General features: G+C 40.9%; 2 protein-coding genes across 3 annotated transcripts; one reads left to right on the forward strand and one right to left on the reverse strand.

The window, feature by feature from the left end:
* Positions 1-59,413: 59,413 nt before the first annotated feature.
* On the forward strand, positions 59,414-71,265 carry ccni2 (cyclin I family, member 2). Of its 2 annotated transcripts, none has more exons than XM_061739444.1 (7): positions 59,414-59,725; positions 60,848-61,007; positions 61,440-61,574; positions 62,333-62,407; positions 62,532-62,672; positions 66,878-67,177; positions 69,826-71,265. In XM_061739444.1, the coding sequence occupies exons 2-7, from the start codon at positions 60,894-60,896 to the stop codon at positions 70,144-70,146; spliced, it is 1,086 nt and encodes a 361-aa protein (XP_061595428.1). In that variant the 5' UTR covers positions 59,414-59,725; positions 60,848-60,893; the 3' UTR covers positions 70,147-71,265. The 2 variants fall into 2 exon arrangements, with proteins under 2 accessions (XP_061595428.1, XP_061595426.1); XM_061739442.1 differs by having other exon boundaries at positions 60,851-61,007.
* Positions 71,266-76,452: 5,187 nt separating this feature from the next.
* Positions 76,453-121,292, reverse strand: septin8a (septin 8a). The gene is made up of 10 exons (XM_061739441.1): positions 121,142-121,292; positions 108,421-108,535; positions 107,910-108,105; positions 105,588-105,774; positions 97,230-97,391; positions 95,682-95,778; positions 81,423-81,591; positions 81,199-81,331; positions 79,391-79,560; positions 76,453-77,537 (listed from the first exon to the last, which is right to left on the reverse strand). The coding sequence occupies exons 1-10, from the start codon at positions 121,169-121,171 to the stop codon at positions 77,534-77,536; spliced, it is 1,263 nt and encodes a 420-aa protein (XP_061595425.1). The 5' UTR covers positions 121,172-121,292; the 3' UTR covers positions 76,453-77,533.
* Positions 121,293-121,896: the final 604 nt, after the last annotated feature.

Consider the following 121,896-nt stretch of genomic DNA (forward strand, 5'->3'; position numbering starts at 1 on the left):
AAATGTATAAGATGCACTATTTACATTATTTACAGTTCATTTACATTTAGTATTTACAGTTTATTTACAGCTATTTACAGTAAAGTGAACATGAACATAAACGTTAAATGGATTGTACTGAAAATACGCTATTTCCGGTTTCGCTTTTATTTTGAAGTCTACAGGAAATGGTCTAACGTGTTTTTTTACCGTTAGCTTTAGACTCTAACTGACAGCTGAGGATGTCGGAGAAAGATCGGTTTTCTCCCGTTTTTTTTTGTAAGCAACTTGTTTTGAGGAGAATAAATGTCCGTTTTTAAAACCACGTTCTGGTCATTTATAAGAAGCTTCTGCTCCACAACAGCTTTAAAGTTTAAAGTGCTTTAATAGCATTTAACTTGCATGACTGTACAGACAGACAACCATACTAGCAACTGAAATCCCCTCCTATGTATGTATGTCCACATCAGCCAAGAAGTAGAATATAACCTACAGGTGAAGAATATGGTGTAAAAGTTAATTTATTTCAATAATTCAACTTAAAAGGTGAAACTAATACATGTATATTACATAGTCTCATTACAGGCAAAGCAATATATGTTAATCCTTTATTTGTTATAATTTTGATGATTGAATTGTTTATTGATTTCATAATATATTAAATTTTTTTTGGCTTAGTGGTTAGCACTGTTGCCTCACAGCAAGAAGGTTCCCGGTTCGACTCCCAGGCCTGGCAGGGTCTTTCTGTGTGGAGTTTGCATGTTCTCCCCGTGCTTGCGTGGGTTTCCTCCGGGTACTCCGGTTTCCTCCCACAGTCCAAAAACATGCGTAGTAGGTTAACTGATGATTCTAAATTGCCCGTAGGTGTGAGTGTGAGTATGTCTGGTTGTTTGTCTATATATGTGTCCCTGTGATGGACTGGTGACCTGTCCAGGGTGTAACTCCTGCCTCTCACCTGAAAATAGCTGGGATAGGCTCCAGCAGACCCCCGTGACGCTGCAAAGGAGATAGATATAGATATAGATAATGGATGCATGGATTCAAATTTTTTGAGATTTTTTATTTGGGGTTTTCATAAACTGTGAGCCATAATCACCAAAATTATAACAAATAAAGGCTTGAAATATCTCACTTTGTACAGTATATAGTGGGAAATAATATATTTGTTTCACCTTAAGTTGAATTTACTACGAATGAAGTTTTGCAATATATTCAAATTTTCCGACCTCCACCTGTATATTATGACATAAATAAATAAGTATAAATATGTGTCTGCATTGGTTCAATACGGAACGCAACTTTTAATTCCCAATTACAATTCCATATTTCAAGGGACGGGTGGCAAGCCTAGGCTGCACACTCCCCCGGGGAGCCGCAGGGCGTCTTAACATCTCCCCTTAGTCACTAATCAGTAACTACAACAACAATGAAACAGTATCGGTGCGTGGTATCGAGAATTTTTGCAAGTACGAGTATATGGGAGCAGTATCGGCCTACTATGTAGTAATGATATGACACAAATAATAAACATGCACATTAAATAACAAAACAATACAGTGAAAAAATGATATTAATTATTTAATTAATGTATATGCCATCCATCCATGTTCTCATCCAGGGTCAGGTTGCAGAGGCTGTAGCATAAGCAGGGAAGCCCAGACTCCCCGATCCCTCATCACTTCATCCCCGTTCCCTCACCACTTCATCCCCGTTCCCTCACCACTTCATTCCGTTCCCTCACCACTTCATCCCCGTTCCTTCACCACTTCATCCCCGTTCCCTCACCACTTCATCCCCAATCCCTCATCACTTCATCCCCGTTCCCTCACCACTTCATCCCCGTTCCCTCACCACTTCATTCCGTTCCCTCACCACTTCATCCCCGTTCCCTCACCACTTCATCCCCGTTCCCTCACTACTTCATCCCCGTTCCCTCACCACTTCATCCCCGATCCCTCATCACTTCATCCCCGTTCCCTCACCACTTCATCCCCGTTCCCTCACCACTTCATTCCGTTCCCTCACCACTTCATCCCCGCTCCCTCACCACTTCATCCCCGTTCCCTCACCACTTCATCCCGGTTCCCTCACCACTTCATCCCCGTTCCCTCACCACTTCATCCACGTTCCCTCACCACTTCATCTCCGTTCCCTCATCACTTCATCCCCGTTCCCTCACCACTTCATCCCCGTTCCCTCACCACTTCATCTCCGTTCCCTCATCACTTCATCCCCGTTCCCTCACCACTTCATCCCCGTTCCCTCACCACTTCATCCCCGTTCCCTCACCACCTCATCCCCGTTCCCTCACCACTTCATCCCCGTTCCCTCACCACTTCATCCCGTTCCCTCACCACTTCATCTCCGTTCCCTCACCACTTCATCCCTGTTCCCTCACCACTTCATCCAGCACATTTGGGGGGATCTCAGTGTGTTCCCAGGCCCCCCAAGATACATCATCCCTCCAGTGGTTGAACATTTAGCTTCTGTGTAATTTAAGTGTATATATATATATATATTTATATATATATATATGTATATTTTTTTATTAGCTATCGGGAAAAACCGGAGTGCCCGGAGAAAACCCGAGGCCTTACGTAAAACCCAGAAACCTTCCATTAATTTAATTTGAACAGAGCTAATTAACTACAGAAGCTATAAATAAACATTTATCAAATGACGCGTTGTAAAATTTACAGCTGTGAGATGAAAAAAATGGTTCTAATAGGAGATTTATGACCTTCCTCCTTCTCTGTAGTATCTTGCTTTTTGGAAGCATAAAGGTCTTTTTGACGGGGGGCTTGTAGTCCAGTGGCTACAGAGGTGGGCTGGTAGTCCAGTGGCTACAGAGGTGGGCTGGTAGTCCAGTGGCTACAGAGGTGGTCTTGGGTCTGGAGGACCCAGGAACCGCCCTGGGCCCCTGAGCAAGGCTTTAACCCTAATTGCTCCATGGTGTGTGTGTCTCAGTGTCGCTTTGGATAAAAGGTTCTGCTAAATGACAGTAGAAGTAGTAGTAATATTCTAGTTCTCAACGTAGAATAACTAACGTTGCAGTTTGTCTCCATGAACCCTCCAAGAGTAAATGCAGGTGAAGTCAGTGTTTCCCCAGTTAGTTTCAATCTGGATCTTCACGTGACTGAAAACAGTGTTATCTGCATTATTCAGTTGGAAGAACTGGAATTCCCTACCGCCTCGATCATACTCCATCCTTCCCAGAAATGTACCTTTCCCATCAGCCGTCTCCATTCCATAGACAGAGAAGGTCCTGGGTGCACTTTCCATCCGTCCATAGAGGGCTTGACTTTCCAGGATGTGTCCAAGTGTCAAGTGAGTGATGGAAACAGGGTGAGACAGAGAGAGGACTAAATGTCCACGGTTTCCTGGGAGACACCAGCAATCACCTGCCTGTAGTGTGGAACGCTCCTTGATCACTATTTCCTTTTTATTTTCTGAAAGTGGAAAAATCCAGTGGAATATTCTCCACAACACTGATTTTTTCTGTTCTGGGGGCAAATATGTGTCTGAGGACAAGTGTTTGATAACTGTGGCTCCAAGATAGGCAGAGGCAAAATTTGGTTTTGCGATCGTCTGAACGTCTGGTAAAAAACTGTTCATCTCCTTTTGTAATGAATGCAGTTCCTCATTGACGTTTGTTAAACGATAAAACGTGAATGCATTTCCAAGACCCAGAACAAGGAAAAAGAAAAAACACATAATGGTCATTAGCCATGACCTTTTTTGTCCTCCAGTCCTCCTGGTTTTCTTACCTTTTCTCAATTCTTGCTGTGTATTTGTATTAACGCATCTGGAGTAGGGACCCAGATTATTTAAAAAGCTGCCACAGCTTGTATCAATGTGAGGATCTTGCTGACCTCTTGCATATTTTCTTGTGTCTTTATAGGAGATAATTGGCTTTCCCTCTTCATTATAATATCCCGCTTCCTGCAGGCGCGAACCTCTTCTCAGTGAGGAACTTTGGGATTCTGTTGACATTTTTAGTTGTTTTCAGTGATTCAGCGTCCAGAACTTGAGTACACTGTGCTCTTCCTCTTTTTGAATGAGCAACAAATGGGTGGAATGCAGAATTTATAGACTCTGGCTGGCTTTAGCCCCGCCCACAAGCTACTGATGTCATGAATGTGATGACATCATAACGGAACAAACATATTCTTTGATCTTCCTGAAGATCAAAGAATATGTTTGATTGCATCATCGGACATTCCGTTTTCAGTTTGATTGCTAGGTGATGATTGAATCATCACACCTGTCACATGACTTTTTCAAATGACAGAATTCCTCCACTTTTTACTGGCTGGGCCTTCCTTTATCGTGGTTTAATATTTGTATGATTTGAATGAGAGTAGCGCAGATTTATTTTACTCTCAGTTCAGAAATCTAGTCTGAAGTTTCTCTGAATTTATAGTGGGATTTTAACAGTTATGTAGCGGGCCAAGTGCTGAGGTTACAAACAAGTGGCTTTTCTACCGGTTTCTCCACTGGCTGCTTGTGTCCAAATATTTAGTGATGGCTGTGTGAATCCAGCGGGGGAAAAATCCTTCACGCATGAGACAACTGGAGCAGTTTAGTGGTGAAGATTTGACCAAAATACCTGTCTACAGGTGGAAAGTCTCAGTGAGAGTTACAGCCATCACCTGGTTGTGTAAATAAAGCTGAGGATACTAACTCATTTGTCAAGCATAGTTTCATTAGTTTGTTTATTTATTTATTTCATATGATTTTGTTGAACTATTAATCAAAATTAATGTCTGATGTTTACTTGTCAGTTATTTTGGGATTGTTGCTTTCTCTTTCTTCGATCAAAAGGTAGCAACAAACATGTCTTGTGTGTACATGTAACAAAGAAAAATTAACTGCAAGGATGTTTTATAACCAGATCTTACCTTTTCCATGAACTGTTTGGCAGCTGAATGTGTGTGTGTTAACCAGCATCTTGCAGCAGCTGATTTGATGGATTGAGTGACACATGAATTGGTAAAGGCACGCAGACTGCTCGGATAATGAAATATATTATATTTTACAGGACTATGGTGACAGGAAATTAGATTATCAAAGAGACATGCTCGTCTCTAAACCTGGAAAGAAACAACATTTATACAGAGTCACAATAGCAGGGGGAAAAATATTGATATGAAAATGGCCTTTTTACAACATGCAACACTGTTTTTTAGTATTTTCAAGTAGGGTGCAATGATTAGTCGATGTTGTCTGAGAAAATCGTTAATAAAAATAGTCGCCAATGGATTTAATTGTCGATCGATGTCTGCAATAAAATCTAATTCAAGGGAGTGAGGAATCTTCTTCCTTTCCATCTCTGCAGAATTGAATTATGCGCAGTTGAACCACTATTGTCACCACACATGCTCATGTTTTAGGGTTTGCTGAGCAACTATGTTTCATGATGATTGCTCAGGTCTTCTGTTGCAGAGAAAACCCGTTTGGTGGGGAAACTTCTAAAATGTATAGAAATGTGTTTATTTTATATGAAAAGACAAAACGCTTTGCTTTAAAGTTTAAAGTGCTTTAATAGCATTTAACTTGCATGACTGTACAGACAGACAACCATACTAGCAACTGAAATAACCTCCTATGTATGTATGTCCACATCAGCCAAGAAGTAGAATATAACCTACAGGTGAAGAATATGGTGTAAAAGTTAATTCATTTCAATAATTCAACTTAAAAGGTGAAACTAATACATGTATATTACATAGTCTCATTACAGGCAAAGCAATATATGTTAATCCTTTATTTGTTATAATTTCCTGGTTGGGAAAAGACTAACTTCCTTACCACCAAAGACTATGCTTCCACCATCTCAGGCAACCAACGTGAGCAGAGAGGACATCGGCCGGAGATGGAGGTACCGGCAGAGACTGTTAACCAGCTTTTGGAACAGCTGGAAAAAGGACTACCTGATGGACTTGAAATCAGCTCACAGGTGTGAGTTACCTGTACCCACTGTGTTGAAAGTGGGAGAGGTCGTTCTGATCGGAGAGGACAACATACCCAGGCAGATCTGGAAAATGGGCAGGATAATAGAGCTGTTTCCAGGGAGAGATGGACTCATTCGTTCCTGCAGTGTTCGTACAACAACAGGCAGTTTGTTGAAGAGACCTGTTCAGTTGATAAATCCATTAGAGATAAGTTAAAGGGGACTGAGTAGTGATGAACAGTTGTTCATCAAGCGGGAGAATGTTGTGAATTGTTTTATTATTTAGGGATTTAAACAGATAATTCCTGTTTACTTAGAGCTGTTAAATGTTAAAATGTTGTTAGAAGTTAAAATGTATAAGATGCACTATTTACATTATTTACAGTTCATTTACATTTAGTATTTACAGTTTATTTACAGCTATTTACAGTAAAGTGAACATGAACATAAACGTTAAATGGATTGTACTGAAAATACGCTATTTCCGGTTTCGCTTTTATTTTGAAGTCTACAGGAAATGGTCTAACGTGTTTTTTTTACCGTTAGCTTTAGACTCTAACTGACAGCTGAGGATGTCGGAGAAAGATCGGTTTTCTCCCGTTTTTTTTTGTAAGCAACTTGTTTTGAGGAGAATAAATGTCCGTTTTTAAAGCCACACGTTCTGGTCATTTATAAGAAGCTTCTGCTCCACAACAGCTTTAAAGTTTAAAGTGCTTTAATAGCATTTAACTTGCATGACTGTACAGACAGACAACCATACTAGCAACTGAAATAACCTCCTATGTATGTATATGTACATCAGCCAAGATGTAGAATATAACCTACAGGTGAAGAATATGGTGTAAAAGTTAATTTATTTCAATAATTCAACTTAAAAGGTGAAACTAATACATGTATATTACATAGTCTCATTACAGGCAAAGCAATATGTTAATCCTTTATTTGTTATAATTTTGATGATTGAATTGTTTATTGATTTCATAATATAATTTGTTTGGCTTAGTGGTTAGCACTGTTGCCTCATAGCAAGAAGGTTCCCGGTTCGACTCCCAGGCCCGGCAGGGTCTTTCTGTGTGGAGTTTGCATGTTCTCCCTGTGCTTGTGTGGGTTTCCTCCGGGTACTCCGGTTTCCTCCCACAGTCCAAAAACATGCGTAGTAGTTTAACTGATGATTCTAAATTGCCCGTAGGTGTGAGTATGTCTGGTTGTTTGTCTGTATATGTGGCCCTGTGATGGACTGGTGACCTGTCCAGGGTGTAACTCCTGCCTCTCACCTGAAAATAGCTGGGATAGGCTCCAGCAGACCCCCGTGACCCTGCAAAGGATAAAGCGGGTATAGATAATGGATGCATGGATTCAAATTTTTTGCGATTTTTTATTTGGGGTTTTCATAAACTGTGAGCCATAATCACCAAAATTATAACAAGGCTTGAAATATCTCACTTTGTACAGTATATAGTGGGAAATAATATATTTGTTTCACCTTAAGTTGAATTTACTACGAATGAAGTTTTGCAATATATTCAAATTTTCCGACCTCCACCTGTATATTATGACATAAATAAATAAGTATAAATATGTGTCTGCATTGGTTCAATACGGAACGCAACTTTTAATTCCCAATTACAATTCCATATTTCAAGGGACGGGTGGCAAGCCTAGGCTGCACACTCCCCCGGGGAGCCGCAGGGCGTCTTAACATCTCCCCTTAGTCACTAATCAGTAACTACAACAACAATGAAGCGGTATCGGTGCGTGGTATCGAGAATTTTTGCGAGTACGAGTATATGGGAGCAGTATCGGCCTACTATGTAGTAATGATATGACACAAATAATAAACATGCACATTAAATAACAAAACAATACAGTGAAAAATGATATTAATTATTTAATTAATGTATATGCCATCCATCCATGTTCTCCCATCCAGGGTCAGGTTGCAGAGGCTGTAGCATAAGCAGGGAAGCCCAGACTCCCTGATCCCTCACCACTTCATCCCCGTTCCCTCACCACTTCATCCCCGTTCCCTCACCACTTCATCCCCGTTCCCTCACCACTTCATCCCCGTTCCCTCACCACTTCATCCCCGTTCCCTCACCGATTCATCCCCGTTCCCTCACCACTTCATCCCCGTTCCCTCACCACCTCATCCTCGTTCCCTCACCACTTCATCCCGGTTCCCTCACCACTTCATCTCCGTTCCCTCACCACTTCATCCCCGTTCCCTCACCACTTCATCCCCGTTCCCTCACCACTTCATCCCCGTTCCCTCACCACTTCATCCCCGTTCCCTCACCACTTCATCCCCGTTCCTTCACCACTTCATCCCCGTTCCCTCACCACTTCATCCCCGTTCCCTCACCGATTCATCCCCGTTCCCTCACCACTTCATCCCCGTTCCCTCACCACTTCATCCCCGTTCCCTCACCACTTCATCCCCGTTCCCTCACCACTTCATCCCCGTTCCCTCACCACTTCATCCCCGTTCCTTCACCACTTCATCCCTGTTCCCTCACCACTTCATCCCCGTTCCCTCACCACCTCATCCTCGTTCCCTCACCACTTCATCCCCGTTCCCTCACCACTTCATCCCCGTTCCCTCACCATTTCATCCAGCACATTTGGGGGAATCTCAGTGTGTTCCCAGGCCCCCCAAGATACATCATCCCTCCAGTGGTTGAACATTTAGCTTCTGTGTAATTTAAGTGTATATATATGTATATTTTTTTATTAGCTATCGGATAAAAACCGGAGTGCCCGGAGAAAACCCGAGGCCTTACGTAAAACCCAGAAACCTTCCATTAATTTAATTTGAACAGAGCTAATTAACTACAGAAGCTATAAATAAACATTTATGAAATGACGCGTTGTAAAATTTACAGCTGTGATATGAAAAAAATGGTTCTAATAGGAGATTTATGACCTTCCTCCTTCTCTGTAGTATTCAATTCAATTCAATTCAATTTTATTTATATAGCGTCTAATACAACAGAGTTGTCTCTAGACGCTTTACAGAGACCCATACCCAGAACATGACCCCCGAGCAGTTATTACATAAACAATGGCAGGTAAAAACTCCCCTAGTGGGAGAAAAACCTTAAGCCAAACAGTGGCAAGGAAAAACTCCCCTTTAGGAGGGAAGAAACCTTGAGCAGGACCAGGCTCATAAGGGGGGACCCTCCTGCCGAGGGCCAGACTGGTGGGTCAGGGACGGCAACAGCACAGCAGGCAGGTGGAAGCAGCAACGGGATGACCAGGGGTGGGGACCGCAGGCCGGCACGCAGCTCCCGAAGCTCCGGCCCAATCAGCAAGTCCCAGGTTGGGGTGCAGGGTCGGGGAAAGACTTGTGCTCCGTAATGCAAGCTACAAGCCACCCACGACCACCTGCAGGACAAAAGAGAGAAAAGGGAGGAGAAGGGGGGGCCAGCAACGAGATGACCAGGGGTGGGGACCGCAGGCCAGCACGCAGCTCCCGAAGCTCCGGCCCAATCAGCAAGTCCCAGTATCTTGCTTGTAGGAAGCAAAAACGTCTTTTTGACGGGGCTGGTAGTCCAGTGGCTACAGAGGTGGGCTGGTAGTCTAGTGGCTACAGAGGTGGGCTGGTAGTCCAGTGGCTACAGAGGTGGGCTTGTAGTCCAGTGGCTACAGAGGTGGGCTGGTAGTCCAGTGGCTACAGAGGTGGGCTGGTAGTCCAGTGGCTACAGAGGTGGTCTGGTAGTCCAGTGGCTACAGAGGTGGGCTGGTAGTCTAGTGGCTACAGAGGTGGGCTGGTAGTCCAGTGGCTACAGAGGTGGGCTGGTAGTCCAGTGGCTACAGAGGTGGTCTGGTAGTCCAGTGGCTACAGAGGTGGGCTTGGGTCTGGAGGACCCAGGAACCGCCCTGGGCCCCTGAGCAAGGCTTTAACCCTAATTGCTCCATGGTGTGTGTGTCTCAGTGTCGCTTTGGATAAAAGGTTCTGCTAAATGACAGTAGAAGTAGTAGTAATATTCTAGTTCTCAACGTAGAATAACTAACGTTGCAGTTTGTCTCCATGAACCCTCCAAGAGTAAATGCAGGTGAAGTCAGTGTTTCCCCAGTTAGTTTCAATCTGGATCTTCACGTGACTGAAAACAGTGTTATCTGCATTATTCAGTTGGAAGAACTGGAATTCCCTACCGCCTCGATCATACTCCATCCTTCCCAGAAATGTACCTTTCCCATCAGCCGTCTCCATTCCATAGACAGAGAAGGTCCTGGGTGCACTTTCCATCCGTCCATAGAGGGCTTGACTTTCCAGGATGTGTCCAAGTGTCAAGTGAGTGATGGAAACAGGGTGAGACAGAGAGAGGACTAAATGTCCACGGTTTCCTGGGAGACACCAGCAATCACCTGCCTGTAGTGTGGAACGCTCCTTGATGACTATTTCCTTTCTATTATCTGAAAGTGGAAAAATCCAGTAGAATATTCTCCACAACACTGGTTTTTTCTGTTCTGGGGGCAAATATGTGTCTGAGGACAAGTGTTTGATAACTGTGGCTCCAAGATAGGCAGAGGCAAAATTTGGCTTTGCGATCGTCTGAACGTCTGGTAAAAAACTGTTCATCTCCTTTTGTAATGAATGCAGTTCCTCATTGACGTTTCTTAAACGATAAAACGTGAATGCATTTCCAAGACCCAGAACAAAGAAAAAGAAAAAACACATAATGGTCATTAGCCATGACCTTTTTTGTCCTCCAGTCTTCCTGGTTTTCCTACCTTTTCTCAATTCTTGCTGTGTATTTGTATTAAGGCATCTGGAGTAGGGGCCCAGATTATTTAAAAAGCTGCCGGGGTTGATATCGTCTTCCACACTTGTATCAATGTGAGGATCTTGCTGACCTCTTGCATATTTTCTTGTGTCTTTATAGGAGATAATTGGCTTTCCCTCTTCATTATAATATCCCGCTTCCTGCAGGCGCAAACCTCTTCTCAGTCGGGAACTTTGGGATTCTGTTGACATTTTTAGTTGTTTTCAGTTGATTCAGCTTCCAGAACTTGAGTGCACTGTGCTCTTCCTCTTTTTGAATGAGCAACAAATGGGTGGAATGCAGAATTTATAGACTCTGGCTGGCTTTAGCCCCGCCCACAAGCCACTGATGTCATGAATGTGATGACATCATAACGGAACAAACATATTCTTTGATCTTCCTGAAGACCAAAGAATATGTTTGATTGCATCATCGGACATTCCGTTTTCAGTTTGGTTGCTAGGTGATGATTGAATCATCACACCTGTCACATGACTTTTTCAAATGACAGAATTCCTCCACTTTCTTACTGGCTGGGCCTTCCTTTATCGTGGTTTAATATTTGTATGATTTGAATGAGAGTAGCGCAGATTTATTTTACTCTCAGTTCAGAAATCTAGTCTGAAGTTTCTCTGAATTTATAGTGGGATTTTAACAGTTATGTAGCAAGCCAAGTGCTGAGGTTACAAACAAGTGGCTTTTCTGCTTTCTGACACCGGTTTCTCCACTGGCTGCTTGTGTCCAAATATTTAGTGATGGCTGTGTGAATCCAGCGGGGGAAAAATCCTTCACGCATGAGACAACTGGAGCAGTTTACTGGTGAAGAGTTGACCAAAATACCTGTCTACAGGTGGAAAGTCTCAGTGAGAGTTACAGCCATCACCTGGTTGTGTAAATAAAGCTGAGGATACTAACTCATTTGTCAAGCATAGTTTCATTAGTTTATTTATTTATTTATTTCATATGATTTTGTTGAACTAATAATCAAAATTAATGTCTGTTTTACTTTACTTCAGTTATTTTGGGATTGTTGCTTTCTCTTACTTCGATCAAAAGGTAGCAACAAACATGTCCATGTGTGTACATGTAACAAAGAAAAATTAACTGCAAGGATGTTTTATAACCAGATCTTACCTTGTACATGAGCTGTTTGGCAGCTGAATGTGTGTGTGTGTTAACCAGCATCTTGCAGCAGCTGAGTTGATGGATTGAGTGACACATGAATTGGTAAAGGCACGCAGACTGCTCAGATAAAGAAATAGATTATATTTTACAGGACTATGGTGACAGGAAATTAGATTATCAAAGAGACAAACTCTCTCTCTCTCTCTCTCTCTCTCTCTCTCTCTCTCTCTCTCTCTCTCTCTCTCGCTGTCTCTAGAGAAAATGTTGAAACTTAGTTGTTGTTTTTCCAACCTGGGCCCGTTTTTGAATACAATAAAATTTGAGAAAGAACATGCTCCTTGAGTGACTTTGTCTTTGACAGTAATGGGTTAATGATTGTGTTGTATCTTGGGCCACTTGTAGAACTAATCAGTGTTTAAATTGAGCTTTCAATTCATATAGTGGCATCTGGCTGTTTTTTTTCAAAAGTGACTTTATACTTTTATACTTTAACTAGTTTTTGGAGCACATACTTTTTACTTTTACTTGAGTAAAGAGGTCAAGTTGATACTTCAACTTTTACCAGAGTATTTTTAAACTGCAGTATCTATACTTCTACTTAAGTAACAAATGTGTGTACTTTTGACACCACTGAGTATATGGGAGCAGTATCGGCCTCCTATGTAGTAATGATATGACACAAATACTGCTCGGGGGTCATGTTCTGGGTATGGGTCTCTGGAAAGCGTCTAGAGACAACTCTGTTGTATTAGACGCTATATAAATAAAATTGAAATTGAAATAATAAACATGCACATTAAATAACAAAACAAGACAGTGAAAAATTATATTAAGTATTTAATTAATGTATATGCCATCCATCCATGTTCTCCCATCCAGGGTCAGGTTGCAGAGGCTGTAGCATAAGCAGGGAAGCCCAGACTCCCCGTTCCCTGACCACTTTATCCCCGCTCCCTCACCACTTCATCTCCGTTCCCTCACCACTTCATCCCCGCTCCCTCACCATTTCATCCCCGTTCCCTCACCACTTCATCCCCGTTCCCTCACCACTTCATCCCCGTTCCCTCACCATTTCATCCAGCACATTTGGGGGAATCTCAGTGTGTTCCCAGGCCCCCCAAGATACATCATCCCTCCAGTGGTTGAACATTTAGCTTCTGTGTAATTTAAGTGTATATATATGTATATTTTTTTATTAGCTATCGGGAAAAACCGGAGTGCCCGGAGAAAACCCGAGGCCTTACGTAAAACCCAGAAACCTTCGCTCACTCTCACTCATCTTCTCCCGCTTTTCCGTTACCGGGTCGCGGGGGCAGCAGCCTCAGCAGGGATGCCCAGACTTCCCTCACCCCAGACACTTCCTCCAGCTCTTCCGGGGGGAGTCCGAGGCGTTCCCAGGCCAGCCGAGAGACATAGTCTCTCCAGCGTGTCCTGGGTCTTCCCCGGGGTCTCCTCCCGGTGGGACATGCCTGGAACACCTCCCTAGGGAGGCGTCCAGGAGGCATCCGGTACAGATGCCCAAGCCACCTCAGCTGACTCCTCTCAACGTGAAGGAGCAGCAGCTCGACTCCGAGCTCCTCCCGGGTGACCGAACTCCTCACCCTATCTCTAAGGGAGCGTCCAGCCACCCTGCGGAGGAAACTCATCTCGGCCGCTTGTATCCGCGATCTTGTCCTTTCGGTCACTACCCAAAGTTCATGACCATAGGTGAGGGTAGGGGCGTAGATTGACCGGTAAATCGAGAGCTTCGCCTTTCGACTCAGCTCCCTCTTCACCACGACGGTCCAGTACATCGACCGCATTACTGCGGACGCTGCACCGATCCGTCTGTCAATCTCACGCTCCATTGTTCCCTCACTCGTGAACAAGATCCCGAGATACTTGAACTCCTCCACCTGAGGCAGGACTTCTCCACCCACCCGGAGAAGGCATGCCACCCTTTTCCGGTCGAGAACCATGGCCTCGGTCTTGGAGGTGCTGATTCTCATCCCTGCCGCGTCGCACTCGGCCGCAAACCGCCCCAGCACATGCTGGAGGTCCCGGTCTGATGAAGCCAACAGGACAACATCATCTGCAAAAAGCAGAGATGAAATCCTGAGGTTCCCAAACCGGATCCCCTCCGGCCCCTGGCTGCGCCTAGAAATCCTGTCCATAAAAATTATGAACAGGACCGGTGACAAAGGGCAGCCCTGCCGGAGTCCAACATGCACTGGGAACAAGTCTGACTTACTGCCGGCAATGCGAACCAGACTCCTGCTTCGATCATACAGAGACCGGACAGCCCTTAGTAGAGGGCCCCGGACTCCATACTCACTCAGCACCCCCCACAGAATGGCACGAGGGACACGGTCAAATGCCTTCTCCAGATCCACAAAACACATGTAGACTGGTTGGGCAAATTCCCATGAACCCTCGAGCACCCTGCGGAGGGTGTAGAGCTGGTCCAGTGTTCCACGACCGGGACGAAAACCGCATTGTTCCTCCTGAATCCGAGGTTCGACTATCGGCCGTAATCTCCTCTCCAGTACCCTGGCGTAGACTTTCCCCGGGAGGCTGAGAAGTGTGAGAGGTGGGCTGGTAGTCCAGTGGCTACAGAGGTGGGCTGGTAGTCCAGTGGCTACAGAGGTGGGCTTGGGTCTGGAGGACCCAGGAACCGCCCTGGGCCCCTGAGCAAGGCTTTAACCCTAATTGCTCCATGGTGTGTGTGTCTCAGTGTCGCTTTGGATAAAAGGTTCTGCTAAATGACAGTAGAAGTAGTAGTAATATTCTAGTTCTCAACGTAGAATAACTAACGTTGCAGTTTGTCTCCATGAACCCTCCAAGAGTAAATGCAGGTGAAGTCAGTGTTTCCCCAGTTAGTTTCAATCTGGATCTTCACGTGACTGAAAACAGTGTTATCTGCATTATTCAGTTGGAAGAACTGGAATTCCCTACCGCCTCGATCATACTCCATCCTTCCCAGAAATGTACCTTTCCCATCAGCCGTCTCCATTCCATAGACAGAGAAGGTCCTGGGTGCACTTTCCATCCGTCCATAGAGGGCTTGACTTTCCAGGATGTGTCCAAGTGTCAGGTGAGTGATGGAAACAGGGTGAGACAGAGAGAGGACTAAATGTCCACGGTTTCCTGGGAGACACCAGCAATCACCTGCCTGTAGTGTGGAACGCTCCTTGATCACTATTTCCTTTTTATTTTCTGAAAGTGGAAAAATCCAGTGGAATATTCTCCACAACACTGATTTTTTCTGTTCTGGGGGCAAATATGTGTCTGAGGACAAGTGTTTGATAACTCTGGCTCCAAGATAGGCAGAGGCAAAATTTGGTTTTGCGATCGTCTGAACGTCTGGTAAAAAACTGTTCATCTCCTTTTGTAATGAATGCAGTTCCTCATTGACGTTTGTTAAACGATAAAACGTGAATGCATTTCCAAGACCCAGAACAAGGAAAAAGAAAAAACACATAATGGTCATTAGCCATGACCTTTTTTGTCCTCCAGTCCTCCTGGTTTTCTTACCTTTTCTCAATTCTTGCTGTGTTTTTGTATTGACGCATCTGGAGTAGGGACACAGCTTATTTAAAAAGCTCCCGGGGTTCATATCGTCTTCCACACTTGTATCAATGTGAGGATCTTGCTGACCCCTTGCATATTTTCTTGTGTCTTTATAGGAGATAATTGGCTTTCCCTCTTCATTATAATATCCCGCTTCCTGCAGGCGCAAACCTCTTCTCAGTCGGGAACTTTGGGATTCTGTTGACATTTTTAGTTGTTTTCAGTGATTCAGCTTCCAGAACTTGAGTGCACTGTGCTCTTCCTCTTTTTGAATGAGCAACAAATGGGTGGAATGCAGAATTTATAGACTCTGGCTGGCTTTAGCCCCGCCCACAAGCTACTGATGTCATGAATGTGATGACATCATAACGGAACAAACATATTCTTTGATCTTCCTGAAGACCAAAGAATATGTTTGATTGCATCATCGGACATTCCGTTTTCAGTTTGATTGCTAGGTGATGATTGAATCATCACACCTGTCACATGACTTTTTCAAATGACAGAATTCCTCCACTTTTTACTGGCTGGGCCTTCCTTTATCGTGGTTTAATATTTGTATGATTTGAATGAGAGTAGCGCAGATTTATTTTACTCTCAGTTCAGAAATCTAGTCTGAAGTTTCTCTGAATTTATAGTGGGATTTTAACAGTTATGTAGCGGGCCAAGTGCTGAGGTTACAAACAAGTGGCTTTTCTACCGGTTTCTCCACTGGCTGCTTGCAGTGGCGGCCTTTGGCATCAGGGGGCCCGTTTCAATATTTAATATGGGGCCCTATTTATTACTATATTTGCCAGCTATGTTCCCTTCGTCCATGACGCACTATAAGCTGAAAGAACGCAGTAAACGCATCCATGCGTGACGCATGGATGCGTTTACTGCGTTGGTGGTATTAGAGTGGGCGGCAGCCTCTGCTGTAGTCGGTGCAGATGCTGGACCAAAGAAAAAGCTCATTTTCGGAAGACTACTGTTACCTTTCTTAATTTCCAGTCCTATCTCCGAACCGTAGTTGGGAGAGCTGGTATTTAAATACGGTTTCTGGCATTGCTGGTAACCGGCGGTTGTCTAGGAGTCCGGGGAAAGTGAAGGAAAAAAGGACGTAGGAAAAATACTGTCCGTGCAACGTCGCACATTTATTACAAACTTGTAAAGAGCAAACAAAACACGTGAGGGCCGACAACTGAAAGCTAACGGAGGACACACTGAAAAGTAACTGAACACGTGTACCGGTCTTCCACACGCGCACACCTGCATCTCCCTCTCTCTCCTCCGCTGCACCCACTACGTCTCACACACACACACACCTGAACACAGACACCGCCTAAGGGGACCGGGCTGGCCGGTAACACTACGTACTCACAGCTTTCTTTTTTATATCTGATAATTTTCGCTTTTCAGCACCACTCTGGTATGTTCGTTTCATTTATCTTGGATGTTAACTGGTTAGTTTAATGGCGGGTAGTGATTTATTATTGTGTCTTCCTTGCGCATTTATTTTTTTGTCAGTCAGTTGGGGGCCCCCTGGTGGCCGGGGCCCGTTTCAACTGAAACGGTTGAAACATAGGTAAGGCCGCCTATGGCTGCTTGTGTCCAAATATTTAGTGATGGCTGTGTGAATCCAGCGGGGGAAAAATCCTTCACGCATGAGACAACTGGAGCAGTTTAGTGGTGAAGAGTTGACCAAAATACCTGTCTACAGGTGGAAAGTCTCAGTGAGAGTTACAGCCATCACCTGGTTGTGTAAATAAAGCTGAGGATACTAACTCATTTGTCAAGGATAGCTTCATTAGTTTGTTTATTTATTTATTTCATATGATTTTGTTGAACTATTAATCAAAATTAATGTCTGATGTTTACTTGTCAGTTATTTTGGGATTGTTTAGACCCTCCAGGAATCTGCAAAGAAAAAGTTCAAATTCCGCGGAGAGGAATTCTTGATTCCGCGGCTTGAAAGTTAATATTCCGCGGGCATTAAAATATATATATTTTTAATGTAAAAATTAGGTAAATTTTTACCAAAACACTCTAAAACTGTAAAACAGTGTGTAACATACTATTACTGGTTATAAAATAATGAACATCAACATTTTCTTTGTCCCACTTTGGCATATTTATTTGCAACGAAAAGAGAAGGCCATTTGCAGTAAAAATAAAAATATAAAATGCTGACACTTGGTCTGTGAAATGCAGTATAGTACTGTTCCCTGAACACTGGGAAAACCAGTGTTCAGGGAACAGTACTATTTGTCCTCGGAAGTGGGGATTTCCCAGTTCCCAGTCGGAATTTTCAACTGGAACGCCCCTTGAAGTGGGATTTCCTACTGGGAAAGTGGGAGAAGCTTCACCACCCCCGAGTTACCATTCCAAGATGGCTGCCATTCCCAGTTCCCAGTTCCGACTTCCGAGGTAAATGGAACGCGGCATTTGACTTACTGGGCACCGGACGGAGAAATCGCTCCATAACTGAAGGTTTTCTTTATGCTGTATGTAGTAATGTCTCCCCATATCTACAGTATGTAGTTAATAGTTTAAACTTTACTTTATGTCTCCGTGGAAGCCAAGGACCGATGCTGGTGACTGTTTGTTTCCTTATCCGGCTAGTGTTACTACGTATGTGCGACATCTAGCGGCCGGGATGAAAATTACATGTAAAAAAAGTGATTTTTCTGCACCAGACATTGAAATCCGCGGAAGGTCTGTAAATCCACGGACAGCCGTGAAATCCGCGGAAATTTCCGCGATCGCGGAATCGCGGATTCCTGGAGGGTCTAATTGTTGCTTTCTCTTTCTTCGATCAAAAGGTAGCAACAAACATGTCCATGTGTGTACATGTAACAAAGAAAAATTAACTGCAAGGATGTTTTATAACCAGATCTTACCTTTTCCATGAGCTGTTTGGCAGCTGAATGTGTGTGTCTGTTAACCAGCATCTTGCAGCAGCTGATTTGATGGATTGAGTGACACATGAATTGGTAAAGGCACGCAGACTGCTCAGATAAAGAAATAGATTATATTTTACAGGACTATGGTGACAGGAAATTAGATTATCAAAGAGACATGCTCGTCTCTAAACCTGGAAAGAAACAACATTTATACAGAGTCACAATAGCAGGGGAAAAAATATCATTGATATGAAAATGGCCTTTTTACAACATGCAACATTGTTTTTTAGTATTTTCAAGTAGGGTGCAATGATTAGTCGATGTTGTCTGGAAAAATCGTTAATAAAAATAGTAATGAATTTAATTGTTGATCGATGTCTGCAATAAAATCAAAGTCAAGGGAGTGAGGAATCTTCTTCCTTTCCATCTCTGCAGAATTGAATTATGCACAGTTGAACCACTATTGTCACCACACATGCTCATGTTTTAGGGTTTGCTGAGCAACTCTGTTTCATGATGACTTGCTCAGGTCTTCTGTTGCAGAGAAAACCCGTTTGGTGGGGAAACTTCTAAAATGTATAGAAATGTGTTTATTTTATATGAAAAGACAAAACGCTTTGCTTTAAAGTTTAAAGTGCTTTAATAGCATTGAACTTGCATGACTGTACAGACAGACAACCATACTAGCAACTGAAATAACCTCCTATGTATGTATGTCCACATCAGCCAAGAAGTAGAATATAACCTACAGGTGAAGAATATGGTGTAAAAGTTAATTTATTTCAATAATTCAACTTAAAAGGTGAAACTAATACATGTATATTACATAGTCTCATTACAGGCCAAGCAATATATGTTAATCCTTTATTTGTTATAATTTCCTGGTTGGGAAAAGACTAACTTCCTTACCACCAAAGACTATGCTTCCACCATCTCAGGCAACCAACGTGAGCAGAGAGGACATCGGCCGGAGATGGAGGTACCGGCAGAGACTGTTAACCAGCTTTTGGAACAGCTGGAAAAAGAACTACCTGATGGACTTGAAATCAGCTCACAGGTGTGAGTTACCTGTACCCACTGTGTTGAAAGTGGGAGAGGTCGTTCTGATCGGAGAGGACAACATACCCAGGCAGATCTGGAAAATGGGCAGGATAATAGAGCTGTTTCCAGGGAGAGATGGACTCATTCGTTCCTGCACTGTTCGTACAACAACAGGCAGTTTGTTGAAGAGACCTGTTCAGTTGATATATCCATTAGAGATAAGTTAAAGGGGACTGAGTAGTGATGAACAGTTGTTCATCGAGCGGGAGAATGTTGTGAATTGTTTTATTATTTAGGGATTTAAACAGATAATTCCTGTTTACTTAGAGCTGTTAAATGTTAAAATGTTGTTAGAAGTTAAAATGTATAAGATGCACTATTTACATTATTTACAGTTCATTTACATTTAGTATTTACAGTTTATTTACAGCTATTTACAGTAAAGTGAACATGAACATAAACGTTAAATGGATTGTACTGAAAATACGCTATTTCCGGTTTCGCTTTTATTTTGAAGTCTACAGGAAATGGTCTAACGTGTTTTTTTTACCGTTAGCTTTAGACTCTAACTGACAGCTGAGGATGTCGGAGAAAGATCGGTTTTCTCCCGTTTTTTTTTGTAAGCAACTTGTTTTGAGGAGAATAAATGTCCGTTTTTAAAACCACACGTTCTGGTCATTTATAAGAAGCTTCTGCTCCACAACAGCTTTAAAGTTTAAAGTGCTTTTATAGCATTTAACTTGCATGACTGTACAGACAACCATACTAGCAACTGAAATAACCTCCTATGTATGTATGTCCACATCAGCCAAGATGTAGAATATAACCTACAGGGGAAGAATATGGTGTAAAAGTTAATTTATTTCAATAATTCAACTTAAAAGGTGAAAATAATACATGTATATTACATAGTCTCATTACAGGCAAAGCAATATATGTTAATCCTTTATTTGTTATAATTTTGATGATTGAATTGTTTATTGATTTCATAATATAATTTGTTTGGCTTAGTGGTTAGCACTGTTGCCTCATAGCAAGAAGGTTCCCGGTTCGACTCCCAGGCCCGGCAGGGTCTTTCTGTGTGGAGTTTGCATGTTCTCCCCTGCTTGCGTGGGTTTCCTCCGGGTACTCCGGTTTCCTCCCACAGTCCAAAAACATGCATAGTAGTTTAACTGATGATTCTAAATTGCCCGTAGGTGTGAGTGTGAGTATGTCTGGTTGTTTGTCTGTATATGTGGCCCTGTGATGGACTGGTGACCTGTCCAGGGTGTAACTCCTGCCTCTCACCTGAAAATAGCTGGGATAGGCTCCAGCAGACCCCCGTGACCCTGCAAAGGATAAAGCGGGTATAGATAATGGATGCATGGATTCATATTTTTTATTTGGGGTTTTCATAAACTGTGAGCCATAATCACCAAAATTATAACAAGGCTTGAAATATCTCACTTTGTACAGTATATAGTGGGAAATAATATTTGTTTCACCTTAAGTTGAATTTACTACGAATGAAGTTTTGCAATATATTCAAATTTGCATATTCTGTCCTCGCAGTACGTTTCAGTTTGTACAACTAGACAGATAGCTAACATCCTGAAGAAAAGGAGAGGCTGAAGAAATGCTTTTGTTTGAGGATTTCTTCTCTTTTGGTCCTCAGTTTTATTTCTTGTATTTCTCTCAGTTCAATCAGTTATTTTTTTTTTGTAAGACTGCAAACAAATAAACAAAGATAAACATTACTACAAATAATGTCTCTTATATCTGGATGCTTTTCACACAAACATATTTACATAGTTAAATGGAAACAAACATAAGCAGTAATAACATTAATGTCACTTTTTCTAACGTTATTACTGATTAAACAGATAAATAAAGCCAGCTAAATCGGCTGTGACGGACTAACTGGCGCCCTCTGGTGGACAAATAAAAACAGTGCGCTGCCACGATAAAACGATAAAGGTGACAAACTACGTAAAGAAATAAATACCAAACTTGAACTGTAAGTAAGAGTGTACACTACAAATCATAGTATACTTAACAATATAACATGACATTACTTACAGACAAAGATTTACCAAGCTCCGTGTAACCGTTTTCATGCTGCGTTTTCCAGCCCCGTTGCCATGGTAACTGTTAACGTCGCCGGAGCTGCGTCTGTCTCAGAAAACGGTCAGACTAGGAACGTTACTAGTTCACCGCAGGGCAGAACAATGCACATTAAATAACAAAACAATACAGTGAAAAATGATATTAAGTATTTAATTAATGTATATGCCATCCATCCATGTTCTCCCATCCAGGGTCAGGTTGCAGAGGCTGTAGCATAAGCAGGGAAGCCCTGACTCCCTGATCCCTCACCACTTCATCCCCGTTCCCTCACCACTTCATCCCTGTTCCCTCACCACTTCATCCCCGTTCCCTCACCACTTCATCCCCGTTCCCTCACCACTTCATCCCCGTTCCCTCACCACCTCATCCCCGTTCCCTCACCACTTCATCTCCGTTCCCTCACCACTTCATCCCCGTTCCCTCACCACTTCATCCCCGTTCCCTCACCACTTCATCTCCGTTCCCTCTCCACCTCATCCCCGCTCCCTCACCACTTCATCCCCGTTCCCTCACCACTTCATCCCCGTTCCCTAACCACTTCATCCCCGTTCCCTCACCACTTCATCCCCGTTCCCTCACCACTTCATCCAGCACATTTGGGGGGAATCTCAGTGTTTTCCAGGGCCCCCTAAGATACATCATCCCTCCAGTGGTTGAACATTTAGCTTCTGTGTAATTTAAGTGTATATATATATATATATTTATATATATATATATGTATATTTTTTTATTAGCTATCGGGAAAAACCGGAGTGCCCGGAGAAAACCCAAGGCCTTACGTAAAACCCAGAAATCTTTGATTCATTTAAACAGAGCTAATTAACTACAGAAGCTATAAATAAACATTTATGAAATGACGCGTTGTAAAATTTACAGCTGTGATATGAAAAAAATGGTTCTAATAGGAGATTTATGACCTTCCTCCTTCTCTGTAGTATCTTGCTTGTTGGAAGCAAAAACGTCTTTTTGACGGGGCTGGTAGTCCAGTGGCTACAGAGGTGGGCTGGTAGTCCAGTGGCTACAGAGGTGGTCTGGTAGTCAAGTGGCTACAGAGGTGGGCTGGTAGTCCAGTGGCTACAGAGGTGGGCTTGTAGTCCAGTGGCTACAGGGGTGGGCTGGTAGTCCAGTGGCTACAGAGGTGGGCTGGTAGTCCAGTGGCTACAGAGGTGGGCTGGTAGTCCAGTGGCTACAGAGGTGGGCTGGTAGTCCAGTGGCTACAGAGGTGGGCTTGGGTCTGGAGGACCCAGGAACCGCCCTGGGCCCCCTAGAATAACTAACGTTGCAGTTTGTCTCCATGAACCCTCCAAGAGTAAATGCAGGTGAAGTCAGTGTTTCCCCAGTTAGTTTCAATCTGGATCTTCACGTGACTGAAAACAGTGTTATCTGCATTATTCAGTTGGAAGAACTGGAATTCCCTACCGCCTCGATCATACTCCATCCTTCCCAGAAATGTACCTTTCCCATCAGCCGTCTCCATTCCATAGACAGAGAAGGTCCTGGGTGCACTTTCCATCCGTCCATAGAGGGCTTGACTTTCCAGGATGTGTCCAAGTGTCAGGTGAGTGATGGAAACAGGGTGAGACAGAGAGAGGACTAAATGTCCACGGTTTCCTGGGAGACACCAGCAATCACCTGCCTGTAGTGTGGAACGCTCCTTGATCACTATTTCCTTTCTATTTTCTGAAAGTGGAAAAATCCAGTGGAATATTCTCCACAACACTGGTTTTTTCTGTTCTGGGGGCAAATATGTGTCTGAGGACAAGTGTTTGATAACTGTGGCTCCAAGATAGGCAGAGGCAAAATTTGGTTTTGCGATCGTCTGAACGTCTGGTAAAAAACTGTTCATCTCCTTTTGTAATGATTGCAGTTCCTCATTGACGTTTGTTAAACGATAAAACGTGAATGCATTTCCAAGACCCAGAACAAGGAAAAAGAAAAAACACATAATGGTCATTAGCCATGACCTTTTTTGTCCTCCAGTCTTCCTGGTTTTCCTACCTTTTCTCAATTCTTGCTGTGTTTTTGTATTAACGCATCTGGAGTAGGGGCCCAGATTATTTAAAAAGCTCCCGGGGTTGATATCGTCTTCCACACTTGTATCAACGTGAGGATCTTGCTGACCTCTTGCATATTTTCTTGTGTCTTTATAGGAGATAATTGGCTTTCCCTCTTCATTATAATATCCCGCTTCCTGCAGGCGCAAACCTCTTCTCAGTCGGGAACTTTGGGATTCTGTTGACATTTTTAGTTGTTTTCAGTTGATTCAGCTTCCAGAACTTGAGTACACTGTGCTCTTCCTCTTTTTGAATGAGCAACAAATGGGTGGAATGCAGAATTTATAGACTCTGGCTGGCTTTAGCCCCGCCCACAAGCCACTGATGTCATGAATGTGATGACATCATAACGGAACAAACATATTCTTTGATCTTCCTGAAGACCAAAGAATATGTTTGATTGCATCATCGGACATTCCGTTTTCAGTTTGGTTGCTAGGTGATGATTGAATCATCACACCTGTCACATGACTTTTTCAAATGACAGAATTCCTCCACTTTCTTACTGGCTGGGCCTTCCTTTATCGTGGTTTAATATTTGTATGATTTGAATGAGAGTAGCGCAGATTTATTTTACTCTCAGTTCAGAAATCTAGTCTGAAGTTTCTCTGAATTTATAGTGGGATTTTAACAGTTATGTAGCAGGCCAAGTGCTGAGGTTACAAACAAGTGGCTTTTCTGCTTTCTGACACCGGTTTCTCCACTGGCTGCTTGTGTCCAAATATTTAGTGATGGCTGTGTGAATCCAGCGGGGGAAAAATCCTTCACGCATGAGACAACTGGAGCAGTTTAATGGTGAAGAGTTGACCAAAATACCTGTCTACAGGTGGAAAGTCTCAGTGAGAGTTACAGCCATCACCTGGTTGTGTAAATAAAGCTGAGGATACTAACTCATTTGTCAAGCATAGTTTCATTAGTTTATTTATTTATTTATTTCATATGATTTTGTTGAACTAATAATCAAAATTAATGTCTGTTTACTTGTCAGTTATTTTGGGATTGTTGCTTTCTCTTACTTCGATCAGAAGGTAGCAACAAACATGTCCATGTGTGTACATGTAACAAAGAAAAATTAACTGAAAGGATGTTTTATAACCAGATCTTACCTTGTACATGAGCTGTTTGGCAGCTGAATGTGTGTGTGTGTTAACCAGCATCTTGCAGCAGCTGATTTGATGGATTGAGTGACACATGAATTGGTAAAGGCACGCAGACTGCTCAGATAAAGAAATAGATTATATTTTACAGGACTATGGTGACAGGAAATTAGATTATCAAAGAGACAAACTCTCTCTCTCTCTCTCTCTCTCTCTCTCTCTCTCGCTGTCTCTAGAGAAAATGTTGAAACTTAGTTGTTGTTTTTCCAACCTGGGCCCGGTTTTGAATACAATAAAATTTGAGAAAGAACATGCTCCTTGAGTGACTTTGTCTTTGACAGTAATGGGTTAATGATTGTGTTGTATCTGGGGCCACTTGTAGAACTAATCAGTGTTTAAATTGAGCTTTCAATTCATATAGTGGCATCTGGCTGTTTTTTTTCAAAAGTGACTTTATACTTTTATACTTTAAGTAGTTTTTGGAGCACATACTTTTTACTTTTACTTGAGTAAAGAGGTCAAGTTGATACTTCAACTTTTACCAGAGTATTTTTAAACTGCAGTATCTATACTTTTACTTAAGTAACAAATGTGTGTACTTTTGACACCACTGAGTATATGGGAGCAGTATCGGCCTCCTATGTAGTAATGATATGACACAAATACTGCTCGGGGGTCATGTTCTGGGTATGGGTCTCTGGAAAGCGTCTAGAGACAACTCTGTTGTATTAGACGCTATATAAATAAAATTGAAATTGAAATAATAAACATGCACATTAAATAACAAAACAAGACAGTGAAAAATGATATTAAGTATTTAATTAATGTATATGCCATCCATCCATGTTCTCCCATCCAGGGTCAGGTTGCAGAGGCTGTAGCATAAGCAGGGAAGCCCAGACTCCCCGTTCCCTCACCACTTTATCCCCGTTCCCTCACCACTTCATCCCCGCTCCCTCACCACTTCATCCCCGTTCCCTCACCACTTCATCCCCGTTCCCTCACCACTTCATCCCCGTTCCCTCACCACTTCATCCCCGTTCCCTCACCACTTCATCCCCGTTCCCTCACCACTTCATCCCCGTTCCCTCACCACTTCATCCCCGTTCCCTCACCACTTCATCCCTGTTCCCTCACCACTTCATCCAGCACATTTGGGGGGATCTCAGTGTGTTCCCAGGCCCCCCAAGATACATCATCCCTCCAGTGGTTGAACATTTAGCTTCTGTGTAATTTAAGTGTATATATATATATATATTTATATATATATATATATGTATATTTTTTTATTAGCTATCGGGAAAAACCGGAGTGCCCGGAGAAAACCCGAGGCCTTACGTAAAATCCAGAAACCTTCCATTAATTTAATTTGAACAGAGCTAATTAACTACAGAAGCTATAAATAAACATTTATGAAATGACGCGTTGTAAAATTTACAGCTGTGAGATGAAAAAAATGGTTCTAATAGGAGATTTATGACCTTCCTCCTTCTCTGTAGTATCTTGCTTGTTGGAAGCATAAAGGTCTTTTTGACGGGGCTGGTAGTCCAGTGGCTACAGAGGTGGGCTTGTAGTCCAGTGGCTACAGAGATGGGCTGGTAGTCCAGTGAATACAGAGGTGGGCTGGTAGTCCAGTGGCTACAGAGGTGGGCTGGTAGTCTAGTGGCTACAGAGGTGGGCTGGTAGTCCAGTGGCTACAGAGGTGGGCTGGTAGTCCAGTGGCTACAGAGGTGGGCTGGTAGTCCAGTGGCTACAGAGGTGGGCTGGTAGTCCAGTGGCTACAGAGGTGGGCTTGGGTCTGGAGGACCCAGGAACCGCCCTGGGCCCCTGAGCAAGGCCTTAACCCTAATTGCTCCATGGTGTGTGTGTCTCAGTGTCGCTTTGGATAAAAGGTTCTGCTAAATGACAGTAGAAGTAGTAGTAATATTCTAGTTCTCAACGTAGAATAACTAACGTTGCAGTTTGTCTCCATGAACCCTCCAAGAGTAAATGCAGGTGAAGTCAGTGTTTCCCCAGTTAGTTTCAATCTGGATCTTCACGTGACTGAAAACAGTGTTATCTGCATTATTCAGTTGGAAGAACTGGAATTCCCTACCGCCTCGATCATACTCCATCCTTCCCAGAAATGTACCTTTCCCATCAGCCGTCTCCATTCCATAGACAGAGAAGGTCCTGGGTGCACTTTCCATCCGTCCATAGAGGGCTTGACTTTCCAGGATGTGTCCAAGTGTCAAGTGAGTGATGGAAACAGGGTGAGACAGAGAGAGGACTAAATGTCCACGGTTTCCTGGGAGACACCAGCAATCACCTGCCTGTAGTGTGGAACGCTCCTTGATGACTATTTCCTTTCTATTTTCTGAAAGTGGGAAAATCCAGTGGAATATTCTCCACAACACTGGTTTTTTCTGTTCTGGGGGCAAATATGTGTCTGAGGACAAGTGTTTGATAACTGTGGCTCCAAGATAGGCAGAGGCAAAATTTGGTTTTGCGATCGTCTGAACGTCTGGTAAAAAACTGTTCATCTCCTTTTGTAATGAATGCAGTTCCTCATTGACGTTTGTTAAACGATAAAACGTGAATGCATTTCCAAGACCCAGAACAAGGAAAAAGAAAAAACACATAATGGTCATTAGCCATGACCTTTTTTGTCCTCCAGTCCTCCTGGTTTTCTTACCTTTTCTCAATTCTTGCTGTGTATTTGTATTAAGGCATCTGGAGTAGGGGCGCAGATTATTTAAAAAGCTCCCGGGGTTGATATCGTCTTCCACACTTGTATCAATGTGAGGATCTTGCTGACCTCTTGCATATTTTCTTGTGTCTTTATAGGAGATAATTGGCTTTCCCTCTTCATTATAATATCCCGCTTCCTGCAGGCGCAAACCTCTTCTCAGTGAGGAACTTTGGGATTCTGTTGACATTTTTAGTTGTTTTCAGTTGATTCAGCTTCCAGAACTTGAGTGCACTGTGCTCTTCCTCTTTTTGAATGAGCAACAAATGGGTGGAATGCAGAATTTATAGACTCTGGCTGTCTTTAGTCCCGCCCACAAGCCACTGATGTCATGAATGTGATGACATCATAACGGAACCAAATACTCTTTGATCTTCCTGAAGATCAAAGAATATGTTTGATTGCATCATCGGACATTCCGTTTTCAGTTTGGTTGCTAGAATTCCTCCACTTTCTTACTGGCTGGGCCTTCCTTTATCGTGGTTTAATATTTGTATGATTTGAATGAGAGTAGCGCAGATTTATTTTACTCTCAGTTCAGAAATCTAGTCTGAAGTTTTTCTGAATTTATAGTGGGATTTTAACAGTTATGTAGCAGGCCAAGTGCTGAGGTTACAAACAAGTGGCTTTTCTGCTTTCTGACACCGGTTTCTCCACTGGCTGCTTGTGTCCAAATATTTAGTGATGGCTGGAGACAACTGGAGCAGTTTACTGGTGAAGAGTTGACCAAAATACCTGTGTACAGGTGGAAAGTCTCAGTGAGAGTTACAGCCATCACCTGGTTGTGTAAATAAAGCTGAGGATACAAACTCATTTGTCAAGCATAGTTTCATTAGTTTATTTATTTATTTATTTCATATGATTTTGTTGAACTAATAATCAAAATTAATGTCTGTTTACTTGTCAGTTATTTTGGGATTGTTGCTTTCTCTTACTTCGATCAAAAGGTAGCAACAAACATGTCCATGTGTGTACATGTAACAAAGAAAAATTAACTGAAAGGATGATTTATAACCAGATCTTACCTTGTACATGAGCTGTTTGGCAGCTGAATGTGTGTGTGTGTTAAGCAGCATCTTGCAGCAGCTGATTTGATGGATTGAGTGACACATGAATTGGTAAAGGCACGCAGACTGCTCAGATAAAGAAATAGATTATATTTTACAGGACTATGGTGACAGGAAATTAGATTATCAAAGAGACAAACTCTCTCTCTCTCTCTCTCTCTCTCTCTCTCTCTCTCTCTCTCTCTCTCTCGCTGTCTCTAGAGAAAATGTTGAAACTTAGTTGTTGTTTTTCCAACCTGGGCCCGGTTTTGAATACAATAAAATTTGAGAAAGAACATGCTCCTTGAGTGACTTTGTCTTTGACAGTAATGGGTTAATGATTGTGTTGTATCTGGGGCCACTTGTAGAACTAATCAGTGTTTAAATTGAGCTTTCAATTCATATAGTGGCATCTGGCTGTTTTTTTTCAAAAGTGACTTTATACTTTTATACTTTAAGTAGTTTTTGGAGCACATACTTTTTACTTTTACTTGAGTAAAGAGGTCAAGTTGATACTTCAACTTTTACCAGAGTATTTTTAAACTGCAGTATCTATACTTCTACTTAAGTAACAAATGTGTGTACTTTTGACACCACTGAGTATATGGGAGCAGTATCGGCCTCCTATGTAGTAATGATATGACACAAATACTGCTCGGGGGTCATGTTCTGGGTATGGGTCTCTGGAAAGCGTCTAGAGACAACTCTGTTGTATTAGACGCTATATAAATAAAATTGAAATTGAAATAATAAACATGCACATTAAATAACAAAACAAGACAGTGAAAAATGATATTAAGTATTTAATTAATGTATATGCCATCCATCCATGTTCTCCCATCCAGGGTCAGGTTGCAGAGGCTGTAGCATAAGCAGGGAAGCCCAGACTCCCCGTTCCCTCACCACTTTATCCCCGCTCCCTCACCACTTCATCCCCGTTCCCTCACCACTTCATCCCCGCTCCCTCACCACTTCATCCCCGTTCCCTCACCACTTCATCCCCGCTCCCTCACCACTTCATCCCCGTTCCCTCACCACTTCATCCCCGTTCCCTCACCACTTCATCCCCGCTCCCTCACCACTTCATCCCCGTTCCCTCACCACTTCATCCCCGTTCCCTCACCACTTCATCCCCGTTCCCTCACCATTTCATCCAGCACATTTGGGGGAATCTCAGTGTGTTCCCAGGCCCCCCAAGATACATCATCCCTCCAGTGGTTGAACATTTAGCTTCTGTGTAATTTAAGTGTATATATATATGTATATTTTTTTATTAGCTATCGGGAAAAACCGGAGTGCCCGGAGAAAACCCAAGGCCTTACGTAAAACCCAGAAACCTTCGCTCACTCTCACTCATCTTCTCCCGCTTTTCCGTTACCGGGTCGCGGGGACAGCAGCCTCAGCAGGGATGCCCAGACTTCCCTCACCCCAGACAGTTCCTCCAGCTCCTCCGGGGGGAGTCCGAGGCGTTCCCAGGCCAGCCGAGAGACATAGTCTCTCCAGCGTGTCCTGGGTCTTCCCCGGGGTCTCCTCCCGGTGGGACATGCCTGGAACACCTCCCTAGGGAGGCGTCCAGGAGGCATCCGGTACAGATGCCCAAGCCACCTCAGCTGACTCCTCTCAACGTGAAGGAGCAGCGGCTCGAGTCCGAGCTCCTCCCGGGTGACCGAACTCCTCACCCTATCTCTAAGGGAGCGTCCAGCCACCCTGCGGAGGAAACTCATCTCGGCCGCTTGTATCCGCGATCTTGTCCTTTCGGTCACTACCCAAAGTTCATGACCATAGGTGAGGGTAGGGGCGTAGATTGACCGGTAAATCGAGAGCTTCGCCTTTCGACTCAGCTCCCTCTTCACCACGACGGTCCAGTACATCGACCGCATTACTGCGGACGCTGCACCGATCCGTCTGTCAATCTCACGCTCCATTGTTCCCTCACTCGTGAACAAGATCCCGAGATACTTGAACTCCTCCACCTGAGGCAGGACTTCTCCACCCACCCGGAGAAGGCATGCCACCCTTTTCCGGTGGAGAACCATGGCCTCGGTCTTGGAGGTGCTGATTCTCATCCCTGCCGCGTCGCACTCGGCCGCAAACCGCCCCAGCACATGCTGGAGGTCCCGGTCTGATGAAGCCAACAGGACAACATCATCTGCAAAAAGCAGAGATGAAATCCTGAGGTTCCCAAACCGGATCCCCTCCGGCCCCTGGCTGCGCCTAGAAATCCTGTCCATAAACATTATGAACAGGACCGGTGACAAAGGGCAGCCCTGCCGGAGTCCAACATGCACTGGGAACAAGTCTGACTTACTGCCGGCAATGCGAACCAGACTCCTGCTTCGATCATACAGAGACCGGACAGCCCTTAGTAGAGGGCCCCGGACTCCATACTCACTCAGCACCCCCCACAGAATGGCACGAGGGACACGGTCAAATGCCTTCTCCAGATCCACAAAACACATGTAGACTGGTTGGGCAAATTCCCATGAACCCTCGAGCACCCTGCGGAGGGTATAGAGCTGGTCCAGTGTTCCACGACCGGGACGAAAACCGCATTGTTCCTCCTGAATCCGAGGTTCGACTATCGGCCGTAATCTCCTCTCCAGTACCCTGGCGTAGACTTTCCCCGGGAGGCTGAGAAGTGTGAGAGGTGGGCTGGTAGTCCAGTGGCTACAGAGGTGGGCTGGTAGTCCAGTGGCTACAGAGGTGGTCTTGGGTCTGGAGGACCCAGGAACCGCCCTGGGCCCCTGAGCAAGGCTTTAACCCTAATTGCTCCATGGTGTGTGTGTCTCAGTGTCGCTTTGGATAAAAGGTTCTGCTAAATGACAGTAGAAGTAGTAGTAATATTCTAGTTCTCAACGTAGAATAACTAACGTTGCAGTTTGTCTCCATGAACCCTCCAAGAGTAAATGCAGGTGAAGTCAGTGTTTCCCCAGTTAGTTTCAATCTGGATCTTCACGTGACTGAAAACAGTGTTATCTGCATTATTCAGTTGGAAGAACTGGAATTCCCTACCGCCTCGATCATACTCCATCCTTCCCAGAAATGTACCTTTCCCATCAGCCGTCTCCATTCCATAGACAGAGAAGGTCCTGGGTGCACTTTCCATCCGTCCATAGAGGGCTTGACTTTCCAGGATGTGTCCAAGTGTCAAGTGAGTGATGGAAACAGGGTGAGACAGAGAGAGGACTAAATGTCCACGGTTTCCTGGGAGACACCAGCAATCACCTGCCTGTAGTGTGGAACGCTCCTTGATCACTATTTCCTTTTTATTTTCTGAAAGTGGAAAAATCCAGTGGAATATTCTCCACAACACTGATTTTTTCTGTTCTGGGGGCAAATATGTGTCTGAGGACAAGTGTTTGATAACTCTGGCTCCAAGATAGGCAGAGGCAAAATTTGGTTTTGCGATCGTCTGAACGTCTGGTAAAAAACTGTTCATCTCCTTTTGTAATGAATGCAGTTCCTCATTGACGTTTGTTAAACGATAAAACGTGAATGCATTTCCAAGACCCAGAACAAGGAAAAAGAAAACACACATAATGGTCTTTAGCCATGACCTTTTTTGTCCTCCAGTCCTCCTGGTTTTCTTACCTTTTCTCAATTCTTTCTGTGTATTTGTATTAACGCATCTGGAGTAGGGGCCCAGATTATTTAAAAAGCTCCCGGGGTTGATATCGTCCCCACACTTTATGTGAGGATCTTGCTGACCTCTTGCATATTTTCTTGTGTCTTTATAGGATATAATTGGCTTTCCCTCTTCATTATAATATCCCGCTTCCTGCAGGCGCAAACCTCTTCTCAGTGAGGAACTTTGGGATTCTGTTGACATTTTTAGTTGTTTTCAGTTGATTCAGCGTCCAGAACTTGAGTACACTGTGCTCTTCCTCTTTTTGAATGAGCAACAAATGGGTGGAATGCAGAATTTATAGACTCTGGCTGGCTTTAGCCCCGCCCACAAGCCACTGATGTCATGAATGTGATGACATCATAACGGAACAAAAATACTCTTTGATCTTCCTGAAGATCAAAGAATATGTTTGATTGCATCATCGGACATTCCGTTTTCAGTTTGGTTGCTAGAATTCCTCCACTTTCTTACTGGCTGGGCCTTCCTTTATCGTGGTTTAATATTTGTATGATTTGAATGAGAGTAGCGCAGATTTATTTTACTCTCAGTTCAGAAATCTAGTCTGAAGTTTCTCTGAATTTATAGTGGGATTTTAACAGTTATGTAGCAGGCCAAGTGCTGAGGTTACAAACAAGTGGCTTTTCTGCTTTCTGACACCGGTTTCTCCACTGGCTGCTTGTGTCCAAATATTTAGTGATGGCTGTGTGCAGTGGCGTCGTTAGGCCTATTTTAGGGGGGCTGAAGCCCCCCTAAAATATTCTTAAGCCCCCCTAAATAATTTGGTGGGTTTTTTTTGGTTTTTTTTTATTCTATTTTTTTTTTTTTTTTACAAAAAATGCAGACCAATTCAATATAAAGACGCACAAATATTATTTTAAATAAATAATAATATAAACCTGTCACTTAAATATGATCGTAAATCTGTTGGTCCCATTCACTACAGTGTTAAGGTAGCGTCAGTGCTTCGTCACCCAATCCGTTCCAGTTTTCATAGAGAACACCCACATTACTGAAAATCCAGTCCACGTTTTCACTGCCCCTTTACACTCCGCTGCATCTACACATACCGACACACTAGCTACGTCCTGCACACACACAGACAACTGGATATACGCAGATTTCTCAAGAAAGTAAGTCTTCATCACTTCTGGTAGTAACAATTAGTTAGCTCCAGCTAACAGCAGAGAGTCCCATGTAATTAATGAACCAGGTGCTCCCCATTTTGATAAATAAAAACCTGACTAGCACACTAAGTTAAACTGTTAGCATAATGTTGATTTCTGTCAAGTTTTAGCTCTGAAAAATCGAACTGAACTCATTCAAGGTGTGGTTATCATCAGTGGAAATAATAATAATACACTAATAATAATCACTCCTCCATCCCTATGAACAGTACTGGAGTTGAGGGGGCATGAGGGCGGATGGCATCCCCCCTGAAATAAAAACAGTCCAAATCACCCCCCCCTGTAAAACTGCCATCCCCCCTTTCCATCCCTTATGTCATTTCATCAATGAATGTGGTTTTACTGCTATTTCAACATTTAGTCATCACCAGAAAAATAACACCAAGTGGGACAAAATGTATCTTCTCATTACAAGCAAAAATATCTTGTTCCACTGGCAGATTTTTCTACTTATTTCAAGTGAAAATCTACTTGAAACAGCTGAAAATTGTTTTGTTGTTTTTCCAGTGATGAGTCTTGTTTTAAGTGTAATGAGATTTTTTTACTAAAATGAGACTTTTTAACTAGAAACAAGACAAATATTCTTGTTAAGATTGTGAGTTTTTGCAGTGATCCATGTTACTTATCCTGTGAAGGACAGAGTCATATTGATAAGTTCAGAAAAGTGTTTTTTATTGTTGTGTTTTGATGTATTTGATGTAAGCCCAGTGGATATTTAAAGCTTACAGAAGGCTGCATTTAACTGCTGCTATGTCATTCCTGCAGTATTTCTGCAGGTGTTTTGGTCACTGCTATTATTTGTAATATATTATATTATTTGTAATCAGCACAAATTATCTGTCCTCATATGATAAAATCCACCATCCCCCCTGATTTTATTTTACAACTCGAGTACTGAATATGGACCTGTAACACAACTGGCTAGAATATTCTGTCAACCATGTAGAGTGTTTGGGAAAAACATCAAACATTATAGTTTGGTAAGTAGTGGTTGCAAGAACTGGAAGAAAGCTTTAGTCATCTTTGGCATGCATGAGATGGCACAAACACCTAAGGACAGTGTTGTTGCATGGAAAAGCTTGTACTCGTGTGCTACGTTTGCTCATAACCTGTGCATCTCTTGGGGGCTAAGCCCCCCCTGTCCTTAAAACCTAGTGACGCCCCTGGCTGTGTGAATCCAGCGGGGAAGAAATCCTTCACGCATGAGACAACTGGAGCAGTTTACTGGTGAAGAGTTGACCAAAATACCTGTCTACAGGTGGAAAGTCTCAGTGAGAGTTACAGCCATCACCTGGTTGTGTAAATAAAGCTGAGGATACTAACTCATTTGTCAAGCATAGTTTCATTAGTTTATTTATTTATTTATTTCATATGATTTAGTTGAACTAATAATCAAAATTAATGTCTGTTTACTTGTCAGTTATTTTGGGATTGTTGCTTTCTCTTACTTCGATCAAAAGGTAGCAACAAACATGTCCATGTGTGTACATGTAACAAAGAAAAATTAACTGCAAGGATGTTTTATAACCAGATCTTACCTTTTCCATGAGCTGTTTGGCAGCTGAATGTGTGTGTCTGTTAACCAGCATCTTGCAGCAGCTGATTTGATGGATTGAGTGACACATGAATTGGTAAAGGCACGCAGACTGCTCAGATAAAGAAATAGATTATATTTTACAGGACTATGGTGACAGGAAATTAGATTATCAAAGAGACATGCCCGTCTCTAAACCTGGAAAGAAACAACATTTATACGGAGTCACAATAGCAGGGGAAAAAATATTGATATGAAAATGGCCTTTTTACAACATGCAACATTGTTTTTTAGTATTTTCAAGTAGGGTGCAATGATTATTAGATGTTGTCTGGAAAAATCGTTAATAAAAATAGTAATGAACTTAATTGTCGATCGATGTCTGCAATAAAATCAAATTCAAGGGAGTGAGGAATCTTCTTCCTTTCCATCTCTGCAGAATTGAGTTATGCGCAGTTGAACCACTATTGTCACCACACATGCTCATGTTTTAGGGTTTGCTGAGCAACTATGTTTAATGATGCTCAGGTCTTCTGTTGCAGAGAAAACCCGTTTGGTGGGGACGTTGGGTTTTATGACACTTTTACAGACATACAGATGAATAACATTGAAATAAAGGCCTGCTTTTACTTTGAGGCTGATTTTTTTTTTTTGAGTTGACAAGTAACAATTTTATAACTTACGGTAAAAGGGAGAAGCTTTCTACAGTGTCATTAGATGTATAATGTACTATTTCTCAGTTTTTAAATGTTCCTTTTCATTGTTTATTTCCAGGGTGAACCCAAAGGGTCAGGGCGGCATACAAACAGGGAAATAAAAAAGTGCTACAGCTGATACTTTTGTATTGCTCGACATCATTGTAAATGAGGGCTTGCCCTCAATGATTTTCGAGTTTAAATATATATATATATATATATATATATATATATATATATATATATATATATATATATATATATATATATATATATATATATATATATATATATATATATATATATATGCATAACTGGACACTGTACATGCAGTACGTTATTTGAGATTTAGCAAGAAGAAGCCGTGGTTAAAGTTCAGTAAAATATTCTTTAGTAACATATTTTAATTCATGTTTAAGTTGTGTGTGTATTGTGGTTTCTGAGCTGGACTTGATATAAGGCATCATTGGGGTTTTTTGCAACTCAAGACCATCCAGGAATTGGTCTAATCCAAGAGTTGTTTCTAGTTGTTTTTAAGTGCCTGATTGGTATAGATTTGTTTTTTGAGGTGACAAGTAACACTTTTATAACTTCTGGTAAAAGGGAGAAACTTTCTACAGTGTCATTAGATGTATAATGTACTATTTCTTTTTCTTTCTTATCTAGTTATGTATTATTATTTTAACTATTTATTTTTAATTATTTGATTATGTATTTATTCTTTCTTTCTTCCCTCCTAAAGGGGAGTTTTTCTTGCCACTGTTTGGCTTAAGGTTTAACTTTTTTTTTACCTGCCACTGTTTTTATGTTATGTTTATGTAATAATTGCTCGGGGGTTTATGTTCTGGGTCTCTGGAAAGATCCTAGAGACAACTTCTGTTGTAATAGACGCTATATAAATAAAATATAATTGAAGGTTATGAAAGACCTTGAAGGTGTACAGCAGAAGTTGGAAGCTGATGATGTGGACCGGGAGCCAGTGGAGCAGTGATGGAGTTGATGGAGGGAGTTCTGACCATTATCCTGGCAGCAGAGTTATGGACCAGTTGTAACTTATGGAGGGATTTATGAGAAGAAGAAGAGTTACAGTACTCGATAAAGGAGGTTACAAGGCTGTGAACTACGATGGCAGTGGCATGGGAGGTAAGGGATGGACGAAGACGTGGCCAAGAGGATGTACCAATTCGTAACAATTCAAACTAACAAATTAACAGAAGAAAAATACAAATAAAACCCCCAAACTCCTTTAATTAGCTCATAGAGGAGAGCTTATGAACCATAAGAAAACCATAAAACCATTGTTTCTAAGAATGAATATATTTTAGTGGTAATCAATATTTCCTTAATGTGTGAGTTTGGTTTGAATATATCTATCCCTCTGCTGTCGGCCCCTATCTCTTATACACAAGCCCAAACAGAAGCATGAGCCGCCCCACGGGCTGGAAATCTGTGTTGGGTGATTGGATACCGGAGCTGATAAAATGGGACTGTAAAAGGATGACAGCAAAATCAATAACATTTTCAGTGAGATGAAGTGTTAATAAAATAACATGTGTATTTGAAAGCTCATCCATAAAAGATGTGTCTTATAACTTATAATTACTTGGGCGTGCGAAATAAACTTACAAATCATGGGATTGATCTTCAGTCAGACTCCTAAATAACTGTTTGCACTTCAAGTGTTGATTTATGGGACACAGTGTGACAGGACTTCAAATTAAAGAGACATTGTGCGTTGAGTTATAAAAACCCTTTTGCACGGCTAACCTGAATTCATTATTTACACAAATGCCAAGCGAAACACGGACAAATCTGATCCGGATTAACATCTACTGTTTGCAACTCTCCAGTGCACCAATGCAGAGTTGGGTTATTTTAATGTTTTATTTATTTCAATGGAAAAGTGATAAACCCCACTCAAAGCATTTTGTCTGAAACATGTCAGGTTTTATGTTGGAAGCACTGGGAACAAGTGATTTATAAGAGATGCATAAAATGGGACTTGAGAAGAGCCCAAACAAACATGTCCTGGAGCGGTGGCTTGGCGCTGCTGCAGCTGGGACCAACGGGAGGCAGGAATCAGATTTGCATGGATGAGCTGTCGGAGTGCTGGCCAACCCTGGCCACTGACTTCACTTCACACTCTCTGCAAATGTGTGTGTTTTTTAGTCATGTATTGCATCCATACAAATTATTGTATACTTTTTTTTCTTTTTAATCCAAAAGCAGGATGAAGCTGTCACTGCTCACTGGTTTCAATAAGGAAATGTTCATAATGCCTCCACCATGCGACACTCGTTTATAAAACTAATCATATCATATTCCAAGTGCCGAGGTATAATATTCTATTTGCAGTTAATCTGACAAGTATGAGTAAATGCGAGTACATTTGAGTGCTTCACATATGCACTTCCCACAGATCAAAGAGTCCTTTCCACATGGTTTCTGCCTTCTTTTGATAAGGCTTTTCTGTATTACCTCCAGGAGTTTTACACAATGCTTGGGAGATCTTAACAGAAACATTTTCATTTCAAGGGCAGCTGCAGACCACTCGGTGTTCACCTTGACATTTTTTCCTGCCTCGCAGACCCGGGACCTCATGGGGTTTTTCACTCATTGAGCCCTATCTCTTCAGATCCCCCACAAGTGCTTATTTCAGGTGTATGAAGATGATGCTTTTACCTTTCCATCTGATTGCGCTCCTCACGGCTGCGGCAGCAAAGGCAGTGTGACACAAAGCTGCATGAGGCCTTTCAGACCGTTTTCAAATCTGACTTGTACAAATTTAATAGAACATCTTCTGCAAGAGGCTTAATGTCATGCATGTTACTCACCTGTTAACATGACCTGGAGCATTTTCCTACGCTGCAAATGTTATTTTTGTGCACATCTAAATGAAATGACATAAGCAGCAGTCAAACGCTGCGTGGTGACTGAAGCTGGTGGATTCTGCATATGGGAACAGCTCACTACCATTAAGGATCTGAAACAAATGAGGCATTTTATGAAATGACTTAAATTCTGTAGCATCTATATGTGTATAACTTTCATGATAGGACTTTCAGTCAACTTTTGATTTATTATGTGTGCGCTGTCTGCCACAAATGATTTTAGCTCAAATCTTTTCATTTTCAAAGCAATTTTGGTTTGGTTTAATTGAGTTCTTTATTCACACGAAAAGCCAAAGACCCAAGTAAGTAGCAACAGTCACCTTGACTGGTCTTGATTTAGCTTCAGTCTGTTAACTGCAACACCAGGACCATGCTGGGACCAAATCAAATGTGATCATCACTGTCATGCTGGCTACCATGGAAATTGACTAGTCAATTTTTTCATCTTTATCATTAATGCACTGAAGTAGTCTCTCCTTAATGTCGCACCCTACAATATTAATATTGAAAAACTGAACAGAATTGAATCATTCGATATGTTACCTTCAAATTTTCTTGAAGCAACTTGAAAACTGACATCAACGTAATAATTATAATGACGAGCTTTCCTCTCCGCAGCATGTCACCTGTCATCAGATTGCTGAGGCGGGCCCTGTCTCCACAGCTGTTTGATGGAGGAAAAGAAAGTAAGAAAAAACAAACCTGCCCCCCTTTTGAAATTGAATGATAAACAATTATTTGAGTTGGTGGAGTAAATAAAACAGAAAGGGCCTCTAACCACACATGTACTTTGTGCTGGGTGTGTGGGTGTGTGTGCGTGACTTCTCTAATGAGCACCTTGCAGGCAGGTTGCTGTGAAGAGACCGGTGCTCTCCTCTCCACGGAGATGAGAAATGATGGTGGCAGCCCAGAGTCTAATTATAAAGAGAGCCTAACTAACCAACTGCTCATGTGTCCCTCACAGCTCGATGCCTCGGAGGGGAAAAGCCATACATTTCCTTTAATGTTATTATTTATTTATTTACTTGTCTTTTAATTATTTTTTTTCTTGAGGGAGCTTGATTTGTCCAGTGCTTCCACTAGCCGCTCTGCGCAGCTCGCCCAGATCTAACGACATCACAAATGGGTTGTCATGGTTTTCATACTCCAGCATCATGATTTTGGGATGCTGTCTATCCATTCTTTTTAACACACATAAGAGGATATTTGAGCATTGTCTATTGACTTTTATTTCACACTAAAATCACTTTAAGTGGCAATACCACTTCTGACCACATGGGGCATATCAGTGAGGAAAGATCTTACTGCAGAGAATGAGGGGGGGCTGTACGGCATGTCATCTTGTCGCACAAGAGGTGCACTTGGCTATGGTCATCCATAGCTGGAGGGGAGAAGGGTCTGGTGCAGATGGTGGAGAAGTGGACCTTCACTCTCCATGGGAATCGTGTGATCTGCACTTCATGAAGCACCTTATCTTGATACGTTACCTCTACCATCTGCGTGGAATACCATCCAACTCGAACTGAAAATGCCTGAACTTGTTTCATTTGAAGCCTTTCGCTCACTTCTTAAAAACCGACAACGAGAATCCTTTCAGCAGTGCCTGTGTTTTTAAACTACATGTGCCTGTGTTCTTAAATTTTAAATTATTTCTGAAGTTGTTGTTTTTTTACATATTACTGAAGTCACCACTATTGCACTTTATTTGCTAAACAGTTTGCACTCTCATTTTAATGTTTATTACGTGATTGCTGTTATTTGTGTGTGGACGTGTGCTGCTCCTTCCTTGGCCAGGTCACCCTTGGAAAAGAGGTCTTGACCTCAATGGGTCTTTTTTATCTGGTTAAATAAAGGTGAAATTAGAAAAATAAACCATAACCCAGTGTTTCTCAATCCTGGTCCTCGTGGTTCCCTGTCCTGCATGTTTTAGATGTTTCCCTGCACCAACACATTCCAACTGAGTCTAATTAAAGGCCCTCATTAGCTTGTCACCAAAGTCTGCACAAGTCTGTTGATGACACAAGTACTTGTATCACGGTGTGTTGAAGCAGGGTAGCATCTAACACATGCAGGACAGGGGCCCACGAGGACCAGGATTGAGAAACACTGCCATAACCACTGGAGAGCTGCGGTCACGTGTGTCCCCTCAGAGTGACGCTCCACTTAAGGCTGGATTATGGTTCTGCGCTACACTAACGCAGAGCACACGCCGCTGCCGTGACGCCGTCGCAACGCCGCCGTGAATCCTCCCGACTTCTCTGTCACTCCATTTCGCCGCGGTGCAGTACCCCCCGTGACCTCTAGGGCGGTACGATCTTTTCCTGAATGGTTTATCCGACTTTTCCGGTCACAGTGAATCAAACAGATAAGGACAACTATTGTGCAAAAAAAACAAAACAAAAAAAATCACACACACACGAAGAAAAGAGCGCTGAAAGTTCACGACTGCTTCACGAACCGGAACCGGAAATGCGTTGCTACCAAGCAAACCAATCACAGCCCTCTCGGTCTGCGTTGGTCTGCGACCTCTTGACGTGTAATTACAATTTGTGGGAGGTGCGTCAGGCACGGCGTGGGGTGCGCGACGCGGCGCAACCTGCGGCGCACGCTCGGCGTGGATTTGTTGCAGAACCATAATCCAGCCTTTACTCCACAGTCTGCCTCTTGCCTTCGGTTGACACATGAACTTTCCCTGCCCCCATCTGGTCAGAAGTGGTATTGTTACCTAGAGTCGCTTTAAAATGTTTCTTATCCAAGCGGGAAGAGCTGCCTTAGAATGGCTTTATAGCTAAGAATATGTTTACAATGTTGTTGTTTTTTTGAATGATATAGTATAAATATTACTTTTTCAATTCATTTTTCTCAGTCCCACCGAGTAGAAGCGTTTGTGTTTGTGACAATCTCAAAAGTCTTTGACTGGTGTTTCTTCTTATTTTCCCACATGATGAGGATGTTCATATGGCTGCAGCCTTTGGACAGAAGTAAATACAGAGAATCTTCAGTTCAGCTGTTACACACATGCACACCTTCATGATCTGTTGGTAGGATGTTGATGCACACATACAATCCACCAATGCATCATCTTCATGATGTTGTGTGAATTTCAGAGCCTTCTTTTATTCAAACCACCTTGAAACAATCCCTAAACCACATTTCACTTATTTCATACTTTGTTCGGTGACTGACTCACTGTTTCCCATTTTGGACAATGAGACAAATGAAAGAAAATAAGAAACCTTCCACAAAACAAAACTGTTAGCCTGCAAACTCAGAAGCTTTTATTCTGTTTTTTTTTCCATTATGTACACCCAGTTGAAAATGTGATTACGAGTTCTAACCTTTGAAAAAACCTTGGTTCTGCTGAGATCTATTCACACGATGACATTTAGTTGAAGGTTTGCAAAGTTCACTTTGTTTGTGGGAGGGGGGGTGTTTGGGTACATTATCCTGTTGCATAAGCCATCATCTTTTCATCTTCAGATGTTTTTAAAAGCTGTGTGATGCTTGTTCCCAGAGTTTGTGGCTATTTCATTTAAAAGTCTTCTCTGTGAAACTCTCTACCACACAAGCCCAAACTAGTACACACCTCGGGCCTCCAGTACCAGTCAGAGTCCTGTCATCTGCAGAAATACTCGGGTAAGTCTGCCGTCTGCCGTTGTGAGGCGTATCAGTGATGGACGGGAGACTGACTGCAGGAACCTGGTAAACCGTTTTGTGCCATGGTGTTGGAAAAATCATCTCATCTTGAATGTGAACAAGACAATTGGATTTTAGGAGAGCCAGCACTAAGTAGAATAGTTTTTCCATCATAGGAGAAGAAGGAGAGGACTGGAGATACAACACTGGTGCTGTTTATAAGAAAGGACAGAGCCGACTTAACTTTTTGAGGAAGCTTCAGACCTTCAGTGTTTGAAGTAAGATGTTTTAGTATCTTCTACAAGTCTGTTGTGGAGACTTCAGTCACATCTGGTGTCATCTGTTGGGGAGCAGCAGAACAAACTGATAAAGAAGGCTGGATCTCTTCTGAAGACTGTGCTGAAGCCTCTGGAGATGAAAACTGCAAAGGAAGAAGACCAAACTGCAAAAACTCAAAATCATACCAGGAGTATTTGTCTTATTTCTAGTTAAAATGTCTCATTTTTAGTCATAAAATCTCATTACACTTAAAACAAGAGTCATTACCATAAAAATAACTTGTTATTTGACAATTTTCACCTGTTTCGAGTAAATTTTCACTTGAAATAAGTAGAAAAATCTGCCAGTGGGACAAGATTTATCTTCTCATTACAAGCAAAAAAGTCTTGTTCCACTGGTAGATTTAAGTGAAAATCTACTTGAAACAGGTGAACATTTTTGTTTTTTCCAGTGATGAGTCTTGTTTTAAGTGTATTGAGATTTTTTTGACTAAAAATGAGACATTTTAACTAGAAATAAGACAAATATTCTTGTTAAGATTTTGAGTTTTTGCAGTGCAAGAACAACCCTGAGCATCCTCTTCACAACACAGTGATTCGGCAACAGAGTCTTCAGTCAGATGTTTCTTCAGATCCGCTGCAGGACATCCTTCCTGTCCACAGCAATAAACCTACAATGACTCTGAAGAGACTTAAATATTGCATTTGTGCATCTTGTTGCTGCAAGTAAAATAAGAAGATCATGGATCATTAAAAGTCGTCCTCTTGGCAACATTAATATCTTTACTTGGTCCATAACAAGATTGTTGAGATGTCAGGAGCAAAGTGGTGAACTAACCAGCAGATCAGGGAACCAGCAGGACTCGTGTGACTGAAAGCCCGGCTCCAGAAGAGTATTTCACACATTTTCAGCGTTCTGGATGTGCGCAGTTGGGTCCTTATGTAAGATGATGAGGCAAAGCAAGCAGATGAGAAACGGTTGGAGGGGCTGGCTGTGCAGCTGCAACTCCTCCTTCACCTGGATGGAAATAGATCACAACGGACTTTGATATGTCAGCACAGACCGGCTTCACAAAAGCCTGCTATAATGAAGAAACAATCCATATTTTATATATGAATGGGCCATTTAGACCACACAACTGCATCACTTAGGGCGGATTATAAAACTATTCATAAATCCAATAATGTGCAGAATCTCCAGCTTTTAATCAGTGAACTCGGGATGACAGGAGGGAATGCCCTCGCAGGTTTCTCTTTCATAATGATATATATACGGCGGTGGACAATTAGCTGAGCAGTAATGATTATTATACATCGGGTGGTTTCAGCCAAGCAATTCTATGCCATAAATTTTAATTTGTTTAATGCCTGAAGTAAATCCACACTCAGTACTGATTAGGCCCAAATGTAATTCACCTGCGGTGCTATACAACAGAGAAGTTATTTAAATGGAAATTTGCTTATTCCATTTTATGCATGAACCTGGTGATTAGAATTTAATTTTAAAGTTAACAGGTACATGAAAAGAGAGAAAAGCAGCACGACGGGTTCAGCTAATCAGAAATGGTAGTGAAAACAAACCCTTTCACGTGGGAATTGTTAGAAAGGAAAAAAAGAAGTGCCTGTGATGGTAGATATTTGTGATTAGATGAATAAATCCAGTAAAGTGTTTGCTATTTTTTTGTCAGACTAAAGTGTACTTTAGAGCGCGTCGGTGAGTTAAGGACAAGGTTTCAATCAAAACAGAGATGGGGGTGTACGGGCTGCACTCCAATTACAGGATCAGATGCCAGGAGAGACAGCAAACACGGACCGAACCAAGTAACCGTAATATAAAGAAAGGGTTTTGGTGCGTCGAGGTAGTTTTAATCTGGAGCTAAAAAGGCAAAAGGAATCTGAGATGGAAAGTCTAACAATCAGACAATGAGCGATATTGAGTTTCCAGAAATTCTTAGGTGACTGCTGCTCTGCTTCCAAGACGATTTTATTGTTATATTTTCCTGTCTTTGTACTCAAGGGAGCTTTGTTCAGTTTCCCCTTATATTGAAAGGTGTGTATCTCCTGTGAAGCCACACTGCCCCCTGCTGGTGGTCGACCAGCACTGCACTGAGCTCCTCTCTGAGGCGTGTGCCATAAAGTTTCTCCAGCTGAACATTAAACACCTAAAAGGGAATATGCATCTGGTCCTACACTTTCTACATGAGGCTGCACTACTTTTATTTTACCAAAGGGATGCAGGTCTGTGGTTTTATACCCACTTAGGTGAAAAACTCCCCAGAACTGCACAATTCTTGTATAACTAAACGGTTTTATCATTTGCCTGCATCGCTCCTCATCACCTCTGATAGTTTTTATTTTATTTTGCTACTTACTATAAATACAAAATAGTATTTTTTGAGGTTTCATTTTCTTTTAAAGCCTCGACCTCTGAGATTCAAGAAGACGTACAGTATATTTTTGGTGTGATGTCATTGTTAAAATAGACTGTGACACTGACTGAGCCGGCTTCGGTGTTATTTCCTTGATGGTTTCCACCGTCAGCGTTCAGCCTTTAATAATGACATAAAAGCCTGGAGACATGAGCCTCACTTTTTTTGAATTACTCACACTGAGCCGGTGATGATGGTCAGGCTCAGGCCCACCCTTCCCGCGCCCATCCCCATCCCCGGCACTCTTTCATCTTTAAAAAGCTCAAGCCTCCCCCTCTGCAAAGCTTTTTGTGGCTGCCAGTAGTGAAATCCATCATCTTAGAGGAAACCACAGGAAGAAGCTTCAAGAGGAGGAACCGAGACAAAGAAAATAGATGGATAAATGCGTGATGTAAAACATGCAGGGAATGAGTTCAACTTTTTCAGTTTTATTTCACATGGACGATGAGAAAAATGATGAGTAAAACATGAAGAAAGTTACATGAAGCTGCATCATAACCTGCATCCCGCGGCTTCTGTCTCCCTCCAGTGGTCGGCAGCAGAAGCAGATTCTGGTGTCGCTTCTCCACCGTGAGCAGATCGCCCACCAGTGGTTCCATCAGCCATCTTCTTCTCCATCTTCATGTACAGGACTGTCTCAGAAAATTAGAATATTGTGATTTTCTGTAATGCAATCACAAAAACAAAAATGTCATACATTCTGGATTCATTACAAATCAACTGAAATATTGCAAGCCTTTTATTATTTTAATATTGCTGATCATGGCTTACAGTTTAAGAAAACTCAAATATCCTATACTCAAAAAATTTGAATATTCTGGGAATCTTAATCTTAAACTGTAAGCCATAATCAGCAATATTAAAATAATAAAAGGCTTGCAATATTTCAGTTGATTTGTAATGAATCCAGAATGTATGACATTTTTGTTTTTTTAATTGCATTACATAAAATAAAGAACTTTATCACAATATTCTAATTTTCTGAGACAGTCCTGTATGTGCATTATGATGGGTCCATGGCAAAGTGCAGGATACAGGTGTGTTTTACCGGAAACCTCTGCGTCTGCAGGATAAACACCAACATCTGAAATGTTGCAGCATCAGAAGACAAAAACTGAGCTCTTTTTCTTTCTGCAAAACCCTTCATCGTGTAGTTCCATTAGACAGCTTAAAAACAAGCTACATTTAGTGGCCCAGATTGAAATGTTTAACAAACATTTGAGTCTTTTTGAGTGCAGTCATCACATACCGTTAAGTCCCTGATGTTATGGTGACTAAATTCTATCAAATCGTCATACAGTCTTTAATAAGTCTTCTAAACCTTCAAATCACCTTCCTGAGAGCATTTATATGCACAACATGTACCGAAGGTGTTGGTTAAGGTTTAGAGGCTTCAGTCATAGTGATTGATAAAACTGACTGATTTAAAGAATAATTTATCTCAACATTTAATTAAGAGCAAGATTTATCCTGCTGTAACCAGTTTTATTCAAGATATCAGGATTTTTCCGCTTTTGTCTCCATTGTAATATTAACTGAATATCTCAGAAATTGGGAGTCTGTTAATGTCACCTTGGGCTCATGACAGGTGTGATAGAAATCTGTCTGGCATCCTAAGGATTCAATTTTGAAACAACCCCAATAGGTATCTCCAAAGCCCAGAGAAATGCATGTCTGCTCATTAAAATGACAGAGGAATTTCCAGACATATAATCCCTCCCTGCCTTACAAAGCCTGCGCGCTTGCACAAAAGATCAACACAGAGGCGACGATTCTGTGAATTACCTACATCCTAGTCTGACTCGCTCCGCACCAGAAATGATGCAACGACACAATAGTTACAAACTCTGAAGAAAAGACGAAATGAAACACTTCGTCTCAGAGATCAAAGTTCTCGGAGATAAGGGTGCTGAATCCGTGCCAGCCTGTATCAATCCCCTTCACTTCTTCTCTCGTCCCCAAGATTGATTTTTGGCTGTTTTTTATAGAGCGCTTTCTCATTTTGAGCTAGAAAATCCCTCCCTGACAACTCCAGCAGGACTGATTCCTGCTTTGTTATTTCCATGAAGAACTAAAAAGAATATGCTTGTTTCAAGTATTTCTGTAGCTGTATACCTAGTTACACCAATGCAGCATAGCATTTTTTATTTTTTATTTTTTTTGGGGGGGGACTGTAGTTCTTCTATTTTTTGCATAGATTGTGTTTAGAGCTCAGCATTTCCCTTCCTGACCATGTTGCAGTAATTTCTATCAAAAGTGACCATTGTTCAGGAGAGACTCCCTAAATTGAGGTTATATCCTTTTGTTTTCAGTCAAAAACCTACGTCTCCCAACAGTGTTTTTGGTTTTGCAGACTGATGCAGTCACACCCTTGCAGGCGCAACGATGCTCACAACAATGGGCTTCTTGCAACGCCATTTCAAAGAGCGTTAGTTTAAATTTGCCTCTTTCAACACGCACAGGTTTGTGGACATGCAAATGAATCCTCCACTGAAATAGGACCTGACGGAAACTCATTTGAATCAGTTTAGCAGTTCTCACGCTGCAAGTAGAGGCCTTGCTTGTGTAGAAAGGCTGCCTGAATTCATGGTTTGATATTTTAATTTATCTGTATGTTGTAATTTATTAATGCAGACAAAAGGACAATTAAAAATATATCTACATTTTTCTAGAAATCTTGAACTACATGTCCACAACAGCCATGAAGCTGACAACCATGTATAATCACAGAGAGCAGGCTCATCGACTGCTAAGTACGGGCATCACAGATGTAGTTAACAATCTGCTGATTCCATAGATGAAGACTTCTCAACATACACTGGCATTCTTTTTTTTATATATATATATATATATATATATATATATATATATATATATATATATATATATATATATATATATATATATATATATATATATATATATATATTTTTTTTTTTATCCCGATTTTTTTCCCCATTATATCATCCAGTGCTCCTACCTAAAGTCCTGGGCATTGCTCCCTCTACCAACACCGGGAGGGCATTAATGTGGGGGGGGGGCAGAGGTGGGTAGAGGAGCCAAAAACTGTACTCAAGTAAAAGTACTGTTACTTCAGAATAATATGACTCAAGTAGAAGTAAAAAGTAGTCATCCAAATAATTACTTGAGTAAAAGTAAAAAAGTACTTGGTGAAAAAACTACTCAAGTACTGAGTAACTGTTGAGTAACATCTGATTTATTTTTTAACACAACCATTCAAACAGACAAAAGTACAAAATAACCATCTTCAGGCTAATTAAATCAATAAAATAATAAAATAAATTAAAATTAATAAAAAATAGCTTAAATTAAAATAATCTTAAAGTAAATTCAAGTACTTTAATAAATAATAAAATAACAGAATAAAAAAATAAATTAAGCACAAGTAGCACAAAATGTCAAGCCTTTGTACTTTTCTTTTTTAACCAGAACTAGAACAAACATGAACTCATAGAAACTCTGTGTGTGTTTGAGTCTGTGTAAATGTGACAAAACATGCAAAAACAAACATTTTTCCCAAAGAATCACCCAGTGATGTCATGAGATTGACGCGTACGTGGATAAAAGGGATAAAAGAAAAGTAACAGCTCAACGTAGCCTAATGTAGCGGAGTAAGAGGAACAGTTTCTTCTTCACAAATCTACTCAAGTAAAAGTAAAAAGTATAGTGATTCAAAACTACTCCTAAAAGTACAACATTTCCCAAAACGTACTCAAGTAAATGTAACGGAGTAAATGTAACTCGTTACTACCACCTCTGGAGGGGCGGGGGGGCATTAGCTCCAGGAGGGGTAACGGTACGCTCTGATTTTCAGGGTTTCCGGTAGTGCACTCATTTCCAGTGAAGGGGAACCTTAATTCTGCTCCATACCAAGATATTTCAGACAGTGCTATGCTTCAAACTGTGTGGCTGCAGTTTGGTGAAGGTCTGTTGTTTATCCCAACAGAACTGGACCCCAGAGCACAAAGCAGGGACTGCAAAGACGTGGGGTAACAGGTTTGGTGGGGAAGAACTGGACCGACCAGGCCGGGCCCTCTCATCCTGCACCAGGGGCTGACCTCATAAATGCTCTACACACTGAATGGACACAAATTCCCACAGAAACATCCCACAAGTCTTGTGTAACGCCTTCCTGGAGGAGTGGGAGCTGTTATAGTAGCTCCATGTGACAGTGCATGTATTTGATTACAATGTCATTACAATCTCCGTTGGTGTAATAGTCAGAGATCCATTTACTTTTGTCCTTATACTGTATCTTGAATGGAACATCCTGGAGACTAATATCATCCCTGTGTTCGCACGTAGGTATCCTCACAAATTCCAGTGCTTTTGTTTGGAGCTAGAAGGTGTAAAAGTTACAATGGTCACTATTAAAGTTTGCATGTTCTCCCTGTGCTTGCGTGGGTTTCCTCCGGTTACTCCGGCTTCCTCCCACAGTCCAGAAACATGCATGCTAGGTTATTTGATGATTCTGAATTACCCGTAGGTGTGAGTGTGTCTGTATATATGTGGCCCTGTGATGGACTGGTGACCTGTCCAGGGTGAACCTGACTCCAGCAGACCCCTGTGACCCTGCAAACCATAAAGTGGGTATAGAAAATGGATGGATGAATGGACTATTAAAGTGAAGCATTTTACCAAGCCAATCTATATTTGCTTCACTAAACACAAATAACACCTAAACTGTTGGAGGGGTCCTTTATTTTGACAATTTTGAAGGTATAGTAAGTAAAAAAAAAACAACGAAAAACTGAGGGTTTGCCAATGATTATAATAAACCCCCAGCAGTACTCATATGTACGACGGAGTATTAGGGCCAAACTAAGACAAAAAAAATGGAAATTATGAAAATAAAGTCATAATAATAAGAGAATAAAGTCGTAATATTACGAGGATAAAGTCTTAATATTACGAGAATAAAGTCATAATATTACGAGAATAAAGTCGTAATATTTTGAGAATATAGTCGTAATATTAAATATATTATTAATATAACTTCACAAGATGCTCAATATTCCTCATTTTTACACAGGGAGAAGAAGCTCTTCCTGTTAGAGTTCTCATAAATTATATTCTCATAATATTACGACTTTATTCTCATAAATTACGACTTTATTCTCATAAATTACGACTTTATTCTCATAAATTACGACTTTATTCTCATAAATTACGACTTTATTCTCGTAATGTTACGACTTTATTCTCGTAATGTTACGACTTTATTCTCGTAATATTACGACTTTATTCTCGTAATATTACGACTTTATTCTCATAATATTACGACTTTATTCTATTACGACTTTATTCTCGCAACATTATGACTTTATTCTCGTAATTTTACAACTTTATTCTCGTAATTTCCTTTTTTTTTTTGTCTTAGTTTGGCCCTAATACTCCGTCGTACATATGAACTACAATGGCCCTTTTTTTTACTAAAACACAAACATTTAAAGTTTATAGTGGCTTTGAAAAGTCCAGGTTCAGTTAATTGGGTGTGATCCATCCTCTGGAGATGAAAGTAAACCATCCAGACTGCTACGATAACTAAAGCTCCAACTGTGACACTCCTGCGTACATTGACAGTATATTTTCTTTTAAAAGCTTTAGGATGTTATGTCACAGTTGACTTTTTTTTCTCATCAGTTATGTTTTGGGATCTGCTCTGCAGCAGATCCCTGCGTGGACCGTGATGCAGAGATGACAATGCTCAAGGGGGGCCTCACAAGATAAAAAGGAAAGAAAAACCATTTTGGTTTGGCCTCACAGGCAGTGATCAAAGTCAGAGATCAGATGTGACTTTGGGAACATAATGTGCTCAGCCAAGTGCACAAAGTGTTCCTGACAGGACAAAGTTGGTTCAGGGTTGACATTAATTTATAGTGTGATGCAGAGCATTCTTTAGCTTTGAGGGAAGAGAGGAGACGCAGGGGATCAGAGATGTTTCAGCCATCGCTGGAACCTCCAGCTCTGCATGTAGAGCTCTCCGAGCTTCACGCTGACGATCCAACACGCTGAATCCAGCGTGTCCCAGAGGCTCGGTGAGTGTTTTCATCTCCTGCAACCAGTGCCGCCCGGCTCTCTTGTGAACATGCTGTAGCGCTGTATGAGTGATTACACAGTACATGCATTCCTGTGGGGAAATTCATCCTTCATAATTTAAACATCACATGTCCACGTTTTCTGGCTTGATTCCTAGTTTTATTTCACAAGTTAATACAGTATCTACGAGAACAATAACGCAGCACATTTGTCTTTGGGAAGTAGTTCTGGTTTCAACACATGTCATGTGATGAAAATTTAATCAGTTGGATTCATTTCATCAATTATTTAGTGTAAAGCATTAGCAAATCCTGCAAATTGTAAAGCAAGTGTTAGATTTTGCAGAGCAGCGCACAATTTAGGAAATCTAACTTTTGTTTTTTCCTTCATGATTTTGTATATCTGTTCATATTTATTTGGTTCAAATAAATATGTAATGAAAAGTAGATCAATAAAATCAATAGAAGAGGTGACAGCTCAGTAATCTGATTTAATCTTTTCTCAAAGTAAAACCTTTTGCAAGATGGCTTGATTCCCTTCACTTAAGGCCTCGTGAACTAATGTTCCTGGACATGAGAGTAGCGTGTTAAGGTCAAATTTGAAGTTTTAATTAATCTCCCCTTGACAGATTGTTGGGAAGTGACTATTGGGCACAGTCATGCACAAACCTGGTAAACCTTTGGTGTTTACACAGCGAAGGCACCATGATGCCACAGAAGAGGCTACGAGTGCAATTCAGTTCAATTTCAACCTTATTTATAGAACATCTGTAACAATAAAAGTTGTCTCTAGGCCTGTTTCAGACTCAGAACGTGCCCCCCGAGCAAATATCAGAGAGACAATGGCAGGAAAAAAACCTCGCCTGAAGACTCAGGTCCAATAACTCACTCCTACAGTTTCTTCCTGAACAGTTTTCTTTGATGTTCATTGGAAATTAAACAAAATTTAAATGAAATTTATAAAAAATTTACTTCTGAGTAGTTACAGATGCTGTTATTTAAGAGCAGTGTTTGATCAAATGGTAAGATACACTGCAATAAGTTATGATATAAGAAGAAATAGTATAAACTGATACCTTTTTATCAGGGTTGATTCACAAAAGGGAAGAAGAACATGAATGATTTAGCAAAGCTGCTTCCTTTTACCACTCTCCCTCTCTTCCTAAACATTATTTACACAAACCACAGTGAGTTGCAACAATCCAGTTTCACCTCCAATGTTCAGAAAGAAGAAGAAGGAAGTGTGGGATGAATCATCGGATGTCTGCTCAGAGAGGACGCTCCAGTGTGTCCTGTTCTTCAGAAAGCATCAAAGCGTCTTTCCTTGGCATTTGGAGAATTCAAAAAAACCCACATCGTGTCTGCCGCTCAGACGCTTCAGGGCTACTTCAGTCAGTTTGGAACTTTCTTAAGCAGAAGAAAAACAACCTATCTGACCAGACACCTCTCTCTTCATGCTTTCTTTATGTGCTTTATCTGCTGGCTCGCATGTGTACACTTCACACGGGCTGAGCAGAGCCAGCGTGCTTTTACCCCTGCAGCCTATCTGAGGTGGAGCGGTTAACCCTTTTAACACCGCCCGCTCCAGAGCAGACTAAGGGCCAATTCCAATACACCCCCTACTTTCTACTACTAGCCCTAAAAATTAAGCCACAGCGGTATGGTCCTTGTAATGTTCCCTAGGGATTGGGACACCACTTGCTCCGTCACTGCGTGGTTTACGTTCGGGTACGTAAGCGACTGTGTAGTTACGTTTGCACAAACGTCACACCATATCAGGAAGCCCAGAGCTAAAAGCTGTTTTAATTTCAGCTGTAGCGCTGTTAATATGCCACTTTATTAAGTTTTAATATTTTTTCATGTGTAAAACTAACCGTTAAGATCCCCAACCTGCCCAGGACTGTTACTTAGATAGGAGCACTGGGTGATAAAATGGGGGAAAAAAACGTGATAAAAATATTAAAAAAAAAAAAAAAAGATCCCCAACCTGGGCTCAGTTTATCCAAATAACGTCTGTTAAGACATTTGCGCCGATGTTTTCGGGATGAGAAGAGCCGCCGGCTCGGGAGCTGATTTATGGTTCTGCATTAAATCGACGCAGAGACTACGGCGTAGGGTACGCGGCGAGATCTGAAGATACAACGCAACAACGACCAAGCGAGTGATAATGTACATTCACTGAGTGAATATTATGAAAGTAAAATATATATTTCTCGCTAGAAATGTAATCAAAACGCATTTTTATGCAGAAACTAACTCAAAATATTGATTTTATTCACTAGAAAATGAGAAATGTCCGCCATGTTTTTTGTTTGATTCAGTCTGCAAATGATGACGTAAAGCATTCTGGGAACTTTTCTCAGGTCCTCGGTCGCGAAGTCAGCATCTGAAATCCCTCGCTATGAAGAGCTAGATTCATACACACTAGCCCTCGTTATGTCCACTAGCCCTCGTTATGTCCACTAGCCCTACATGCAAAGAGGAATTGGGACACCACTACCCTCACAGGAACGTGCAAAATTTAGGGGTAGGACTGAAAAGTAGGACTAGGGGGGGATTGGGACTGGGCCTAAACTAGAAGTAGAGCTTGTCACAGAGCTCAACATCTAACTAACATCCCTATTTTTATGTATTTTAATGACGTTGAAGTTATTCTGAATGTCAGAGTTTGTTCGGAGTATCTTTGCAGTTGTTTTAACACATTTTGTAGATTTTTGAGATTCTTCCTGGTTGTTTTGAATGTTTCTGTCTCTTTGTTATCGTCTCATTTTCCGGCTCTTTGTGGTCCCTTTGAGACTCTTTGCATCCCTTTGCCATTGTTTTATGTCCTCTCTAGTAGTAATTAGTAACATGAAATATTAGCAGGCACTTCAAAAAGACACTGTGGAGCCCAGCGGTATCCGGTTCGGTGGCTCGGTGCCCGCTAGACCGGCTCAGTAATACTTCATCATGACCTGTTGAATGTTCTTTCATCTTGTTCAGCAGCAGAAGGGGGAATGGAAGTCGGTATATAAATCATGTAAAACACATTTTGATTGATGTAACGACTTCTCGTTTGAGTTATACACCTTACTTACGATTTAACAGCTGTCACCTTTTCATTTCTGAGCTACTAAACGAACCCATTTGTACCAATAGAGACCTGCTCGACTCCCTATGGAGCTAGAACAGTCTCATAATTCGCAAATGCACACACCGTTTCACAAATGCACAGGACAAGTTTCACAAATGCACAAAACAATTCACATGTGCGTAGGACAAGATATACAAATGTATCTTTGATGCACACACAAATATAACCTGATTTACAAACGTTTTTTTGTCTGCGAGCTGCGCTGTGACTTTCAAGACTCCCCTGACGTGACTTGATCCATTTGCGGATCGGTGTGTGCATTTGTGAATTTTGTCCTGTGCATTTGTGAAACGGTGTGTGCATTTGCGAATTATGAGACTGTTCTAGCTCCATAACTCCAAACCCCTAAATACCAACAGTTTTCCAGCCAGTCCCACTGTGGTTTAGAGCAGGACAGAAAGTACTGATGTCTGAACAACATGGGCGGTGACGTTCAGCACGACTCAGGTCAGATAACAGCGAATGGAGATAAATGAGCCAGAAGAAGATAAGGACAAGGACAGACACGTGAGAGTTTCAGCCTCCCAGTATACATTTGTGTAACCTCTCGATCTTAAGTGGCACTTAAAGTCAGCTACATCCAATCTGCCACTCAAAGTCCCCAAAACAAACAAGATGAATTGAAGTCAAAGACGACCTGACCTGGTGCAGCGTACTGTAGGCCAGCACCGTGTCCCCAGTGATCTTTACATTATGTCAACATGCAGATATGCTGACGTTTGCTGTGACCGTTTCCCATCGGCATTCCTGTCCTGACCTCTGGTCACGCGCACGGACGATTAATTCTTTTTCTGGCTGTGCGAAATGACTGGGCGGAAAGCAAATCTTTTCACCAGTCTGGTGTGGTGTTAAGTAAAGCTTGTTGAGTGTCATTCCCGGTGTTTACTGACAGGAAAAAAAAACAAAAACTAATGCACAAATGTGTTCTCTTCATCTGTCACGCTGAGCCCCGTGTGTCTGGGCTCTTTATGTCTGTCATGTAAGAAACAAACTTCATCAAAGGACTGGTTTTCAGTCTGCCGTCTGTCAAATATTTGCTTAATCCTTGAAGGCTCCTCAGTTAAAAAAAGAAAATTGGAGTGATGCCAAGCGCCGGTAGGTTTGTACTTCTGCTAAAAGGGCACCGATCAAGTAATACAGTCATATCTCAACAAAAACAAGTTAGTATTAGAGCTTGTTGAGATGGTGAAAGAAACTTCATTAGATAGAAGAAACTCCTGGTATTTGTGATACTAGGAAACTGGATGAAACTGGAGTGAGATGATAGGAGAGACGATAGTCAAGGTTTTTATCTATAAATTATATGTCGACAATGTTAAATGTGACTCAACAAAATGAGATTCAGCTCCCTTTGGGGATAAGATGTCAACGAGGCAGATCAGAACGGACACGCTGGCTCCTGTTGAGCAGCATCCACTTCCTGCTCCGACAAGAGCCAAAACAAACAGTACAATACTCAATGTACTAGGATTTATCTTGTTTTTTTTAAAGGAAGGAACCATCAAAAGTCTGATTTCTCACAAAGGGGCCAATTATTAGTCCAACGTCCTTGCACACAGTTCTTTTTTTAGAAAGTCATGTAAATGCATATTTCAGCAGGCACACCTCCTTCAAACATCTGATCTGATTTAAAAAAGAAAGCTTAGGCTGTAAAGGTTTTACTTTCATTTTTACTTTGCATAGACAGAATACCTTTAAGCACCAATGTGAGCAACTCATGAAAATAAAATGCTGACAGTCCTGCCTGAACTCAGATGAGTTTCTGTTAATAGCTGCTTCACCAGACCGGAGCTGGCCGCAAGCAGAAAGTCTTCTTTCACTCACTGATTCCTTTCACTGAAACATTTCAAATGTTTTTCTTCCTCTGTGCAATTAATTGATGAACATTTCAGTTAGTACCACTAATTGAGCAGGAAACTGCAGCCACTTATAATCTGATCAATATTCTCAGACCATATAAAAAGAACTGGACAAACCCCTGGAGACGCTGCTTGCAGATCTTCTAGAGAGCTTTTGAAGGCTGGTTTCACCTGCATCCCTGCACCATGTTTAATGTAATCAATACCATTATAAATGGTTTCCCATCATCTCATCAAGAATCTGATGCCCATTAACCTGAAAAGTTCCTCACTCGTTTTATAAATAATCTAGAAAATATCAGAACTCAAATACAGTCTGATTCTTGTTTATATCTTTTCCTCGTGTTAATTCTGCCACTTTTGCACAGTTTCAACAGATCTACCTACTTACCTATCTACAGTATGACAGTCTACAATATCCCATATGACATCCTCCTGCTGCACTCCAAATATTGTTCCCACAATATCTTAAAAAATGCTGCTTGAAGAAGAACCTTCCTCACCATCAGTCCTATTACTTTGAAGATTTTAATTTGTCTCTGGCCTCTGGATATTTTTCCAGACAGTTTAATAAAGCATGTAGCTGCGCAACCTCTGTTAAAGAAATACAATTTGGACCCTAATTTGGACCTACACTATATCTAAACGTCACTTTATATAAATTGTTGAAATGTCATGAATTAGTAGACTATAGTATTCTGCAAATTATGTTTAAAGCTCATAAAAAAACTTTACCAATCAACATTCAGAAAAGATTTGAAAAAAGAGAAAGGAAGTATAACTTAAAAGGAACAGAGATTTAAAAAAAAAAACAAGATTCAAGACTAAATTGATGGAACGTTGTGTTTCTGTGAAAGGAATCAGTTTATGGAACAATCTGAATAAAGAAAACAAAGAATCCAAATCAAACATTACATTCAAAAGAACAATTAAAGCCTGTTTGTTAAGTAAATATAATGAGATATGTAGTTAAGTTTGATTGACTTACCCATAGATGACGGTAATTTTATTTTACTTTAGTTTTTTATTTACTTAGTTGTTGTTTTTTTTTATTTTTAATTTATGTTATTTGTGAATTTATTTCTTGGAAAAAGGGGCAGATTAGATAAGATTCTTCTTCTTTCTGCTCCCTTTTCATTCACAATTTAAGAACATTTGTATTTGTATTTGTATTGAATTGTTTTATTTTTTTGAATGAAATAAAGAATAAAATGAAAAAAATGAAAAATATCCAAGGCTTTGCAAATCGATTTTTGATTCTTTGAAATTCAAGTGCAGTGTTTGAAACTGTTGACCAGAACATCCTCCTCAATCCTGGGTTCGAATCAACGCAGTCTTAGCTGACTGCGTTGATCTCGCCACCAGGACTATTTCCATCACTGTGAATAATCTCCCCTCCTCAGTGGCCAAGCTCAGTTATGGTGATACACATTAGAAAACCAGTTGCAGAAGTGGCAGCAGAGAGGATTAGATTTAGAGATACTGCCACATACAGAACAATGTGCTTAATGTGTGCAGAACAGTTGTCATGGTGTTGCTGAAATAAGAAAGGTTCCACCCAAACAAATATAACTTATCTCTTTTTATTTTAGGTTATTTTTATGTAAGCTCAAGCTCATAGAAACCGCAGTTGGTTTTTAAATGTTTTTGCCTTAAAAACTGGTTCATTTATTTTTGGATCAACACATTGTCTGACCAGGGCTCCTAGTAGGGGTGTAACGATACACTAATCTCACGATACGGTATAATACACCATATTGAGGTCACGATAACGATACGATATTATAGCAGTATTTTTTTAACAACCTCTAATGAGGAACATGTGACTGGAAAAAATGGTCTTTTATTTGAAAGACACAAAATACAAAACAATACTGTGTGTTTGCCCTATTGTTACAGTTTGTAATGCTTTATAACTGTTTAAGTTTTAAAGAGAAAGCCAGGCCAACCATTTTCCACAAACTGAACTAAAAGTAAATGTCAGGTTTGCATTATGATCTTCAGTTTCATACAAGTACAAATATTTACCCACAAACTGAATAGTTTCTCTCATGTATGACTTGACTTTTTTCTTTTCCAGAAATTTAACAACTAAAACTAAATAAATAAAAGTAAATAAATAACTTATGAAAAGTCCCAAACTAAAAAAGCAACATGACTGTTATTGATCTTGTGCCAGAGCTCAGAGCTTCACCTGCTCCAGCCTGAGGCCGTAAGGTGAACCCCGGTATCGTTTCATCCTCACACCTTTGGGGACGACACAATCTTTACATCATCAAAAAGATTGATTCATGCTCGCCTTATAAGTAAAAGTCCGGAGCTTAAAACCCTGCAAGAGTCCCGTGATCGGGGCCAAAACGGTACTAGTTTCTTCTGAGCGGAGGAAGATTTTGGTCCGCGGGTCGAGGTCGTCCCGTGATCCCGCTGCACCAATAGGATGTTACTAGTAAACACAATATATTAATACTAATAACCCAATATCAGCTACAGTTTGTCACCTCCACGACACGTATGTTTTTGTATGGTGAAATTTCGTGGCACGATATATTGTTACACCAATAGCTCCTAGTAACGTTTATGAGGCTGTAAAATGATTTTATCTGTGTTTAATGCACACCAGTCACTATGAATCACAGCCATTCAATATTGGTTCATGGCCTTTAGCTGTGAGGAGGGAATCCGTCAGACTGACATAACTTGTTGCAAGAATGCATTTAAATAACCATTGTTTGGATGAGTCTGAGCTGCAGAAGGACGTGCAGTCCAATCTCACAGCACAGCAGGTTCTATTATATCCAGTACTCAAGTTGTAAAATAAAATCAGGAGGATGGTGGTTTTTATCATATGGGGACAGATAATTTGTGCTGATTACAAATAATATAATATATTACAAATAATAGCAGTGACCAAAACACCTGCAGAAATACTGCAGGAATGACATAGCAGCAGTTAAATGCAGCCTTCTGTAAGCTTTAAATATCCACTGGGCTTACATCAAATACATCAAAACACAACAATAAAAAACACTTTTCTGAACTTATCAATATGACTCTGTCCTTCACAGGATAAGTAAAATGGATCACTGCAAAAACTCTTAACAAGAATATTTGTCCTATTTCTAGATAAAATGTCTCATTTTAGTAAAAAGAAATCTCATTACACTTAAAACAAGACTCATCACTGGAAAAAACAACAATTTTCACCTGTTTCAAGTATTTTTTCCCTTGAAATAAGTAGAAAAATCTGCCAGTGGAACAAGATTTTTTTGCTTGTAATAAGAAGATACATCTTGTCCCACTGGCAGATTTTTCTACTTATTTCAAGTGAAAATTTACTTGAAACAGGTGAAAATTGTCAAATAAGTTATTTTTCTGGTGTTATTTTTCTGGTGATGACTCTAAATATTGAAATAGCAGTAAAACCACATTCATTGATGAAATGACATAAGGGATGGAAAGAAGGGATGGCAGTTTTACAGGGGGGATGATTTTGACCGTTTTTATTTCAGGGGGGACGATTTTGACTGTTTTTATTTCAGGGGGGGGGATGCCATCCCCCCTCATCCCCCCTCAACTCCAGTACTGCTTATAAGACCGGAACAAACACCTTCTTAGGACACAGTCAGCTGAAATCTTCCATTTCCAGAGCAAATCCAACCATTTGGTGCATGTGATCCTGCACGTCTTTGACCCACTAACACAATTCTGTTGGGGAGTGACGTCAGAGGGGGCGGGGCCTGAGCGTTCAAAACAGATCCAGCTCTCCGCCCTCCAGAGCGCTGCTTCCTACGCTTTACGCTTTTTCTTTTTATTTTGTTTTCATTTGCGTTTAGGATTCTGTTCCTATTTTATTGTATTTAGCTACCCTTTGCTGTATATTTTTATTTTTATATAATGCGGCTGTTCTCCGTAGATTACTTGCAAAATACATTCTTTTCCGAGATTGTGTTTTCACGAACATCGTCGCTCTTTTGTTTGTTTTTTGGTCGCTTTTCGTGAAAATGGACTGATTTTTAAAAATCGTATAAATGCACCTGCCGTCGAAGACATTCTCTCCTACCCAAAACGAAGAGGTAAGACTGCTTGAAAGGAGAAAAGAGAACAGGAAGGCGCTTTTGTGTGCGGGATCTGCAGCTGCAGCTGCAGCTGCTGTTCCTGCAGCCTGTTTATTCATCCACAGCACAAATATCACTGCAGCTGCTCAAATAGCACTCTTCCTGGGTTTTTTTTAGGCCTACATTGTTGGAATACAATGTCTAATAAGGGTCTTGTGCAACAAAACTACTGCGCAGCTCATTTCCTGATACTGGGGTTAACACTTTAGCACCGTCTTGAAACAGCCGTTCTGGTGGATGTAATTGCAGTGCGCCCCCGCGGCCACCAGAGGGCGCCAGAGCTGCAGCCAGGTTCCATTAACAGGGTTTGTGGGAGAAATAAAAGTCCCTGTTGTTGCCACGTTAAAACATGTAAGGAGCTCACTGTGAAACGCTTTAATTGTTGGAATCCAATGTCTAATAAGGGTCTTGTGCAACAAAACTACTGCGCAGCTCATTTCCTGATACTGGGTTCGCACCGTCTTGAAACAGCCGTTCTGGTGGATGGAGTTGCAGTGCGCCGCGGCGGCCACCAGAGGGCGCCAGAGCTGCAGCCAGGCTCCATTAACAGCGTTTGGGGAGAAATAAAACTCCCTGTTGACTTTTGTTGCCACGTTAAAACATGTAAGGAATTAACTGGAAAACGCTTTAATTATGCGCAGATGTGTTGTGATCAGGGAGGGTTTCCCCCACAAATGTAGAAAGCCAGATATTCTGACTTTTCTTGGAAATTTGTGAGTTTATAATATCTTGAACTCTTCTTATATATTCTTATATTTCTTATAACCTCAATACACTGTCCTGTGTTTTTTTTTTTTTTTTAAGAATAAAACTGTCTAAAAGTTATTTTTTAGACATATATTTAGGCTCCTGAACCTTTGCTGTAGTTAAATGCACTTTTCCCCCCCTATTTTTTGTGTGGAATAGAGAAGGCCTGACTTTTACAACTTGCATCATGATTAAACCTTTTGACATGAGAATAAATGCAGACCAAACAGGGGCGTAATTTATCCAACATCAGCCAGCCCCGTTTGCTGAGCAGAAGATTCTGGCAGGTGTGTTGTTTCTGGTGTGGATGTGTCTGATTGTGCCGGTGCCCAGCAGGAGTGCGTGTCCTGGGTGCAGCCTGGCCTGTGCCGTGGTGGCCATGAAGAACCCGGGATCCCCCGAGAGCCGAAGGCTGGCCGGCCTGCTGGAGTCTGCGCTGGCCCGGGAGGCTCGTCTCTGGAAGGTTCCCGTGTTCAAGAACGGCTGCATTCAGGTGAGCAGCTCCTGCATGTGCATGCAGGTTATTCTGCAGCTCCTGCTGGTTTTAAAAGTTGCAAAGGGTCATTTTTATGTTGGTAAAACACCTAAAATAAGTAAAAAATCTGTGCTTTGTTCAGAGGTAGGTCACACTGAATACCCACTTCTTCTTGGAGAGTATTGTGGTTAATAAATACACATTGGTCATTTTTAAATCTGGGTAAAATAAGACTGGAGTATCTACAACAGCTGTAAACTGTGTATTTACTGAAATGAATGGCCCTTTATTTGTGTGTGTGTGTGTGTGTGGGTGGGGGGGTGGGAGGGGGTTGTGAATTGTGTTGAACTGGCAGTTGGGAGGTTCCAGTTGTCTGTGGTGTGTTTCTATTATTGTGATTTGATACTTGGCGTGTCCACTAATCACCACTTGTCCCTGTGGACCGTGCAGGGAGCTGACATCTCCTCGTCCCTGCACCAGCAGATGATCCTCTGGCTCGGGGAAATGAGCCGCACGTTCCACTTCAGTCCGGAGACGTTTGCACTGGGAGTGTGTGTCCTCAACAGACTGCTCTCCACCGTCAAGGTAGACATGAGGCTTTCTGGAAGCACGTCAGACATAAACGCATCTTCAATTTGAATAAAACATGGCGGGAGAACATTAGTTTTTTTTTTTTTTTTTTGCATTTCCCTTACTCTTTGTCTACGTTCACACTGCAGTTCCCAAGTGACCCAAATCAGATTTTTTGCTCATATGTGACTCAGATCTGATTTGTTTATGAGAGTGTCACATGGAATCTGATCTTTTCGAATCAGATTCAGGTCGCTTCCATATGTGGTTCTAAATCGGATACAGGTCTGATGTTTTGCAATGCGACCTCAGTGTGAACAGCCAGGTAGGAATTAATGCGACTTTGACGTCACTTGAGAGCGACCGTTGTCATAATACTGCGCTGACGGGGGCGGGAGACACTCGGAAGCCATCGGAAAAGGTCAAGACAAACATAATATATACCAAATAGATACAATAATATAATATATACATAATATATACAAAATGTACCCATGTACGCTCACTTCTGTTGCCTCCATGTTTACCACCGTATGACGGCGTGCTGTGTGTGACGTCTTTGTTATTGTTCCTCTGCACACGCGGGTCAGTTCAGGCCGCGATGCGTTCACACTCCAGTCTGATACAGGACACATTTTAAAAGATAATGTGAACAGCCACACAAAAAAATCGGATATGGGAAAAAATCGGAATTGAACATTAAGGCCTGCAGTGTGAACGTAGTCTTTGTTGACCTGAAGACGAACAAAACAAACCATTTCCTTTTTCTCCAGGCCCAGCCCAAGTACTTGAGATGCATCGCTTTCACCTCGCTGGTCCTGGCTGCCAAGATTAACGAGGAAGATGAAGTAAGACTTTAAGCATGCCAAATAAAAGGATAATACTCCCATGACCAAAAGAAGCAGCGTCCACTTGAGTGCACTTTGAAAACGGTATGTTTATTTGCCTTTTGTCGGTGACTGTCTGTAACAGGTTATAGGTTCAGTGAGAGACCTGGTGGTGCAGAGTGGATGCAGCTTTTCTACCGCGGAGATTCTTCGCATGGAGAGGATCATTCTGGACAAGCTGCACTGGGACTTGTACACGGCAACACCCGTCGACTTCATTCACATCGTGAGTTAAAGATCAGCAGACAGACAGGCAAACATCCCTTTTTTTCTCTTTCTCTCTCTTTCTTTTCACTGGACCTGAGCGTTTCAAAGTGAGCTGGCTGGACTTTGAAGCGCTTTATCAATTCAGGTCCTGGTTCTGCTTCAAAAATAAAAATAAAAACAAGCTGTACAAAAAAAACACACATTATAACCATCACGCTTGCATCATGTTTTCTTCAAGATTACAAACCGTCACACTTCCCTCTGCCCTCACGCTAAAGAATTGGTCCGAGAAAAGATTGTGCATTTACTTGACTCAACGTGCCCATAAAAATAATGGCTACAAACTCTTATCTAGTTGTGATTGAAGTGTTCCCCCTCCGTTTCTACTAATCAACCCAGAACAGATAAAATCAACAAGATTAGATTCACATTAAGCTTTCCATTACATCAGAACGACACGTCTGTTTGATCCTGTGCTCCATTACATTAGCGATTATGGTCACTGTTTTTTTTGTTTTTATGATTATTATAAGCAAAAACACTAAGTATCAACTGGCTTTTGTAAATCTCAAATGCACAAGAAAATATTCTTTCATTTCCTTTTGTAATGCGTGAACTTAATATCTTTGGGCTTTGAAAGATAAAAGCATCCGAAGATGTCATTTTGGGCAGTGAAAACTCTTGAATGTTTAGCATAGACTTAAAACTATCAGCGGACAAAAACTAAAAAAAAAAGGTTGATAAGCAAAAAAATGCTCGTAGGATTTTTCAGCACAAGACTGAATTTAGAAGCTGCCAGGAAAATACATGCATGTTGCATACCGGGCCAAGGCACTTCTGTCTGTCTGCAGCGTTGCCGTGGAAACGGAAACCCTGCTGCCACCAGAGGGAGCGTTTTAACGGCCTGACATCAGTCAGGTTGTCAAAGCATGAAAGCTGAAACTTAAACGGGGTTGTAAGAAGAGGAGGCGTGTTGAGAAACCCAATGCTGTGTTGTTTTGTTTTTCTGTTAAACCCTCACAACCACTAACCGCTGACTGAACTGTTAACAACAAACAAACATTACAACATTATCTCAGTCCCTGCATGCACTCGGGCCTCGGGCTGCATTCATAGCTGCATTCATAGCGCTTTTTAATGAGAAACCAGGATGTGATGACAAGGACGTAGGTTTGCATATAGTCCGTGGGCCAAAGCCCAAAATTTCACTTGTCAGTACCACTCAAGGTGACCAAACTTACTCATGATTTTTGAAAAGATCCATGTCTGTAGATGATATTTTGGTATGATAACCTTCCTGAGTGGCAGCTGGATCAGAGTTATCAGCTCATGAAGTTACCACCCCCTTCAGATAATTACATTTTAGATGCTGCTGCATGTCCTGGTTTAGACTCATGTACAGGAAATCTGTCAATGTTTCACAATATTGTCTTTGGTATCATTTAAAAGGAGACCTTTTAAGCATTCATTCAAGCTAAGATGTGAATCTTTCTGACCAACATAGAGGTCACTGCAGCTCTTTAAACTATAAACAACACACATTTTTACACAATTTTCGCCTAAATGATACACTATCTTTTATCCCTGTGTCATCTAGGAACAACAGAGACACAAAATACAAAAACTGGAATACTCACAGGACCATAAGGATTCAGGAAATATATAATATACCCACACTATATTGTTGTTACCGGTCATTGTGAGCCTTAAACTAGAAGAGCACCATTAGGCTCCTATGAAACTAGAACAGCCACTAATGTCACAAACTGGTGTTTAGAATAGAATAGAATAGAATACTTTATTGTCAATGTACCTGGGTACAGTGAGATTGAAAAAGATTTAGAATCATCGATTAACCTGAAGGGGGTGGTAACTTCATGAGCTGATAACTCTGATCCAGCTGCCACTCAGGAAGGTTATCATACCAGAATATCATCTACAGACATAGATATTTTCAAAAATCATAAGCAAGTTTGGTCACCTTGAGTGGTACTGATATCTGGTCTGGAACATGGACTAATAGGGACGTAGGGACATAACACTACCAACTTTTCAGGAGGCTCAAATTGTCCCCACCAACTTTTAAGCAACCTTATTTGCATTATATAATGAGTTCAGATATATAGGTAATTTAGATTGTCTTCCCAAATGTTGTATGGATAGAATTGACCCTATTAAGTGAATTATTTTCATTATGTTCAGACTTATATTTACCCTTTTTCACTTGCTGAATTTGCCGGTCCATTTTTTTTTCCACGTTTGATTGGCTGATGGTCTTATACAAATGTTTATTTTTTGCATTCTGGATAGTTAAGAGATTATTAATAAGTACACTTAATACATTTATTGTGTATGTTAATATAATTTAAGTTATGTTCAAATATTGCAATTTAAATTGCTAATAAAATCCTGGAATATTCTGGAAGTTTTCAAAATGTTTCTTTAGTAGTTTTTGAAAACAAAGGTTTGAATGGAACCGTGTATCAGGTGAACCAATACACATGAACGTTAGTATAAGTCAATACAGATTTATTTAGCATTGATCATTTAGCCTATCAATTAATTAGGTTCATATTCTTGACAAATGTAGCCCTGACCCCCGTTCACCCAATCTGTTTGGTCTTATTAATGTCCCGTCCCCAGCAGGAGTGAACATGCAGGTTCTGCTGTTATATCGTCCCTACCGATGTTGAGACCAAACCTGCGCCCTTGTGTGATGATGAAAATGGAGTCATGATTTATGTTCCTGCACATGAACGTTGTGATGAGACCAAGCCCCTGTTTCATGTCACATGATGATAAAGATTGTTTTTAGTTCTAGTGAAAGCACATTCCCTGTAAGTGAGGAATCAGCTGGATGCGTTATGAATACAGCCCATAGTTTTCAGGACAGATTTAACTCGTCGTGTTGAGCCACGCGGTTCCGGCCTCAAAACCTGACTTTGCCTTTTCTCTTCACAACTTTTAGAACGTATATTTATATTCATTACAGTTCATTTTTGACCAGCATTATTCATCAGATCTATCCCCGACAACATATACCAACTACATTCCCTCAATAAATAAATAAATAACAGCAATATATTTGTCTGAGATCAGAGGATTTAAACTTTCTTCTTTTCTTAAAGCCACAAACCCTAAAAATGAAAGTACTCTGCAAAACTACAAACTGCGCGTTTGTTTCCTGTTGACGGTCTTACTGATATTTGTGTTACAGGAGTTATTGTGGCTTCTATTGTCCGAGCACTTTACTTTAGGTTTTACAAAATTAATAACTTCTAAAATAAAGAGACATAATGGAAAAATAAAAATTATAATAAAATAAATGCATTTTCTCTTTTTCATATTATTCAAATAAATTCTTTTCATTATACTGGAAAGTCTCACAATTACACCCCCCCCCCCGCCGCCCCTTCCCTGCCCTGAATTAAATATTTACTTAAATGCAATTCACCTTTATCTTAAAAAAAGGGGAAACGAACAGCAACCAGTCACAGACTCCACCATGATACTAGGATTAGGATAAATAAGAGGATATTCCTCCTCATTGCCTCTCTAAGTTCTTCTGCATCCAAGTTTGGGATGTGAGAGGTGCAAACTGTCACCTGTGGTGTTTATTAATTGTTAAATGCTACATTACCCTGTCAGTTGTGTTGGTTTTAAGACGACGTCTGTCTCAGGAAAGACTCTCGTACTCTGGCGTCACATAGCTGAATAAACCTCCCACTTTCTTTCCCACGCCATGGCTTATTTCTGCAAGAGACAAACTAAAGCACACGATCGAAACACAGTAACAATAAAGGTGTAAGATGTTGGACAGATGCATGACGGAGCTTTTTCCTCACCAGTAACTTGTTTCATGACTGAAACTTGTTAGTTTTGTACGGTTTCAAACCCCTCTCAGCGTGGGTTTGATATTTCCTGCCCACTAATGGGAACACAGAAAATCACTGCACGTACGATACAAAACAAGTTCACGACGAGGCAAAGAGCAAAGAGCGGGACCTTGGTTTGTACATGAAATCTAAAAGTGGAGAGGAATGCTCGAAGACGGAAAGTAAAAGCAACTTGATTGAGATAAAATATAAAGCTGTGCTTGATATGAATTTTAAAAGTAGTAGAGGTAAAAAGTGCACAATAGATGGGCAGACAGCAAGACGATGATGACATCATGACGCTAACATTTTGGCCTGGTTCCTTTATCTCCTCTCCTCTCTCCTGCAGTTCCACGCCCTGCTGGTGCACGGCCACCCCCAGCTCCTCCCGTCCTCGGCCCTGGGCTCCGGCGGGGCCTCGGCGGCAGCAGCGGAGCGCGGGGCGCTGCCCGCCGCGCCGGGGCATCAGAAGAGGCCGCCGGCCCTCCAGGTGGCGTTGTGGAGCAGGCAGGTGCAGCACTGTATGGCCTGCCACCAGCTCTGGCAGTTCAAGGGCTCCACGTTGGCCTTGGCCATCATCACCTTGGAGCTGGAGGCGCTGACGGCCGACTGGTTCTCCGTGTTCACCGACCTGCTGAAGAAAGCACAGGTGAGGGACAGACACGGCCTCTTTTACTGGAGCTACTGCTGCATGAACTTTGGTCTTTACTGCCTATCTAGTGGAAGTGTAGTACAAAACAAAGAGGAGGGTTATTATCATCAGAGATCTGTAAAGATCGGGGCTCAGCAACCCGCAGCTCTACAGGACTGTCTCAGAAAATTTTAATATTGTGATAAAGTTCTTTATTTTCTGTAATGCAATTTAAAAAAAAAAACAAGGAGGTGTCTGAGTAGAGGAAAGAAGCAACACGCAAAATCTGTTTTACTCAAATATAACAAAAATTGATACTTTAGTTTTTTTTTAAATAAAAATGAAATGTAAAACTTTTTTGAAATCCAGAGAAAAGTGAAAATAATTATGAAAAACAAGTGGCTAGTATTCCTTTTAATGTTAACACATTTTTCTTACAGGACTGTCTCAGAAAATTTGAATATTGTGATAAAGTTCTTTATTTTCTGTAATGCAATTAAAAAAACAAAAATGTCATGCATTCTGGATTCATTACAAATCAGCTGAAATATTGCAAGCCTTTTATTGTTTTAATATTGCTGATTATGGTTTACAGTTTAAGATGAAGATTCCCAGAATATTCTAATTTTTTGAGATATGATATTTGAGTTTTCTTAAGCTGTAGCTGCATTACAGAAAATCACAATATTCTAATTTTCTGAGACAGTCCTCTAGAGCCGCCCTAGTGGCTCCTGGAGCTTTTTCAAAAATGTTTGAAAATGGAAATAGATGGAGGAGGAAAATATATTTTTTGTTTTAATATGGTTTCTGTAGGAGGACAAACATGACACAAACATTCTTAACGTTTTACAATGCTGTAATAATGTGTAGAATCAATATTACATTTCAACATTTCTGTCAACAAAGATTTGTACGGAAGAGTATCAGGGCCATGCAGGAGAAAACATATTTGAGAGGGGAAGATTTTTTTTTCATTGTGCACTTCGAGAAAAAAGTCGAAATGTCGAGAATAATGTTGAAATACAATTTCAAGTCGAAACTTTGCCTTTTTTCTCGACATTTTTACTTTTTTCTTGACATTTCAACTTTTTTCTCAACATTTCAACTTTTTCACATTTTTACTTTTTTCTCAACATTTTTACTTTTTTCTCAACATTTCGACTTTTTTCTCGAAATTGTACTTCAACATTAATCTCGACATTTCAACTTTTTTCTCGAAGTGCGTAATGAAAAAAAATCTTCCTCCTCTAAAATATTATTTTTATTTTTCTCCATTCTAAGGATTACACAAGACTTTTCATTTTTTGCGGCTCCAGACATATTTGTTTTTTTTTTTTTTTTGGTCAAATATGGTCTATATACATGAGCTGGTTGCGTTTGTAGCCTCTGAAATCAGGACTGTGTTCCTGCTTGTCTCGTAACGCGCAGAGCTGCATGTCTGATACTCTGATACGCTCAGGTATTCTGCTGGTAATCTGCTGCTGAGATCACACTCCCCATGACGATAACGGGCATAAACGCTTTCCTTCATCCATGTCAGTTCATCTTAAACTTGGGTTTATGGTCTCGGTCAAGGCAGAAAAAGGACTTTGTCAAAGTTGCTTGGCTCCATTTACATGGAAACAACTCCCCATTGGCTTATTTACTCATCATAACAGATCTTTAGTGCATTCATTAGGAGTAACAAAAGCAACATGGAGAGAGAAACAGAAATCAGTATAGTTGTGACACAACGCTCTCATGGAGGTCCAGAGAAACGCTGAATGTGATCAGAGCTGCAACCAAAGTTTACACAAAGACAATTTCCAAAGTCATTCCCCCCCGAAAGGTAAAGTGTTAAGATCTTGGGCTGGGGATCGATTCAAATGTCAAGAATTGATTCAATTTCGATTCTTAAGATTCAGAATCGATTATCAAGATTTGATCCGATTGGATTCCGATATTGATTTGGGTTAGTGTTATTAAAACTGTTTTTTCAGCTGTTGCATGAATTATATGACTGTAATTATGCAAAATATTACTACTAGTATTATATTGAGATTCAACAGCAAGTATTGCAGCTAATGATGCTGTAAGGACCAATCAGCTCCCAGAATGCTGATAGAACTGAAACAGAAACATGTGGGGCAGAATTACCAAACAGATCCAGGGAGGAAACAGAGACGGATGAAATCGGTTTTATTTTTTCCCACATTCTGTTTTTATTTGTTCCATTTTCGGTCTTTTTTGGTTTTTAATATTTGAGCATTTAGTTTTTATAATTTTTTGGAAATGTAACCCCAAGACAGTGTATAAAGTAATGAAATATAGACAATTTATGCAATTATAACCTAACACTTTAATGTTTTCATACCTTTAAACATATTTAAAGGCAAAAACATGGCACCAGTTATTCTCATGTCCAACAAAATATTCATTTTTTGGGGATAAACAAAAAAATAACCAAAAGTTGTAATGTAATGATGAAAAAAAATAACATAAATAAATAAAAGGAAAAACAAAAAACAAAAAAAAAAACAATCTTTAGACATATGAATCGATTTTTAGGAATTAATATGAGAATCGATTTAGAATTGGGAAATCGATTTTTTTCAACACAGGCCTATTAAGATCCAGGAACGCTGACACGTTAAACCGTTGTTAACACGTCTTCTTGTTCTGCTCAGGTGGACAGCGCCGAGTTCATCCACTGTAAGGAGATGGTGGACGAGTACCTGCACAGCCTGGAGTTCTCCCTGCCGGCCAACGCCGTCTACATCTTCGAGGGCGCTCAGATCCAGGAGCGGGAGCGCGCCTGGGGCCCGGCGCAGCGCCTCCGGGTGGCCAGCAGGGGGCCGGAGCGGGACCTGGACGAGTACTGTGACGGTTTTGGATGTTTGTACAAGGAGGAGCCGGATCCAGCAGAGGAGGCGCGCGATGTGGAGTGCTTGTTCGGATCTCAAACAATCATCTCCCCCTGCCCCCCGCTGCACCCTGCTGTCATCTAACGGGACAATTACTAGTCCACATGCCCATCACAAATGCACAGCCGGACTGCTGTAAAGTGCTTGTATCCAAATGTTAATGAGCTAAAAAAGAAAAAGAAGAAAAAAAAACCGTTTGCATAGGTTAAATGTCGTCTTTGTTTCGGTCCCTTCTGTGCATTTGTCCTGGCGCGTGTTGGCCGCAGAAGGACGTATTGATACTTTAGTCGTGACAGCAGAGCAGCGGAGGAGACGTGGTGAATCACTGAGCCGGACTGAAGTGAGATGTGAATGTTCGTCTCCAGAGAGACCGGCCTGAGCCGTCTCCAGCCGTCCTCCCCGCCACCAGGGGTCCATTTAAGTTGGAGCGCAACCGTTTTGTTTTTAATTTGTTGTTTCTAATTTTCTTTTTAACTATTTGAAAGCTGAATCTTGATTTTTATTTTTGTTGCCACGAGGCATCTTGGTGCTCTGGTTCCCCCAGAGCCACAGAGCACTTTAAGATAAAGACCAGCTTTTCTCTTTCTTTTTTAAACGTGTGTATATATATTTTTACCTTACTTACTTGTACTAAATGTGTCAAGTGTTTTTTATTTACAAAAGTTACACTTTACTTATAAGCTTTAATTTCCTGACTAAATGATGAAAATTATTTTATTATGAACCTCGGCAATATTTTTTATTTACATTTCAGACGAGCACCTTTTTGGGAGTTTGTTCAACACTAGAGTAGAATAGCTTCTTATGAGATTACCCATGACCTTTTCTTTTTTTTGTCTAATATTCAGAAATGTAAAAAAGAAAACCTTAATAGATCATTAGTCCTAAACAATGTGAGCTTTGCTTCGTTTCAGGCTCCAAAGATGAAAGCACACGTACTTGTAAACGGCACCAGGTCCTAACGTGGTACAGATCATGTGACGGCCCAAAGACGCTGAATATTCTCAGCAACATCATCTTTTTAGCCCCGACGGGCGACTGCTGAATCTTTCCACTTTGCATTCAATACTGTGCAGCTCGACTTCCAGGATTGTATTATCTCATTCCATTATCCTCCGAGATACTGAGGCAGCTACATCGTACCGTTTTTGTCAACGACAGAAATAAAGCTACAACTTCAAAAAGTCCCACGACTCAGTTTCTGGTTTTATTTATATTTACAGGGAAGTGTCTGAGCAGAGGAAAGAAGCAACACCCAAAATCTGTTTTACTCAAATAGAACAAAAATGGATACTTTATTTTTTTTAAATAAAAATTAAATGTAAAACTTTTTTGAAATCCAGAGAAAAGTGAAAATAATTATGAAAAACAAGTGGCTAGTATTCCTTTTAATGTCAACAATGTTTTTTTTCTTAATTTACAGGACTGTCTCAGAAAATTAGAATATTGTGATAAAGTTCTTTATTTTCTGTAATGCAATTAAAAAAACTAAAATGTCATACATTCTGGATTCATTACAAATCAACTGAAATATTGCAAGCCTTTTATTATTTTAATATTGCTGATTATGGCTTACAGTTTAAGATTGAGATTCCCAGAATATTCTAATTTTTTGAGATAGGATATTTGAGTTTTCTTAAGCTGTAAGCCATGATCAGCAATATTAAAATAATAAAAGGCTTGCAATATTTCAGTTGATTTGTAATGAATCCAGAATGTATGACATTTTAGTTTTTTTAATTGCATTACAGAAAATCACAATATTCTAATTTTCTGAGACAGTCCTGTACGTGTTTAAATTTGACATGTCACCTGTGATTAACTCCACTCACCCTGAAACATCATCATGCATCATCATCATGAGCAGTGCAGGCTGGGGAGACTGATTATCTCTGCTCTGTAACAGCAGGCTGCTGATGAAGGACAGAACCCGGTCTGAACATATTGTGCTGCTGGAGGAGAGCCAGCCGGGCCTGCAGGTGCTGGACAGAATAATAACCGCGCTGGCGGAGCCCTCAAAGTAAACAGTTAAAAAAAAAGGGGGAAGATCTTTATTACCGTGTCATGACTTCCTCTTTCTGTTTGCAACTCGTCTCTCGTCCCCCCTGCATCTTTGTGCTATTATAGATGCATCAAATTAAGAAGCAACAGCAGTGTTTATGGAGGGGTTAAACATGCATTGGACAAAACACAAGACTGATGTTTGTATGGGTTCAATGGACTTCAGAGGGTTTCTAGACTAATTGATCAATGACTTCATGTGAACAGCAGCACAACCAGTACTGGAGTTGAGGGGGGATGAGGGGGGATGGCACCCCCCCCTGAAATAAAAATGGTCAAAATCATCCCCGCTGTAAAACTGCCATCCCTCCTTTCCATCCCTTATGTCATTTCATCAATGAATGTGGTTTTACTGATATTTCAACATTTAGAGTCATCACCAGAAAAAAAACTTATTTGACAGTTTTTACTTGTTTCAAGTCAATTTTCACTTGAAATAAGTAGAAAAATCTGCCAGTGGGACAAGATTTATCTTCTTATTACAAGCAATAACATCTTGTTCCACTGGCAGATTTTTCTACTTATTTCAAGTGAAAATCTACTTGAAACAGGTGAAAATTGTTGTTTTTTCCAGTGATGAGTCTTGTTTTAAGTGTAATGAGATTTTTTTTACTAAAATGAGACATTTTAACTAGAAATAAGACAAATATTCTTGTTAAGATTGTGAGTTTTTGCAGTGATCCATTTTACTTATCCTGTGAAGGACAGAGTCATATTGATAAGTTCAGAAAAGTGTTTTTTATTGTTGTGTTTTGATGTATTTGATGTAAGCCCAGTGGATATTTAAAGCTTACAGAAGGCTGCATTTAACTGCTGCTATGTCATTCCTGCAGTATTTCTGCAGCTGTTTTGGTCACTGCTATTATTTGTAATATATTATATTATTTGTAATCAGCACAAATTATCTGTCCCCATATGATCAAATCCACCATCCCCCCTGATTTTATTTTACAACTCGAGTACTGGCCACAACAAATGATAAAACAAACCTGAAATGATGCATAAACCCCCTATATGAGAGTAAGTTGTGTGTCAGCCACAGCCTCGACCTTGATCCCCAGCAGCTACGGTTCTGCTGATGTGCTGTGTTTTTGTGCTGCTGTGTTTTTGTGCTGCTGTGCATTAAGACTTCCACTTTGGTCAGTTCTGTGGTTTGTTCAGATGCAGCTGTTCAAACTGTTCAAAAGTCTCGCTGCCAAGTTCTCCTTTTAGAGAAGGAAAAAAAGGTTCCCTCCGGCAACCCTTCCAAACAAACCATGGCTGTTTTTGAGTCTTTTTCTTAGACCATGTCCCTAACTTCCATAAAACATGCTTACTGACATGTACAGTTGAAACCAGAAGTTTCAACTGTTGCTCAAATGTACTTGATCAATTCATCAGAGGTGTATAATAATCCAGGTGCCATAAAGTAAAAATCCTGTCCAGCAATTGATCCAACCAAATACTAAACCGGCTCCTCTGCAGGGAGATGGTAGGTTGTTAAATGTACAGGCTGATCCAGAAACACAGCAGTGTTTTTACTTTATGGCACCTGGATTATACACCTCTGCAGTTCATCCCCAGCAAGTGTGATCACTTCTGTGAAAGCAGGAATCCCGGCGGTTTGCTGATCTGGACCGCTCACGGGAGCGTTAACACAGAGCCAGAGAGATAGGACATTAGCACTGATCTGAGAGGAGCAGTTGTTTAATCTGGAAATATTCAAGGACTGTTTTGAAACTATTTTGTCGTGAGTAACAAATGGGAAATACTCTTATTTGCAGTTCACCTCTAGGTCAGACCGCAATGCTCAAGGAAACTAAAAACAGACAAACTTTAACCATGGCTGTTGAGTCTTTTTCTAATGGCCATGTCCCTAACTTCCATAAAACATGCTTACTGAGATGTACAGTTGAAACCAGAAGTTGTATGCAGAACACATCCAGGAGGGAACAAAATAAATAACATTTTTTGTCTCATTGTCTGAAGTTAAATCAGACTAAACTTCTCCTGTTTCAGGGTCAGTCAGGATTACCAACATTATTTCATTTTGCTAAATGCCACAATAATTCTTCTAGTTCAAAAGTTTGCATACATTTCCCTAGTATTTAGCAGCATTGCCTTTGAGCTGCATGTTCAAAGTTCTGGCCCGTTCCTCCTGACAAACCGGAGTAACCCAGTCAGGTTTTTCGCATTTTCAGATCTGCCCACAAATTTGGGGTGGGATTCAGATCAGGGCTGTTAGGCCGTCAGGTCAACCACGTAAATGTCTTTAGAAAGAGGATCTCGCTCCCACCTCCTGCGTGTAAATTCTTTTCACTTTAAAAAAAAAAGAGATATTTATGTTAAGCATAGGATAAAAGTTTGAACTCGGATTTTTGGGAAGTATTTTCACGATCGTTATTTTAATAGCGGAACTATTTCCAGCGGCGCCTGTGTCGAGGAGCGCTTCGGACGCGTCACGTGATCGCGCTTGACCAATAACAGCGGCCCCCGATGTAAACAAACCTGACGTCATACAATGTTGGCGCAACCTCGTCTTTCCAAATATCTAGAAAAATACAATATAATGAGCCGAAAAGTGCACAAAAATGACTAAAAACACTGTTATATGATGCCACAATGAAGAAGAATTATAAACTAAAGTGAAATAATAAAAATCGCCCATAATGTGATTTTGTTTTTATCATCGTGTTTTATCATCATCTATCTCTATGCAACACTATCCCATTAATGTCACGACCATAATATACCTGACCTCAAGTTAATATAAAACCATTATGTATAACACATGCAAAGTATATTTATTTGTGGCTATTTCAGCATATCTTGATTGAATTTTATAACAATCATGGCCCTGTCAGTGAAATGGATTATTAACTACACCTACAGGACATTGTCAGAACATTAGAATATTGTGATAAAGTAAATTTTCTGTAATGCAATTAAAAAAACAAAAATGTCATACATTCTGGATTCATTACAAATCAACTGAAAAGATTTATCTTCTTATTACAAGCAAAAAAAATCTTGTTCCACTGGCAGATTTGTCTACTTATTTCAAGTGAAAATCTACTTGAAACAGGTGAAAATTATTGTTTTTTTTTTTTACTAAAATGAGACATTTTAACTAGAAATAAGACAAATATTCTTGTTAAGATTGTGAGTTTTTGCAGTGATCCATTTTACTTATCCTGTGAAGGACAGAGTCATATTGATAAGTTCAGAAAAGTGTTTTTTATTGTTGTGTTTTGATGTATTTGATGTAAGCCCAGTGGATATTTAAAGCTTACAGAAGGCTGCATTTAACTGCTGCTATGTCATTCATTCCTGCAGTATTTCTGCAGGTGTTTTTGGTCACTGCTATTATTTGTAATATATTATATTATTTGTAATCAGCACAAATTATCTGTCCCCATATGATAAAATCCACCATCCCCCCTGACTTTGTTTTACAACTCGAGTACTGGTTTTAACCAACCTTTTTTAAGAAATGATGATTATCATGTCTTGATATGTAAAACTTTGGAGAATATACAACCTATTTTTTTATATCACTGTAGTATACGATAAAATCACTAAAACCTAACCTTACTCTTGACTAGATTATCATTTAACCGTCTAACTGCCTAGTTGACACACAACTCTCTCACACAACAGGCTGCCTGCATCAAACACACGTATGAGTAAATAAATGTGGCTTATTCTCTTTCCGTTAACACACTCCCTTTTTAGTAAAGACAGTACACAGGACTGTCTCAGAAAATTAGAATATTGTGATAAAGTCCTTTATTTTCTGTAATGCAACAATGTCATACATTCTGGATTCATTACAAATCAACTGAAATATTGCAAGACTTTTATTATTTTAATATTGCTGATCATGGTTTACAGCTTAAGAAAACTCAAATATCCTATCTCAAAAAATTAGAATATTCTGGGAATCTTAATCTTAAACTGTAAGCCATAATCAGCAATATTCAAATAATAAAAGGCTTGCAATATTTCAGTTGATTTGTAAGGAATCCAGAATGTATGACATTTTTTTTTTTTTTTTTTTTTTTTTTAAATTGCATTACAGATAATAAAGAACTTTATCACAATATTCTAATTTTCTGAGACAGTCCTGTATATGCTCTCCTGCACGTACGTATCTCACTGACGGCTGCAGCACGGTGATGCAACAGGAAGTGTAAATGCTGAGGGGACATCTTTGGTTTCACAGGAAACGACAGGCCAACACACTCTGCGTTTGTGTGGTTTTAACAGCTTTATCACCCACCTGTGCTTCACCATCATCCTCCTCCGGGGCAGATATAAACACACCAATAACAGCAGAGAGGTTGGAAGTCAGGGGGGGGAAGGGGGTTGCATTTATTTCCAACAGACAGAAAATTCAACTGCTCTCCACTCCGAGTCCGAGTGTAAACTCTTCCACGGTCGAGCCGAGGCTTCGAGTTTAGCGGCTTCATGTCCGAGACTCCACCGTTAAAATACATCAAGGTGATCAGTCATAGTTTACAATAACGGTAAACCACTCAAGGACATTGTACACCATCGTATGGGCTTCTTACAATAATATTAGACGAATAAACTAGTACATTTTGCATATTAACCTCCGTAAGCTCTAGAAAATATTCACATACATTTATCGCGTTACAGCACCAGAATATTGCATAGATCTGTAAAACTTAAGACTATGTTTCAGGTTGTCAGTACCTTCACAAATGCAGAATGATGCAGTCTACAGGTACTCAGTTATTGCTTGACAAACTGCTATTAAAAAGCATTATTTGGGTCATTCTATACAGGACTGATCCTACTAAGCTTAACTGTCATGAATACACAAAAAGATACCTGAACATTTCTTTTTAAATGGTTCAAAAACAAAACTAACATTTTAATTTGTAATGCCAGTCCTATAAAATAGGGCACACCGTATATTTCTTAAATACATATATTGCCCAGCTGTGTTAAACTGCAGTACCAAGAAGTAAAAATGGTCAGAGTACTTCCCCGCCTCACGTCTGTGTGGATAGTTAAAGGTGAAACGTTCGCAGACAGAGAAAAACAAAAAAAAAGTCTGAAAACACTTAAATCACAGCATAGAAAAAAAAAAAAAATGAAAATATATATATAAAAGTTTCCAAAACAACATAGAAATATCCTGAATTAGTGAGACGGCCACTGACGGAAAGTGAATGCTTCTCATCTTTATCTCTCACCATCTTTCACTCCCTCTCTGCTGCGGCTTCATCATCATCCTCCTCAGTGTCTTTGGTCCATGTGCACAATGTCAAGATGGAATGTCAAAAAAATACAAATAAAATCAAACTAAATAAAAACCAAAGACAAATAACCAGATGTCGTTGCTATGGTGATGAAGGACAAATCCATGGTCGTGTGTGGATGGGTGAACAGCGGCCATAAATTAACTGAAAAACAATGAAACAATAAACAAAATAAAGTGAACAAATGAACAAATAGTTCATCATAATGCAAACAAAAAACGATAGATTGACATTGAAGCAAAGACATTCTGCAATGACAGTGAAAGCCGCTGCTGGCGTTCGTCATGTGGCCTCACTCAACATCACAACTCATCTATTCATCCAGTCTCTGAAATACCACATTTACCCTAAAAGTAGGACAATCACGTCAACTAAAGATCTGAGGAAGTGTCTTAAAGTCACAAAATGGAAGATGAGTTTTGCCGCAGCAGCGCTGACGATGTCTGCAAGCGGCCACAAGATGGAGCACAAAACCTGCGGTTCAACTTTCACATTTCAAGCCTCACAAAGTCACCATGAGCAGGAACTACAAGCCATGAGAGTCTGCACAAGAAACAGATGCCCAAACCCCTGGAGAGCTATTAGCTTCACTTTAGTTCGTCTGAATATGAGCTCAAAACTAACACAGAGACTTAAAAACATGAAACGTTCCTTTAGAATCGTGTAGAGGAACTGCAGAGAAAGCTCCAGATTAAGTTCTCACAAGTTACACAAAAACTGCAAATCTCCTGCAGAGCATTGCATGTATGCAGACTATTTTAACTGTCCACTTCTCTTTGGGTAAGCACTTTCTTTGTGGGTCTGATTCTCTGCTCGGGGGTGATGTCATGTGGAAACAGGAAAGGCCTCCATCACAACTATGTGGATAGGTTTGTCTACAATCAAAAGAATCTGAAGTTTCCTTGAAAGCACGGCCTGGAAACCAGACGCTTGTGTTTCATTTGCTCTGACAGAATGCGTCTGGCTTTGCCTCCTGTTCAAGCTCATTTCCTCCCCGGCCCTGACCGCTCACAGGTACTTTTACTTTTACAGAGGAGGAACCTTAAAAACTACACTGACAAGGATGTGCAATTCTTTATTTTCTGCAGATTCGTCTGTTTAACTTACTACTACACTGCAAAAACAGCCCCTCTAGAAATAAGGCTATTTTATTTTAGTTTATTTTGAGGAAATATATATTTGCCAATGAGGCAAAAACATTTTCTTGGCTAGAATTCTTAAAACTAACAAAACAATGGTCTAACTTTCTAGAAACAAGGCTTTTTTTCTTTTCTTTTTTTTTTTTTAAACTTTCTTAGAAAAACATTTTTGCAGCATATTAATGTAGTTGCAGTGGCACCTATACTGTAAAGCTGAATTTTGGCAGGAAATAAAATGCCAATAGACCATATTACTGTACTTAAATAAACATAAACCAATTACTAGACACTAATTAGACACAAATTAAATAGTCTGATTCAGAACTAACTTTTATATTGCAATATTTTAACCACACTGCATCAGTAAGTGCATTAAATGGGTTTATAGCTTTTTCTGAGCTGAATTCTGCTTCCTCTGTTTTTATTAAAAACACTTCCGCTGCCTCACAGAGAAAGTTCACCGTCTCCTCCCCGAGGATCCTCAATAATCAGAGCGAGACGAAAACAATCAAAGTACAGGAAATGTTAAGCTTGGGCAGGACAAAAGGAAAAAAGAAAAAGGGAGGAAGTTTCCTCGACACATGCCAGGCCTTAATAATGTAAAATGTTTGCATATTGGAGATTAGAGAGCACAGAACGATCCCTTAAAGGCTCATTAACGAGACACCGTAACAGGAAACGGCAGAACCAGCTACACGTAAAACAAGGAGGGCTCAGAAAAACAGACTAAACTAATCCACACAAGGCACAGCGTCTCCAAACTGAAGACACAATAGTAAGAAAAAACTTCCTGTTAGAAAGAACATCCTGTTATGGAAAGATGAAGGGAGGAGTGATTAAGAGAAGGGACGGCCTTACTTTTTCTTGTCCTTGTCTTTCTTGAGGGGCTGAGATAAGGACAGCGTCTCGGCGGCCACTTTCTTCCTGTTGAAGGCGTTCATCTCCTCCTCCAGGTCTCTCCGCTTCTCCTCCACCTTCCTCTTCTCCTCCTGGTGCATCCGCTTCAGCTGCTCAAACTTGTCGTGCAGCTGGAGAGAGTGATGGACGGAGGATGACAAAATACAAGAAATAAATAAAGGAAAACAACAGTTAAAAAGAAAAGACATTTGTTTATTGTTTTGTTTGTTTTTCTTAAAAAGTAAAGATCTGTTAAAGATGCCAAAGGTTGATGTTTGAAGCCACATTTCAATATACCGTATTTTCCACACTATAAGGTGCACCTAAAAGCCTTTAATTTTCTCAAAAACCTGCAGTGCGCCTTATATATGATCATTACAGTAATTTCTGTTACTGTAGTCAGGGGGATTGTGGGTAATGTAGTCAGGGGGATTGTGGGTAATGTAGTTGGTGTCGCCGAAGTAATGGCGTTAAAAACGTCAGGAATCGCAAAGACAACAAGACAACAGCAGCGACGCTGACTCGCATAATGGAGACTTTGACGAGACGGAGCAAAGCTGGTTTTTATTTTGTTAATAAAGTTTGACATACGGTACTTTATTCTTGTTTTTTTTTTTTTTGCATTTGCTGTAGAATTTTGTAGCATTTCCTGTAGCTCCATCAGGTAGATACGTAACTCAACCCCAGCCACTATAGTCGGTATTTTACCAGATATTTAGTGCGCCTTATAATGTGGTGCACCTTATATATGGAAAACATTTTAAAATATGTCATTCATTGGAGGTGCGCCTTATAGTGCGGACAATACGGTAGGTAGATGTTCCAGCTAAGAAGAAAAGCAAAAATAAAAGCTACTGAGGACTACACTAAGAAGAGACACTGTTATAAGTAATGTGATGAATATTATATATATATATATATATATATATATATATATATATATATTACTTTGATGTGCTACACTTTTATATTGGACTTTCTCTTCATCTATGTTTTTTTTTTTTTTTGCTGCTTATGCTTTTTGAAGCATTACATTTAATATGTTTGACGCTTTAACTCCGGTCTGCGTTTTAAAGGAGACTGGAGTTTGTGTTGACCACAGTGTTTTTGTCTCATTTTCAGTTTTTTCAATCAGTATCGACGTTTTCATCAACCCAATTTTGGCTTGATTGTTATTGGACTCGTTAATACTTTCCAGTTATCTGTTAATATTTCACACATGTGGCAATTCTTCTGCATTTTAGCATCTTGAAGCATCAAGCAGCCTTGAATACATTACATGGAGTTTCCTACAGTGTCCAAATAACTTTAGTTTGAGTCATTTGTCACCTCATGGCAGCAGTTAATGTGCAGGTTGTTAAGTAGAGAACAGATGAGGACGTGACGTACACCCTGTGCTTGTTTGGAGCAGGGTTTGTTGAAGAAAGTTAAAAGGCCTGTAATAAACTAAAGAGTTCTGTATCTAGTTTATTTCTAGATTTTGGACAACTGTATTATAAATTACTTTTTAAAAATTCTCTCAATTACTCAACATAGAAAGTAAAAAAAACCTACGTTATTTTATTTTGGTTTTTTATTTTGTCGTTTTCTCTTTTTTAAAGATACCCTACCTTCTATTCGTCTGACAAATCCTGACATTTGAGTGCTGCCAATGTGGCAAAAACATGAAAACGCTTGAAGGAACTGATGGTGTTGACCGACCTGCGGGCTTTAAAGAACTTTTAGAAAAAGACAATATTGTATTTGTAGATTAACGTGTCAGGACTGACCTCTCGCTCCTTTTCTTTGAGCTCTGCTTCAGTTTCTTTTACTTTGTTAACAAACATTTGTCGCATTTCTTCCTCTTTGCGCTGCAGGTCTCCTAAGAACTCCTTCCTCTTGGCCTCGTACGTCTCCTGGAGACTAAAGGGAGAGAAGCGAGCAGAGGTGGGAGTGAAAACCAGAGCGAGCTGGGATTGTGAAGCAGCAGAGTTTGTGCGGTGGTCTCCTGCACCTGAAGGGCTGGCTGTCGGGGTCCGTGTCCTTGAAGCCCATCTCCTCCAGCTTACAGCGCCGGTACAGCTCGTAGTGGCGGGCGTGAGTCTGCTCCCTCAGATCCTCCATGTTCACTCGGATCAGCATCTCTCGGAGCTTCACGAAGTCACAGTGACTCTCGTTCTCAACTGAAAATGGGAGAAGAAAGGGGACAATTAGAACATTGTGATGAAAACCTGAATTATCATGACGTCAAAGCCACAAATTAGGCCCAGTCCCAATCCCCCACTACCCCTACTTTTCATCCCTACCCCTAAATTTTGCGCGTTCCCGTGAGGGTAGTGGTGTCCCAATTCCTCTTTGCATCTAGGGGGAGTGAAGAAAACTAGTGTAGTGGCTATGAATCTGTCCCTACGGATCAAGGGATTTCAGATGCTCACTAGCTGATTAAGGGCCAGAAAAATTTCCCAGAATGCTTTTCGTCATCATTTGCAGACTGAATCAAAAAAAAAAACGTGGCGGACATTTCTTATTTTTTAGTGAATAAAATCAATATTTTGAGTTAGTTTCTGCATAAAAATGCGTTTTGATTACATTTCTAGCGAGAAATATATATTTTACTTTCATAATATTCACTCAGTGAATGTACATAATCACTCGCTTGCCCGTTGTTGCGAAGTCTTTTTCAAACCTCGCCAGAATAAAGGCTGATTTATGGTTCCGCTTTACACCAACGCAGAGCCTACGGCGTAGGTTACGCGGCGGTGCGCGCCGTAGGCTCTGCGTCCATTTAACGCGGAACCATAAATCAGCTCCTGAGCCGGCAGGCCGAAATCCCGACATTTTCAGAGTAAATTTCTTAACAGGCGTAGCTACAACTGTTAGATTTCATCTATTAAACCAACATTTATCTTCCTAAATGATTTATTTCAGCCAGCGGTAATTCTCCACAGAGCTGCAGGTTTCTCCCCGGGACGACGGCGCAGGTTGACCCGGCCGTGAGCTGCTGCTGCTCCCGGACCGGCGGCTCTTCTCATCGCCGAAAACATCAGATCAAATTTTTTAACAGGCGTTATTTGGATAAAGTGAGCCCAGGTTGGGGATCTTAACGGTTACTTTTACGCCTGAAAAAATATTAAAATTTAATAAAGTGGCATATTAACAGCGCTACAGCTGAAATTAAAACAGCTTTTAGCTCTCTGATTTTAGGGGTGGTGCTGAAAGTAGGAGTAGTGGGAGTATTGGGACAGGCCCCTCGGAAGATTTCAAGTGCCCTAAAATCTGTCCCTTCTTTTTTAGGGGTAGTGGTAGAAAGTAAGGGGTGGATTGGGACAGGAACCTGGGAAGATGGTGGTTTCTTTTTCAGGGCTAGTGGTAGAAAGTAGGGGGTGTATTGGGATTGGCCCTTAGAGCCATGTCTTCTTTAAAAATGAGTTTTCCTGCTCTCATTCTCTTTTTCACAGCCTCTGACTTATTAACGCTGCATCCATCACCATGTTCCCCTCACATTCCCTCAAAAGCAGGAAATCATACCACATGTCTGCAGGAATGTGGATGGGGCTGCACACAATCCACTAGAGAGTTAACATGAGGAATGTACACGCTACGAGGGAAGAGTGGTCATCCTCCGGCTGGAAGGGCTGGGGTTAGATCCCCACGCTCCTTAACATGTCAAAACTTTCCTTTGGAAAAGACAGTGAACTCCCACGTCACCCGCGGAGCGCCCGCTGATCCGTGAATCCAGAGAAAATGGACTCCATACTGTACACGCTGTACGTACATGCAGAAACCGCTCCAGCGTTTAAATGAGAAACACATTGTTAAAAGCCGTCTATGGAATCTGGACAAAGCTTATGGAAAAGCTGCTACACAAGTTCAAACGATCTACTCTGGTGCGTTACTAACTCACAAAAAAATATCCGATGCATTTTTCAGACAGATGGACTTCCTGTTCAGTTTTTCATCTTTGGGGAAAAAACTGCAGCTTCTCCTAAACGTGGAGTCAGAGTCTCGGTTAGACGTGATGTGTCCTGGCCGAAAGACGGACAGGACCAGGACCAGGGCTCACTTGCTCGCGCCCTTGGCATCATTTCCTTTCTGCTAAATCCTTCATTCCTGGGTCGCCTCCGCAGGACAATGGGATGTTTTGAGTTTTTATTTCTACAGTTGTCTTCTAGCTCAGTCCACCAGTGAACAATAAATGACAATGCACAAAGGGCAGAGAAGATCTTAATTTAAGATCTTTTAATAACACATATGGAATAAAAGTGTGTGTTAGAGTCAGTAGTCATAGTTGCAGCTATAGAACAAGACTATAATAGTTAGTCTCAAATATAGCTTGGTGGTAGATATGCTGCTATAGGCTTATGCTGCAGGGGGGACCGACATGATCCGCTGGGCGGTGCCTCTCACCGTTCTTCTCCTCTCCTTTTCCCTTCCTCTCTTCTCCATTTCCATTTGTATTTATTATAAATATCTCTTAGCTATCATTTTTGTCCATCGTTCCTGTAGTTTCTTGTGCTGGCCCCCCTTTTCTTCTCTTTTGTGTATGTTTGCAAGCCGGAGCCTCGGGAGCTGCGTTCTGGCCTGCGGTCCCGGTCTCCACCTCTGGTCATCCCGTTGTTGCTTCCACCTGCCTGCTGTGCTGCTGACGTCCCCGACTCCCCCAGTCTGGCCTTCGGCAGGAGGGTCCCCCCTTATGGTCCAGGTCCTGGTTTCTTCCCTCCTAAAGGGGAGTTTTTACCTGCCATTGTTTATGTAATAATTGCTCGGGGGTTTATGTTTATGTTTATGTTCATGTTCTGGGTTTCTGGAAAGCGTCTGGAGACAACATCTGTTGTATTAGACGCTATACAAATAAAATTGAATTGAAATTGAATTAAAGCAACAGTTTGATGATCATGGGAGGATTAACCAGCAGGTTCAGCTGAATTTTAGTCTGCTTTAAGGAGCTTGTTTAAAGAAATTAAATTATTCCCATGATAAAATTATCATCTCCCTTGCAGCGGTGCTTGATGCAGGTCAGCTGCAGTTCACTAAATATTATGACTTGGATCAACAATTGCGGTTTATCCTCTACAAGTATTTACCCGACTCCTGAAATCTAATACAGAAACGTCTAAAGACCTGTGTCTGTGCTGGTGGAGGCTTCTGGGAGGAAACCAGTACTGCCACACCTGCCAGTCCCCGGGGCCAGTTCCTTTCTTTCAGTTCCACTTCCACAGTGTTCATTGAGAAAAAAATGTAAATAAAAATAAAAATAAAAAAAAACCCTACCTGCCAGAATTAAAAGAAAAGGAAGTTCAGAAAACGGTTGCATCAAACAGCCTTCAGAAGCTCATCTGGCACACGTTACCTTAAACACGTGTCTTTCACACAATAGATGCAAAATTAAAAGGAACAACTAAAACACAAATGAAGGAGAGGAACAAACATCTGGAAGCAGTCAGGTAGAACAGCTAGACATTTGTCAGCAAAACTCTGAAGCAGCTAATCAAAGCAGCACTGCCCATCCCAGTGCTGCCTGGAGCTGATGTTCAGACGTAAGACATGTGGCCTTTGAGGTGCTGGCACGCATCCCAACACGACAGTGATGGGGAACTGCATGTAAGCATGTTTAAATGCCACCACAAGCTGGAAGCTAAGGGTGTAAAGACAACGGTGACATTCAAAAACAAGCTGAACTACCATGGGATTTGGCTTTAAATGCTGGAAGATAACAAAATGAATTAAAGCTGCAAGCAGCGATGAACGGGCCCTCGCACCCTTGTGCACGTTCAGGCTGCAGTGGAAGCTTGTATGACTTCATGTAGATTCTTCAGATCTGGACATTTAGCAGATGAAACCACCCAGGACTCTCTGTTGTCAAACTTTTGAATGTCAAACCATTCAAAAGTTATGGCAGAAAATAGAAACTATCAAATATGGACCAATCAGATGAAGGGGGGCGCGCTTTTTGGCGTCTAGCGTCGCCACGGTAACGCTTTTCACTGAGAAAAGTAATGCCCATCATCCCAGGATGGAGACGCACATTTTGATGTATAACACACCTGGGTGCACGTTATGGTTCGGGCTCTGAAGCGGCTGAAGAAATGGCATAAATTGCGCCAAAATTACACGATTAATTCAAAATGGCCGACTTCCTGTTCGGTTTCGGCCATGGCGCCAAGAGACTTTTCTTTAAGTTGCGACACAATACAGGTGTGTACCGATTTTCGTGCATGTACGTCAAACCGTATTGTGGGGCTTGAGGAACAAAGTTTTCTAGGGGGCGCTGTTGAGCCATTAGGCCACGCCCATTAATGCAAACCATTAAATATCACATTTTTTGCCAGGCCTGGTTTGCGTGCAAAATTTGGTGACTTTTGGGGCATGTTTAGGGGGAAAAAAGGCCCTCATTTCGTTGTAAAAATAAAAACAAGGAAATAAATCCCTACAGATACAATAGGGCCTTCGCACTATTGGTGCTCGGGCCCTAATAAAGATAAGGGAAAGCAGTGCATGGCAGTGAATCCCAATTTAGAGGCAAAGCATTGAACAAATCAGTCAAGAATGTGTGATGGCCTCTCGGCTACCAAGAACACCGTTATAATACTAAAGGGGCTGGCGTACTGGCATTTCTTTGTGGAACATGTCTACCTTTTTGCTGGTCACAGTGCGTGTGTGTAAGAGCTGCTACCCGGGAGGGCATCAAATCTGATCTTTCACCCACCTACCCAGGTAGAGCGGTAGAGACCGGTGGTGTATGTTAGGGCCATCCCCCCATTACTTAACTGAGTGGGGAGTGTGAAAATTTAACAACTTTCTGATCACGTTGTACGTGTGCCGACAATAGTCTGAAGCAAAGAGTCGCACTTCGCTGCAGGGACGAGCAGCACTCGTAGTTAAAACCTGTTCACCAATAACAGCAGCTGGTGGGGAAGACCCGGACACTTCCAGCACTTTATTGACTGTACTGATGCTGCACATGCAACTGAAACTGTCTACTCAACCCTTGTGCTGTCTTTGGGTCAAAATGACCCAATTCTTCTATCCTTCTTTCCTCCTGCCATGCTCTCTCCTTCCTTCTTCCTTTCCTCCTTTTTTACCCTCCTTTACTCCTTTTTCTTCCTACCTCCCTTCCGTCATTCGTTCCTTTATTACCTTCTTTGCTTTTCCTTCCTTCTTTCCTTATTTTCTTCATTCCTTCCTTCTTTCTTTCCTTTTCTCCATTCTTTCCTTCCATATTTTCTCCCTTCTTTCCTCCCTTCCATCTTTTCTCCCTTCTTTCCTCCCTTCCATCTTTTCTCCCTTCCTTACTCCCTTCCATCTTTTCTCCCTTTCCTACTTCCTTCCTTATTTTCTCCCTTTCCTACTTCCTTCCTTCTTTTCTCCTCTCCATTCCTTCCATCTTTTCTCCCTTTCCTACTTCCTTCCTTCTTTTCTCCTTTCCTTCCATCTTTTCTCCCTTCCTTACTCCCTTTCCTACTTCGTTCTTTTCTCCTTCCTTCATTCCTTCTTTTCTCCTTTCACCCTCCCTTGACCCAAAGACAGCACAAGGGTAAAACGGTTGAAACCTTCCTGGTCACTCTCTCCTCCACACACTTCACTCCTGTTAAAATGACCGTAACAATAGAAAGAAAGCTGACAGTATCTTACGCGATAGTATTTTCTTTAAATTATTATCATAAATATGAGCGCAATAACTGATCGACCCTGTCCGTCTTGTTTCACGCCCACGACGTGGAGTCACACTTCGGTCCTGGAATGTCGGCTTCATATACCAAAGGACAGACGTTTACGGGATTTTCCTCTCCTCCTTGGCCAGTATTTAAAAGGCCATGGGATGACAGCACAGCTGAACAATCACACACACATTCCTGACTACTTTAATGCTTGGAAAACCCTCAAATTAATTTATGAGCAATGTGAAATAGTTGTAGTGCTGTGGATGTACGAGTCAGTAGGATTTTGCAATTTTCTGGCTAACCACACATCAAGTGTAAAACAACACAAATCATAAAACAAAGAGAGCTATCTGGGGCTCCATCCGGGCTACTCAAACTGCACGATCATTTGGCGCCGAACAGCCTCTCTGTTCTACCCCCCCCCCTCCTGCTGAGAGCTGAATGAAGGCCAATCCTCCAACTGATGCTGCAATGAACCTCCAGAATAGCTAAGAGAAGAGCTCTGCACACACACTGGCAGTAGAAAAACACAAAAGAACAGAGTAATGGAGGCATAACATTTTACAGTTATAACGCAACAAAGGCTGTAATGTATTTTTCCATGCCAATGATTTGCTCCTGTGTTTCCAAGAGCAAATTGCTTTGCTGTAAACAAACAGCATAATCGAAATCTTGCACACGAAGCCCCTGACGGCACGCTCACATGTCCTAGAAATACTGAGGCTGCTTTGATTAGTGTCCACAAATGTCCAGTTTTCATCTAGAGCAGTAACCAACAGATTGAGCTCTCAGAGTTTCTTTTTTATTTCATTAAAGTCAAGTAAACACTTAAAGCAGCATGTCTTCCTCAGTGTGCAAAATTTTATATGCGTGCGGAAGTCCCAAAATTAGCAATTAGTACCATCTGTAGAGGGTTCAAAGATAATACTGAGGGGAACATAACAAGCTACTAAAAGAAGAATTGCACTTTTTAGCTGACACTATTGCACAAAGGTAGAGGACGGACGGACGTACGTAAGCCCAAAACGGCTTTGCTCTGCATTATTTGCAAGACCTGATAGTGCTTTATGTTCCTGGCAGAGATCTCTGTTCTTGGAGTGCAGGTTTACTCGTAGTTCCTAGAGTATCCAAATGTAGATTTGGAGGGCGTGTGTTCTGTGTTCTGCTATCAGGCACCATTACTATGGAACCAACTTCCAATCTGGGTTAAGGAGGCTGACACCACCTCCACCTTTAAAACTAAACTTAAAACCTTTCTGTTTAGTAAACCCTATAGTTAGTGTTTAGTAAACCTCTAGCTGGTGTTGGTAAATCTCTAGGTAGTGTGAACTTTAGTGTGTTAGAGTCGCTCCTGTAGTTTCTTGTGCTGGCCCCCCCTTTTCTTCTCTTTTATCTCTTTTGTACATGGTGCAGCATCCTCTGCCGGTGGCGAAGAGCATCTCTGAATGCAAAACACCGGATCCTGCAGCGTGGGAGTGAGAGGGGCAGGGTAACGGCCCGGGCAGGCGGGGGAGAGATTTGTCCGTCAAGACTCCTCTCCCTGGCCCTGCCCCTTCTCAACCTTTCCCCGACCCTGAACCTAACCTGGGGCTTGCTGATTGGGCCGGAGCTTCGGAAGCTGCGTGCTGGCCTGCGGTCCCCACCCCCGGTCATCCCGTTGCTGCTTCCACCTGCCTGCTGTGCTGTCGACGTCCCTGACGCCCAGTCTGGCCCTCAACAGGAGGGTCCCCCCTTATGATCCAGGTCCTTCCCTCCTAAAGGGGAGTTTTTCTTGCCACTGTTTGACTTAAGGTTTTTCTCCCACTATGGGAGTTTTTACCTGCCATTGTTTATGTAATAATTGCTCGGGGGTTCATGTTCTGGGTCTCTGGAAAGCGTCTAGAGACAACTTTTGTTGTATTAGACGCTATATAAATAAAATTGAATTACGTAGCGTATAGTTCACTTTTATATGCAAAGTCTTCTCTCGGTGACGGCTCTAATAAAACGACTGACTACTCTTAAGTTGTTTTACTTTATCAGACCTGTAATAATTTCAGGGAGCCATCAAAGTGAAGGAGTCCTATGGACCTGGGTTAGTGCTTGACCCCTGCAGGCAGCTCACAACTACTGCACACCAGGCCCCCAGTCTCGCGCTCAGCAGGCACGCCGATTTTTTCCAGTGGCCAGCCGCGGTACTGCAACAAAAAATCCCATGGGGCCCAGAAAGCTTTTTTCCCATAGACCGCAATAGTAAAAGAGAAGCCTCTAAAACTGTTCACAGGACACCTCCAGCTGTAATCACCGGCAATTACTAATCTTTGTATTCTATATTTTTAAGTCATGGACTTTATATCCGTCAAAAATGTTTTATAACGGCCAGAAAAGTCAAAGAAAAGTCTCTTTCTGGGCGTGACGTCACGGCTTTGTCCGTGCACTCGCAAAGCGCGGTCGTGTGTGTCTCGGGAACGAGCATGGCTGAATCTAAGCCGTTCGGCGGAATAATCACTCAGAAAAGTGGAAAACACGGCTCAAAGGTGTGTTTTTGTGGTCTCTTAATTTTTTTTTCCATGACAAAAGACATTGGGTTTATAATAAAACCTCAGTAAACGAGGGGGAGCTGCTCTGATCAGTGTTGAGCAGCAGCTGAGCAGGAGACCCTCTGTCATTCATTGAGCTGGAGCTGCACGCTATGGCACAGAGCTCAGGTAGGACGCTCAGGTCACACTCGGTCTAAACGCCCTGACCAGGGGGATCACAGACGGAAATGTTTAATAGCAACGGTGTATGGTTTGTGAAAATAAGATATCAGGCAGGAATAACACTTAATGTGAGCCCAGAAGCTGTAAAAGAATCAGAGAAAATGCAAAGTTAATTACGCCTAACATTCGGACTGCACGATCATTAATAGACAAAAAGATTTACCCAAAGGTATATAGATAAATAGCATATGACAGCTTGTGTTATTGTGGGGAATCCCATGTGTTTTTTTGTTTGTTTGTTTTTATAAAGATGACTCGTTTTATCCTTACTCAAAAAAATTAAACTCCACAAATTAACCACATTTAAACATAATATTTGACATATTTAAACATAATACTTGACAAAACTTGTAATACAAAAAATATTTGTCTTAATGTAAGTAATAAACTTGGGAAGTTTCATGGTGATACCTGCTATTTACATTTTTACCCTATTTTAGCCTATTAACCTGGGGTGTCTCATCTTAAATAAAAATGACTCGTTTTATCTTTAATTAAAAAAAACACACAAATGAACCATGTATAGTCTATAACCATGACTTTGAGAACAGCATCGGTTGATTTGCCCTATAAATCCCTAATTTCATTGTGTACATCTATCATTACCGGTCTAAAGGACTCATGAGCGCGCAGCGCCTGTCCAGAGCGCGCAGCGCTCGTTCTCATTGCCCCTGGGCATGATGGGAGGCCCCAGAGCATCATGGGAGGTGACTCAACTGCGCATGCTCTATGGGCCCGTGTACCAGGAAGTAAACCAGGAAGTCAGAAATTTTTTCGGCGGATGCGCTGGGTGAGCAAACTCCATTGAAATGAATGGGCGGCCATTTTCGATCCGGTATCCAGTTATATAATACATCCATGCTGCACACACGGAACGCTGTTCAAGAGTTGGAAGTGAAAACTCGGGTGTGGGAGGATTGCTGAAGCTTTGGAACCTGCTTTTCAAAAAGGACTCGGGGAGATTCCTGTAAAACACAGAGAAACTTAAGTAGGGAGAAGCTATGCTTCAGCAAAACTGTCTAAACTGGGGGTGGAGTAGCGCTTAACTCAATCCGTGTTGTAGCCCAGTGGATGGAATACTCCACGGAGCTTTTCTAGCCAACCGACACGCTTTCTCTGATGCAAGCAGGAGCCAGGAAGTTATGGCCTGGACAGAAGAGCCTGCCCAGAAGCTCAAACTCAGAGTCAGAAGGAGCCGGACTCCTGTCGGGATTGTGGAAAACTGGAAAGACGCCCTCACGAGGACACAAAGGTGAGTGGGGGATTTTCCAAACCGCCCTTCGTGTGTTTTGTAGACTTGAACGCCAATGGGCACGTCCCCTCTGCTCTCCTGCTGGAGTCCTGTTGGACTACACAGTATCCAACCCTCATCTACAGGGATTTGGACCCCCCACCCCCGCAACCCACCTCTTTATTCTGAAGCCCTTTCACCTCCTATTGAGGGGTTTTAGTCAAATAAGAACAAGGTTGACAGGCATCATAATCGAACACAGAGTAGCAAGTCAAGACAATTTAGTATTCCTGAGAATACTAAGGGCCAATCCCAATACACCCCCTACTTTCTACCACTACCCCTAAAAATGAAGCCACAGATTTTAGGGCACTTGAAATCTTCCCAGGCCCCAGTCCCGGTACACCCACTACACCTACTTTCAGCACCACCACTAAATTTAGCTTGCTACGTCACTGCGTGGTTTACGTTCGGGTACGTAAGCGACTGCGTAGTTACGTTTGCACAAACGTCACACCATATCAGGAAGCCCAGAGCTAAAAGCTGTTTTAATTTCAGCTGTAGCGCTGTTAATATGCCACTTTATTAAGTTTTAATATTTTTTTAGGCGTAAAAGTAACCGTTAAGATCCCCAACCTGGGCTCAGTTTATCCAAATAACGCCTGTTAAGAAATTTGCTCAGAAAATTTCGTGATGAGAAGAGCCGGGTGCCGGCTCGGGAGCTGATTTATGGTTCTGCGTTAAATCGACGCAGAGCCTACGGCGTAGGGTACGGCGTACGGCACGCGTCGCCGCGTAACCTACGTCTTGTGTAACGCGGAATCATAAATCAGCCATTATTCTGGCGAGGTTTGAAAAAGAACCTTTTTCAAGAACCTTTTTCAAACCAACAACGAGCAAGCGAGTGATTATGTACATTCACTGAGTGAATATTATGAAAGTAAAATATATATTTCTCGCTAGAAATGTAATCAAAACACACTTTTATGCAGAAACTAACTCAAAATATGGATTTTATTCACTAAAAAATAAGAAATGTCCGCCATGTTTTTTTGTTTGATTCAGTCCGCAAATGACGACGAAAAGCATTCTGGGAAATTTTTGTAGCCCTCGGTCATCTAGTCAGCATCTGAAAACACCTCGCTCTGAAGGGCTAGATTGATACTCACTAGCCCTAAATAATCACACTCCCCCTAGGTGGAAAGAGGAATTGGGACACCACTACCCTCACGGGAACGCGCAAAATGTAGGGGTAGTGCTGAAAAGTAGGGGTAGTGGTAGTATTGGGACAGGGCCTAAAACTCCCTTTTACATCCACGATGCATAAACAAACCAACCAAAATAAAACACAAAGGGACTGGCACTAAGAATCAAAAGCTGGTGCTGAATAGCGTCCATGTTCACAGACAAAGACCTACTGATGTAATGTCTTGAGAGCAGAACAAACACAATCAGGCTGCAGATAAAGAGATGGCAGGGGGTCACGGATGTCGGGGGTTCAGAGATAACAGGGCCGTAAAGTCACAAGCAAACACAAGCACTCACTCACTGAGCCCCCTCAATAAGTCTTTCTGTCAGGGTGGAGTCCCTCCTCTTTCTTCCCTCCAGTAAAAGGACATTTCTCATGGTTCTTTCAGAGGTTACTATAACCCATCTAAATGACATCTGGCATGCACAAACGGTTTCCACTCACACAGATCCTCTTTTTCAGTCAAACTGAAAGCTGTAACACCCAGAGACTTCTGACCTCTCCCTCTCTCTCCCCCCGTTATATGGGAGAGAGATGTGTTCTGATTTAATGTGTGGAAGAAGTCTGGACTAAAAAAGGAAAGATCCCACCAGTCTGGCCTCTGGTTGCTAGGGAATTATGGCTAATGTTGATAAGATAAACAGATGCAGACATCATCAAAATCAAAAACAGAGCTCAGTTAGGGACTAACATGATTAATTCCCTGATGACGTGCTGATGTTCCCACCTCATCTAAACTAATACCTTTTAAAAGGTTGACAAAATGACTGAAGAGTTTTTGGATCAGAATAAATATATCTATAGTGCGTGTATGAGTTGTGAATAAGAGCCGTCGTAAATCATGTTGTGGAATTCGGGTTATGAAAGGAATTGCACAAGTGTCGACCATTTAGTATTTCCTTTCAAGACTGCTAACCAACGCTGTCAAAGTTTCCTTTACCGTCATTCCCATTCACCCACTGGCAAACGCTGGTACCAGGAAACTCGTCCATGTTAATCCTTCCTCTTATAGGCATTGAAAACATCACAAGAGTTTTCCAGTAAGATAAAAATATCATCAAAAGCTACTAAACCACTTGTACAACTCCCTTAAAAAAATTGCTGTTGAAGATTTGGGGAAAAAAAATAATACATTTGCAGAAAAAAGGAGCTTAAAGTAAAACTGTGATAACTTCTTTTTTTGTTTTTCTGTTTCAGGGAGCATTAATCTGTCACTGGATTGGACTGTTGCCTCTTCGTGGCTTCCAGAAGAATTTGTCCCCCCAGAGACACAACAGGCTCGGTGAATACGCACCCGGAGAATGTCCTGGGAGGGCTGGAGGACGAGAGCAGGGGAGAATGGGGAGAGGGACGCAAGAGGGGGTCAGCCAGAGAGAGCCGTTACCCAGGGAGGAAGGAAGGGAAGAAGGGAGGATGGGAGGGAAGGAGGAGACAACTCCCACGTGAGCAGTATTATCCTCAAAGCAAAACTCTTTGTCACTTTATTCAATTAAATTGTTTACCCAAACTGACAAGCAGAGAAATGGCCTGTGGGAACACACGATGGCATCTCCACCGGGGGAAAAAAACACAAATCACTTTTAAGTGATTAGGGAAACGTACATGCAATGGTGTGCAACAGTGAAAAGCAGAGGCGGATGTAGCACGAGAACATCACAAGTAACAGTTTTCAGCCTGCAACCTTCATTTCAGCGTCACTCTGCAGGAAGTCACACCAGCGGTGTGAAGAGGGTGAGGAGAAATTAACAGGCCGACGGTGCAGTCGCTCACCGAGGATATGAATAGATGCTCAGCTGCCAACGACCACAGTTTCAAAGACAACAAAATCTACTGGCGATGGACGACGGCAAGGTTTTAACATTTTAAATTCTATTTAAAATCAAAAATAAAAGCTCAACCAGCATTAGTAACCAAGGAAAGGAAAGAAAACTAACAGTAATATCAGTTTTGTTTTTAAATGTGAGCATCCCCATGAACACCCAAAGAGAGAAAGAAACGCAGGTCCTTAAAGAAAGACAGTTATGTTTGTTCCAGTTAATGTCATCACAAACACGTCCTCTACGTAGAGAGTGTTAACTAACATTACTGGACAAATCATATTCTGGTCATAGAATCACGTAACTCCATTCACGGTCAGAGTATGGTTTTCCATTTGTGGCGGAAATGTGTGACTGGTGACGACTAACCATGAAGACCCTTAGGGGGGTCTGGGGGGGGGGGGGTGTTGCTTCTCTACCACCAACTCACTAACATGTTGCTCAGAGATCACAGAAAAAACAGACTAAAAAGGTTTCAGTGTCAAAGTTAAAAACGCTAACCGAGACAACTCGTAGTCACAATAACTGTAGTCACTAACTGAGCAGGCGCTTCAGCCTGGTAGAGGACAGAAATAATTGTAGAAAACACAAGTGTCAGGCTACGAGTCGGCATTTCGCATGCAATGTCATCTTTCTTACAAACCCTGCCAGGAGTAAGCTGTTCTGCCTCACACAGGACGCCATCGTTGGACCTGACCATGATCAGTAAACAAGTCATCATACACTGGAATCTATTGTCCTGCACCTTTGTCATAACTGACCCACGAAAAATAAAAATGTGCTACTTTAATAACACACATCTGCCTTTAGACTCATCTCAACTTCCTCTGTATTCACTCTGCAGCCGCCAGAGTTAAAGGAGTAAAGCAACGAGCCATTATGTGCAGTTGTGTTAATCATGAACACATACAGTATACACTAGGGTTGCCAGCCGTCCCTTGAAAAACGGAATTGCCCCGTATTTATAAACTAAAGTACGCGTCCTGTATTGAGCTGAAAAGAGACGCACTTTGTCCCGTATTACTGTGAGAGTCAAAAAATAGTCACAAAATGCCAATGAAAAATGGCATTGAGCTGTTGAGTTCATAAGTTATTTTGTTCTGTTTTACTACAACTGTAGCTACAGTCATGGCAAGTTTTCTACAGACTTCTGTTTGCACTTTTGTTACTGCACTAAAAATGTGCACTATTACAGAATGGATGTTCTGCTTTCTTTCTATTGTTTTATATTAATTTATACAATTTTTAGTTAAGAAGGACAGGTTTCTGTTTAAGAAAGATACTTATTTTATTCAGTTCATTTTGTTATTTTGTATTAAAGTGAATTGCAGGATAATAATTTGTTTTCCATGTGTTCATGGCATTCAAGAATACGCATCTAATTCAATTCAGGTTCGAGTCAAAAAGTAAAAAAATCGTTTCACTCACAAAAAAAAGGGACTAAAAAAAATTCACCACGCCAGGAAAGGTGAAGCCCATCCGGTCGGCCTGATGAGGTGTCCCTTATTTATTTTTTAGGGAGTTGGCAACCCTAGTGTACACACACACACACACTTTGTTTGAACATTTCTTACCTTGCACGACCCCCCAGGGGTACTGTCTGGCCCGGACCGTTTTGTTTCCCACTTTAACCTCTTCCACGCTTCCAACCACAGCAAACGGCAGATGGGCCTGCGCAGGACCAGACGTTAAGAGTGTGAAAAACAATAAAACAACCTAAGAAATTCAGTTACAACTGGAGACACAACCAAGAGCTCTAATGGGCCTTTTCAACCTTCTGGGTTACAATGTTTGTTTGTTGGGTTTTTTTTCTGTAAAAGTTACACTTCACTTGATTGTCCTGTAAAACACATCAAAACAGCAAAACAAATAATGTCAAATAAAAGTAAGTGACTGTGGCGTCTCCCACAGCCAGACCACAGCAGAGAAGTGTAACCGTGTTTACATGAGCGGAGCTGAAGACGGTTCTACATGTGGCTCAGCAGCGCCACATGTACTGCTCTTTATTGCTGCTTTCAAAAGGCCCGACAGCCAGACCTGTTTATGTGGAAAACACGGCTGGTGTGCTACCTCAAACATGAGACGGAGAGATAAAACCAAGTGGCTGCTGAAGCTGAGAGGAACAGGCTGGCGAGCGTGTGCTCTGATGTAACGACTATGAATAGACCGATACTGTACACGGTGGTGCCAGGAAAATTAAATGTGGGCTTATTTGCCGTTTGGGTACATGAGGGCGCATGTGTCTGATCTCTGTGATTACACCTCATTAAACTTTAAAAAAGCTCAACTACAAATCAACATTATAGAGAAATGTTTTTCATCCTGCTTGAACAAATATTACTATCTCAGACTTGATTATATTACGGTACTACAAATTGTTTCTTCAAAGTGCTTTTCATTTCCTTTTTTTCCTCCCCTTAAGCACAGAAAGAAGGTGAATTTAATGCATTCTAACTAAAATATATAGAAATTCTAACCCTATACAATCAATGACAACCTCATTTACAGGACTGTCTCAGAAAATTAGAATATTGTGATAAAGTCCTTTATTTTCTGTAATGCAATTAAAAAACTAAAATGTCATACATTCTGGATTCATTACAAATCAACTGAAATATTGCAAGCCTTTTATTATTTTAATATTGCTGATCATGGCTTACAGTTTAAGAAAACTCAAATATCCTATCTCAAAAAATTAGAATATTCTGGGAATCTTAAACTGTAAACCATAATCAGCAATATTAAAATAATAAAAGGCTTGCAATATTTCAGTTGATTTGTAATGAATCCAGAATGTATGACATTTTTGTTTTTTTAAATTGCATTACAGAAAATAAAGAAGTTTATCACAATATTCTAATTTTCTGAGACAGTCCTGTATATTACTACAAATTGTTTCTTCAAAGTGCTTTTCATTTCCTTTTTTTCTCCCCTTAAACACAGAAAGAAGGTGAATTTAATGCATTCTAACTAAAATATATAGAAATTCTTATAAATACACCCTATACAATCAATGACAACATCATATATGCAATGACTTTTCTCTGAAATGAATTTTTCTCTGCACACATGTAAAACATCTTTGGGAATTAAAAATCCTACTTTAGCAAAACACGACTTACGTTCATGGAGGAGTTGATCTCACTGACAGCTTCATCATCCGTGGGGAACTGATATATCTGGACACCGTTGCTCACCAGCTCGCTCATGATCTTGATCTTGAATTTATGGAGCTCGCTCTTGGAGATTGTGTCCGCTTTGGCAATGATGGGAATGATGTTGACCTACGGACGGGAGCGAAACAGGAGCAGCGTGAGGTTAAATATGTGCGGCAGGATTGATTTTAAGGTTGAATGAACCAGAAATGTATTTGCACTCACCTATTTAAATGTGCTGTTTGTAATAAATATACCAGATGTAATATCTAAAATTGTAAGATCATATCTCATGAGGATCACTGCTCAACTGTCATGCTCTTTAAAATTAAGAAATATAAGCAGTTTTCCCGTCAAACGCCACAAAATCTACCGACGATAATGACAACAATGTTCAATCTTGAAACTTGATACAGTTTCAAGATTCAAATTTTCTGAGAATGATAACCAACTGCATGGAAAGTATTAGTATTAGAGAGTAGAGGGTAATCTCTCTAAATCTAAAAACCAAAAAACGTGCACTCCGAGTTCCAGACGGCAACGCATGAGAATCATCGGGCCAATATGATCTGCATCCAGAAAGATAACCACTAAAAGTATTGTGCGTGTATAAGAACAAAAACATAAGCTAGTCCTGTTAGCCCGTCAGGTTCTGGTCTCAGACGCTCAGGAACTGGACGGCCATGTCTCTGGTCTGATCAGAGCAGACTCCAGCTCAGAAATACTCCATGTTTCAGGCCAGATATCAGCACCACTCAAGGTGACAAAACTTGCTTATGATTTTTGAAAAGATCCATGTCTGTAGATGATATTCTGGTATGATAACCTTCCTGAGTGGCAGCTGGATCATAGTCACCAACCAAGAGAAAATAACCGGTATATATTTATCTATTTATCTGTTTGAAATCTGCTTCTACCTACTTCTATCTGCTAAAAAAGAAGTAGTGCATTCTTCTTTGCATTTATTTTGTCTTAGTTTTGATTCTAATTCCGGTTAGAGCGCCCCAAACGGTGGAAGAAAAATCCACAGAATAGCTGCACGGTTGAAAACCTATGAAAAAAGTAGCAGCTTATAGTCCAGAAAATATGGTACTATCTTTTATCCCTGTGTCATCTAGGAACAACAGAGACACAAAATACAAAAATTGGAATACTCACAGGACCATAAGGATTCAGGAAATGTATCACATCTTAGCTTGAATGAATGCTTAAAAAGGTCCCCTTTAAAATGATACTAAAGACAATATAGTGAAACATTGACAGATTTCCTACATGAGTCTAAACCAGGATATGCAGCAGCATCTAAATGTAATTTTCTGAAGGAGGTGGTAACTTCATGAGCTGATAACTATGATCCAGCTGCCACTCAGGAAGGTTATCATACCAGAATATCATCTACAGACATGGATCTTTTCAAATATAAGTAGGTTTGGTCACCTTGAGTGGTACTGACCAGTGAAATGTTGGTCTCTGGCCTCTGGACTATAAAAGAACCACATACAAATGACGACAACGACCATCCATGGTGTAAGTGAGAGGTGTAAATGCATCCGTGATGATATGGGGGAGCATCCATGTCCGTTGTATAAATGGTGTTTATACAAAACCGTTTCTACATCTGACCCATACAGAATTTCATGCATTTTAGAAAAAGCCCTCCCACTTTTCTGGAAAAGGTCTTGTTCAAATATTATAAACCAAACACTTTATTTCAATAGAATAAAATCCAAAAACATATTTTTCCCCCTTCATAAAAGGTAATGAGTGAAAGCAGTTAAAAACATATAGGTTAAAACCAGTTGAGCGGTGCACAGGCCCAATCAGAGCTCAAACACGTACATAAAACAAGCTGTGATTATCAAAACAAACTAAGACTCCATCCACAATCAGAAACAGCTGTTAAGAGATAAACATTTAGTCTGCATTCCTCTATACAGCTGCCTAACACAGAACAGTAACTGGGACGGAGGCGAAGACTCCCACGGTTTCACTTATCCACTCCCCATGCGCCTCAAAGGAGAAGGCATTAGGAGTGGAATTACAACCTCATCATACTTTATAGGATCATTAATCTGCTGCAGAGCAGTCGCTATCATATCTTAACCCTTATTTAACCAATCATGTTCACTAATTGTTATCCAGTAGTGACAACGGCAGTGTATGGCCAGTGGAGCTGATGGAGATCATCGTTGGAGATCACTGAGGAACCAGCTGGTTCTCACAGCTGATCAAAGAGGACTCTTGGGGCCAATCCCAATCCCCCCCTACTTTCTACCACTAGCCCTCCCTCACTACCACTAGGGCCCTTGTAATGTTCCCTAGGGATTGGGACACCACTTGCTACGTCACTGCGTGGTTTATGCTCGGGTACGTAAGCGACTGCGTAGTTACGTTTGCACAAACGTCACACCATATCAGGAAGCTGAGAGATAAAAGCTGTTTTAATTTCAGCTGTAGCGCTGTTAATATGCCACTTTATTAAGTTTTAATATTTTTTCAGGCGGAAAAGTAACCGTTAAGATCCCCAACCTGGGCTCAGTTTATCCAAATAACGCCTGTTAAGAAATTTGCTCTGATGTTTTCGGGATGAGAAGAGCCGCCGGCGATTTATGGTTCTGCGTTAAATCAACGCGGAACCTACGCCGTAGGCTCTGTGTTGGTGTAACGCGGAACCATAAATCAGCCTTTATTCTGGTGAGATGTGAAAAAACGAGCAAGCGAGTGATTATGTACATTCACTGATTGAATATTATGAAAGTAAAATATATATTTCTCGCTAGAAATGTAATCAAAATGCATTTTTATGCAGAAACTAACTCAAAATATTGATTTTATTCACTAAAAATTTGAAATGTCCGCCATGTTTTTTTGTTTGATTCAGTATAGAGCTGGGCGATATGGACCAAAAGTCATATCTCGATATTTTCTAGCTGAATGGCGATACTCGATATATATCTCGATATTTTTTCTGTGACATAATTGGGGTTTCCCCCAAAGCATTATAGCATAGCATCTCTGTTAGCTTCATTTTTTTCTGAGGCAAACCCTTAAAAAAACAGTCAGTTTTAATACAAAGCCTCGTGCCAAATGTCACACAGGTTCCTTTATTAACAGAGGTCTGCACAATATCAAAATGTATAAAACAAATGAAATAAAAATAAACTGCCTGCATATATAGAATAAAAATGCTTCTTGAATAAAATAAAACAAATATCCCTTTCCTGCATAACAATTAAATTAAAATACACTGCAATTAATACAATGTAGACAGTAACAGGCAGACTTTTCCACTGAGGTTGACAGTTGTGCAAATAACAAAACATTTGTGCAAATCTCAAATAAAATATTCAAGTCAATTTCTCACAAAATAAGCTATATCAAAATCATAATTTATTTTTTTTTTTTAAATAATCGATATAAACGATATTGTCTCGTACCATATCGCGTTTGAAAATATATCGATATATATTAAAATCTCGATATATCGCCCAGCCCTAATTCAGTATGCAAATGACGTAAAGCATTCTGGGAATTTTCTCTAGTCCTCGGTCAGCGAGTCAGTATCTGAAATCCCTCACTGTGAAGGGCTAGATTCATACACACTAGCCCTCGTTATGTCCACTAGCCCTAGATGAAAAGAACGGGAACACGCACAATTTAGGGGTAGGGCTGAAAAGTAGGACTTGGGGACTGGCCCATAGTATAATCACTGGAAAAATAATAGCCTGAAATACAGCTTTGAATGCTCTAAACCTTTATCTTATACAAGGCAAATATCTCTAACCTACATGAATCTGCAGGGAAAGCGTCAGTGGTCGCTGGTCGGTGAATACGAGAACCTGCTACGTCTGAGCTTTAATCATATCAAACACCTTCAACAACAGCATGACAGACGTTAAGCATCAGGGCATCCCATTATAATTCTATGATACTTAACATATGTTACTCACCATATTTTTGGACATAAAGTTTCCAGAATTTGTGGGGGATCATTTAAATGTTGCCATGGACTCAGTTTTAGATTGTAATGATTGATAGCCATCATTAAATATTTCCAGAGTAGACTTAAGAAATACCTTTCTGCAACAGCATTAAGGATGTGAAAGTCCTCATTACAGAATTAATTCAATATTAAAATAAGAAAAAGAAATAAAGAGCACAATTTACAGGGGAGTTCTGGAGCTGAAGCAGCGTCTTGTGTCTCAACACATTTGTGTCTCTGCTTCCCTTATTTCCTTATTTCCTTCCTCCACCTCCAGCCTTACAACAAGACAACAATCTAAGTTAAATAAAACAGAGCTGCGGCTAATAATGACATAATTACCTGACTGCAGTTATTCCAGCTAAGTACCATCAGTTTGAATAATAGTTCCAACTCCATTTATATCTAGAAAAAAAGCTGGGTTGAAATTTAACGAAGAATTTATTGAAAACACTGACTGTGGTTCAGTCTATTCTTAGAGCAGCAAGTTATTACCGTCATTTCTGTGATTGGTGCCTATAATTTCACAAAGTTTCCTAACAAATTTAAATTTATTTATTTATTATTTTCAAGAAAGTAAAAAGAATATTTCCATTATTAGGCTGTGGACAACTTAAATTATTAGTTGTAGGATATCAATTAACAGCTTTTCTTTGTATGTACATTATTTATAACAAGGATAATTACTCATAACAATAACTTCATAAAATAAAAGTAAAGGGCAAACTGCAATGAACAACTGATGAGTGCTTATTTGCCCCCCAAGCCCATTTTCAATTTAAAAATAAAATAAAAAGCTCTATTTCACTGGAGGGAAAAGCTGTTTCTCATCTGTTTCTCTGACTTTTCTTTATTTCATGACAGGACTCTCTGGCAGACAGGATGTCTGTGTCAGTCTCTCTATTTTCCAGATAAAACTTAAAATTCTCTCATAGGAATTCTCTTTTTGGATCATACTACACAGAAAGCAAAAATATGAAATTCTTCTTTTGGGAAAGAAATCAATCGCAGTAACTAAAACTCAAGACTGATGCATGTCAGAACTGTAAATAATCCCGTTTTTTGGATGGACAGCTATAACTATCCCAACCTGTGTGTGTATTTTACTGTTCTTGGACATCTGGGACAAGAAAATAACAGATGAAATTACAGAATGTGCTATATATTTGCTAAGCCAAGAGCGTAAAGAGCCAGACGAGTGTCCCAGCGCTGCTGTGGTCGCTGCATGGCAGCGCTGGCCCGCTCTGAGATAAAACACTGTCGTAATTCAGACTCTGAATAGAAAGCGGGGCCGAGCCGCTGTGCTCGGTGTGGTTCACACCACGACCACCCACCCCGGCCAAACTGCTGCTGCTGCTGCACCGACGACCCATCAAGTTGCTAAGGACAGGAATACCATCAACGTTGGCGTCGATTTACATCTAAAGCTCTTTCAGTCGCAGTGGAGCTGATTTACATTCACCGCTGTTAACCGGTTGGCATATACATTTATCCTGATAGCTGCTTTATTGTGGCTCGTAAAGAGAAATAAAACATTACCTCAGGCATGTCTTAGTTGTAAGGAAAGGACAGGATTTGGCTGCGTGTGCCGGTGGTTTGGAAGGTGTCAGGAGACAGCTGGCACACGCTCGGCGCCAGGTTCTGATCTCTGGATTGGCTGGTAAAGCCAAGCAGGGGGCTCTGCGGTCAGCCCCGCTCGCCTGCAAATCTCTATTTGGTCGTCTAGTTGGTGCAGATTTTCTCTCCACACAAAACAGTTTTCTGGTTTCCCTTTTACAGTCAGTTACAACAATGGAAGAGATTTGGTGTGATTAATTGTAATAACTTAAAGGAGCTGTATGTAAGAGCAATAATAAAACGAATCATAAAATGACCCCGATATGTCAACAGACATTTAAAAATCATGTTCATTTCAAATACTTATGTCACTGACAACAGCACTCAAGCCAGGATATTCCAGTTTAAGAAGACCAGTTGCAGCCCTCAACTGATGTTTATGTTGTCATTTTTTGTTTTGGCCTGAAGCTCCACCCTCCACCTATCTCCCAATCACCAAGTCAGTATTGTTTCTGAAGCTCCACCCTCCACCTATCTCCCAATCACCAAGTCAGTATTGTTTCTGAAGCTCCACCCTCCACCTATCTCCCAATCACCAAGTCAGTATTGTTTCTGAAGCTCCACCCTCCACCTATCTCCCAATCACCAAGTCAGTATTGTTTCTGAAGCTCCACCCTCCACCTATCTCCCAATCACCAAGTCAGTATTGTTTCTGAAGCTCCACCCTCCACCTATCTCCCAATCACCAAGTCAGTATTGTTTCGGCATCCGGGTTGCCAGCTCGGCTCTAATTATCGCAGCCATGGCAGCCTACGTTCCTGCTGCATTCTGCAGCCTACCTGGCCATTTCTTACAGACGGCTCCTTTAACCCTTGTGCTGTCTTCAGGTCAAGGGAGGAGGAAGAAAAGGGAGGAAAGAAAGAAGGAAGGAAGGAAGGAAGGAAGGAAGGAAGGAAGGAAGGAAGGAAAGATGGGAGAAAAGGGAGAAAAGAAGGAAGGAAGGAAGGAAGGAAGGAAGGAAGGAAGGAAGGAAGGAAGGAAGGAAGGGAGAAAAGAAAGAAGGAAGGAAGGAAGGATGAAAGAAAGGGAGGAAGGAAGGAAGGAAGGAAGGAAGGAAGGAAGGAAGGAAGGAAGGAAGGAAGGAAGGAAAGATTGGAGAAAAGGGAGAAAAGAAGGGAGGATGGAAGGGAGAAAAGAGGAAGTGAGAAGGAAGGAAGGAGAGAGCAGGAGGAAAGAAGGAACAGGAGAATGAGGTCATTTTGACCCGAAGACAGTACAAGAGTTAAAATAGTACCAAGTCACATCTCCAAGACTTTAAAAGGAGAAATCCAACTCAGCCACCGTGTACTGACTTATTTTCCTTAAACTCTGTTTAAGTTTTATGTCATTGTTTTAGATTGGTATCAGGAGACTCTTGGCAGACGCGTGCGGCCGAGCGTTGATAGTTGGCAAAGCTACGGCAGCAGGTTTTAGTCACTAGATCACCATCTGTTTGGTTCTGGATTTATAGTCGTTGCATCAGTGGAAAGTAGCGGCTCAGAGCTGGCGCTCTGTCGTTTCTGGAGCAGCATTATCAGTGGTTAGAAACACACAAAAGTGTGTGGAGGCAGCGAGCAAAACCCCTCTGGGACGGCACGCCGTGGATCAATTTGATGATGTAACAACGATGCAGTTAATGAAGCACACGGAGCTGTGCCTTCATGCTAAATCACACAAATGCACCCAAACACACAAACGTGTCGTTTGGTCTGAGTGGCTCTCAAACAGCTCTCTCAAGTTTCACCACGTAGAGATTCACACTTAGATCTGTAATGCATCCGTCTCCGTTGTTCCTTCCCCCGAAACTCCAATAAAAACTATAATTTGGGATCAATAACCATCTTGTAATTAAAACGAGAAATAATTCCAACAAATGAAACGTGAAACATGTCTCCAACTTTCTGACACCGCACCAGTCCACTCGGAGTCACAGGTCTGACAATTTATTCACAACTTCTACACAAAAAACAAAGACAACTGTAATAAAGTGTTTTCCACATGAATAAACTAAATGAGAAAACTCCAAACAGCTCTTGCTGAAACCCTGGAGTGTGAAAACCTGCAAGTTCACAGGGTCATTTTTTTCCGCTTTTTCAATTTTTATTCTTTTGGAGCAAATAATCCACAGCTACGGAAGAGTATTAGGGCCAGGCAGGAAAAAAATTTAAATCATATTTTAGAGGAGGAAGATTTTTTTTTCATTATGCACTTTGAGAAAAAAGTTGAAATGATGAGAAAAAAAGTTGAAATGTCGAGATTAATGTCGAAGTACAATTTTGAGAAAAAAGTCGAAATGTATTTCAACTTTATTCTCGAAATTCCGACTTTATTCACGAAATTTCGACTTTATTCTTAAAATTGTATTTCAACATTAATCTCGACATTTCAACTTTTTTCTCGACATTTCGACTTTTTTTTCGAAGTGCACAATAAAAAAAAAAATATATATTTTCTCCTGCCTGGCCCTAATACTCTTCCGTACACAGCCCTGCCGAGGAACTGCTCACTTTTCAGTGAAATTCACACTATTCATTATGAAAGAGAGGTTGGATTTCAGTAAAAGTGATGTTATTTAGACAAAGGATGTGTGTGTGTGTGTGTGTGTGTGTGTGTGTGTGTGTGTGTGTGTGTGTGTGTGTGTGTGTGTGTGTGTGTGTGTGTGTGTGTGTGTGTGTGTGTGTGTGTGTGTGTGTGTGTGTGTGTGTGTGTGTGTGTGTGTGTGTGTGTGTGTGTGTGTGTGTGTGTACCTTGCTGTCCAGCTTCTTCATGGTAACCAGGTCCAGAGACTTCAGGGAGTGTCCTGTCGGGGCAATGAAATAAAGGCAGATGTGGATCCTGGTGTCGTGGTAGTTAAACAGCGAGCGCTTGATCTTCAGCTCCTCCTGGAGATAGTTTTCAAACTGAGTGTCAATGTAGTCAACAATGGGCTTGTAACTGTGGAGAGATTGAAAGCAAAACTGTCAGGATTTATGCGTGTGTTTCAAAGCAAAAACATTTGTCGCTAGTAGCGGCGCTAGTGAGCACAGAAAGAAAACATGGACTCGTCACTGAGGAAATGATCCCACACAGTTATGTTTCCAGTTACTGTGTGATCCCATTCAGTGCCAAGATTTTAGCTTAGATTTGTAGAGATTATTACTGCATGAAATTCCTGTTAATCTTATCGAGTCTGATTGAAAAATGTGGCTGAAAAATGTGGTCCCTGGCCTGTGGAGGTCACAGTAGTACCGGCAAACCCTTGCAAAAGGACAAATATACAGCAGGAAAACTTCAACTTCAGTATGCATAAAAAAAAGGGGGAGACCATTGGAACTGACTGATACTTTTGTTTTAGTTTATATTAAATTTAAAAAAAAGGGTGTCATCTCATTTCACATGACTGCAACTCAAAAATGTATTCCCTTTCCTGAGCCAGCTCCGTGTTTACAGTCGTCTGTCCGCTACCTTCACATGCATCTTCAATCTTCTCCGAGGAATGCGTGAGCTCTGACCTTCTGCAGCTCTGTCTGTTTATTTGCCCCCCACTGTCCCGCAGCATGTGGGTTTATAAGGCCTAAAGAGAAGGCTGCTATCAAAGGGCGTGAGACTGCATCTTTCTGGTTAAACTACAAGTAAACTTCATTCCTCAGCTTAATGTTTGAACATTAAAAACACTTCATCTGTGACCCCCTCCCCCATTTTCCCCAAAACTCCTCTATTCCACTCATTTGCACTTTGAGCAAAACGAATATGCTGTTATGAAACTAAGAACTGGATAAAGACCATCATTACATCATTTTCAATTTGACTCATGTGAAAAAAAAGCTTTATATACACCACCAATGGTGATTGTCGTATCCCAAAGTATAAGACCTCTTTTGGCGAGTCTGTCTTTTCTGTGAAGGTGCAAAACTCTGGAATTCTTTACCCACTAATTTAAAATTAGAAACGCGGGGCAATATTTACAACAGAGGACTCAAACTATGGCTCAAATCTAAACAACAGTGCCTACATGAATAGGTCAGGTCTGGTTCTGCTCTTGAACGATGTTGTCTTTGCTTTATATCTTATGTCATCCTTTAATTGTATTGTATATTTTATTGTCTGTACTTTTTTAAAAGCCTCCTGTGGACAAGTGTTGCAAATTAGCATGTATGCTAAAACACTCAAACAGTGCATTTGGTTTGTCCTATGTAATCGTGATGTCCATACCAAATAAATAAATAATAAATAAATAAATAAATAAATAAATAAATATGACTAATCAGTCTCTGGGACTTGCCTCTCAATCAGTTGGGCCTTAATGAAATTACTGTAAAACAGGGCTTGCATATCTAAAATGTCAAACGTGTCCTTGACACCAGTACATGAAAGGTATATTTAATTCAAACTAGGGATGCACCGAATGTTCGGTAACCGAAATTGTTCGGCCGAAAAAATAAAAAAAAACGCTTTCGGTGTTCGGTGGAATAAGTGCGGAAAAAAACGAACAATTAATAACACGATGTTTAGATGACGCAATCAAACAGCGAGCAGCGTGGAGTGAGGGGGGAGCAGTGTTAAATGCAGCAAACATGTCAGCATGTCAGATCATTACTTGGATGTGGGAAAAAGCAGAGGACACGAGAAATGATCCAGGCTGAGTTGGATTTGGGAAACCGCTTGGTGATGGAGACGGTAACGGGACGACTGCAGAGAGAAGGGCCCGTACTACCGATGTGGTGGAGAACTCTCACTGTCTGATACGACGAATCCTCCAAGAAAATAACCCAGATTTTTACAATTATTATACAAGGCTTCAAATTGCAGAGATCAGCCCCACCGCAACCCGATTAACTGGATTTGAACGGGAGAAAATGAAAAAATACAATAAGTACAGTAAGACAAATTGTGACTGGCGGGTATTTCACTGCACATTTATTTGATTCATGCAATGGTGAAAAAATTGGCAAAATAAATGAAAAACTGCGAAGAACCATTGTTCGGTATTATTCTGTATTCGGCCAAGTGTTTATTATTTTTGGTTTCGGCCACAAATTTTCATTTCGGTGCATCACTAGTTCAAAGTACCCGTCATTTCACCAGCTCACCTGTCCTCTTTGTTGATCTGGTCCCCGAAGCCCACGGTGTCAACGATGGTGAGTTTGAGGTGGACGTTGCTTTCCTGCAGGTCGTACGTTCGCGGCCGCAGGTACACGCCATTCTGGTAATGGCTGGCCTCTTCGTTCTCAAACATGGTGTTGAACAGGGTGTTCATTAGAGTCGACTTCCCGATGCCAGTCTCACCTGGAGTCAGACAGGTACGCAGCAGAGAGAAAGAGGCACAGGAGGAAGTGATTCAGTCGTGTGGGAATAATCCCTGCAGGCTTCAAAACAAAAGGATTTTATTGCAAAAACACATGTAAGAAGCATCTGAGTTTCTTTTAAGTAAAGACAAACAGCACATGGTCTTCTTTGTAACCAAACATACTGTCTGAGGAAATTAGATCAAGTTAAGATCAAGGAAACAGCACGGGAGTTACAGCATGATTAGGAATTTTCTAGACAATGCATATATTACTGGTGGAAACGTATATAAATATATATATTGGTGGTACTCACCTACACACAGAATGTTGAAACAAAACCCCTGTGTGACCGATTTACTGACCAGCTGGTCGGGCAGGCTGTCGAACCCAACATGGCCGCCCAAACTGAGGTTACGTTTCTCTTCATTCTGGGGAAACACAGAATACAACATGAACAGTTTTGTGGAGGAAAACACACTGCAATGACATTAGGACGCAGTCGCATTCCTGGGAAAGTAAACCCGTCTGTTCATATGTAAAACTCATCAGCTGCAGTACGAGTTAGTACGAGCCGGGTAATCAGAGCCCAGTGAGGATGAGCTTAAGAATAATCCTCCACAAACATGAGGACGCTAAACACATTTACAAACACACAGGACTCATTTAAAATTAACACAGGCAAAATCTTTATTCAATCATTTAATATATGAAGTATGAGAATAAAAGCTGGGAGAAAAGTCACTTATGAGACGTAGATTTATCCAGACTTAGTTGCAACACTAGCTCAAGCTTCAATAAGTGACAAGTATGTTTAAAAAAAATAAAGGTAAGGACAAACTTTAGAAGTAGATGTGTTTCTGTTAAAGGGGTAAACTTGTGGAATAGTCTCTGTGATGAGCTAAAAATGTGTAGTTCTCTCTGCAAATTCAAAAAAATGTTTAAACTTAGGGCAATTGATAAATATAAACTATGACCAAGAGCAGCTTCTCCTGTAAATCCTCTATATCACATGCTTTTGTTGTAATTGATCTCTGTAATACTTTTTATTTTGATTTGTTGTGATGTATTGTAAAAAAAGGGTAGGCATTATATAAGCTACGGCTTCAGTCTACACCTTTTTTAGTTTATTTATTTATTTATATATCCAGCTTTACTGTGGTGCATGTTTGGATTGACTAATGGACCAAAATAAAACTAACTAACTAACTAACTAACTAACTAGGACTAAATCTAAACTCGCCACTTATAAATGACTGGAGAGCTGGTGTGAAATAGTCTAAACCAGGAGTCAGCAACCCGCGGCTCTAGAGCCGCCCTAGTGGGTCCTGGAGCTTTTTCAGAAATGTTTGACCTTTTTTTTTCTTCTTTTTTCCTTCTTCCTTTTTCCTTTCCTTTTTAATCTCGACATTTCGACTTTTTTCTCAAAATTTCGACTTTTTTCTCAACATTTCGACTTTTTTCTCGAGATTGTACTTCAACATTAATCTCAACATTCTGACTTTTTTCTCAATATTTTGACTTTTTTCTCAACATTTCGACTTTTTTCTCGAAGTGCATAATGAAAAAAATATCTTACCCCAGTTATAACTAATATAGAAACATGCAGCATGTGTTGCCTTCATTCTAAGGCTGATACAAGACATTACAAGACATTTTTTGCGGCTCCAGACATATTTTATTTTGTGTTTTTGGTCCAATATGACTCTTTCAACATTTTGGCTTGCCGACCGCTGGTCTAAACTATCTAAAGAGGATCACAGTGAAACTTGAGGCAGAGAGATTACTGACACACATCAAAGCTACCAGCAGCGTTTCACCTTTGATCCTCATTTGAACCGAGGGAGAGCGTAAGAGCCGTGCAGGAAGGGCAGGGCCAGACAGCACCTTCAGATGAATGGAGGAGCCACCCGATCTCATCTGGCCCAGACACTACGGACGCCGGCATATTTGAAGGCTGATGTCACTAACGCAGCAGCATTAGGAGAGCACAGCTCAGCTGAACACAGCCCAGACCGGCTCTGGACACACAGCACATCACTTATTAACCTGACTGAAGAGTCAAGACCACAATAAAGAATGAGCAATGTGTGTGTCTACGTTTCTGGGCTTGGGGGGAGACACGGGGCTTAATGTGTCAGACAACGCTGCTGGAGTAAATCCAGCCTGAGCTGAGCAAGGCAGTATACATATGCTGCTGAGCTACACACGGTGAGTTCATGTGAATTATCTTTACAATATTAAATAAATACGGCTTCCATGTTTCAATTGAGCTCACTTTTATGATAGATTATGTTGCAAGGTGCCCACAGTCCACAGCTCCACTTTATGAGCGTCTATGGTTTCCTGGAGAAACAGAAACACCAGTCATGCACTAAGAGGTTGTGCGTGGGCGTGCGGACCAAATTAATTAAGCTCCAACAACCGGTGAACATTTTCCAAGTGCTGTACATTGCTGTATGTTACAGCCAGCCAGCGTGTAAGTCAGTCTGGACAAACATCATCCAGCGAGGGAATGTAAAGCTGCTGCAATCAGTGGGATGTTTGTGGGGGGGAGGAGGAGGAGGAGGAGGAGGAGGAGGAGGAGGAGGAGGAGGAGGAGGAGGAGCGGGGAAAGGCAGCCATTGTTTGTTTGTGATTCACTGTAAACTCAGAACATGTTTAACAGCATTAATGTCTCCCTGTGGCATTTAGCCGGCTGACGGAGACACTCCGATAGATTCCTGAAGGAGGAGGGCGTGGGCTCCAGTATCACGCCAGAAAGGAAACTGATGCAGTGACTCCCTGAATTCATGACCAGGGTTTCAAATAAGGGAAGTTGGCAAGTTATATATACACACAGGACTGTCTCAGAAAATTAGAATATTGTGATAAAGTTCTTCATTTTCTGTAATGCAAAAATGTCATACATTCTGGATTCATTACAAGAAGAAAACCCAAAGAAGAAAACTCAAATATCCTATCTCAAAAAATTAGAATATTCTGGGAATCTTAATCTTAAGCTGTAAACCATAATCAGCAATATTGAAATAATAAAAGACTTGCAATATTTCAGTTGATTTGTAATGAATCCAGAATGCATAACATTATTATTTTTTTTTTTATTTATTTATTTATTTTTTTTTTTTTTTAAATTGCATTACAGAAAATAAAAGGACTTTATCACAATATTCTAATTTTCTGAGACAGTCCTGTATATACACCTTTATTTATCCAGTAAGTTAAATAAAAGGCTGGCGTGCTTTTTTCACCATCAACACCACATTTTTGTAAAGTGCACATACAAAACTAGATCGAACTCACACTGTTTCTTAATTCACCCAAATCTTAATTTATAGTACTTAAATAAGGCGTATCGTGCCACTTCACAACATATCTGGGCCTTGACAGAAACCTGGCTAAATCTTAAACGGCCTCAAGGATCTCGTCGACCTTGAAAACCTTGTTTCTCTGGAAATTGCTCCAAACTCACCAAACCACAACAATGGTTTAGTGAGGTGGAACCCTAGTGATTCCTCCCATTCAGGGGAAAAGCAAGAGTACTGACTCAGAGGATAATTCTGGGTTGACCTCCTACACTAAACCAACTTGTCAGTAGTGCATAATCTTTGTGTACAAATGTTGTCACGTCGGAGGTAGTGGAGTTTTCGACTGAGGGCTGCAAAATGAGCATGCGGGCCTGACCGACGGCGTTATCGCTTGGTTTAAGAGTGAACAGAACTGCAGACGTGGACAGAACTCCGCTAACTGTGAGCCGACAGGCTGAATATGTCACCGTGTGTGTACTGGACTGGCTGCTGGGAGAACTGGGCAGATCCCTCCATGTTAGAACAGCAGAAAAACAACAACCACATTCTCCTCTGCAGGTAGAAACCTGGATTTAAAATGTGGCTTGAATAAAAAAATACTGTATTAGACATTGTAACTATCCCAATATCCCACATTGGTCACTGAACCCTGTTTTATTGGACAATGTTTAATTTTGCATATATAAAAGAAGTTGAATACCTTTCTTGGTCAGGCCTAAAGCATGCATAGTCAAACTCTTGGCTCTTCCTTTCTAATTCAATTTCAATTCAATTTTATTTATATAGCGTATAGCAAAAGTTGTCTCTAGAAGCTTTCCAGAGACCCAGAACATGACCCCTGAGCAAATTATTACATTATGTAATACATAAACATCTACATTTGGATACTCTAGGAACTACGAGTAAACCTGCACTCCGAGAACGGAGAGCTCTGCCAGGAACATAAGGCACCATCAGGTCTTGCAAATAATGCGGAGCTAAGCCGTTTTGGGCTTTATACGCAAGTAATAAAATTTTAAATTGGATTCTGAATTTTACGGGTAGCCAATGGAGCGACGCTAACACTGGAGAGACGTGGTCTCTCCTGCTGATTCCTGTCAGTACTCGTGCTGCTGCATTTTGGATCAGCTGGAGCCTATTCAGCAAATTACTTGGATATCCTGCTAACAACACTACAGTAATCTAGTCTAGAAGATACAAACGCATGAACTAGTTTTTCTGCATCACTCTGCGAGAGCATTTTCCTAATCTTTGTAATATTACGGAGATGGAAAAATGCTATTTTACAAACCTGATTAACATATGGTTTAAACGACAAATCCTGATGGAAAACAACAGCAAGGTTTCTCACAGTTGCACTGGAAGCCATTGCAACACCATCTAATCCCTTCCTAAGATGCTCTGGACCAAGAATGATAACCTCTGTTTTATCTGAATTTAGAAGCAAAACATTTCCAGACATCCAGTCCTTGATGTCCCTAAGACATGCCTGAAGTTTAACCAACGGTTCTGTTTCATCCGGCTTCATAGACAAATAGAGCTGCGTATCATCAGCATAACAATGAAAGTGTATGCCGTGATTCTGGATTATACTTCCCAATGGCTGCATTTGTAATAATGTTGCATGCCAGAAAGGAATGCTGCATTCCTTTCTGACTCGACCAGTATCAATGTTGGACCCTTTCTTGTCTTCAAGATGCACAGCATGAGCTAAGAAGTAACAGTAAAATCAGAAAATATACAATACATATACACACAAAGACATCTACATATATATCATGTATGCAAGTTTCATTTTTTTGGCCATCACTCCCAGCCCTAAATCTTTTCCATCTGCTCAAAAACCTCCAGGAAATGAAATCATTCTCAATGTCTCAAACGAAGCAAGACTAAGACCACTGTGCTGTCTCACCAAAACAAATTAAAAACTCAGTGTCTCATAAGCCAGCCATATTAGTTCAGAATAATTTCCATGTTTTCACCAAAGATCAACAACCAGCACACAGGATAACTTCTGCCCGTCCTGCCATCCATGTTTGTTTCAGACGGCAAAAGAGCCGCAGCATAAAGTATGACAGGAATGAGCGGCCTGTTAACTGTCCCATGGTGAGGAAACGACACGGCTCCCCGGCTACGCTTCACCAGCCCAACAGGAAATGGCTGCACAGAGAAGCCCCAGGTGGCTCCAAATTAAATGAGGCGTAAAAATAAAAAAAAATCCAGGCTAAATCAAAGCTAGGACTGCATCGCACACTAACCCTAACCCTGAGCTGCAAATGGATTTATTTAATGCACATAAAACGGCGATGGTTGAAATCCTTTTAGCTGCATTAGTTTAAGTGTTGTGGTGTCATTACTGCAAGGCCAGGTAGTTAACGGTGCTGTGGTTTAATACAACAGCTGTATTTACACTAAATATACTGTTAACAGGAACAACAGTGCAAAATATTTGCATTCACAAAAAAGGCCTTTCATGTCAAATAAAGCTGGGAAAGTATTTGCAAATGACAGAAATACATCGGCATTTCACTTTTCTACCAAATTTGGCAGAAATGAAAAAAATAAAAAATAAATCTTCTGTCTTTGGAGTGTCATCATTGGCAAAAAGAATAAAAGCTTAATTTATTTCTACATTTTATACATTTTTTTATTGTCCATCCTTTTCTTTTCTCCTATTTTCCCCATGTTGTCTTTCAACCGAGCTCTTGCTGTTACAGGATTGCAACACTAATTCTTTGCTTCCTCTTTTTGAACTGCTTTTTCATTTCTATTTATGTCTATTTATGATTTTTGTCATGTGTCTTCATAATTGCACTTTTTTTCCCCCAATTCTAGTCTATATTTTCTCCCTTCACATGCATATTTTCTTATTCTTGAGTCTTTTACAGATTGTCCCTGTGGTATGCCCTTCTTGTCTACTCTACCAATCTAAAACACATATTTTCCTCCAGTTTGGTCTCAGTGTTTTAAACCTTACAATGATTTTCTTTTTGGCAGCAGCCAAATTAGCCCCCAAGCTATTCAAAGCAATCATGACTACAGCTTGCCAAAAAGATCAATGAATATCTCAAACTTAACATCCATTGTAGCAGTAAAATGACGTCAGGACTGGCCTCTGTTACCGGCCCATCAAAGAAACCCACAGATCCTGCAGTCTGGTCCTGATGGGACTTGAAATCCTCTAAGAAGCCGCAGACTCTTCTTTCTGTCCGTCTTTCTGTCCGTCTTTCTGTCCTCTGTTCACTCATCTTCTCCACGTCTGGCCTTCATCCACACCCCAATTGTTTTGTGAGTGTAGTTTTTGTCTGCATGGCTGAGCTTCACCTGACAGAGCAGACCAACATCACGATAGTAGACGCGTCTGCAGCGAAAAACACCTGGGGGGGGGGGGGGCTTCAAATATTTACAGTAAGTTGAGGAGCAGCCAGTAGCACTCGTGTGCTTTAAAAGTCATCTGGAACAGGATGGATTAACTGCTGGATAGTATTCAATGTTTACGTGGTACTTTTTTCCCCCCTTTGATCACGTGATTTCAACGAGACAGTTATCTGTCAGTATTGTTTATATGTACAGGACTGTCCCAGAAAATTAGAATATTGTGATAAAGTCCTTTATTTTCTGTAATGCAAAAATGTCATACATTCTGGATTCATTACAAATCAACTGAAATATTGCAAGCCTTTTATTATTTTAATATTGCTGATCATGGCTTACAGCTTAAGAAAACTCAAATATCCTATCTCAAAAAATTAGAATATTCTGGGAATCTTAATCTTAAACTGTAAACCATAATCAGCAATATTAAAATAATAAAAGGCTTGCAATATTTCAGTTGATTTGTAATGAATCCAGAAAGTATGACTTTTTTTTTTTTTTTTTTTTTTTTTTTAAATTGCATTACAGAAAATAAAGAACTTTATCAAAACATTCTAGTTTTCTGAGACAGTCCTGTATATGTTTTCTGCTCAATCGAGTGAAAATAAATAATTTGTCGAGGGGTAAGAAAGAAAGAAAAAAGAATGATGCTGGTTTAAACAATAAGCAATTACAATTATATGCAAGACTAAGACCACTCCTGCTTTCTTAAGTGTGGGTGAAATAAACAACAACTCCAACTATCTACAAAGAACAACAATAACAGACGTCTAGAATTGTAGTTCTTTTTAGTTTTTTTTTGCAAATTTGCATCCAGATTTAGAGATCCAGAGTTAAGTAATATTACTTCCCGAGTTTGCTGAATTTACGACTGGAATGGAGTCATTCTGGTTTCAGAAATGAAATCTCTGCCACTTTAAATTATTAAAATAATCTATTTTTATGACTTCTTTTGCATATACTACACTAGTTTTAACGGAGCGGCCGTATATCAGTCTGTTGCAAGTGAGGAATGTGCAGATGTCAGTTTGAGGTGTTGTGGGCTGACTACGCTCTTGAATCAGTTAAGTATTGGTGAAGGGAGACGACCACGTGATAATAACCTCCATGACAACACCACACACACACCACACTCATACACACGCAATACCAAATGGCTGCTCACTGGGACTTCCTGTCCGATGACTGTTGAAAATATAACGTTATTTCTTTTTAATTTGTTCCCATGTGTGCCACAATGTACTACTTGAACTAGTAAATGAAGATTTTCAATTATGCCGGAGGTTTTTTCTGTATTCGTGCACACAACAACTTTCAGTAAACATGGATTTAATTGGAGTTTGTGCAACTCTAACCATGACTCCAGATATTGCATACCGCTGTTCTCCTGCAGCTACTTGCACCGGCAGGGATGTTGCAATGGTAAAAATGTTGACGGTTGAGATGTGAGCGTCACGTAGGCCATAAAGAATCTCACGAGCACAGAGATAAAAACTGGTTCCTTTTTTTTTTTAATTATCTCATGAAATACCTTCAATTTCACACTCTCTGTCTTTTCCCCCCGAGAGAGCTGGGAAACTCCCTGAATGGGAATATGCAGGTGTGGATAATGGATGGATGAACAGAGGGAAACCTTCACTCTCTCATAAGTGTCCACATCAACTTTGTGTCTACGTTACTGCTGAGTTTCCCTCAGTGGCCAACAGGAAATTGGCAGAAAATGAATAAATAAACAGACAAATATCTTGGAAAACACCCAGTTCCTTATCACTGCTGAACTGCAATAATTATATTATCTATAGCTCTTTCAGTTATCTGATTAACCATAACTCAAAGTCTGGATAGATGGAAAACTGCTCTGGATTTCACATACATGGTCTTGTATCACACATCGTGTTCCAACTTCTATTCTAGTAATACATGCCACTGAATGCTGTCAGGAAGGATAGCATAAAGAAGATTTAATCACACACTGAAAAGTAAGGGAAATAAACGTGGATCACCCCGGAGTCTACTCTGAGTAATAAACACTCTGTCACTCTGGGGTATCTAACAATCTCTGGGGGAAAAATGGAATCTTGCAGAAACCAATTTAACATTTTGGCTGCAGCCATATTATTTTGGTTTAATTTAATTTTACTTGTACTGATTGGACAAATAGGGACTGGGATTTCACACCAATGTGCAATTTTAACAGTAAACTATCACTTCTTTCCTGATATTGTGACTGGTATTTTTGATAATATACTAAATTAATTTTGGAGTGAGGGGTTTCCTGATGGGCAAACGGTGACATTAGTGATGTATTGTTTACCCTGTGTTATCCACCGTGCCCACAGAGGATAAGACAAGTCCTGACTGGATAAGCGGGTTGTGGAGTAACGAGGTTTCAGCATTCAAATACAAATCTCAAAGGAGGCTGTGGAGAGTAGACACGAGACAGATGGTCATTAGACCAGATACTACTGCAGTATTGTCACCGTCCAGGCTTAAAATAAAACCGTGTTAATACTGCATGTGAAGTGAGTAAGATGTTTGAATTAGGGGCTTGGACTGTCGTTAATGAGCAGTTTTAACTTTACTGACAGCAGCCCGGATCACACTTACGAGGTTACAGAAATGTCACAAGCCTCCAGCATATTCTGTCCATTCTGATCAGTGTGAACCAAAAGTAACGATAAACTTTCCTCCTTTGATTTTGAAGAAAAAAAAAAAAAGAAGAAGACATTTCCTGCAGAAAAGGCTTTCCTCATTTTTGCACACCACTTGGAGTCATTTTAGCCTCCAATCCATCACAGACTACGTTTACATGCAGTCAAAATTGGGGTTATTGCTAATATTCCGGTTACTGAAACATTCAGAATATTCTGTTTACAAAGTAATTAATCATTCAGGATATCTGGATCAAACCAGCGACGCACGGAGAACGTGATGACACAATTCCCGTAATTTCTGCTTCTTCTTCCTGTATCCAAATTCAAAACAAATGCTGCTTCGCGCAACTTTTCTCTCACCTTCTTGTAAATCTTCTATCCCGGTACTTTCTACCGTCTACAAATGCAGAAATGTTCATATCCTTCATTACATTTATGAAGTGATTAGTCTCCTCCTGGTCTTGGTTTCTCCGTGTTTAGAAGAACTTCCTGGACTCAAAAGACCAGGATTCCTTGTGAACAGAACATGAGCAGAAAACTAATTCCTGTTCCGTTTGATGGAGATATTCCGTTTGGCGTTCACATGACCAAATATTCAGGTTTAAAAAGGAGTAACCCAGGGGTCATATTCGGTTTTTAAAAACCGGAATATGAGCAAATTCGGGTTATTCAAAGGGGTTATTGGTGTTTACATGGCCGTGCAAATTCGGGTTATTGCCAATATTCGGGTTTTAAAAGGGTTATTGATGCATGGAAACACAGTCAGTGAGAACCAAAAGTAACGTTAAACTTTCCTCCTTTGATTTTGAAGATAAAAAAAAAGACATTTCATGCAGAAAAGGCCTTCCTCATTTTTGCACACCACTTGGAGTCATTTTAACCTCCAATGCATCACAGTTTTGAGCAAGTCTGGTCTATTTTTTTGATGGGTATCGGCTCATCAAGCTACAACTTCCCCGTCATTATCCATCGATGTTACTGGGAGTGAATAACTCGCCTTGAGGCAGCGGGAGATTATATGCAGCTAGAGACATTGATGATACTCATACGTCCAACCTGACCTGAACAAGTGGAAACCAGAGCTTCTGGGATGCAAACAAAAATGTGTAAATGTAGACTGATTTCACAAAATATCTAGAAACTAACACACCATGAAGACATGGCATGCTATTTTAAAGTGCAGAGCTGCTCAGATGCAACTTTGTCATTCCTTGTCTCTTGGCTTGGAGCACTTTATACAACTAATTTAATTTTATGGATGCGGGACTCAGCAGAGGCGATGCTCTTCAGGGTCAGTAGGCAGTGTGCATCCCTAATATGTTGTAGGGCATTTCATTACATAACCGTTTAAACCAACACTGCTCTTTCCTTTTTTTTGGTGCAAACCCTGAGTGAGCAGCACAGAAGTTGTTGGATAGTTGGCTGCATTGATCTGGCCCAGAAACTCATCCCAAAGCATCAAACTGGATCGATAAGGGCCAACAGTCCAACACACTACACATCTCTATCAATAGCTGCACGTAATTAACAGCACTCCCTTTACGCAAACACCCAGGCCAGCGTGACAATTTGTTCAATGTGGTCTCACTTATTTCAGTAAGTTAGACAGGAAGTCCGGCAGCAGTCCTGCTGACGGCACTGACCTGTTTCACTGCATTCTGGCCATTTCTAATCACCAATCAATCGCTTTATTCTGAATCCTGAAAGCAATTTAATAAAAATCAGCCCACAAATTTATCTTTGCCACCTCTGCTGGCTGTTAAATTTATTTCTAAATAAGGAATTCCAACCATGCAGTTTTGGCTGCATTTCTTTGGGTTTTTTTCTAAGTTTTCCTTTCTTTGAAGATGTGTTGCACCAATAAGTCGTGGGAGTGGCTGGAGCGTGTACTTAATCTCTTTATCCCGGCATCTCAATGCTGCTCGCTGTCCAATTCAACGACCTTTTCAAAAACGCCTGCCAAAAAGTTAATCACTCTCTTTAAAATTCCCTCCTGTGCTTTTTCAAACCCCTGTACAATGATGTATGCCATAAATTCATTACCAAGTGTTACAGCAGCTTTCTAAAAGCTAAATTGTCCCCCACCCATCCCACCTCCCCCTGCCTGTTCCTGCGGGTCAGTCCTGATGACAACATGGTTTGTTACTATAAAGATCTGATGCTGTTAAGCCGAGATAGGCCAGTTTGAGCAACATTTATTTATTTTTCTTATTTATTTACTTTGTTTCTTTCTTTCTCTAATATATATATATATATATATATATATATATATATATATATATATATATATATATATATTTTTTGTTTTTTCAAATCTTGCACTATAGTGGTTACATTGTGTTAAAAGGGTAGACAAAATAAGTTTTGGCTTCAGTCTACACCTTTTGGTCCTTGCTTGATCTACATGCAAAAAACTTTGTATTGACCAACAACTTCTACAACATGAGCAAATAAACATCAAATCAAAAAAAGATAATAGCACTAGTTATTCTAACGCCAACAACCTGCTCAATGGAAAAATACAGTCAGACCCTGATTATTAGCTGCCTTTAAAAGTGGCAGAACCTGAGGTGTAAATATGGCGTTGTGAATCAATGAATTGAATAAAACATTTATTTTAAAGTCATCTTCTTGAGTTTCAGGGACAAATAATTTCCTCCTTAAAGCATTTGACTAAAAATAACTTATACATAAGAGAAAACAGCCCTGTGTTGCAAACATTACACCTGTAGTTGCAACTGTGATGAGGATAACTTGATGTGACTCACTGTAGATTAATGTGTAGAACTTTTTTAGCTTTTCTTTCTTTTTAGCTTTTCTTTCCCTCCCATTGGCATTGACATTTGGAGCTGTAATAAAAAAGAGCTGGAGCTTAAAGTGTTACAGCTGTGTGATGCATTTCCTGTATGTCTGACAATATTGGGATGGATCTCATTTTCAAACAATCTCAAGGTATTTAGACTGGATTACATTTTTGTAATCCTGTGTTACAAAACACTGACCCAACCCTGGTAATATATATATATATATCACAATGTAACACAAGAAAACCTGACATGAATCCACCTGAAGTTGTCACTTCTCCAGTGTCAAGGCTTCATTGTAAGTTTGCAGGATCACATTCTTCTCCAAACAAATCTAGCACTTTCATTTACACTGTTATCTTTATGTCAAAAGCAATGACAGGATATGATGATAGTTAGTCACTTCCCCAGATATGTTATGCTTCTTAAGACACGCTAATAGCGTCCACAATTAATTAATAGGGCCATACGCTGCAGCCATATGTCCATGTGTCCATATGTCCATGTGTGCGTGGGTGCGGGACCAGAAAACCAGAAAACCAGAGCTAGATATAAATGTAGAAACAGAGAAACAGCAGCAGTCGGGGATGTGTTTCAGCCTCCACAGAAGGCACGTCCACCCTTCTCGACAGATCCCGCACAACACGCAGAAAAGGCTGGGCAAGCTTTGGCCGAGTCCCCGCACACGACAGCTAAAGGCTGATTTATGCCTCCGCGTTACACCGACGCGTTACACCAACACCGACCGGTGCGCGTCGCCGCGTACCCTACGGCGTAGGCTCTGCGTCGATTTAACGCGGGACCATAAATCAGGCTTAACACGCACTTCCCCGATCACAACTTCAGCATGTTCCTGCTGCACGAGAATCAAAGGGCGCCGGGAACACCCGTCTTACCGAAAACACATCAACGTCCGTGGCAGCCATGGCAGGGAGTGTGTGGTGTCGGTGTAGCGAGCAGCAGACCGAGCAGCCTTCGTCTCTCCGTACTGGCCTGCTAAACTAACTGAGATGAGCTGACAGAGAGGAGGAGGAGGAGGAAGAGAAGAGAAGAGGAGGAGAGGAGGAAGAGGGCTGGGCGCTGGGCAGGGAGACGCGCTACGCGACAAGAGGAATCCACACTACGACATGTGTCCTTCGTGTTTCCTTCCGTTCGGCTTTGGATGAAAGTCGTTAAATGTAAAGATTTTTTTCAGTTCAACAGTGATATGCACCATTTTACGACGGAGTAGTAGGGCCAAACTAAGACAAAAAAATTATGAGAATAAAGTCATAATATTACGAGAATAAAGTCGTAATATTTTGAGAATAAAGTCGTAATATTACGAGAATAAAGTTGTAATATATTATAAATATATAAATATAACTTCACAAGATGCTCAATATTCCTCATTTTAACACAGGGAGAAGACTGCTCTTCCTGTTAGAGTTCTCATAAATTACCACTTTATAATATTACGAATTTATTCTCATAAATTATCAATTTATTCTCGTAATATTACGACTTTATTCTCGTAATATTATGACTTTATTCTCGTAATGTTACAACTTTATTCTCGGAATTTTACGACTTTATTCTCGTAATGTTACGACTTTATAATATTATAATATTATAAAAATTTATAATATCATAATATTATGACTTTAATCTA

The sequence above is a fragment of the Cololabis saira genome, chromosome 14 (genome assembly GCF_033807715.1).
Source record: "Cololabis saira isolate AMF1-May2022 chromosome 14, fColSai1.1, whole genome shotgun sequence".
NCBI classification, from domain to species: Eukaryota; Metazoa; Chordata; class Actinopteri; order Beloniformes; family Belonidae; genus Cololabis; species Cololabis saira.

What these genes read in the sequence shown, in the direction of transcription:
- ccni2 (XM_061739444.1), top strand. Translation starts at nt 60,894, where the DNA reads ATGAAGAACCCGGGATCCCCCGAGAGCCGAAGGCTGGCCGGCCTGCTG. An exon ending in AGATTAACGAGGAAGATGAA is followed by an intron (nt 62,408 to 62,531) that starts GTAAGACTTTAA and finishes TGTCTGTAACAG; the next exon opens with GTTATAGGTTCAGTGAGAGA. An exon ending in CCGTCGACTTCATTCACATC is followed by an intron (nt 62,673 to 66,877) that starts GTGAGTTAAAGA and finishes TCTCTCCTGCAG; the next exon opens with TTCCACGCCCTGCTGGTGCA.
- septin8a (XM_061739441.1), bottom strand. Translation starts at nt 121,171, where the DNA reads ATGGCTGCCACGGACGTTGATGTGTTTTCG. An exon ending in CAGATCAACAAAGAGGACAG is followed by an intron (nt 105,775 to 107,909) that starts GTGAGCTGGTGA and finishes ATCTCTCCACAG; the next exon opens with TTACAAGCCCATTGTTGACT. An exon ending in TGAAGAAGCTGGACAGCAAG is followed by an intron (nt 97,392 to 105,587) that starts GTACACACACAC and finishes TCCCGTCCGTAG; the next exon opens with GTCAACATCATTCCCATCAT.